The sequence below is a fragment of the Strix aluco genome, chromosome 31 (genome assembly GCF_031877795.1).
Source record: "Strix aluco isolate bStrAlu1 chromosome 31, bStrAlu1.hap1, whole genome shotgun sequence".
NCBI classification, from domain to species: Eukaryota; Metazoa; Chordata; class Aves; order Strigiformes; family Strigidae; genus Strix; species Strix aluco.
Genome location: NC_133961.1, coordinates 3305645 through 3427540, shown reverse-complemented (window position 1 = coordinate 3427540; position 121896 = coordinate 3305645). Strand labels below are relative to the sequence as shown.

The following is a 121896-nucleotide window of genomic DNA, read 5'->3' as shown; positions in this document are numbered from 1 at the left end:
AAAAAAAAAAAAAGCCAGTTCGTGTTCAGAGCCTGACTTGGAGACAGGGAGAAGCAGCCTCCCCCCCCTCCCTCTGTCTCCCCCCCTCCTCCTCCCCCCTCTTCTTCTCCTCCTCCTCCTCCTCCTCCTCCTCCCCCCTCTCTCCTCCGCCTCCCCCCGGCCGCCCCCGCCGCCCCCGCCCGGCCCCTCCGGAGCGGCTGCGTGGGGCGGCCCCGCTCGGCCCCCGCCGCCCCGCGCCCCCGCCGCTATTTATAGCGCAGCGGCCGCGGGCCGGGCGGGCACACGCGTGTCCCTGCCTGCCTCCGTGTGCCCGCTCCGCCACGGCAACGCTGCCAGGCACCGAGGGGCTTCTGGTTTGGTTTTTTTTTTTTTTTTTTTTTTTTCCCCGCTGCACTGCGTCTCATCACTTTTTTTTTTTTTTTTTTAGTGGGGGGGGGGGGTGGTGTGTGTGCTTGGAAACAGCCCACGGGGTGCGTGGGGAGGCGGCGGGGGGGTGCGTGTGCTGGAGCCGGGGTGTTGGAGCGGGCTCCCAGCCCTTGGCTCCCGGTAGCACAGTCAGTTCCTCCAGTGTGTGCTATTGACCTGCATTGACGTCATTGCGTCATTAGGTCTCCCTTAGAAACACTGACTTTCAAAAATAGTATCAAATTAATTCAACTGGCAGAGAGAAGCCACTAGCTGGAATGAGCCATAAAACTCCAGAATCTTCAGCCCGGCTTTGCTGCGCCGGCCCCCCCCCCCCCCCCCCCCCCCCAAGCCAAGCGGGCAGAAATCAGATTGTATGGAAAATACCACCGATGGAATAAAAAAAGAGAAAAAGAAAGGGGGGGGGGGGGAAGAGAGAGACCAAATTAGATTGCAAACCCTAGACCAGCCTCTCTCCCTCTCTTTCCTTTCTCCCTCTCTCTCCCCTCCTTTCCCTTTTCTGATCTAAAAATATCCCCCTTGCTTGAGCTGACTGCGGTATCTTTTGTGTTGCATCTTTCTGTTTTTAGCCTTTGCATGAGCCATTGAAGGGTGGCCCGCAAGAGATCAGAAGCACAAGATATTGATCTATCGATACCCTTCGGGGCCAAGAATTAATTTTAAATGAAAGAGTTGCACCTTGATTTTGGCAGAGGGTGGGTGGGTGGGCAGATGACAGGGGTTATTTTAGGATACCATTCACATTCTATGAAGCCGCAGCTTCCACTTTCTCCCTCTAGATTCATTTTAAAAATATCCTTCCTTCCTCACCCCACCTCTCTCACGTGGACCTGTGGGCAAGCACATGTCACCCCCATTCATACAAACACAATGCAACGGAGCAGCGGTAATTTGCAGAGATGGTACATTCACAAACAGCAGCCCAGTCCCTTTAATGCAGGTTGATTTCACAGAAAGGACACCGCAGCCCAGAGGAATTTGATTAGGCTGGTGATTTAAATTTGCAAGCTGCTTATTGGGTTCCTTATTGTCTTCACCCTAACTTAGCAAAACTGATTTAATCTCGCTTGCTTTCTTTAAAAAGAAATAGGAGAAAAATTCCATTTACACTGTAGATGGAAGACCTAAATCTTAGAACCAGTGGTAAAGGACAGTAAAAAACATCGACGGCGATCGGCTTCCGAGTGCTTTGCATCAGAGCCTCCAGCAGGCACACACCCATGGCAAGATACAGCTCTATCTACCCGTGACCTGCGCTATGCAGAGCTGTGCATACGTACCACACGGCACATCTAACCCTGCAACGATCACAATTCAAGGGAGTGTTGGAGGCTTTTTTTTTTTTTGCATCGGTGAAACTATTCAGGAACAGAGGCACTGTGCTAGACAGTAATAATTTGCAAGATCAGGCCATAAATAGGGCTCTCGCCCTGCAAACATTTATTCACGTGCCAAGTGTTAAGACTGTGACTAATCTAATTTGAAATCAAGGGGATTACTCATAGTAGTAACATTAAACTCATGCATGTTTGCAGGATCGGGGCCTAAATGATTAATCACCACTGCAGCTAGGCACTGTTGGGTACACCACTTACAACACTTCAGCACCGTATACGTTCAGATCCGTCCTGGAGAGGGTGCGTTGCTCGGCTGTGGTAAGAATGAGCATCATATTCTGCTTAACGAGGAAGTGTGCGACGCCCCTCGCTATCTCTAGGCTCGATCTGAGTTTTGCCATGCTGATGAGCCTCGCAGAGGCCCTGGCTGACACCACTGGGGGCAAATTCGGAGTCATTTGAGCACGAAGTTGTGGATGCGCAGCCTGCCTCAGATGGGCACCTCACGTGTCACTTCTTTCCATGTCATGGCTACACACGTACTATGGCTGCAACTGTATCTGCGGACTGCTGATTACTCCAAGTTCAGCATCGGCGTGCGCAGAGGCTCCACCCTTAGGTCCGAGGGGAAAATCAGAGGGAAGAATGAAAGCACGGCTATTATAAGAATCATTCATTCATGCTTTCATTCATCTTTGTGTTACTGATGATATTATTATTATTATTTTGCAAAAGATGGTTTGGTCCTGTTCAGACCGGTCCATTCTTTGGTTTTCGTTTCTGCTGGTGCTCAGCACCCAGTGATGACACCCTATTGCAAAACCGACTGACCTTTGAGCTTGAGCCCCCACATCAGCTTGCAGCAAACTATTGAGTCAAAGGAAGCGAAGTGCACATGGGCACTAAGACACGCGCTGAGGCAAGAAGGTTTCCAGACAGCTTGCTGGTAAAATAACTGGGTGACACCAGGTGACAGGGGGTGTTGGCTGAACCTGAGCTACACCCATGCACCGCATGGGTGACTTCACAGAATCACAGAATCGTCTAGGTTGGAAAAGACCTTGAAGATCATCCAGTCCAACCATCAACCCAACAGTAACAGTTCCCAACTTTACCAGATCCCTCAGCACTATGTTGACCCGACTCTTCAACCCCTCCAGGGACGGGGACTCCACCACCTCCCTGGGCAGCCCATTCCAACGCCCAACAGCCCCTTCTGGAAAGAAATCCTTCCTAAGAGCCAGTCTAAACCTTACCTGGTGCAGCTTGAGGCCATTCCCTCTTGTCCTACTGCTTGTTAATTGGTTCAAGAGACTCATCCCTCCTCTCTGCACCCTCTTTTCAGGTAGTTGTAGAGGGCGATGAGGTCTCCCCTCAGCCTCCTCTTCTTCAGACTAAACAACCCTTCTCTTGACAGCTTTTGGGAGCGGAGTGATGTGCACTCTTCTCGCATTTTACAAGGGCGCCTTTTGTCCAAACCCCACCCTCTCTCATTTAAATACAACATTTCTGAGTTCTCTAAAAATAAACAGTTCAATCTTGTTCTAGAAACATAAGTAGTCAGGAAAAATCAGTAATGACTAACTGAGGGAAGGTAGAAAACAGCTAAAAAACCAGCAACTTGGTCATCTGCCCCAATAAGTCACTGCTACAAAATCCCTTTAGCCCAAACTGTTCTGGACTAAGTTTTTTACATCTTGGGGGTGGGGGTGGTGGTGAACAGAGAGAAGGCTCTGGAGCATGTGCACTGACTGAACAGGGGCTGGGTGGGTGCAGAGAGGAGAAGGGTCTGGGGGAGAGGTCAGGGCTCCAGAGAGGTGAAAGGGATTAGAGTGAGGGGGTTAAAAGGTGGCAAGAAACAAAGGCAAGGGAGTAGAGCGGGGGCCCTGCCCCAGAAATGTGTTGGGAGCCTTGGTGGAGCGTGAAGAACAGGTAGGCAGTGAAGAGAGCGAGTTAGAAACTCCCTTCCTGCTGTGTAAGCAGAATATGTTAGTCAGGGGGGAATCTGTGTCCATCTCACTGCCCTTCTGCTGGGCATCGAGCCCGGCTCTAAGCCGGAGCCACTCGGAGCTGTGCAGACAGTGTTTTCCTTCATGTGACATTTTCGTTCAACCAAGAATGAAGCTCTGAATTTGCCAACCCCCTTCCCAACGCACCAGGAGCAGCCTGGGGCTGGACCTTGGCTCTCATTCCCTGTCCTACCACCCTGCGCCTGGTACAATCACGCTCACAGCGCTGCCACGCTCCTACTTGGTCTCTCAAATTACCTCTGAGAGTGGGGTGGGAAGGAGAAGGGTAAAGCTGTGGAGATGGATGGTGGGAGGAGAGCTGCAAACAGTGCACGCATGGAGAGGAAGAGGAGCACGTCAGAAGACATGGAGATACCAAGTCTGGGCGTAATGGAGGGGATTTCAGAGGAACTGGGACACTGTAGGGGAGTAAAAAGAGCCAGAAGGAATATGGTGGATGAAAGCAGTGAAGAGGAGTGGGAGAAGCTGAGCAGTTTGGTTTCACAAACTTCACAACCAACACGCATACCTCATGGGGCTTGGAAGTGCTTGGTTTCAGGTCTCGTGCTCATTGTACGTGCTCCCTTCACATTTGTCCTCTCCACCTTTCAGAGGGTGCTCAGTGGCTCCAGGCTACTTCCCAGTCCTTGCCCAGCTCCTCTCTGGCACTCCAAGCTGGTACCTGCAAACACAGGAGGATAAAGGAGAGGGAAGCAGCGCGCAACGCAGTGAACCAAACGCAGTGTGGGCAGCTGGGCTCTGGGCAGGGAAAAGGTCCTTTTATGGGGGGGAGGGTGTGAAGTGAAGAAGATTGGATGTTCCAAAACTTTGCTTAGAGGGAATTAAATTTCCTTAATTTCCTTTCAGGAAGTAGAGGAGCAGAGAGTGGCTGAAAGCAAGCATGGAAACCCCGGAGATGTAGAATTGTGTCGCACACGTGCTGTTCGCAATGCGACTTCAGCGGTGCCCTCTGGGCTCTGGGCCACAACAGGGCCCTCACCCGCCCCTGGCACCCTCCCTCACCCACCACTGCAGGCGCACTGGAAGCGAGCATGGAGGACTCCTGGACAAAGTCTAACGTCTCCCTTGCTGCGGCAAAATGCAGGGGAAGGTCACGCACAGCAAACAGGCGCGAGCTAGGCTTGGCCTACATTCAAGTGCTGAGCCTACACATGTCAGACTAAAAGTCATCTTGGCTTTTCCCTTTCTATACAGATTCACTCTGCGAGATGGCCTTGCTCACCTCTCCTAACGACCAGGAGATCACACCGATGTACACCACCAGGCTGTGGACGATTCCTGCAGCAAGAGATTACTACGGCCAAACCTCTGCCGGCAAACCAAATAACCTGAACTCCAGCTCTCAACATAGACCTTGCACTGTATCATGATATCAGCTTTTCCAAGCCGCTCCAACGGATAATCAATACAGCTACAGTCAACACAGTTAATACACTCAGAATAGATGCAGATAAATGCTGGATTTCCAATTTGTTGTCTGTGATTCTAATAATAGCACACCCAAAGAGAGTGGCTCAAGGTCTATTTATTAGGCTCCTCGCTTTTTGTCGTGCCATTCCCAGGAGCTAATGCCAGCAGGGCACAGTTAAGATTGTGCTGGGGAGGGATATTTCTTTTAGCATTTTGTTGCTGACTTCTCAGACGTTGCAGTCCTGTGAATATCGGAGTTTTCTAGAAGAGCAGGGAGACCCCACCCTACCTGTGCAGCAACAAATGTTCCGAGCACTAAATAATGGTGAAAAAAAGCAGTTCAGTGCACACAGTGCTTCATGGTCAAGTATAGGAGAGCATCCTGTACACGAGGAGATTGCAGTCTAAATGAGGAACCATACAAAGAAGAACAATTAGAAACAGCGAGGGAGGATGGACAAGGCAGTTACCAAATTTAACTGTATGTGGGTCAAACACATCTTGCTTTTTAATCAAATTGGCATCTTGTGTGTAAAGACTACTAGTACTTACTGCAGAAGGTTCAGTCCTGGAAGAAGCAGGAGATTTTCAGTCTGGATAGGCTGCGTGGCACATGGGTTTAGGGGTATTAGAGGCCATAGGCTACACAGGCATCAGAGCACAGGAGCAAGTGGCTAGCCCCAGGTCAAAGGAAGATGTCTTTTTTCCCATGCGAGGGAGGGCTACCCTCACAACTTGAAGTCCTAAGGGAAATTTCTAGTCCTTGCACAGAGTGCAAGGAGTCCAAGGGGTGGGGGATTTATCTGGAATTTAACAAAACCAGAATCACGATCAGCTCAGGCACTACCAAAGCCCTGATAGCACAGTGAAAGGCATCCATCCTGCATCCTGCCTAACCAAACGTGTCCCAGGGGTGAACTGGACTTCCCAAAGCTTTGCCTGTGCCACACGTAAAATGTTGGATGGTGTGGTGTTGCTGTCAGCATCATGAAAGAGTCACACAGGAGACCCCTATGCAGAAGCCTTGGATAGGATGTTCCAGGCTTTAGCATACTTCAGGCTGGGTTTGTTTCTGCTGATCTTCCCAACAATTTTATCATACGTGCACATCACTGTTGCGTCAGAGCGTTGTTTGGGATAGAAAGCCCTTTGCAGGTTTATTTCTACCTTCACTGCGTTGTAGCTCGAAGTCTCAGAGAAGCCATTTTGGGCAAACTCATTCAAGAGATAAATCTCTTTCACACCACAGGTAGATCCAGCCTGCTTCCCCTCTTCCCTTTTGTATAAAACCTTGCAGCACCTACGTCCTGCTCGTACCTGTGCGGGGGGAGAGAGGGAGAGAGGGCCAGGTTACCTTCTGACCCGCATGACAGGGGCTTTCTGCCTTTTACAAGGGAGATGAAGGGGCTCGAAGGCTGAATCACTGTATAACGGTGGCTGTAGGCCCCGTCCTCCCCTGCGTTGGTTACGGGAGGAGGTGCTCCCTGTGACAAACCAGCTCGCCACTATGGAGCAATCCAGCATCTCCCTGGCGTGTGCTGTGGGGACAGCGCTGGTACTTTTTCTTTCTGCCTGGCTTTTTCCCTTGCCCTCGCCATCGAAGAGAGGAAAGGGAGGCAGGATATAATGCAGGGAGCGGGGTCAGACTCGCCCTCCACAACCCTGTCTGTAACGGCTGGTGGCAGAGCCCTCGAGGGCGAACGCCGGCTGGTGCCAGCCCGTGGTGGGTGAAGGTCCGACTGCGTTGCCCTGACAGTTGGAGGGGACGAGTTGTGGCAGATGGGCACGAACTTGCAGGGTGCTCACTCATAGCTGATAGCACTTAGGACCACCCTGGCCTCCCCTCTTTGCCAAATCGGGCCTTGGCTGAGCTCCACTGCCGTCGCTGGAATTACAGGCGGTGAGCTGCACATTTTGATTCCTATCCTGGGAAGTTATAAGCTGACTCCCAGCACATCTGGCTGCATTTTGGGTCGAGAAGATAGGACTTTAAAAAAGCCAATAAAACAACTATTTACTGTGAGATGCCCAGCTGGAGAATCTTCTACTCATCTCATATTTTCCTTTATGCAACACATTGGGAAATCTGTTTGAAAGCAAGACTTTGCAGTGGTCGTTAGCAGTTCCTAGCCCTTTAATTGAGCAGAGCACTCGCAGGCACCTGATGACACCATAGCAGAGCTGGGCTAAGCCATCCCCAGGGGTCCAGGTTCCCTGCCCAGTGCTCAGCCCCACTCTCTTCCCTCTGCTCTGGTTGCCCTTTGGCGCAACCCCCCAAACCCCGGCACAGTGCTGGAGGGCAGGAAGAACAGCAGAAGCTGGGGAACTTACCGCCGTGCGGCTGGGTTCAGTCACACCGGGCTGGGAGGTGGAGGTGGACGTTGAGTTTGCTTAGAAATAAATATTCTGTGTGTAAATATTCTTCTTAGCCATTAGTCTCCTCTCCCGTCTTGCCTAGCGGAAGAATTAAAAACGTTTGGCAGCTGAGCGCATTTGCTACAAAACCTTAAAAAAACCCAACAAAGCACCCCCAGAGGCAGCTAAGGCTCGAGCCTGGCTATCACTACATCCTCCTGGCTTTGGCGTTGCCACTGGCGTTACTTTCCATGGAGTTTGGGAGCAGAATTAGGCTCTCTGACTGCCCCCCCCTCCCCAGCTTTAGCAGGAGAGAGCCGCAAAGAGGCCACAGGGGCATTTTAGGCCCCCACCGCTCCTTCACATCTCCCCGTTTCCCTGGGGACCAGCCCCACCGCCGAGCTCCCCCGTCACTACCCGGGTATTCTCCAGCAGCATTAACTTATGCACACACCATTCACCAATTGTTCAGCATTTTTGTCAATGAAGGCACATTTTATGAATTAGAAGAGCACATGCCCCCTTGTGGCTTCCCTTCGCTCCCTGCTCCACGCCGCCAGCCCCCCGCCCTGCACCCCGGTGGGGGCACCCCGGCAAGGAGAGGCTTCTGCTGAAACCTGCACATGGGTTAAAAATAGCCCACGGCACCCCCGAAGAGGTGGCCGGAGTATTTGAATGATGAGCTGAAAGGACAGCGTGCAAGTAAAAAAAAAAAAGGGGGGGAAAAAAAAAAAAAAGCAGTTGCTTGAGGAGTGAAGGGATATTTATTTCTACAGGGTTTTAAGAAGGGTTTAGCTAATTGAATCGAACTGAAAAGCAAGGCAGCCGAGACATACGCAGAACGCAGTCCCCTGTTCATCCGTGGAGCAGGTACCGCACAGCAAATGGCTTCTGCCTGACCTATATGGCTCAGACACCAGCTAGAGAGCACGAGTGGAGCTGATTGTTCACAGCCTTTTCTCCCCTCACCCCTTCCAGCCCCTAACACTGGATTTTCTGGGGTCGGCTACGGTAGCAAGCACCATTTTTACTGAGAACCGAAATGAAGCCCATGACCTAACCCACAGAGGGAATCCGGAGAGGACCTGGGTACAACACTTTGATTTGGGAAATACAAGACAAAAGTGCACCCACCAGAGCAGAGGCAAGGCTGACAGTGCTGAACCTGCCCATGGACCTCATTTACAATGAGGGTCACATCCTGCAGTTGTTATTCGCAGCAAAACCCAAGGAGACAGAAGCCAGAACCAACCTCCCAAAGCCAGCGACAGCCCCGGCGTCACAGGTTGTGGGATTGCTGTCTGGGACTGTGGCTGGGGTTAGGAACTGGGAATGCCGGGGCTCCCATCCCCGCTCTCACATCTCTCCTAGGCAAGTCTCTGTAAAAGGAGTAGTTAGTTCTCCACCTCCTGGGGGCTATGTGGCTGAATTATTGATGGTAGAAGGTGAAAAGCAATAAACAAGAAATCAACCAAATTGCTAGCATGAGGGAAGAACAGGTATTAATATAATTACGAAAAATAAAAATCTTTGTTCCTGCAAATGTGGAAAGGAGTGCAGTCTCATGGTTACCGGAGACAGGGAGAGGCAGGACTCCCGAGCTGCCACGTTGGGGGGTGCGTGGCAGCTTGTTTGGCTTGGACTAAACGCTGGGATCGGTTTGGTCTTTACTTGCCGTTGCACGTTCTTTGATCAGGGATTTCCAGGTCACTTTTGGGGGAGTCCCTAGCAGTGTGGGGCCCACGGGCAATCCTGTGAGGAGACAGGACGCCAGACATAAAATACACACACACACACACACTTGTACATGTGTATGTTTGCGACCCCTTCCTGCCTGTCTACATCATTAAAAGCATTTTGGGATCGGCACCTTACCTTTATGTCTGTACACACAAGGACCTCGATCATGATCAGGGCCTCTGAGAATGGACATAATAAGTTTAAAAATACATACGGTAGTGGGTGTTATGAATGACCTTTGTTTCTTCTGCCTTAGACAGAAAGCCTTGTTTTTCAGTAAGCCTAACACAGTCTTATACAGCTTGTGGGATTTTTTACTTCATGTGGCTGTCAGTTTAAAATACTCGGGTGGAATATTTAACTTGAATGCTTTCCACCTTCTCCTCTCGCTCTTTGCACGAACCGACACAGGTTTCTTTTCCTGAGCGAGCAGAGAGTCTCTAATATAAACTATGGCAGCTAAATCTGTGTATTCTCCTTCACAGGTCTCGGTTCAAAATATTCAGTCTTGCAGAGAAAGCCCCTACACACACGGGGAGATCTAGAGCAGCCAGTAAACTAGATCATCTCTCTTTCCTCCTCAGGAACGCAGAAGAAGAAAGCAGCTTGCTAAGATGTCTTTCCTGGGGCCAGGGGCCAGCTCCCCTGGCTCCCAAAAACAGAAGAAGAGTCAGCATTTGGAGAAAAAATTGTAACCGCCACCTGTTCAGAGGAGAAAATCACCAGGACTGCAACTCAAATTTCTCCTCTGTGCTTTTCAAAGGTACAACACACGAGATGCTCTCCAGGAGAAGGCAAAGATGCTTTTGCCCTGCTGGATTTGGAGCTCCTGTTGGAGACGTCGGGAGGGTTACTCCGGTTAGCAAAAGCATGCTAAGGATCCGATACAGCCCAAAATGTCTTTGGTGCTCCGTGCTACAGAGAGAGATCAACTCTGCTAAGTCCCTTGTCTCATGCCCACTAAATTAATGAGTAAATGAATACAAGGATGCCTCTGCTGAGATACAATTCTTCCCTGATGTTGCTGGTACCTCTCCTTGCCTTGTTTGCCAGCGAAAATAGGGGTGTAGGAGAGAGGTCTAGGGATTTTCCCCTCTGCTGCCCAGAGCGCAACAACCCGCCCCTTTGAAGGAAAGAGCATCTTTTCACCTGCATTTCCTACTGTTCAGGCCTGAGCCCCCACCAGACTGACCTGCTGCAACAGGAGCTGGGGGGGTCAAGACTAACCCCGAAGGGTGCTGGAAGCGCCCATCAGTGCTGCTTGGTTGCTGGGGAGAGGTCTGGCCCTGCTGCTGCTGGCCACCGCCACTCCCAAGCTCGTTCTTGCTCACCACGTTTGCTCTGGTGCGGACCAGGGACCTGGTTCACCTGGGATGGCCGAGACGAGAGTCCCTGCCCACCCATACTGGGGGAAAGTCACTCTGAAGAGGAAATTTGCTCTCCCCCGCCCATGTCCCCCGCACACCTGGTAGCATCTGAGGGGGTGAAGCTCTCCCGGTCTCTGCATGGATGCAGCCTTAAACTGGGGGTGGGAGGAAGCTGGCTGGCGATGGGCTGCAGAGCTCTTTGTAGTGACATTATTTCTGCACGAGAGAAACGTTGAATCCAGGTGATTGATTCATTCTGGACGCAGCGTTAGAAGAGCGGATGGTGAGAAAGCGCCGTATAAACTGGGCAAAGGTACAAGCGCGGAGGATAAACTGTGCTCTCCCTTACCTGGGTGTAACGCCCCGTGGGTTTGGAGCGGTCATATTGCCACGGCTACACCAGCCCACCGACAGCTGGAGCTGTATTTTGGATTTTTCTTGCCCTCCTTTTCAGCCCCTTGCCACAGTGGGGATGTGACGGCTGGAGCCAGGCAGGGCAGTGGCCTCTCGTGCCTTGGGAACGAAGGCAGCGGGGGCACCAAGCAGCAGGGCCAGCGGTGGGGAAGTGGGGTGCAGCAAGGCGGGGCTGCGGCGAGCAGCATTTCCTACCCCACTGCCGGGTGACTACATTTACCTTGGGGATCTGTGGGGTGTGTAACGGGCTTCTTTGGAGCTTATTCGCCCCCCAGCACGTAGGGCTTACGTGCTTGTGTTTAAATATAGACTCAAGCTCGCCGAAGTCCCCGGGTTTTCGGGGAGGAGGGCAGAGCGAGCCCGTGGGGTGCTGCGGGGACGTGGCGGGGGGACGTAGCGGGGGGACATGGCGGGGAGCGTGCCGCCGCTGTCACCCCGTGTCCCAGGGAAGGGTGGGCTGTGCGCTGGCACCGGTTCTGTGCGCAGGGCTCACGTGGAGCCGCTGGCGCGAGGTGGTGGTGCGGGGGTGTGCGGGGGCGCCGGGAGGCGGGGGGGCTGCTGGCGAGGCCTCCCCTCGGCCTCCGGCTGCCCGGAGGGAGCGCGGGCGGGGGTACGGCCAAGCTGCGCCGAATCCCCTTTAAAAATCTGCAGTTTGGTGTCTTACTGGGTTTTATTTCTCTCTCCTGTTCCTCTCTCGCCCTGGAGTTCTGTAGTAGCCCTGAATTAGCATGTCACGTGTATGGCATGTGGAAATGAATCAGGGGCATGTGAGGAGGAGGAGGACGCCTGTGTCTGTGTTTGCATCCAAGGATCTCCTCTCACTCTGTGTTTGCGTAGGTGTCTAGCTCCCTTCTCCCCCCCTCCCATCCCTGCCTGCCTCCCTCTCCCTGCCTCCCTCTCATCCCTCCATCTGGCCAGCCCAGCTCTCCCTGCCAGCTCCAGCAATACCTCAAGCAGAAACTGCAGCTTTTTCCCTGCACCTCGTTAGGAAAATAGGGTGGCCCTAGACTCCGGACACCTGCTCAGGGGAGAGCACGCACACACATTCCCAAACGTGGACTCCCCTTCCCGCTCCCCCCGTCCCTGGATTTTTGCTCCTTAGTCAGCACCTCAAGCCCTGCAGACTGCACCAAGGGCAAGCTTATTAACGCCAACAACAACAAAACACAGGCGCCCGCTGAGCCCCAGCGCCTGCTGCTGCTAGTGGGTGGGTTGCCCTCACCCCCTTTTAGGGAACTGCCACCAGCACGTGTCTGCACAGAGAGCCAGGCATGAATCAAACCCACCCACGGGCTGGGAGGGGAAATGTCCCCAGTGGGGCTCGGGAGGCAGGCAGGACCCCCCCGGGAAGGGGGGCCAGGCATGGCGGCGGGGAGCGAAGGCTCAGCTCAGCGAGAGCTTAGGGGGCTGGGAAGGAATCGCTGAGACCCTCTTGGGGGGGGTTGCCATGCATGTGGCACGGCTCTGCCCCTCTGCTCCAGCCAAGGTCACAGCCCAGCACCCCAAAACAGGGGTGATGCCAGGGAAGGGGTGCGGAGCACAGCCTGCACCCAGTCCCCTACCGCAACAGGCCACACAAGCCCAGAGCCCCCCAGTCCCAGTAATGACTCTCACTGGACCAGTCGCCCCCTCCCCATGGGACAAACTCCAGTACTGCTCTTTGGTAAACTCTCCCTCTGTACTGGGTGAGATGGGATGTTTCTGCACCTCCCACATCCACTTCCCAAGCGGCAGGTCTCGCTCTGACCAGCTCCCAAGTGCTCCCACATCCCAGGGCGAGGGTTGCCCCAAGATGGTTTCACTCAAAGCCCCCATCCTAACCAGGGAATAGCTGCCTCCCATCTCCCTCCTCAAATGTCTCCCAGAACAATTTTTGATGCTTCCAGCTTCCGTCCCTTGCCAAGCCTCTGGGATGGCTCCCCTTGTCCTCGTGCCCTCTGCTCCTCTCCCCCTTGCCCACCATGCCCTTCACATACCTCCTCTGCTTCGCTCCCTGCCCTTCCTTGCCTTCCAGGCTTTCCCCTGCCCTCCTCTCATTGACTGGAGGGCCTGTGCCCTGCCTTGCCCCATGGCCTGCCCCGTCCCGACCCCCCCGGGGGCTGCTGCTGCTGCTGCTGCTGCTGGCAAGGTGCAGCCTAGTGTGGCGAGAGGCTATAAATAGCTCCGTGAGCTCCGCTCTCATTGACACCGTTTGGACAGAGGATGGAAAAATAAACAAAGGAAACTCCGTTTGAGCCGGGCTCCAAGTGGCAGCCACATTCCTCGTGCTAAATAATAACAGATTTTCCACCAAGGTGTGTGGGTAATATACAGTTTGGCATGGGGGGGGGGTGCTGGCAGAGAGAGAAAGAGAGAGAGCAGGAATCAAAACAAATTATACACACCCAGTGCGTGTCAATATTTTGGTCCCTCTCATTCTGCCCTGTAGTAGTTAAGCACACGCAGATTGCCTATATATAGAAAACGGTATATTTTTAAATACTCCGAGATGGAGATTGTTTCCATTAATAATGGTGGAGCACATTGGAGGAGGCAGACCTGGCGAGGAGCTGTCGAATGTTGCTTTAGTGACATATAGAGGCCTGAGAGATAAAGGACAGGGCAGGAGCAGAACAAATATTTTGAAATCAAGCAGTGATTACCCTGAAGTTTGCTGTTGTGTTGCTATTTTTACACGGGGGGCTGTTTGCACTGGGAGATTATTCACAGTTCCCTGGTGCGGAGACACAGGCAGTGGGAGAAGAATTATATTATCAGGGGTTTATTTTATTTTGTGTTTTTTCCTTTTTTTTTTTTTTTAATTAAGGACAGAACATACACTGCAGCAGAAAGCTTCATCTCAGAATGGCTGAAAGCAGGGATGGACACACAAAAAAGTAGCATTACCCAATTCTCGGCTGCTAACTCAGCCTGGCTTAGGAAGGGCAGTGTCTGCATTTTAACAAAATCCTTTTTTTTTCCCCCCTCCATCCTGTCCTTCCCAAAATAACCTCTCCCAATCTCAGTATTCCTACAGGGATTTTAATAGTGAATTTTCATTTACGTTATGGGAGGAGGTAAACAACCAAATAAGATCTGCACCGTAACATGCTAGGAGCTATACATGCTCGGTATTAAGAGACTGCCCAAGAAGCTTAATACGTGAAACGAAGAGAAAGAGAAGAAAAAGACAATAATAAAGGCAAAAGGAAAAAACCCTTTACACTTACTTTATAGCTGGGTAGATGAAAGTTGGGTGACCCACCCAAGGCTATAGAGGGAGTCTGTGGCATTGCTGGGATGCAAAGCCAGCTTTTCCTTCTTAGCACAACACCCTTCATGTGATCAAGAAGACGCTTCAATTTTTTTTTTTTTCTCCTAGACGTTTCTGCTTAGCTATTTCACAGGCAGGCTGGTTTACAGAAGCAGAAATCCCAGTAATTTTCCTATTACTCTCTGGTGGAGGGACACGTACCGGTCAGAGCCACCCTCCCCAGCCAAGGCCCAGCATGGTTGGGGGAGACACCCAAGCAGCCTTCAAGGCCTCTCCAAGTCACGGTCCCCGCTGTGCTCAGTCTGGCCACGTGCCTCCACCCAGGGCTCCGGGCAGCAGAGTCACACTGGTCTAAAGGTCTCTCACCCCTGGGGGATGGTGGCTGAGGAAGGAGCTAGCCTTCACCAGCTATGGCAGTTATTAATTATCAGATCTGCATGTGCAAATACACCCCTACCTCCTGGCAAAACCCATTCAGGCACCAAGTTTTCCCCTCACTCACGTGCAGAGAGAGCAGACGTGGCCTAACAGGTATGGAAAGCGCCGGGAGCAGATGCTCCTCAGGCTTTCTCTTGCTTCTGCCATGGTCTGACCTGGGTAAGTTGTGCTACCTTACCCAGCAGGACAGAGCAGGAGTAGCTGGGGAAGTCACGGGATGAGATAAATCAGTGACTTGTAAATGCTTCTGAACTCTCAGTAAATGAAATTTAGGTGACAGAAGATGCTGAAAAGTTTGCGAACGTGGGGGAGCTCCCAACTAGAGGCTTTCTTAGCCTGCCCTGCACACACACACACACACCAGGCCTCCAGGAAAGGACAAAGACCTTCCCCTTCCTCAACTGGTCTTCACCAACATTGGGGTGAACCTCAGGCTGTCAGCTCACTTGTGAGGATCTCGGTGGTTTTTTGGTTTTGTTATTTTTTATCTTGGAGTGCTCAGCCCACATATTTGAGCTTTTCCCTCACAACTTTCTTACAAACAGATACAGTGAGAGGCAACAGAACCAAGCTGCCTCCTTTCCCCGGAGGGAGAGGGGTGGATAGAGGTGGGCATTTCAGGCTAAGCCTACTACACTTGCCGAAAAATCTTCCCTTTAAATATACGTGTGGAGTTCAAATCTATCTTCAGCTAAACCTTTGAATGAAAAATAAGTTGACAGCCTCATTCCGCCCGTCTGATGCACAGGCGGCACACCCCACACGCACGAGCTAGGGATTTGGGGGAGAAGCAGCGGAGGGATTCCCATTAAGGAAACCCCACTCACTGTCTGCTCGGGTAAGACGCGGGGGAGGGCTCCTCTCCTTCCCAGCACTACGAACATGAGATCAGTCGCCTCATGGTTGCATAATTCCCTCACTCGTTTGGGAATTCATGCATTACTCCCATTTAGAGCCACTAAGAAGAGACCCCATCTTTCGGGGATTAGGGGCTGAGGAGTGCGTCCCGGGCGATGTAATCGGGCTTGCCATCTGGCACCTTGAGCAAACTCTTCCCTCTTCCAGGCTTTCCTCCAAGGGAAACGGCTTCTTCACCTGGGGCTGGAGGTGGGGGTGTGTTAGCATGAGTGCCGTGTCAGCCACAACACGGGAACTCAGTGGGTTTGACCACAAATTTGAGCACAACACGGCTGTGATGTCAGCGCACTGGTAAAGAACGGCGTAGAGTAGAAGACCACCTACTTCTGGAAAACTAATCTTGCCCTCGCAACCTCCCTCTAGTCAGCTCCTTGGCTACAGAGGGTGGGATGAGATGGACCCTGGTCTCAATTATGGCAGGGTACCAGCCTTTGCATTTGTGATATGTCTGTATCTACACAATCAGAGGTTTGGAAGCACACTAATTTACTACAAGCTCTCTTCCCAAACTGAAAAAAGCTCTTGCCTCCTCTTTATGTTTTGGTTGTGATGGCTCATGGTGGTGGAAAATGCTTCTAAGGGGGCTGTCACAGAGCAGCAGAGTTGGAGGCCACCTGTATTGCTTATCTAATCTACCCCCCCTAGCTGGAGCAGAGTCAACCGTAACCAATGTCATTCCTGACAGATGTCAGTTCAACCTTTCTAAAGGTTTTGCCAATATCCGTTGCACCGCAGTCTCTGTTTTACAGAGGACCTCTCCACCCTGCAGAGAGCAAGTGCAATGGTTCAGCACTGGCCGTACTCATGGCCCCAAATGAAGAAGCTGTATGGGCCTGGCCAAGGTCTGTGGTCACACCACACAAAGGGAACTTCATGCCATGTTAATCCCGGCAGGTGGCAACCACCTTCCCTGTTAGCCCAGAAACGTTAAGGCAAGCGTAGGTTGAACCTGCACTGCAGAGCTGTTAGAGTTGTGGGCAATATAACTACAAGAGGAAGAAACCCAGGTACCTACTATTACTGCTTTTGAAAACTCTTGGGATCGTGAAAATCAAATGGGGGTGTAAAGGCAATGAAGAGAAATGCAGCTATGGAAGACATCTCCCAGGAAGACTTGCAATAGGAGGCTGAGGCGTAAGATGACTCTTACCAGAGCACCAGGACTAAGATTTCTACTGGCCTTGGTGACAATAAGCCTCTAGCTGACAACGCAGGCTGCTCCTGTGCTCTGATGTATCTACAGGGACGGTGGTGCCATGCCAGCTGGGTGTTTTATTCATACTCTGCTCCTCTTATAAAGATAGGCTCAAGTGACTCATATGTCACTGGCCACACACCATACATTTAAACTCATTGTCATGGTGGGTGTTAGGTTGCCTGTCTTCCTTCCTTCCCTCCTTCCTTCCTTCCTTCCTTCCTTCCTTCCTTCCTTCCTTCCTTCCTTCCTTCCCTCCTTCCTTCCTTCCTTCCTTCCTTCCTTCCTTCCTTCCTTCCTTCCTTCCTTCCTTCCTTCCTTCCTTCCTTCCTTCCCTCCTTCCTTCCCTCCTTCCTTCCCTCCTTCCTTCCTTCCCTCCTTCCTTCCCTCCTTCCTTCCTTCCTTCCTTCCTTCCTTCCTTCCTTCCTTCCTTCCTTCCTTCCTTCCTTCCTTCCTTCCTTCCTTCCTTCCTTCCTTCCTTCCTTCCTTCCTTCCTTCCCTCCTTCCTTCCCTCCTTCCTTCCTTCCTTCCTTCCCTCCTTCCTTCCTTCCCTCCTTCCTTCCTTCCTTCCTTCCTTCCTTCCTTCCTTCCTTCCTTCCTTCCTTCCTTCCTTCCTTCCTTCCTTCCTTCCTTCCTTCCTTCCTTCCTTCCTTCCTTCCTTCCTTCCTTCCTTCTTTTTCTTTTCGATATTAATTAATTTCCCTCTTCTCTCCTCAATTTAATTACGGCTGTGTAATCTGGAGATCTGTAAGGCTCTAGCACGAGGTCTCCAGCTATCAGGCTCCCATGTTCACAATTAGCAAATGGAGACAAGAAGAGCAGCACTGGAAGAAAGGGGTTTTAACTTGAGATCCTTAAGAGGATCTGTGATGCTGTGGTCCCATCACTAACAGGAGGGCCATGGATGGGGAAGGTTTTAGGTTTCAAGCCCAAGTTTCAGGACACTTAAACCAATACGAAAACCAGTCTTTGCTGGACTTTCTATAGATAAATGTTAAGTGATTAGGAGCACTAAAGGGGTTTTAAGACTTGTGCAGTGTTCAAGAAACATTGAACCACACTGATGTCTGCTTGATCTTAGCTGAACAGTGGCTTTTGAGCAACACAAGCCTGAAATTAGTGTTTTTTTTCACATTCTGATTGTTACTTGCTGTTTTATCCCTCTTCTCTCCCCCATCTCATACCACAATACCCTCAGAGACTTCTCTCTCAAACTTTGCACTCGCTCCTAGACAGATCCTCGTGGAGGGCAAGGGCCTTAGGCACAGTCAAGAGGAAGACAAGAGGCTTGGAAAAGTCCAGGATGACACCTACGGCACTTCCCCCAACACTTCTACACTGCACTGATGTGTGAGGAGCACAAACTTGTTAAACACGAGGCAAACTGATGAGCAAGGTCAGCTGGAAACTTGCTGGCGTGCCTTTGGATTCACAGAATCCCAGAATCATTCAGGTTGGAAAAGACCTTTGGGATCATCGAGTCCAACCATCAGCCCTACTCTACAAAGTTCTCGCCTGCACCACATCCCCCAACAGCTCATCCAAACGACCCTTAAACACACCCAGGGATGGTGACTCCACCCCCTCTCTGGGCAGTATTCCACTCTCTGACCACTCTTTCTGGGAAAATTTTTTTCCTCATGTCCAGTCTGAACCTCCCCGTTGTAATTTAAAGCCATTCCCTCTTCAATATTGGTCCACCATACATTTCATACCATGTAACACCTGAATGTCTCGTACCTCACTCCTGCAAAGCTAACTAGGCATCTTTAACCTAGTGTTATCTCATTTTAGCATGAACTCAAAGTATAGATTCAGATTGGTTCCATCCCGGAATTAAGAAAAGTAGAGGTGGTGTTTTGGGAAAAGATTTCAACTAAGTGATTGGATACAGCTCATGAACATTTCGCATTTCCCAAACAGATGCGCAGACATGAGGAATTCCTGACCATAAATCCCTTCTTCCCAAGAAGCCATTTTCCACCTTTCTTTTGAGGAAGAAATTTATTTTTTGTAATTTTCTTTAAGTGCAGTAGAGTGAAAAGTAGTAACTATTCCACACTTGGCTTTCTCAAGGACAGCATCAGACCTGTTATGACCTACCTGTCCCCAAGGGTCTCCCCTCTGTCATGGGAGTTTCACTGCTGTCTCAGATGCCAGGGAGCCTTTTGCTCAGGTCCTGGGCTGTACCACGGTAGCTGGTTATCAGGGAAAGAGAGCGCCGATGTGTACACATCTCCGTGCAGATACCAGCCAGGCACCCCAAGACACTAGTCGTGTCCAGTCAGACGTGAAAGTAAAAAAAAAAAAAGAGAACCCTAAATTTGCTGATTATGGTGAGGACAAGCTCATTTAGGCAATGCTGTGCCTTAATTGTCATGGCAATGGAAAAATTCTTTCTACACTGTTCCCAATTTTTCTTGCTGCAGTCACAGCTGAGACCTGCTACGGGTTGTATCCCTGTGCAGGTGGTCCTGTAGTGAGACTTCAAATTGCCCCCAGATACAGGGAAAAAAAATGGAATGGGAGTATGTGGCACATTGGGAAAAACATCAGACCTTCTCACTGTGCTTAAACATGGGACAGATGCAGTGACACAGTACCTGAAGCAAGTAATTTCTGTGTAATTCCCTCCTCAGCGATGATGCTCCATTATAGAAATGAAAGATACTGCAGATAGCCAAAAGCGTGGATCTCCTAGTCCAGGTTTCTAAACGGCAGTCTCCTAGACAGGCAGGTGAGGGTCTGGAGGCTTGCGGGCTCCACATCCCTCCACCCTGACATGGTACCAAAGATGGCAAGAAGATGGAGGATGCTGTTGCACGTTTGATACTGCAGTGGTCTGGCACTGCAGGTTTGGGGAAAGGAGGAAATTGAAGGTTAAGGTCTCAAAACTGAGAATCCCACCTCCGAATTTGTGCTCCAGGCACTGCCTGTACCGTGGCTTTACACAAGTCCCCCCTGTGGCTCACTGCCCCTCTTGGAATAAGGGGGTTAACAACACCAGCTATTGCCTAGAAGGGGGTACCTGAGACTGAGGGAAGCAGTGGCTGCAAAGGGCTTTAGGAACCTCAGTTAAGGGGTGAGGGTAGCAAAATATTAACTGGTTGGTAGTAGACATGCGATAGCCTCCTTTCTTCCTATTTACTACAGGAAAGCAAAGGGGAAAATGACTCCAAGAGCTTCTCCTTTTCGTTTTGCTTTAGACTTCTGCTGCCTATTTCTTGTGCCTGCTTCACCAGGGAAATTTCTTTGGATCTGTCATAGAGGCAGAAAAATCCTGGACCAGGGTTGTGGGGTTTATTTTGGGTGGAGGCAACTGCAGGTAGGCACTAAGCCTGTACCTTTTAATCTCCCTATCTGGCTAGATTAAATACATTTATAGCACACGGAATGTGCTGCAAAGTAGAAACTAGAAGGCTGGCTTTGTTGGGCAGGAGAGAGTTAATCCCTATGGGGTGCTCATGTACGTCAGAGCAGGTTCCTGTCTGTGCAGTGCTCAGCTAGGATTGAGAGCTTTTGTTCCTTGTTGTTTTTCATGATTTCTTTGCATTTAATAGTGTTTGGATTTTTTTTTTTTTTAAATACATTTTAAAGAGCATTTCAAGCTGGCAAATGGGGGGCAGACTGAGAACCCTGTAGCCTGCGGTCCCCTACGTATCCTAAGATATTAAAGAACATCATAGACACGGGCAGGACAAGTCCCCACCATGGCCATGGCTTGTGTTACTTCAGCTTTTAGTGCCTGTGCTACACCCTGCAGGGGCAAAATCCCAGTTCATCTCCCATCACCTTCCAGGGCTCTGAGCAGGGACTAACAAATGGTGGTGGGACTTGAGGTGAGGATGTTTGTTGATTTATTAATGAATCCCATCTGTCCCAAACCACCACCTCTCCAGCTCTGCCCCTCTGGGTCTCCAAACAGGCGGTTGTTACCTGTCTCGGCGGGACTGGTGACCAACAGATGAGAAGCTAGCCCATGTTTCACTCCCAGGTCCTGAGCCCAGCCCAGCCCTGAGCGTGACTTTTCTGTTTGGTTTTTTGACTGAATTGGAATCACTTCGGAAGAAAGTGGCGTCATTGTTCTCCGAGGACGAATCCAGCCCGAAAGGTCTGAAGCTGCCAGAGCCTGAGGTGGCTTCTGGTCTGAATTACAGACGTTTCAGGACAGATGCGGTGCTGGACGATGCCTCTGCCTCCTCCAGAGGCAGGAGAGGCGGGCAGGGAGCTCCCCGCCGACGGGCTGGCCCCGGAGCTGGGGGGGGGGCAGGCGGGTGGGAGAAGCCGGAGGGCTCGCAGAGGTGAGGGACTGATCTGGGAAAGGAGCTGAGGAGGGTCAACTACAAAGAAAAGATCGTGAAATATATACAGCCCAAGCCGTGACTAAGGTTTGGGCCAAAACAACAACCCACAGTGAAAGGCGAGGGAATTGCACGACGCAGCCCGGAGGGCGGATCGGCGTGAGGCTGCACGAAGGAAGGTTTCGGTGGGCTGCGGGGATGGGCAGGAGACCTCTCCTGAGGGCAGCCCCTTCCCTTGCACAGCCCGGAGCCGGAGGGGTGAAACCCCGCGGAAACCCGCCGCTGAGCATCACCTGCCCGGGAGCGGATCGCCGCTAACACCGCGCCCCCTCCCTGCTCCCCCCCGCACCCCGGCTCCCGCATCCCCCGCCTGAAGGAGCCCCGGTTTTCAGTGTTGGTGGTGGTGGGGGGAAGGTTCCCCCTCACCCCCGCCCCGGGGCCCTGCGGTGCCCGCGGGGGACCCCCGGCCGCCCCCGCTGCCGCTGCCTGGGCGGGGCGGCGGGAGGTTCCCCCGCAGCCGGAGCTGGCACCGGAGCCGGGGGTTTCCAGCCCGGCTACCGGGGCACCGCCCGCCCCCCCCAGGCGCTCCTGCTCCGGCCCGGGACCCCGCTGCGCTGCCGGAGGGGAGCGGGGTGTGTGTGTGTGTGTGTGTGTGTGTGTGTGTGTGTGTGTGGGATTTGCACCCCGAGAGGGTCCCCACGGGGACCCCGCGTCTGACGGAGCAGCCGGTGCTCGTGTTGCGGGGTGGGGCTCAGAAACACCCCGCCAAAGCCCGGCTTTCCCACAGCGGTGCCACGGGGGGCGGGGGGGGGGTTCCGTCGCTAAAAGAACCGGCGACGCACCAGACCCCCCCCCCCCGCCCCGTCCCGACCCCGCCGTGGGCAGAGGTGGGGCATCCCCCGGGCGGGGAGCGGCCCTGGGGGGCAGCCCCCTTCTGGGCCGAGGGGGCGGCCGGCGGGGCGCCCCGGTGAGCAGCACCGGCCCGGGATGGGGGCGCTGAGCACGGCAGAGGGGGGCACCGACGGGAGTCACAGCCCCCCCCCCCACCTTCTCCTCCTCCTCCGGCCCGAGGCGATGGACCCCCGGGGGGAAGTGGGGAGGGGATGGCGGCCGGGCCCGGCAGCGGGGCTCGACGGGGAGCCCGTGCGGTGCCGTACCGGACCCGGCTGCGGGCGCTGCCCCGCCCGGCCCCGCTCCCCGCCGCCGCCAAGCTGGGCTCCGGCTGCCACCTGCAGGCCGCGGCGGGGGAAGGCGCCTCCCGCCGCCCCGACCCTGCCCCGGGCTCCCCCCGCCGGGCCCGGGGCCGCCGAGCTCTGCCGGGGAGAGGGGCTGGGTCCTGCCCCCCCGCGGGCTGGGGGCAAACCGGGGCATCCGTGATACGACACCCCCCCCCCCCCCCAACCCCATCATGAAAGGCTCCTGCCCCGGCGTGAGTTTATCCCGAATTTGGGGGTACTGGGGAGGCATCGTGGCTGTTGCCAGCGTTGCCCCGGTGGCCAAGCCCGGCCAAGAAAGACAGAGCGTGGCCAAGGGTCAGCAGGGCGGGGCCCAACGCGGGGACCCCCTGGATGGGAGGGGAGGGGGAGGCGTGTGTGGGTACCCCCAGGCTCCAGCGCTGCGGGTGTGTGGGCACAAAACTGCACAGCCGGGGAGTGCGAGGGCCAAAGCCGGCACGCAAAGCCAGGCCGGGCAAAAACTGGGACCTGGGAAACAGAAGCCAGTGGAAACCAAGACTGTGGTGGCAGAGGAGGGGGACAGGGAGCGCGGCCGCAGCTCAGGAAAGCTGATGCTCGCAGAGCGACACAGAGCTGCGAGGCCCTTCCCTTCCCCAGGGAAGATACTGGGACAGTCTGTGGGATAGGATGGGTGTACTGGGATGGGACAATTCTTACCTGCTTCTGCTAGGACGGACCCTCAATCCAAGTCCAAATATGTCCAGAAAGAAGGCAATAATAATTTTGTCCTCGACCACTTCTCTCATCTTTGCTTCAGCTGCTCATTCATTAACTTAGAGGCACAGGGAATAAGGCAATGACAGTGCTGGAGTGGTTCAGTATCAGTAATGGCTCTGTTCCCAGCATGGAGAAAGACAGAAACACGGTGAGGGAGGTGGGGGATCACCCCACAACCAGCTACTCACACCACTACCAGCTCCTCAGCCCCTTTGGCTACCAGGTGGGTGACAAGAGCACGGCTGGAGGGGGCTGCGAAAGGGAGCAGACAGCGAGGCTGGCGCTCAGCCCCCAGGTGCTCTTCCCTCTTCTTCCTCCCACTCCTCCCACCTTCTTCCAGCTGCTGGTGCTGCTCTTTCCTCCCACACAGCAGCTCTAAGAGGCTGGAGGAGACGGTAAGGAACAGGGGAAGCACTTAGAGGCTGACAGCTGCCACTGCCTGGTTTCTTTCCAGAGCCCCATCTTCCTTCAACCTTCACTGTCTCCTCCATTTGCTCAGAGCTGGCAGCAGCGCTCGCAGAGGTGGCCGGGCTGCGCGGCGTCGACGAAGCGGGGTGCACAGAAATGTGGGTGCCTGGGAGTTAAAGCTGGTCACCGCAGCCCTGAGAAGCAACGACTTGGCTGCGAGTAAGGGAGGATCCTTGGAGGATTAAAAAAAAAAAAAGAATAACAACACTCATTGCTAGTCCTCCCAAAACCAAATCGTGCTGGCCAGGATCCGTTTTGCTGGAGACCCCGGGAGTAGTGTGCGAGCGAGGGTCTGAGATGGTAATCGAGGGTTGCTGGTGGCACTTCGAAGTGACAGTCACAGGGATGACTTCATTTCTGTCTTACCCACTGTGCCCTTGTTGTTCATCCTACTAAATACCATCTTTTAAACTAATATTACGAATTCATCCACACTTCTCATTCTCCTCTCAAACTTCCTAGTGCCACGCTGACAATATGAGAAAGTCTTGCTCTTCTTTTTCACTACCTTGAAGGGTGGTATGTTGAACAGTCAAATCACGGTAACCTGGGACATGCTATCCAGACTGAAAGAACTACAACTGCCACTCAGTCACTCAAAACAAAAAAAAAAAAAAAAAGGAAAAAAAAAGCTCAGGGCTAAGCCAATAAATAAAAAGATGGACAGAAAATAAAAGCCGTGTCCCTGGATTCATGTAGCTAATGGGCAGGCTCTCCTCCTCCTCCTAGCACAGAGGAAGGTTGAAGCTGCTGCCAGCACAGAAGGGGTTTGTCCTGGCTTCTCTTCTGAAGAGTTTCTAAGGAAACTCCCACCCAGTTGTTTTTTTTTCTTTTGTTTTTTTCTCTTGCAGGTCCTCCAGCTGAAGACAAAAAGCCTTGCCTACACTGAGATATGCCCAATTGTTCCTCTGGTCAAAATGTCTTCGAAAGATTTTAGGGGAAAGTGTTTCATAAGAGACACTCTGTGTTTCTAAAAGCACAAAACCCCCTGTTTATGAAAGGGGACGCAGGGCTCTGTCAGGATGGTGCCGCGCTGATCCGATCTGCTCCGGAGGAACCGCTACAATCCTTCCTGCCTCAGCTGGCGAGGACTGCAGCAGGTTCTAACCACCCCATCGTTCAAGAGCTTTTAGTGATGCTCTTGCCAAGGGTGGCTATTGTACCTGGGTGCAAGGGGGGTGTCGCTATAGAAACTTAAAGGAAGGCCCATGTAAACCTACAGTGATGAGGATAAGAACTCTGGCAGAGCTCTTGCAACCTCATGTGCTGACCAAGCTGCTCCAAATAATTAAAATTGCCCTGTGATGACAGTCAGGAATTAATTAATTAGGGTTTGGAAGATTATTCAATTCACACCTTTCAGTTCACTGAACAAGACTGTAAGGCATGACTGTAACCAACAGATAACGCACAGATTACAAAGGTTTTAGTCCCAATTTTTGTTATGGCAGTCTAACAGTTAATAGAACCGGCTCAGTGAATGAGTCGGTGATTTATTTATACCTCATGGTCACAATGAACCACAGGGTTGTATCTCATCGCGGTACACCAACGCGTTCGTACGCTGGTACACAAAGATACTGGTGTGGTTGGGCAGATGGAGCCATCTCGTACAAAGTCTTTCAAAAAGCATTTGTTTGTGACCCCGCTGAGTCAAACGCGTAGTCAGGTGTCCCAATTCTCCACCCTGAGAAGCTGGGGCACATGTCGTGTACTTGCTGTTATGTGACTGTGTGCTTCCATCCATGCTTAGGGACACACACACATGCCACGGTGCCATCCACTTGCGTAGAAAACTGTTCCTCAGGTGACCCCCCAGGCAGGCACATCCCTGTGCCACACGGCAGGACACGGACCTCGCTGCATCACCTCCCCGAGAAAGAGGCGAGAGCGAGTGGGCCAGAAGATGCATCTGGTGTGGGGGCTGGAGACTGGCCACCCCGGTGTTAACACTTCAGCTACCTGAATCTCACCCTGACTTTTCCAGCAGAATTTGCAAACCAGGTGGAGAAGGAGGAAAAAAAGCAGATTGCAGATGCTGTACGATCTCATGATAAAAAAATTTCGCTTCTGAGTAAGTGTTCTGCCTTCCCAAAGAAGTCAGCAGGCTAAAAGGCAAACCAAGTATAGCTCAGTTTTGTCAAAAAGGCACAACTGAGGTAAGTATGTAATGGAAAAGGTGGGCGAGAACAACTGTTCGTTGCCTCTTCTAATACAAGAAGCATCACATGGAGCTAGCAAGTTCACAACAAACCGGTAACTTCTTCACTGGAAACTAAAGTGAGCTCTGGAACTCCCAGCCATAGGTGATGATGGATGCTAAAATGCCTACAATTTAGAAAATGGACCGACAAAGTCATGGGAGGAAACTCCGTGGTGTTACATGGCCACGTTCAGAGGGAGGGACGCCAGCGCACCAGGGCTTGGTGCGGTCGGGCAGAGCAGATTTGTCCCAGGCTCAGGGACCTCCCTCGGCTCTGGGAGCTGGGAGGGTGCTCTGGGAGCTGGGAGGGTGCTCTGGGAGCTATCGTCCCATCCTCTGGGGGATGTTTCCATGCTTGTGCTCGTCCCTGGCACCTGTGCCTACGCTGGCTGGGGAGGCTGAGCAGCCCTCGGTCCTCCAAAGAGTATGAGGACATAGGGCACATCTGAACACGCGGGGCACTCTGTGCCAATGGCATGTGCCCCACCGCCTGCAATGGTTTTGCAGCATCGACTCACGGCTTCTCAGATGTCCTCCTCCTTCTCCGACTTCTCCAGACAACCAGAAGAAACCACCCACTCAGGCCACCTCTTTGTCCAGTTTACCTCGTCTGGTCCTGCGGTCAGGAACATTCTCTGATGTTCCAGCCTACAAAAGCCCGTTTCAGGCTACAAAAGCCAGACCCTCTGCTTCCTTGCTCTTACCTGGAGCTCCCTCTCCCTCCTCTGAGAGTCTCACCACTAAAGACTGGCTGCTCTTCCCTGTTCCTGGAGAGCATGGTTTCCTACCTCAGCTCCTAGCACAGCAGTGGGATAAAACTGGCTTCATATGAGCTTCCTCCATCCATCCGTTTTGTTGGGATTGCATCTGCCCACCAGTTAGTGTCTCTTAATGACTTTTAAATATGACTTCTTTGCTCCTCAGCACATGGATCACAAGGCGGGGTACAGCAAAAGGCATACTGGTAACTCATGCTACCATGCTGTAATCTGTAACATCTGCAGCTCTGGGAAATTATTTTTTTTAAAAAAACAACAGTAGAATTAGGCAATTATAGAGAGAAGACAAGGCTGGATTTAGATCAAAAAGCACAACAGTCAAAAATTCAGCCTGAAAGTTTTCCATTAAATTGTATTAGAATGATGACCACTTAATTTGGCAGAGTGCTGTCTTCTCAGAGAAACGTGGATTGCTTGGATTTTAAAACCAGCAGTGGTGTTACGGTGGAAGGACTGCAGCCAGGTCTGGCTGAACAGCTGTCTGATCCCTGGCCATGGAACGAGCTCCACAAAGGCTGCAACCACTGAAAAGTCTACTGTGGGCCGACGTCTGGGGCTGTACACCCTCCAGAGCAGAGACGGGCTCTTCTGTGAACCACCTGATGTGCCATGGGCACAAATAAATATAAATAGCGAAACTCTGTTAGACCAGTAATAACCCGATTCAGAAGGACTGAACATGGAAGGAGCAGCCTGAAAGTAGATGAAAGAAAAAAACCTCAACAAATCAAAACACCTGCCTTAAGACAATCCCCCTAGGTTATAAATACCACAAAGCTAACTCAGGCTCACCTGTTCCTTCTGTGGCACTGTCACTGCACCTCCTCTGGGATACTGAACTCGGTTACTATTATTTTGCTCTTGGTCCCAGAAGCAGATCATTAGGTTTAAAAGGTTAAAAAAAATCGACTACTTGCAGAAGTTTGAGAGGCTGCTTTTTTAAGCAGCTTTATCAAAACACTGTTCTTAATCGGTCCCGAGCTTTTCAATACTGAAAAAATTAGAAAAGCTGAAAGTACGAGAACTGTCTCAATTCAGACTTCCACTTTCTTAACACTTCCATATATATTGTATGGAATACAGGTTGTACCCCTCTTGTGCGGATTCCCTACAAACAATAATAAATTGCCTTTAAGCTCACTGCCTGTCCTTTGCTGGTAGTCATTTGCAGGACAACCTTCTGTTGGCTCTCACAGATGACCAGCCATCAGACTTCAGCAAGAAGACCACAAATTGGTAGGAAAACTTCATAAGCCTCAGTGTTCATAGATCTTTTTGCTTTGTTTGAATCAACACCAGCATGCTTGAGTACATTCAGCAAATTAAGAGGGGAAAAAAAGAAAAAAAAATCAACAGAAGCAACGCCACAAGTGACAAACCTTACTCTTTGGGGACATTTCTTTCAAGAGAGTCTCATTGACCCAAACATGGCCAGCTGGTCCTCTCAGAAATCAAGGCAACCTTGCAGCACTCTGGAAGGACACCTCGAAGTGATGCTTGAGACGGGAGGACCGCCCTGAACCTGCCACACAACATCCAGTAGCACCGAAGAGAAGGAGCTTGCATTTTTCCGAACGCCAAGGGAAGTGCTTCTAAAGCATTTTCACTCTTTCAGTGCCGATACAGAGACTATTAAACCCTTCTTATTCCCTGCTTCATAGGTCTCCACACCGTTGTTTTTAACTTGTGGTGCTACTACGTGTATTCTCTGGCACTACAACTGTTTCTCGTACAAAGATGTAAACAGCAATGATTCCAGCTCCAAAAACCCCCATATGTTCTAAAAAGACATCAGACAACATGCGGGAGGAAGGGAGGCAGAGCGAGGAGGGGAAATGCCTTGCCTAAAGTCCCACAGGAGAGCAGCAGCAGGGGTAGGAACGTTACTCTTCCTGAAGCAGGTCTAAACCCAGGAGGTCCCACGCTGCTGCCAGACAAGTTCATGGCAGCTACCGACAGTCACAGGAAGCAAAAGCATCACTGAGAGCTCATACAGCATCTTCGGCTGCATCATACAATTGCTAGGGAGATGTTACGTATTTTGTTTGTTTGTTTTTCATCTTTTTCCTTCAAGAGGGAAGAGAGCGGGTTAGGAAGTGGAGAAAGTTGTAAGCTCCGTCAGAAAACTTTTCTGATTAGTATTTTCAGTCTGTTTCGAAAAATGCCCATCGTAAGTGATGCAACGTGTCCACAGGTGATGGAAATTAAGATCCCAGGCTCTACTGCACTGTAAAATCTGTTGTTTGAATGGGATGCTGTGGTCACGTTGGGTGCCAACATGGTATTTTGGGGTTTTCTTTTTTGTATGGCATCAGTGCAGCCCTGACCAGTAAAACACTGCTGGTGAATGAAACCCCCCCACTCCATTGATAGGAGTATCTGCTGCTCCTCCTGTAGCTTTTGACCTCAAAAGCCCCTGGATGTCAGGAGCATGATGCTATCTGCAAACAAATGGCAACCTTTTTTCTCCACCTACACTTCATTTCTGGGTATGCTCTGAAAACAACTGAGCAAAAAAAACTTCTTTGGAGAAGACAGGATTTTGCCATTTACTTATGGTTATGTCACCCTTAAATTAGACTACTTTGGCGATATGTTTAGCAGAGCCAGTCAATATGAAATGAGTTATTAAGCCTCATTATAAGAAATCATATCGAAGTTCAGCTGGTCAAAGGTACCTCAACAGTCAATGGAAAGGAACAGGCAGTTCGAACAGGCAATTTGTCACGTTCTACAACAGGAAGGGTGGATCATCCTCTCAAGATAATAATCTTTCCCATTTACTGAAGACAGAGCCTAGACAACTACCTTAGCTTACTTTAAAATAGCTGAAATGGAAGAAGATGAATGTCATCCTTAAATAGCGAGCTCCTCCTGCAGTGACTTGCACCTTTGCTCCATAAAATTCACTGGCTTCCCTTTTAACATGCTGCCCAACTTGTCTTCTGTTCATAAGTTCAGGATTATTAGTTTTTCTTTGACTAACATTTGAACATGGCCAAACCACTCAAAACCACCATTCTTTGCATTTATACAGGAGGGTTGAAGACCCAGAGATTAGTCTTCCATTCGCCTTCTCCAGGGCGGGCGCCAGCGTTCCCCCGTTGATTCATCAACGGGTGAAAATGTTTAAGACACACCCTCTACTGCTGCTGTTGGGTCAAGTTTATGCTCTTGAGCAGATCTTTTTGCCTCCCTGCTTCAGCTTTATGTACTGCTTATGCGGTACACTTAGAGAAATTACCTAAAATTTCTGAAAAGACAGTTGTAAGGGAAGCACGGGCTGTTTTAAAATGAGTTGTATGGCAGATACAGCGTACAGTAGCCGAGCAGCAAATGAACACTGTACATACAAATTTTATGAGTAGGGCAGTACACATTCCCTCACAGCACTTAACCAAGATTCAGAAAAAAATTGCATGAAATCAGACTACTGCAGTTCTCAAGAGCCATTTAGAAGGTGCCAATTCACGGGAAATGTGAACAGAGCAAGAAAAGCAAAAGCCTGCGAGCTCCTTGGTGGTCGTACCGATTGATAGTATGGTCACACACACAAAACTTAAGTGTTCCTGCCTTTTGTATGATGTCGGTACACAGTACACCTTGGTGCATTTCTTAATATAAAGTAAGTATTGCAGTAAGCAAGATGTAAACTGACGTGTATTAACGGCTAATTTTAAGTGCCCATCAGTGCTGTCCGTGAGCATAATCCCTGGTGATCCAGAAAAGGTCTATTTTAATCCCGTCTTTTGTCAAAACCAAGGATGACCACCTGTGCTCCACATATTGCTGCTTTGGATTCTTATGAACCAGCCTTACTCTTCACTTAAATCTCTCATCATCAGTGAGACAGATGCAGCAGAAGAGTTCAGCACGTGGCAGTCACTTGGTTTGACCATATGAGGCCTTAGGAAACCAAGTGGTAAGGTGGACGTCCTGTACCAAGAGAAGCTTTTTGCATATTACATTTTAAAACTACAAAACACGAAACGGGAGATTTACCAAACACGTTTAAGTGACTCCAAAGTATTTATCAACCACTACGAAAATAAAGCAGATCATGAACAAAACCAAATAAAGCACATTGCTTTAGTTCAAGGAAAAGCCTTTGATCTAACTTTTTTCTAGCTCGACTGGAACTTCTTTCCGTTTACTCGTACCTGCCTGGCTGGTTTCCCTCCCACACCTCTATGTGAGAAATCTCTGTAGTTCATTATCCCGGTCCATGATCCTAGTGGCGGTGTATCACCTTCCTCTTGGAGCTTATACACACAGCTACACCCATCTCCAGCCAACAACATCCAGCCTTCAAGGAGCCTTGGGAAGGGAAGGCTTTGACATGCTGTTGGCTCTGTTGACAAAAATTTAACACATTCACCCATTTTTAATAAAAATCTACCCAACAGCGGCACTTGCTCATACCTCTGTCAGGCTTTCTAGAGGAACAAAAGTCACTTGCAGAAAAACAGAGGTAAAATTTGCATTAGAACCGCTCATCTTCAATTATATATAAAAATATTCAGGGATCCTTTTATGAAGTAAAAAGTTACATTGTTAAAAAAGCTATGTTGACGTCATAGTTTCCACCGCTGCCATATTTGCTCTTAATCTGCATCACTGAAAGAGGAAAAAGACTGAAAAAAAAAAAAAAAGAGTAACTTCATAAACATTGTTAGTTCTTTAAAAAGAATCACTAAGCAGTATGTTTAACAGTAAAAGCTGCAGGGTAGGTTACGTGACAGGCAGATGATTTAGTTAACCTTCCCTTATTCCCTTCTGCCACAGAAAAGGAGCCAGGCACAGAGGTGCAGGAAATTTTCCATGGATAAGGCAGAAAATCACTGTCTAATCAGGAGCGTTAAAGGCTTTCCTGCCCGAGGAAAGGCTGTAGCTCCCCACACCTCGACTCTTGCAAACGGCGCACGACACAAAGATGAGAGGAGAAGCTGCGTTTTGTTCATAACCAATTGATTTTATTTCAAATATGTGCCCTTGTTGATTCGACAATGGTGTCTGGAGAAGCATGTCCTCCACCAACCAAAGAGAGAACTGATTTGGAAATCTTCCACCTGACTTATTTTCTTAGGATACCTCGACACCGCCTCCCTCCTCCTCCTAGGCAGCTGAAAGTACGGCTCAGAGCGAGCATAAACTTGCACCTTATTCTGAAATGGCTAAAAATACAGTGAGCGAAGAATTAGTAAATCAACCATTCAGGGTGGCAGAGGGCTACGAATATACAGACAAATATAAAACATCTTACTGGGATTTTTAGCAAATTTTTTTTTCTGCAAGTAAGATTAAAAACCACTTTGACTTTAGTGTCCTGCTGTTCCCTCCTCCTCATTTCCTCCTCCTCCCTCAACAGAAATAAACAATTCCAAAAATGCTTGATGTTCCTAATGTTTTTTATAAACGTTTAAACTCCTGCCCCTCTCCTTCCAAAACAGCAGCTAATGCAGTACGGAGTGACCAAGACTGGCCAAAGCATGAGTGTCACATGGATGAATTGCTGATGATCTCCTCTCACTAGCTGGTACAGGTGTGTGCTTTGCATTTCCATTGGCTTGGATTGTAAGACATGAAGCAAGTTATTTTGGATGCTGATGCCAATCTGAGCATTAAGGAAAAACTAACAGTGCCTGGGTTCTGGTACAGGTGGTCATAGACTCATGGAAGTTTCTTGGTTTAATATTTACACGGATGTTTTAAAATTATGGTCTGTGAAATATATTTTCCAAAGATGCTCCTATATTTGAGGAAAAAAAAAAAAAAAAAAGAACCCTTGAATCCAAATCCCATCTCTTTTTAAAAGTCTTGTTAAAAACTTTGATTCATCAATTCATCTTAGCACACTTAAAAGCAGAATAGAGAATAATGACATTTTAAAAAAAGAGAAAGATGCTGATCTCTAAGGAGACCGTCGCTCTTTTTTCATAAGTAAATGACACTGAATGGTGCGGATTCGATTCTTTGCTGGGGCAAACTCTGGCTGAAGTTTTAGTGTTGACTCATACCATTTCATTGCTTTTTCAAACTCTTCCTGTAAAGAAAGAAAGAAGATTGCAGAGACTGAGATTCTAAAAACCAGTGACTGCATTTTCTATGCCTTTCCTGTCCTAAGTAGTTGAGTAGTACGGAATGCACAAAAGTAACTGGAACAGATTTCCTTCCCCCTCCCCCAGATAACTCTGGTATTTTCTTAGGCTAATGACCCAATTTTGCATACTCCGTGTAGTGGAGTCAAATCCCTGCTAAGCATTACCGACCAATGCTTAGCACAGTTCTCACCTCTTCCTTTTAATTGTAGATCTTAGCATTCTTGCTTAAAAGTAACTTTTAAAAACAGATTTCGGTCAGAATTTAAGTAGGTCAAAGCTTTAAAATCTTGGACAATGCAGAAACTACTTTGCTGAAAAGCCAACATTTTTAGAAACAGCTTGAAATTATTTTTAAAAGATTAATCAAAGTAAAAACAAACAAACAAAACTTTAAGAGCAGACAGTAGCCAGACCATTTCAATGGATAAGCTGGACTCCGGAATGGTAGTAAGAAGCATTTGTGCTGAAAAAACACCTATTTTGATAGAGCTGAAATCTAATTTCCTATGCCACTCTGCTTTTTTGTTAACTAGGAAAGTGCACCAACATCCACGGTGTATTAGAAGAAAAACGAGAGGGGAAAAGACCAAAAACATTCTGGGTTTTTCAGTCACTTTCAACACTGTTTTTGTTCTCTTACGGTCCTTTTCTCAGTAACTTTATTTGTCCAGTAGAGATAATATTCATTTCTAGCCACATTATAAGCACTAACTAGATCAATGCAAGTTGTAAAGTCTTGATTTTAAAAAAAAGTGTATTTCAATACAGTTTCAACAGGAATTACACAGAAAATCCTGTATGGATTTGTGGGAGCACTGACAAACAGCAATGAAAACAAGAATCAGATTTTTCCATTTTTAGACGCAATAATTTACATTTTCTGCGATTTGACATTATTTTGATCTTCCTTTAGATTCCCACATCAGAAGTTTCTATAGCATCCATCCAAAGTTCTCAGTCCTTAACACGGCCAACTGCTCTCTCCTTTGTAAGGCAACTTACTAAAAAATTTTGCAACTAAAGGAACCGTGGCCTCTGTAACGCTACACTGTTAATTAGCACGACATCTTCTACAACCTGTTGGTCAGAGTCAGCTCTCAAATACAGCAGGTTAAATATGATGTAAATAAACTAACTTGTCTTTATGTCAGTATAATTGGATCCAGAAGATAAATTCTGTCCTGTTGCTACAGTCATTTCATATAATTAATATGGGGCTTCACTGAGATCTCTCTCAGATCCCGGGAGAATGAAGTTATCCTTACGCACTGTGCTAACTTCAAAAAGACATTGGCAACTCAGGCATCAAACTTCTACTCCATTTCTTTCAAACAGCTGTCAGAAGTAATACTTTAACAGAACAAAGCCATGCCTTTCTTCAGCTTGTTTCCATTGTGTGTTTGACAGTACTGTGCATTTTAACCCTTCTCAACCCTGATAGCCATAATACACCATTACCTGGTCAACTTGCCCTGTTATCTCCGTGATCCCCTCAACCACAGGAGCAAAACATTAAGGACAAATCTATGACAAGTGCTGAAAACTGGCAGGGATACATAAGAATGTGTGTAACTGAAAACATTCTTGACACAGACATACATATATATGTCAGCTATGCCTCAGCTTAACGGTGCCTCTTTTACCCTTCAGATATACTCGTCCTGTTAAAGATAAGGATGAAACACACAAGAACCAATCCAGCATTTAAAAGGAACAAACATTTTGTGTTCAGAGTAAGCGCTGAAAGCCGAATTGCAGATTAGAATATATAGACAGTATGAAGAAATTTGAGTTCAATTTGTGAATTATTTTGGGTGTCGATAATCCAGATATTGAAATGAAACTTCCCTTGTGTTTGTTCATTGCAACTGTGAACTGGGTTTTACTCACTATGCTAAGCTCCACTCTTCAGGACAGAGACCCAATTTATCATTCATTTTCCAGTATTATAAAAATATCCTGTGTTTAGATGGGCAGCCAACCAAAATTATCAATTGTTTGCTACTGTCTTTACAAACCTTTGCAGACAACATTCTTTGAAGCCAGTTTATAAAAATGTTGGCCTTCAAGTACTAAATAAGAGTAAAATGAGTAATAAGTTTTGGCATTCACAAAACATTCTTTCTTGTTGATCCTACCTCCGTTTCTTGAATGCTGCTCCTCCAAAATTATTTGTGAGAATAAGATAAGTGTATACATAAACACACACACAGAGTACCAAAGACAAGCCATAAGCGGGTGACAGCACACTCACCATTGCTACGTAGACGTTTGCCAGTGTGAAATGATTAACCACAAAGTGTGGTGCTATTTCCACTGCCATGGTAGCCACAATGATGGCATCATTCCAAAGTTTTGCATTGTGGAAGATGTTTGCCAGGCTTATTAGTGGTACATCCTGGAAGAGAAGAGCAAGAGATAAACAGTGAGGTTCTTTCCATTGAAACGGTCTCAGAATCAGCAAGACAAACAGAAGACTCCACCAGCTGGCCACTCTCACTTGGTTACTGCCCACTCTACTATCTAGTGACTTTGAAAGTGGGGAGTCGGACCTACTAGAAAAGGGCATTTGGACTTGAGTTATAAATTAAAAAAACCTCACATACACACATCTGCTCACAATAGTGACAAACACTACTGTGGCACAGGCAAACAACTAAAAAATTAACTCACGTGTCCTAGTATATGCCTTTATTTTTTAGATGCTCTTACACTAGCTTTCTCCCCAAAGATGAGAGGCATTCTCAGAGACAAGAAAAGCTGTTTGTTTGACCACCCTCCTTCAACTCTTGCATAAAAGGGGAAGGAATATGAATAAAAGGGACAGCAGGGAAGTGATAAGGGTCTAACCATTAGTGCAACTGATGCACTGATTCTTATCCTGCCTCTGCCACAGAATTCCTATATGATGCTGGATAACAGCTATAAATAAAATTTTCTCAGCTAGTCACTGATGGTATGTTTTTTATTTCCTGGACTTCTAGACTGTGACCTTGTCTGACTGACAAAGCTGTAACAGACTCTCGGGGAGCTGGGCTTCACACCTTCAGAGGACAAAATACTGCTTAGTAGCAAGTCTTAGGTGCCTTCAACAGGACAATAAAAAATTTTGGATGTATTTGATCCCTGCCTCCTTGACCTCTACAAGGCAAGGAGCACCCTTGGTGGACAAGTCATTCATATTTGCAAAGCAGAGAGTATGGAAGTCAGGACCACAAAATAAGCCCACAGGAAAATGAATTGCCTTTTATTTACATGAGAAAAGGCAAGATAAAGTAGCGAGAGTGCATAAAACCAAAGAGGAGGATAAAACAAAATATTAAATAGCTGTTCATTCAGTGCTAACTCTCCCTGAGTTCCACTTGTATCTTTACAAACAAGACCCACAGTTTTCTCTGGAGGCAGCTTCAGTACAGAGGATAAAAACAAGGCACAGACTCAGACAGTCAGCCAGTCCCAAGCAACATCACATCACCTTTCTAGAAAACAGCACTGCTACACCATCGTCTTGCCAGACTGTAGTTTCCAATCCATACTCTGACCCTTACAAGTCACACAGTTAAGGGAGGAACCATTCCCAGTTACACAGAAAGAAAGGAAAATAAGCAAGAGCTTGTTGCGTTATATCTTGGTTCCAACCTTGTTTTAAAAGGACGAGTGCAGAGAGACAGAGTTATGGGGGACAGATACACAGGCCGTGCATTTCTACTGTTAATGGCTAAATCCTCCTACTAATATCCCGAGAGTGTAAATTACTTTGTCTCTCAGTTTTTGGAGAAGGATTTAAGACCAAGATTCCAAAAGGCGTACACATTTTTGCAGTGCTGCACAATTTGTTGCTCAGGTCCCAAAGCGAAATCTGCGATGCTGAGTGAGGAGCCTACACGGCGTTTATCAGTTTGCAGGGGGGATCTTGATGTGTAAGAATAGACATTATAATGCTCAGCACGCCACGTGGCAAGATGAAGGGCAGAAAGCACTTTAGTCAACTGAGACACTAAACAGAAGATTGTGTCCAAACTTACTGACTTTTTTTTGGAGTAAAGCACAGAACTGCAGCACCAAGCCAGGCACTAGTGCCCAGCTGAGATTCACAGCCCAAACACTTTAAGAGTTATGCATTTAAGTTCTTTGCTTAGATAGCATCTCCTCCCTTCTTTAAAAGCACTCCCCACATCTTAGGTTGGAAGACTTGTCCAGACAAAGGCTGATGAAGATTTGAAGCCCTACAAACCAGGGGGAAGTTCAAGCCTGCATTGCCCAGAGAGGCATCAAACCCGCTGCACTGTAGGCAAGGCCACTGAACCTCTTCCGCAGTTGTCTTTTTTTTTATTATTATTTTTTAAAGAGAGACAGTCCACACTAAACAGGTGGTGAAAGTCTTGAGGTTTCACCACAGTTAGCTAATATCTAATACATTATAGACACTTGATACAGTGTTGGCCTTAACAATAGTCTGTGAAAGCTCCAGCGTGACAAGCAAAACGTTATTTCACCCGAGTAAGAGGCACACGTGTACACACCTTCATGTGATGGGGCGCGTAGTGCAACGCTTGCCGCAAGCAATCAATTGCCTTCTTTCCTTGGCCTTTCACCCTCCAGTAAAGAGCTGCCATGCTAGAGAGGACCCAGGAAGTCTGATTCTGGCAAAAGAAGAACACAAAAACCAGTCATGTAAACACCTGGAGTGAACAATACTCTTGTCTTTTGCTCTTTCCAATTTATTTGATATATTGAGTTAGAGGGTGTTACACTTAAAAACAGCATTAAACTATTTCAAAGCAGCGGAAAGTCTCTTATCAAACAACACATATGCAATAGCCAGGTAAATGAGATTGCCAAACGAAACACAAATTCCAAATGCAACATAATTTTCTTAAGAAAGGAACAGCAGCTAAATAGCTTTAAACAGCAGCAACAGTTTCAGCAGCCACAACAGCTTCTAACCAGCTGTCTGATGCCGAACATCCTCATGTGTATCCACGTTACCCAACACAAAGCAAAAAAACTCAGCTAAGTTAGCTGATTGGACCTGCAGGCTCTCTGTAGTCACGGGAAAGAGAAAGGATGCTCTGGGATGCAGCTCAGGGCAGAAGCCTGACAAGCCTAGCTGACTGAGGTTGGTGCCTCTAGCTGGCTGACTCCCATGTCACGTGTTAGAAAGGAAAATACTATGTGCTTGAATTCTGTGGACTCAGATACAGTAAATGAATGTTTATGCTCACATATGCAATTAGATAAGTAGCCATCTTGATTTGTTTGATTAGCTCTTGTGAATACTGAATGAGACTGGTAGACAGAAGAACTGCATTTTATTTCCAACACAGCTAGCTTTACTGAGAATTCTGCTTCTGGTCTCAGCGCTACATTCTCAACTTATTTGGATAAAGCTTGCTGTCTGCAGAGGGAACTGTAGCATGTAAGAGAGAGTCAGTATCCATCTAAAGTGAAAAGAAACTAAGTCTGGTAAGATGAGCGTAAGAGTAACATCTTTACTTTCTGGGTGATAAAGCTATATTGGCTTCAGCTTCAAAGCACAGTAAGTTCCTCAGATGGCTTTCGGCAGAATAGGCGAGGGGCACCAAACTCTTTTGGCTGAGCCCTCTTTTCTATAGTAGTTTGGGATATCCTCCCCACTAGCTGTAAGCATATAACACCAATCCCTGCATCCTTATCTACCTCGTAGATCCTGGGAAAATTATGCCTCTAATCATCTCCTCCTAAAGACCTCAGCTGAGGTCCTTGGCAGCCTTGATCTAGCTAGGATGTTTGGCTTTCTGCGGGGAGAACAGGGAGTGCAGCCTTGGACGTGGTGCCACAGCCTGCCTGAAGGCATCTGACACTTCAGCCCAACACTGCATGAGGTAGAAGGAAGTAGGCAGAGAAGGGGGAAAAAAGTGGGGAGAGACAATCCCCATCCCTGGAGGGGTTGAAGAGTCGGGTTGACCCAGCGCTGAGGGATCTGGCGGAGTTGGGAACGGTCAGGGTGAGGTTCATGGTTGGACTGGAGGAGCTTCAAGGGCTTTTCCAACCGAGATGATTCTGTGACAAGAGCTCCTGCCTGTCAGCTGTCTGACCACTGCACACCAGAAACACAACTGGAGAGTTGAGCCATGGCTTAACTTAACTTCCCATAAGCTCCAAGTCAGTGTAGCACAAAAAGAAAGAGGAGGGCTGAGAGCTGTTGAAATATCAACACCCCGCAATGCTGCTCACTACAGGGCTGGAAACATTGGGAAATCTGACAAGCTTAGGTTTTAGTAGAAAGATATGCAAGACATCTGACAGTGTAAGCACAGGATACTGCTCAACAAAATACCTGTGAGGGCATTACAGATGCTGAATAGACACAAATCCTTAGTCCAACTACTAACACATTCCTTGACTGGGACTTTAGACAAGGTTTGAGACTGGATTGACCACAACGTCAGTCACGAGTGGTAAGCCCAGACTTCTCATTTTTCTCATTTACACATACCTTTTCCAAAGCTTTGGCTATTCGAGTACCAACTTGTTCTAATGACTGTGGTGAGTACTGGTCTTTGCCAAGATTCTGTAGCACCTGTGAAGAGGAAGAACAAGTGCTTAGATGCCAAAACCTGGTAAGAGATGTCCCTCACTTGTTGGTTGCTTTTTCCCCCCAGCCTTTTACAAATGGTGTAACCTGTTCCAACCTAAACATCGCTGTCTATCTTGAGTTAATCCTATCTGTATCATCACACAGAGTTGTAACTCCATGGCACTGAATAGTAAGAATGGTAGAAGTTTATGTATGCTCAGTTGGACTTTTCTTTCACTAATTCATCCATCAAGAGCTATAAATACAAAGACACTAACGGTGTTCTAGGATTTCCCCCAGATTGTAGATGGCTGGGAAAACACTCTGGTAAAATACGGCTTTCAGCCTGCATTGTTCTTACAGCTTTATTCAGGCATTTACTCACTGAAGGTCACTTTTGGAGACAGGGCACTGAGCTCAATGTGCCTTGAATCAGCCATGGTGTGGCCATTTCTGAGTGACAGCCTTCAACTCTGGCATACCTCTTTCAGTTGACTTTCTCCAGTGTAATGCAAGCTGGCCCGACTAGAGACACCTTGTAGGTGGTCCAAAGTATGCATACTGGCTGGTAGGTTTGGGTTACAAAGGGGCTCCATGGCTGGTTCTTGCAGCTGCGTGGCAAAATCAATGTGTTCTGTAATGCTGCAAAGGTCATAGAACAAGTTAAATCAGTCAGGAGAAGAAAAAAGAAGAGTCATTACAAAGTTCTCTAGTGAGACTGCCCAGAACCTGGCAGAACCTCATTTGAGTAGCTCAAGAAGCAAGAGAAACTGGACCTTCTGTCTGCACTTGCACTTTTCTTTGTAAGTGTATTGATGAAATACCACATACTGTATTCAAACTTTGTTGAAATCCTGGCAGTTCTTGCTTACTTTAAAATACTACTAAAATCTTCGGTTTATGCTACTGAAGGCCATGTAACTGTCTTGCTTTCTGTAACTTATTTAAGGTTCATATACAAGATACTTACTCAATGTTTTTAGCAGAAACAGCAAGCCATGTGCTGGCTACAGTTGTAAGCTCTACCCTGCGGAGTTTCAGGCATTCATCAGGACTTGGCCAGCCAAGGCTACGATAGTCACGTCTTTTTCCTTGTGAAAGGGAAAAAAAAAAATAAAATAAATAAATTGAAGAAACTGTCTGGAAGCAGAAAGGCATTCTGCTTCAGTACAATGATTTACAAAATACTTTATACCAGTAGATACATTCCTTACGTTATAAAAGTCACGGTTCTGCAGCCAGATTTAAGAACATTCCTGAACCTAAATGGACTGAATGGAACTTGTGCAATCCAAAGACAGAACTGGATCCTACGCAAGACAGATGAGGAGGTGGACTTTTAAAACCTGTTTCGTTACACTTTTTCAACAGCTACGCATTAAGAACAATCGCCACTCTTGTTTACAGGTAATGTCTCTACTTAAATGCCCTTAAAGAAAGTTCGTAAATGAGTCATCGTTTATGTTCTACAGCTACAGTAAAAACTAATAAAAGTTGATTGTTCCATCTTCTGACAATCCCAGGTGAAAAATACTGTCGCGTCTTTTCAATGAATATTGTTTAAGACACAGTGGCTTTTACTGCATTCTTACACTCAAGATAGCAACACTTCTGAAACTATTAAGCAATTACACTTCAGCCATCTCATTTTGCAGAGAAGTTAACCAAGGCAGGGAAAGGTAAATAACTTGCTTTGGGTTAACAAATAGATCATTGGGAGACACAAGAACCTGATCTTCACATTTGAACCAAAGCCTACTGAAATCTTTCCCTTACTGTACCAAGTCCTAGGAATCCAGCTTGTGTTAACTGTTAGGAAACGTTTTCCTCTCATATCAGAAACATCCGGACTGTTTGGAACGTAAGAAAAAGTCATTGTAGCTGTAAATTCGCACAGTGGGAAGCCAAGTTTAACAACGTGCCAGTCTATCGCACCAGCTACGTAGGCAGTATTTCAGTATTTATTTCTAGTTACCTGAAATTTTGCCCATTTGGATGCAAATCCTATTTCCCATCCAAGGTATAGTAAAATGCTTCACCGTGATTTTGCAAAATAATGACGAAGTCTGTAACACCATGTCTTTTGTAAAGTATTCTGATTAAAGGAAAATTAACATTGCGAAACACTGGGAAACTTCAGAGGAAGATGATCAGTTCTCACCACCACCGCTGGGAACTGACTGTGAGTTCTTAATTGCATGAACAGCAAAAGATAACGAGAGGTATGGAAACACTACACGGAGACGGTTCAGTAGTCTGAGAGGCAGTCAAACACAGGACAGCTAGCATCATCTCCCTCTTCTACCAGGCACTCCCCAGGCGACCTCCAATATGTTACTTAAACTTTTGATGATTTAGTTCTTGTAAAGAGGGTGTCAGTGGACCCTGCCTCACAGGAGGGTTAGGAAGATAACTACTTTACAGTCAAGAGAAGCTATGTAATAAAGCCACAAAAGTGACTCCGGGGAGAGGAGATACACCAAGGAAAGGACAGGTGTGTGCTCATAAATGATAGTCTTTTTTCATGTAATTCCTTCCCCCTATTTAAATATTTAATTCAGCAGCTTACATTTGTCAGTTGCTAAAAAAAGAGCTTGTTAAAGGTTTAATGGAAAAGCCTTGAAAATGTGAAATCACCTTCTAGGTCATCAAATTGTCAAGGACTAAAACGTCTTGGAGAACCCATCTTTGCTTACACATCAGCCCTACGACATAAAGATTTTACCTCCATTGAAATCAAGGTAAGACAAAAAGTATGGGGGCCAATTCCTTCGGTTCTCTTCTTTGGCATCATTAGGTTCCAGCAGCTCTAAACTTCACCCCAAGCAATTACGTGCTGGTGATTTCTGTCCGCCTGAACACACCAGTGGAACTAGCCTGCACCATAACAACAGACCACTCTCCAATTTCTGTTACTCAGCTAGCAAGAACTCCACCTCTCTCTCCAAACTGCCTCATCTATGTTGGTGCAAATCTCCACTTTTCTGTAACTCCAGTCTTCTGGAAGTTAGTCTAAGTTTTCTCTTATCACCAAACCAATTACAGCAGAACACTTGATTTTTTTTTTTTAATTTTGTTTTTATTCGACCAAGTTTTCTACCTTTTGTTTTTGAGTTGTGTCTCTTATGTGTCGTCACTAATCAATTCAAGCTCTCATCCTGCGTGTTTCCCTGCAGGTGTGTCTCTCATCTGACTAAAACTGAATGGGCAGAGAAGTTAGTTTAAGAAAAAGATCATTAAACCCCCCTCTGTCTTGTACAACTTCTCACAGTATCTGCCTCTTTCATTTGCGACTCTTACCACCTCATCCCAAAAGTTCTGGGAATTAACTGGAAAGTTTTCACTCAGCAGATAAAAGTTACACTGCACTTCATGAAGAAGGTGCAGATGGAAGCGATTTCTAATTTTTCCATGTACTCATCTAGAAGGCATAGTTCACTATGTAGTCTTTGTGATGCATATTTATGCTAATAAACCATAAATATAAAATATAAATATAAAAGCTGCAAAGGAAATAAACCAGAGTAACACAAAAGCTGCAAACGACTTGCATTCTCTAGAAGCAGCAGGTTACCTATTGGTCCAGGAGAAGGTATCTTTGGTCCACTGATCTCCAGGGCAGTTTGGTAAAAGTTTTCATTTTCTCCATTAGTCCCTTCTTCCCCATTTCTCCCAACTGGCTCCTGGAGATCCAAGCTTTCAGCTTTTGGTTTCTTTAAACGTTTGACCTGAAAAGTGATCTACCAAAAGAACAGTATTGGCAAGGTTAACAGTGAGAAATACCTTGAACATTATCAGCTCCAATACACTACTCGTTTTAGCCCAAAGATTCAATTTCAAAGATGTTACAGACGACATCTGTCTCTCTCTCTCCCCTCCCTTTCCATCTCAACCCATTCTCTAAGCCTGCTCACTTTCACTGCATCACACCATGAAAACAAAGCACACAACTTCAATCTCCAACATAAAAGAAAACCAATTGAACTGCTAGAGAATTAAAAGGCATTTTTTATTATATATTTTGTTTGTATCTCGATGACAACAGATATTTCATTGTTTTCATGCTAACAGGAACTACTGGTTAGAAAATTTTCTCCTTTGTAACTGTGAGCAAGAAGTTTGACAGCACCCAGCATCATTCAATGCCTAAGCTCTTGCTGCTGAAAATCAACACTTAAGATCGTAGAATCATTTAGGTTCCAAAAGACCTTTAAGATTATCGAGTCCAACCATTAACCTAGCGCTGCCAACTCCATCACTAAACCATGTCCCTAAGTGCCACATCTACACATATTTTAAATACCTCCAGGGCTGGTGACTCAACCACTTCCCTGGGCAGCCTGTTTCCATGCTTGACAACCCTTTCAAGTGAAGAAATTTTTCCCAATATCCAATCTAAACCTCCCCTGGCACAACTTGAGGCTGTTTCCTCTTGTCCTATCACTTGCTACTTGGGAGATAAGACTGACACCGACCTTGCTACAACCTCCTTTCAGGTAGTTGCAGAGAGCGATAAGGTCTCCCCTGCGCCTCCTTTTCTCCAGACTAAACGATGTCAGTTTTAGTGATGTGGAGGCCTTTCCTTTAGAAGACAGATGGAAACTAGTGGTTCATTTCACACAAGCCATGAACCAGCTCTCTGAGGCCCACAGGGGAAGTTCCTATATATATTCCAGTGTTAAACCCCCTGAACTGCCTCATCTTTCCCTCCTCCACAACAGTAAGTTGGTACAAGACCCAAGTTAACTCATCCAAACTTACCCATTCAGCTTCATCATCATCACCACAGTCCCCGAAACAGGAGGTAGCTAGCCCATCCTGAGATCCCTTCTTTAGGACCCGGATTCCCTGCAAGTCCATCCGACGACCTTTTACCTCCAGTGCCCCTTCAAAAGCTTCCTGAGGCCAAGAGTTTTCAAACTCATCCACCAAAGCCAGCATCTCTTCAGACATCTGATCATCTTCTAACCCCTCCACTCCTTCTGAACCGTTGCTTTCTGCAGTGACTGCGTCTAAGAGGGAACACCACAAAAACTTCAAAAATTCTCTTACTGCTGCTTCTACAAATTGTATAAAAAAGATCTTTTTTTTTCTGTGACCTGACTTTTCCACTTGCCCAAACCAAGTATCACTGATTACTCACTGCACACTGCAAATGGAGAGGGGGACTGCAAAGAAGCATCAATAGTTGCTTCAAAAATCAACACTTCTAGACTACTTGCATCAGTTTCCTTTCCAAACCAGAACTCTGTCTGAGTGAGTAACCATGTGGTATCTTTTCTCTACATATGTGTATTAAACACCGAATAAAATGCTCTGTACCTGAACCATAGACACTTTTTCTTCCCTTCTGTCTGGCACATCTGATACAGAATTCACTAAGGTACAACCAACATGCGTTTGTAGAGTCTTGCAAGAAACTACATCCTTTAGCTTGGAAAGCATCTAAACCTTGATCTCATTTTTTGATTTAATGCATTTTGATGTTAGACTTAAAGAACAGGGAAACTGGTTTTAAGGGTTACTTTTCGCTTTACAGACAGAGGGTGGGAAAACGTAGCTTCTTGCAGCAAGGAAGACAGCTTTTCTGAAAAATCTAGAAACGGATTCATTTGTGAGCACTGATTTTGTAAGGCTGACTTACTTTCCAGTCTCAAGAAGGAGGGATCCCTTGCTGAACTCTGAGTAAGGACTTCGGGATCCTCTGCACCTCCCTCAGAGAGTCCTTCTGCCACTGCTGTAACTGACTCATGGTGGTCATCAAAGTATTTCTCCTTGTCATGACCGTCATCTGGATTTTTCTCATGACAGTGGCCTGAAAGAGAGAACTCCACTGATACACCACGTAAGACCACTCCTGGATACAAGCACAGAAGCTGTACTGCAGAAGCTACAGTCTTCTAGTTTTCTACATAGGATTTAACAGAATATTTCTACAAGGTATCAAAGACTTCATTCAGTGACTAAAAAGCTGACCTGCCTCTTGACAAGGCAGATCACCTCAAACAGGAAACAACGTCATTAGGTACACACTGTGAACTACTGAGGAAAGAAAAATCAAGTATCTTTTGAGAGAAGGTTGCACAGTACATAGAAAATTAATGTGCTGGTAGCCACTCCAATGAGCACTTCCAAGACATATTTTTAGTGACACTGCACCATACGTGGGAGTTGCCTGCCATATGAACTTCACTTAGACACCATAATGTGCACCGTGCTTACGTGCAAAAGAAAAAGGGCCAAGGCAGACTGATATGGGATTGCCAGGCTCTGATCTTCTGTGCCAACGACAGACAGTATGTAGGTAAGGCTAGCTCGTTAAATAGCCAAACAAAAGCTATGGGTATTAATCTGTGCCAAAAATCAGAAGTTTATTCAGCTGAAAATTTAACGTCTCTAATTCTGTGGTAAGGTTACAGGCTCAGATTCCACCAAATACAAATATCTAGGAGTAACACTGGAAAAATCCAAATGTAGAGCCAGTGATGAGCCCATAAAAAAACCAAAGCTGCATACATGCAACACTAGCCTTTGAGCATCCTTCAGTGAGACACCCTTAAGCTTTCACAGAGTTTAAAGGGTAGCCACCTTCAACTTTGTAGCAATGTTTTTGATCTCGAATACATTTTAACTAAAGATCTCAGATTTTCTAATAATAATTACTGGCCAGTCTTCCAGGGCAAGAAGCGTTCAGAGAGCTGCTCCCCCTGGGCAACCTCCAGAGCCGCCCAGGCAGAAACAGGATTGCCCACGTGTGCGAGAGGCTGGGGAGCTGCCCCGAACCCCACCGCACTATGGGACTGAGATGGACCAGGGCACCTTGCCCACTCTCACGCGGAAAGCCTGTCCCCACGGAGAAAAACATGCACTGTGTACAAAGCTGCTGCTCTCAAACCCCTCCTTCCTTCATCTCAGTCGCTTGCGAGTGAAACAGCATACGTATACAAATGAGTTAAGCAGCACACAGCAAATCAAAGAAAGCTTGAATTAATGCAAGATTCTCAACTATGTTTCCCATTCTATCCTCACGAATGCAAATTGCATTGCTCCATGCATATGGAAAGCATTATTTTTTTCAACTGGCAGCATAAAATACGAAGAATGTGAATAAAGTAGAACAGTGACTCCTTTCTTCTCCATGCAATGATCCCATGTTACAAAAGAATATTTTTAGGTCTCACTCTTTCATCAGGCCAGCAGGACGAAAGGATGGTTGTAACTCTCATGTAAGGGTAACGTGTTCCAACGCTTCTCAGCTAAGTAAAACTATAGCTTTTTGCTGTATGCTCTCTACTTTTGCATCTGTGAACACTCCGGTGGCATCTTTGGAGGAGAAACAGACCAGTAATTTCTGGGGGTGGGTGCGTGTGACCAAGTCAAACAAATAAAACTATATTCATAAACTGTCAAAACTTTCTTGCCCTACCTTTTCTGCCGTAAAGAAGTCAGTGTTATGAGTACATACACAAAACAGAAGCAGTTAACTTCATAAACTCTTTTAACATCTGCCACACAGTCATACTCTGCCTTTCCCACTCTATCAGTCATTGAGTCTTTCTTTACTTCCCTCCCCACCTCCCCATGCCATCAATAAAAAATTAATTGGTTCATTACAAAAATTATAAAATAATCACTTCAATATGTGGAGATCCTCATGTTTAATTTATGAGAAATGCTGTGCACAGAACCCTAAAGCTGAAACTAGTCCCCCTGTCTGACATCAAACCAGCCTGATTGTGATGCAAGTCAGGTGCTTCTCAGTAATGCGATGACCACAGTTCCCTTTGCCGAAGGTCAACTCATCGTTAGTATAGAGACAAAAGCAAAGGGACTGAAAAACAGACAACTATTTTAAATTGAAATGAAACCACCAAAAAGAGAAAAAAAGCTGGAAATAGCAAGCAGAAGGAAAAAAAACAGATGACACTTAAAATTCTACTTAAGACCAATTCTGTTAATGTTAATTTACAAACACTGACAGCTAAAACCAGACTGGATCAGAGTACTGGCTTTCTTGAGATCTGAGAGCTGCTATATATAGAAACCTGAGTGCCCTAGTTTTTTTTTCAAACTGCTGTTTTCAGTTGTCTGACGTCACTGGAGAAAAAAACCTGCTGGTTGAAAAAACCAATGGAAGTTCAAGATCTCAGATGAGCGTCCCGTGAAGCTGGTGGTGCTGAAACGCTGCAGGCGAGGACTTTCCAGCTTGCATCAGCCAGATGCCTGAAGACTAGTGGGGTAGATCAGCAGGTAAAAGTGCGAGAGCAGCAAGGGAACAACGTGCCCCCGAACTCCAGGCACATTCAGTGGCTGTAAAACATTAGTTGTAGCGTTGCAACACTTACAGCACCTCAGCCGTGTGAAGGACAAAAGTGACTGCCAGCCTACAACTGCTCACCTGTGTATTATGTATTAACATTTCATATATCGTGATTGTCTAACCATGCACGTGTGAATTCCAGGTGTAAAGACCTGGTACAGCAATACTGCAGCTACAAAACTTGGAACTCTGAAACTACTTCACAGTACTTGATCAATCCAGCTTACTCCATCCTGAAAACTTACTAGAGAAGGATCACCTTCCTGCTCATTTACCTTCTGAGAGCAGCTGTTGCCACTGTTCCTACTGATTCTGCAGAGCTAAGAAAGGTCAGAGGAAAGTGGATCATGAGACCTGTTTACTATGTTCCAGGCAGTGAAACAAAGATGCTATAGAGATGATGCAAAGCAAGTGTCTGGGCCTTTAAGTGATGGAAATAACACAAATGAAGAGTCTGACTGTGCCAGGTTAATGTGGAAATTGGGAGGAAAAAAAAAGAGAATAGTTCTTAAATTATAAAGCAAATCCACTGGATAGAAAAAACAAACACAAACTCTAAACTGACACATCGAGAGCTTGGAGATCAAAAGCAGAATACAGTATTATATATTAAAGGTCTCTTTCTCATACTGTTCTAGTTTGTAATTTTTTGGGGCCAATGTTAATGCATGTGTACAGCATTAGCACAATAAACATTTTAAATATAGAAAAGATCTGCTAGATCATTCCATCTAATATTAACCACCTTCTTGATTTTCAGGACCCCACTCCAACATCCATCGAAGCTGTGGTACCTACTGCACTTGCCAGGGCTAAAAAACCCCAAACAAAAAGTCAAACTTAAGTTCTTGTTTAGGAATTGGATATATCCAAACTCTTAAGCTGAAAGCCACTTAGTGTAAGGAAAGAAACACCCAGAGTGTTGACATCTGTAGCAAGGAAGGAGAAATAGTAGGAAAGAGAAGTGATGCAGTAAGTTATGTTGAAGACTTGTTCCATCTGTAGAGGGATAACAAGTATTTGTTCTGAATGATACTTCATATTGCCACATTTCTCACAAAAGTCACACTTGGAAACAATTATGAACTTCCCCTGTTACATATAAACTTTTTTGGTACTACCTGGGGTTTTCCTGTTTGTCTCCTGAGGTACATCTGACAGAGAGAATGAGGCCTCACTAAATATTTCCACTGTTCGACTCCTATATATCAACTTAAGGTAGATGATTTGGTGTCAACAGCATTGGAAATAAAAAGTAGAATTATCTCCAAGTGTCTTTGGTCAGCACAGAGTTTTTACTGACTTTTAATTCTTTATTTGTCAGTGCAGAGCTTGCAAAATATGGCATTTCTAACTACCATCTATGTTCCAACATACTAGGTTTAAGAAAATTATTAGCTCCTAACTTCTTATGATGAGACAAATGAATTTCCTTAAATTGTTACATATTTAGAAATTATGATGGCAGAATAATGCTTCAAAACTAAAGTCATTTAAAATTTAGATACTGATTTTTTTTTCCCCTACCACTTGAAATAAGCAGAGCTGGATTATCTCTTGAATGAATGATTACAAGAGTCAAGTGACTATTGCTGTAGTCAGTGACTTGCATTAGATTATGCAAAATGCAAGTTATCTGGAGATAAGTGTCACTTAAATGATGTGCCCCTTTATGGTTAAACAATGCAAAGAGAGAACTCTACTTAATACAGATGTAAGTCAGCCTAATACTCGAATTGTCAGAGCACGGAACAAACTGAACCCAAGATGCTAACAGGAGTTATTTATTAACTCCAGACTTGTTTTTTGATACACACTCAAAACTGGTATTCCCCACAGTGAAATTCAGTGAGGGTAGTTATCTTTTTTTATAGCAGGAATGACATATCACTGAGCTTAACGGAAACAGGTTTTAATCCCTGCATGCAGATGAAAAGTCTCACCTACAGACATCTCAGGAGCAGTGTATCGATAAGCAGTCGTCTTTTTACTTTTGCTAGTCGCTGCTTACAGAGATGCAGAGACATGAGTCAAAGGAGGTGGTATATTACCACTTTACACATGAAAATGAGTAACAATTAATGCTGCTCTTAGGTCATGTGAAAACTTTAGGAGTGCTCACTGCTTGGGTGACACTGCATATTTAGAATTAGGCTAAAATATATCAAGTCTAGAAATTAAACTGAAAACCAGCATATTGTCACCCACCACCTTTATAGAACAAGCCTTGCTCAGTCCCTCACGTCACAGGCAGTATCATTTACCAGGGTTTACAAAAATAAACTGGAATGAACGAACTCACCTACCAGAACCCTTTTTTTGCATCTAAAACTCCTTTGATCTCAGTCATCAAGATTTGGGCTAAACTAGCACCTGAAGAACTGTCTTACTTTCTGCACCACGGTGACTTTGCTACAACATGACTAACAAGCCAGGGCAGTGCTATGGGGAAGTGCTGTTTGAGAGACCATCCTTCAGACAACACAGAACACACAAACTTTGACTTTCAGGACAATGTTAAAACTGGTGATTAACACGCTTCGTACCCAAATGACCTTGATGTTTCAACGTGCACGTGATAATTTCCTAAAGATGTTGTGAGCCGTTAACAGTAACCATGTTATTCCAGTCACGTATGAACTGGTATTTGACTGCAAAACATTTGTTAAGGGAAAAAAAAATCCATGCCAATTATTTTGAGATGAGTTTTAAAAGCAATAAAATGAGCAGGAAATAGAGAAGAGACTTATCTTTAGCAGCTATTGCTGCTCTGCTCACCTTAATTATAAATTAACATGGTTCTATTAAGATTTTGCTCTAAAATTCATGCATTCCTTTTCTTACAGTTTTCCTGCAGAAAATACATATTTACACTTCAAAATGAATCCCATGATTAAGCTCTGAAAGCAGAAACTGCAAACCACTTATGACTGAACAGGAATGTCATCAGAAACATTACAGAAAGGTCACAAGCCATTAACTGCTGAACTGCAAGACAGCACTGTGCTCCAGAAGCGATGCCAAAGAAAATCTGGTGCTTTCCACACACGCAAGGATAAAAAAACCCCACCAAAACAGAGTTCTCAGTTTATTTTTAGTGAAAAATGATCAACAAAGTGACAAACAGAGCAAGGAAGTAAAGGGAGAAGAAAAGTAGAAGTTCTTAATTACAGTTACGTGGCTATGCAACACTGAGCTGTGAGTGTCTGACAGGTCTAATTTAACTGAAGAGAAATACATGAGTCCTGCTACATATTCACTGTGCACTACAGGACCCAGAAAAGATACAAAGCAGACGGGCAACCTACATCTGCAGAAGCATAAAATTGTTGGAAGCCTTGTTGCAGGCTGGAAAAGGCAAACAGCCTACCCACTGCTCACTGCACCCAACAGCATCACCGACAGCTTCATCAAGGCACGACTACACTCCCTAACTTATTGTTACCTCCAGTACCTTTTACAGCTGTAACATACTGGATAAATCACTAAAAATAATTTATCTACTACCCACGCATCACCTTTGTTACTATTCTGGAATAATGAAGGACAGATTGTAGTAAATTCCCTCTCTGGTCAAGTGTTTCAAATTAAGTATCAGTATGGGTACTGGCAAAGAATGGTGAGTGTAATGCCCAAAATTTAGACTGAACTTTTGGTTTTCTCCCCACACAGAAACACTTGTTCATTTTTAGCTTTTTTCCTTTAATATAAACCCTTTGCAAAACTGGAAGTTACAGGACAAAAATAAACATTTTCAAAGGACAGGACATGCTGCTAACTGAAAAATATAAGCTAAGTATAAAGAATGAATAATGAAAAGCAATAGGAAGTATTTTAAAAGTTGATTTTCATAAATTCCTAAATTCTCTGAATTTCCCCCTTAGCTAAGCAGTCACTGGCCCTTCTTCAAAGATGATGAGAGGCATGCTCAAAATCGGGTAGTCAGAAGAGTGTGCTACATCAGTTTTGGTCTGATGCATAGCAAACAACAGGATGAGGGTTTATGTGGTCAAAATTTAGACTCAAGCACACAAAATGAAGCATACAGAAGTTCTTTCTTTTTTATTATTTATTCCAACAACAGGTTTTCAATTAAGAGGATTATATAAGAAAACAATTGTTCTCACTTGTAGGGAAATAGTTTTAAAATCTGATTTGAAGCCAAAAGATGCCTCTGAATTGGCTTAGCTATAGATTTAAAGATTCTGTATTTGTCTCATTACAGCAGTTCTGATTAAACCTTTCAAAACATACAAATGCCAACAACACATAACCAGATTTCTTGTTCGTATTAAGTGAGAGAAATACCTCATCACTGCATAACAGAGCAGCTCCTGATACACAGACACACAAATTCTCCTTATGAAATATAAAAAAGTGATAAATAAAACATGGAAAAATATTTAAAGAGGAAGCCAAACCTATTTAACTTAGAACACAATGCAGTTTAATAAGGGATATGCATGCAAAACGTCTTGAAGAATTCAGTAGACTACTTCGTAACAGAGTAGAAAATGTCAACTGTCCCCCCCCAACACCTCTTCCACAGTTAAAAACAGGGAGGGGAAAATCAAAGAGGTTGACTACCTAAAGACTTCACTCTCCTCCTTCCTCACCACCCACTAAAACAGGAGCTTGTTTTTTCAATGATGCACATTTAGAAGCAATAACTTGCTCTATGATGCCTGGGAATAGGGCCCAAAACACAGAAACATCTAAATTTAAACTCTCCAATCCTGTCAGTGGATAAAAAAAGACCAGAAAATGTCTCTTTGGGGGGACCCTGGTCCTATATATGGAGCATGGAGGTAAGTAGCACTCCAGTCTGAACTTCAGACTGTGCCTCAAGAATAGCTTGATTTTTTTTGTTTGTTTTGGGGAAGAAAGGAAAGAGAGCAAGAGAAACAAGCACATCTATGTTCTGAAGATAAAGGCTTGTCCTCAGTGACTTCTCCTATGTGCTAAATTTTTTTTTTTTTACTGTCAGATGAGAAAACAGTTACTCATTAATTCCTTAATAAACACTCACCCACAGTAGACCACAGTATAATGTGTGTTATGAATATCAAACTACTAATACTTAGTTCCCTGCACACAACGCACTTCTGAAATCTGTTTCTGATTAGGCCATGGACATTCCTAGTTAAGGATCACTAGCATAAGCAAAGGTAACTGTGGCCTGCACTTGTTTTGCTCTCTTTCTAATCTTTCCTCCACCATACCTCTTCCTATGCTAAACATTAAATATTTTGTCAGATCCTGTGATACCTATGAACTCAAGTTTAAGAGGGACTTTAAGTACAACAGTAACCTACTCATGAGAAATGGCATCGTGTAGTTGAATTCCACAACAGTTAACTAGTTACTGTTAGCTTTCCACTGCTCCCAACGTACAGGGGTGGCACTATAAAGCCAAGTAACGGCCTTAAGTGTGTGTCTTTTGACTACCACTCTGTCTGTAAGGTTTACACCATATGTTGGGATTTAAACAGTATTCCACAGGGAACTGTTTTCATATTTTTTATTTTAAGAAAATATTTTGGATAGGCTGTATTTATGTTTATCTGTGTATCTCTTCACTAGGTTATACTGCTCCACAGAAGCAGATTAAGAGTCAGACTTGGTCCATGACTTTTTATAGATTTGTTTGGGATAGATATCCATGCAATCTCCTCCTAACTGGAGATCAAAGACACTGACACACTCAAATAGCAAAACTGTGTTAACTGGTCAGGCAGGTATGCCCCTTGCTCCTGATCTAAGACAGCTTTGAAGTGCTTAGCAGTTTGTCTGACAGGCCACATTTTATACAATTCCATGAAGAAGCAGGGTTGTTGCTGTAAGATAAAAAAATTAATCCTGGTTTTGAGGGAGTAATGAACAAGAATCAGGTTAGTCTTTTCTTAAGTCCAGGTAAGGAATACCTGTAGAAGATTTTGACAAGAATACTGCCAACCACCCTAGTTTAGGATTCAACAGGAAAATACTCTCCTCACACTGCTAGAATAGAATGAAGCTATGGAACAGTGCCTGCAGAAAGACTAGGAATTTTTGGAAGAATGTCCCTTCTCCCCAAAACCGCTGCATTCACGAAGCATCAATCTCTTCCTCTAGGGAAACTTTGAATTGTCCTAGTTTCAGTCACTAGCAGCCAGAATAGATGATAGATTTAAAGCTTTGAGGACAGTCAGAGCACAACACAAACTCACATGAACCAGGCAACCAACCTTAAAAGGAAAAAACAAATCAATAAAGTAGACAGATCAGGGGTAGTTAAGTGCCTGGCACTCCATGGCTCAGCATGCAGTGCTCATTTTAATCTGAGCACATGGCATTGCATGCTGCTTTGAGACAATCTCAACATGACTCATTATAGGCTGAGGCTACACATCACCACTTTACAAGTTCTCAGATTTAAGCCAAGTGAATACAGCCTTCAAGGTCTTGCCACCTTGTTAATGACACTAAACTACACCTTGTCAGTTCTCCCATACGTGGGGATCACATATTTAAACCAACTCACTAACTCAGTCTGTGTGGCTTTACTATGAAGTTGTTTGTGCAACTACATCTTCCTGGAGATGTAGATCTTAAAAAGGCTATTGAACATATGCAGTTGTTGGGCCTTTTTAAAAAGGTCCAGCTCTAGGCAGTGCACACTGTTCAGGTTCAGTAAGAATTTTTAGCAGCTACGTGCAAGAAACCACCACTGGCAAAAGCAGCCTCCTAAAAGAGATGAAGACACAGACAGTAGCAAATATGTCTCATTTTCTCTACATTCCTATCAAAAAAAAGCACCAAAAACATTGCAGGGAAATGTTAACACATCTGATAACTGAAGGTAGCAGGTTTTGAAAAATGTAATTGGGAAGAGAACCTTTTCCCTTCCACTCTACCCCAATGATCTTCCTCCTACTACGTGAGCATGTAGTTATGCTGAAGTAACTGAAGGATCCACATAACATATCATGAAGAATCAGCTGCACTATAAAGGCAGATAAAAATGGGAAATGTCATATTTAGTTTAATACTGTACTGCTTTTCCTTCATATATTAATAGTTTTGCATCAGTAGACTCTCACTGAACTCTCCTACAATTCTAAATTCCCTTCCACTGTGCTATCCCCATTTCCTCAGTCACTCCTGCAGCTGAGGCCATGACTTTCTTCTCCCACCTCTGCTAGCCTGTAGCCTTCTGATCCTGGGAGAAGACCGAACGAATACAGAACACTAAATATCGCAGGCACACCATTCTTAAGAGAGCGTGATGCGAAGTGAGACTGATGACTGTTGGGAGAAGCTGTTAGGTACACTGTCATGCTGTAAATAAGCAGAGTAAGTGTGTAAGCTAGCCATGATTTAAAGAAATTGCCTAATGTCAGCATAAAAAGATGCTGCAGACCAAATTCACCCATTAGCATGTTTAGCAAATGCAAAAGAAAGGAAAGACAGGTTTCAAAGTGAGCCTGACACAACGCTATCTGCGTGAGGTCCTTCACTTTCGGCCTCCTTCAGCCACTCAAGAGATGCTAGACAAAGACTTTTCAGGGAAAGATCTGATTTATACAGTAGGCACCAAAGCAAATAGTAAAAAGTATCAAAAAGCCTGCGTCTGGCCAACTGGCTTCCTCATCACAGCACTAAAATTTTAGAAATGCCATGATTATTGCAGCAAAGGTGGATGGTAGGAACGGCTTCTTCCCTTGCTGGGCTACTGATGCAGAAATGGTGGCACAAAATGGAAAGAATAATGGGGGTCACATTATTCCCACAGAGCACATTCTCACAGAAGATTTCTCCAGGATCTCCCAGTCAGAGGCACATCTGACATTTCCTGATGCCCCCACCCCTTAGGGATGTCTGCGTCCAACAGGACAGAAAACAGTCCTCATTCTCCCTATCTCCCACCTGCCTGCATTCAGTAAGACGTTTCCATTCTACACAAGTACAATTTAACCTCCTCTTACTCCTTCAGCACCGCAGAGCCCAAATACGGTGACCCAGACTCCGCTGTGCAGCACCAACACATCTTTCAGATGGACTGACACTGTAGGATCTCCGTTGTCAGAAATGCTGGAGGGAGAAAGAATCCAGCTCGATTCTCAGATCCCAGGTGGAACCTGCAGGTTGAACAACAGGCACGCGGGTGCGCGCATGTGTGTGTTGGGGGGAGAAATAAGCAAGTGAGTGTTTAACTTCAAATGATAACACTGATTTTAGAACTGCTGCTGTTTAAGACAGAACCCATTTTCTCGACGCTACTCTTAAATGACAATGCAAACATTTGCCATGACATGCTTCTGAGAGCTCTGACAAGCTTTGCGTGCTTCACAGAATTCTGCTTGTTTAAAAACCCTACTGGGCTTGACTATTGTGTTTATACAGATGAACTTTCCCATAAGGCAACGGAGAGAGAGTAAAAGCAATAGAGAAAGGAATGGTCAGAGATCCCATCCCTTCCATTAATATAACCACATCAGTAAGAGTACTAAACACTTGTGGTAGTCTAAATAAGGCTCGGGAGCACTCAAGAATTCTGCCTTTATATGATATGCAAGTCAAAGAAAGAAAAAGTGAATTTTAAACAGACAGTAGTGTTCAGTTCAGAATCCCATACAATTGGCACAGAATCTGGGCTTTTGCTTCAACTAAAACAAGATCAAATTCTGAGCTAAGCTCAACACTCTTCACCCCAAGAGTAAACATCCCCTTTTCGACCTATTAACACTGTCAGTGATGAGCGTTCCTTGAAGGAACAAGACACAGCAGCTTGATACGGAGGAAACTAAAATGCTATTATGATAAAAATGTCTAAAAATGTCTAAATCTGTAGCAAGTGGAACCAAAATTCAGCAGCCCCTTGTCAGTCATAGCTTGCAGAGGGTCACTAAGTGAAGGGTGCATTTAAAAATGCAAAGTATTTCACATGTCTCTGGTTTAACACACTATTGTAAAGAAAATGTATGTGAAGCTTTTCCTTAGTGTTTTGTGTCCCTGAAATCGCTATAGGGAACTCAACGTGATTGCAGCTGTCAAGTTAAGAGTCAGAGGCTTAAACTGTGATGTTGATTTAAACATGTTATTTAATCTGTCCATAAGCTTACTATTAGGGTTTCAAGCAGAGATTCATTCTTCTTCAGGTCAACCTCTCCTCTTCAGGTCAATTTGCTTAAAGGTCTAAGCTTATTAACTTTGTAAGAACTTAAGTGCTGGGGGACAAAGGAAAATCCATACACTTAAAAGATCAAATACCTTTTCCCCACATTTTATTTTAAGAGGACGTAGATGAAATCAAACCAGACTTTCGACTGCATGTGGTACAAGGTATTTGCACCACAAGAGGGCACTGAAGCCATACTTAAAGCGGATCATTGGGCTCTTGCTGTACACATTTACAGAACTAAGTCATAAAGGAAGGAAGCACGCATTGCTTTCAAACACACATCACTACATGAAAACATTCCGATATCTTGACGGCACACCCATACATTTATAAAGCACTCACACTGCCTCTACTTCCAACAGAGCAGCACAAAGCTTTTTGTAAAAGTACTACCCTGCCAAGTAACGAAAGACAGAGAGACTAAAGAAACTTGAAAGACGTTGTGCATCGTGTTTTGAACATCATCTGTCTATTAATAAAGTGAATTGTGATTGTGAAAAGGGACTGTGAATTTTGATCTTGTCTAAAAGAATGTGAAGTGCACGAGCTCCTAACTGGAACTGTCAGTCAGGGGTAGATGCTTACAGTCAGGTAAAAATATTTTGAGTACAAATGACTTCTGCTTGTCCAAGCAGCAATTCTGTTTACACACGTACGGAAAAGTCCTATGCAACAGCAATTAAATCAGCATGTTTCAACAGCCAGCTGACCATCACACTAGAATTATGCTGCTAGTATACTTTTTAGTAAGGCTTGACAACATCTGAATGTCCACATCAGCCAATGAAGTGCCACAGGAACAATCCCTTTGGCATTAACGGGATATTCCTCTACAGGCTTTCTCACATGATAAAAGCAACTTGCAATTTTTGCCATAAAGTTGTTCAAAACAAACCCTGGCAATGCACCTGTATCGGGTCTGGCTGAGCCAGAATTGGTTTTCCCCTGTAGCAGCCCTCATGGTGCTGTGTTTTATGCTGGGAGCTGGCAGGGTGTTGATAGCACACTGGTGTTGTGGCTACTGCTGAGTAGTGCTTACACAGCACCAAGGCTCTTTCTGACATTTCCCCCCCCACAGTGGGACGGGGTGGGCAAGATCTTGGGAGGGGACACAACCAGGACAGCTGACCCGAACTGACCAAAGGGATATTCCAGACCATATGACGTCTGCTCAGTATAAAGCTGGGAGAAAGGAGGAAGGGGGTGGGGTCACCCTTGGTCCTCCGAGGCAACCCCTACGCGTATTGGAGCCCTGCTTCCTGAGAAGGCCCGACATCGCCTGTTCATGGGAAGTAGAGAATAAATCTGTTTTCTTTTTTTTGCTTCCGCGCGCGGACCTTTGCTTCGCTTTGCTTATATTAAAACTGCTGTTGTTTTACCCACAAGGGTTGTTTTGTTTTCCTATCTTATTTTCTTTCCCTCCTTTGCCCTATTGAGAAAAAAAGGGGAAAGGGGGGGAAGTGATAGAGCAACTTGGTGGGTACCTGGCTTTTAGCCAAGGTCAAACCACCACAGCACCATTTCAGTATCAAAGGTAACGCTGGCTTTCTCTACTAGCTTAATGAGCAGCACAAAGCCAAAGTATCTCATTTCTGCAGCCCTGAGAGTTGACCGTGTTTTTCACATGAAGTTCTTTACGCTTACACAAGTCTCTTGGTCCTGTTATTTGTGTGTCAGATATGGCTGCTCAGGTATCTGTCAAGCAACATGAGGTTTCTGCTACTTAACATGCTTCAGGAACTGACTTGCCAGTAACGTAACGGTTGATCATGCAGTAGCAACACTGAACACTGCCAAGTCACCTCTAGAATGACCACCACAGAATAACCCCGTAACAATGAAGTCTTCTGACCACTTTCTCAGTTATTTGGGAATAAGGCAGCATGTGGGCTCTTGGTCCAAGTGATGGAGGCGTATGTTGCACTGCAGCACTGGTGCTCTACAGTATCCAGATTTGTCGCAACTCACTGACCTCCTGCAGTTGCCTAAAACACGTCATAGGTGATTATAGTGGTACTAAATTTTGCACACTTCACACACTTCCTCCATAAGCAAAATAAATCACCAAAAACCTTTGCAGATTTAGAAATCCTTTTACAACAAACCCAAACATTTATGTAAATTTCAATACGGGAAGCAGATGTTAAATAGAAAATTGTTGGTCTGAGGTTTTTAATTCCTCTTCTTACAGGCGTGAAGTGACTCGGGTTCGAAATATAAATTTCTATCTAGAACAGAGGTAAGTTAGAAAAAAAAAAAAAGTGCCAGGCAGCAGTATAGACAGGAGCATATAAGCAAGCGTCCACCAAGTCAGCATTAGTGTTTCACACTTCCAAAGTCCTGTGCTAACAGCAAATGTCCCAACATGCTCGAGAAAATTCCCATTTCACCTATTTGAAATACACACCAGGCACATACTGTAATAAAAAAATCAGACTACAAATACAGATTTTTGATCCCAAATTCCATCCCACGCTAACATGTAACTCCCACTGACCATTTGCTGGATTCTGCCGATGGCTCACGGCAGCAGAGCAAGGAACTCCGTGTTGGGTTCAGTTCTTGTGAATAGAGGCTTTTGACAGGCGAAGCAAAACCACAGCTATTACATGGGCCTACAACCCAAAGCACAGGCAGCCCTACTACTGTTACTTGCAGAAATACTGAATGAATGCTTATCAAAACAAAATATTAAACCAGAGACATTTGACATTCCCATTTCTTGGTAAATTTTTCAGCATAATATATCCATCTAAAAGGATATAAATAGTTATGACATGCCATCAAGTACATAGTAACAAGAGGACAAACTAAATTCAGCATCAGATGACCCCAAGCAGCCACACATGATCTGAAAGGATGTGAAAATCTCCCAAAGTAACAATCCAGTGATACTGGGATTGTCAAGCAGACACTTGATCCATGTATTTACAAATGTGCTACGTTAGCTCTAAACCTAAAGCCCCATTCAGAAAGGTGTGTGAAAGTAGTGTTCAGCTTGCATTTTGTCATCAAAATGTGCCTTCCAGTCTGTCATGGAGCCAAACAAGAGCACATTATGTTGCTTTATGAATCTCGTAAGTCTACATGACATTAACGTTTTAACAAATGCTCCAAGTGCAACAGGTAATGTTAAATATTAGCATCTAAATACAGTTCCCATTTTTCAGGTTCTTAGGTTGAATAATTGTATGTACTATTGCATTACGTATGTAAGGTCAAAATTCAAACTTACAATCTCTTTTCAACTCTTTTCTTTGGACTGAAGGATGAACAGAGGACTCCCAAAATTTCAGGATACTTCTAAGTGCGAAGTGTGATTTCTGGGTACGCGTTCTTGAAATAATTCTGGTTTTGGAGACTTAACCTCACTTTCATACAGCCTGTCAAGGTTCCTCTCGAGTCAGTTGAAGTTTACAGTGGGGGAAAAAAAGTATTTCCCCAAACCTTATGAAAATAAGATAGGCAAATCTACCTTTCCATTTTTGAATTCTGAGTTTTGACTTAAACCACAAATCATCATCAAGGTTGAATTAACCAGTGTGTTTATTTTATGCTCTGCACAAGAATTTTTCTGCACAAGAAATTTACACTATTTGTCAGGTTCATACTTTCAGGTTTCTTGCACTCAGACAAAAGATGACCTAAAGGATGTTATAAATAGAAATGAAAAAGAAAGAAATATTAAGACAGGAAGAGTCCCAGAAAAAGGCAAAAATAGAGAGTAAAATATTTAAATACAGGAATACTGAAATTTAATGAGCAAATTAACATGCTAAGGCATATTCAGCTCTCTCTTGATTTAGCAGCTTCATAGATTCGTTAACAAATAAAACCAATCCCAATGAATATATTCACACTCACTGTGTTAACCTGTGGCCAAGCTAGCAAAAAAAGGAAAGGTAACACTTTTCTCACAAGCACTTTTGATAGGGGTTTCTCCTCACATTCAAGAAACTTACTAAAACTTACTAAACAGCATATGCAGTAATAGTTGGCCTCAAAATGGATCAGGAATCAATGCAAACAGCAGTCAAGAATCAGCCAAAGCAGAGGAGTATTTTAAGTATTATAACAAGGAGAAAAAGCGTACAACACAAAAGAAAGATGTAAAAGATCACTTTGGGGTTCCAATACAGCCATCCCTCATTACTGCCTCAGTTCTGTGAATATACTGTTAAATTACTTTCTGCTTCACTTCAAAACAGGGTGGCTATCGTTGAGGTTGGGCTGAAACAACTTCAACCTTGTTACAGCCATTTTTAAAGAAGATCTTAATAAAAAGTAAACAAACATTGACATTTTTTTTTCCAGAACAGCGAAAGCGTCTTTTGTGATGAAATGTGCAAGTTCCATTGCTGCTTACTCTATCTATTGGGATTTTTAAAAGAAGGGCAATCTGATGTTAAGAGATTCAGTGATAGGTACCAGTGTAAGAGTTGATGGTATGGAAGTCAGCCAGAGACCCAGCAGCTGGGCCATAATACCATTTCCTACACTACATTTAGCCAAACAGCATTAATTTTTCCGCACAGCTGATGTGCTGTCGATCAGGGCAAAATGCATAAGGCCATAGAAGATAGTATTATTCTAATGACATAGTCCTGGAATTTCACCTACAATGGCATGATCCATACTGTAGCAGGAGATACGATGGCCTCTAGCTTATGGTTAGACAGAGTAATTCTAGATGGTAAATCAGAGGTTTCTCCATGTCTTTGCACTGGCGAGGGAATTAAAAAAACAATTCAGAGTAAGTCCTAGCAATACTAAAAATCAAAAGCATTTCTCTCATGTGAGGTTTCTGTTTAAAAACAAAGGAATACCTTAGTAACAAAGGACACCTTAGTAACAATTTGAGAGAGAAGGGATTGCAAAATATATTCATAAGTGTTCTTCAAGATTGCTCATAAGCAGCATGTTAGCCATATGGAAGTACAGACACAATACTTGAAATATTCCATGGGATTCACTGAAATGAAAGAATCGATCTCCAAAAGCTATTATTGGGGTTTTTTAAACTACAAGTAGCCACTATGGACAATAAAGTATTCTATGTCAAATATTTTAAAATATTTTTCGGGGAGAGACTGGGTTCAAAGTCATTCTTCTTACAGCTTTTTGGAGGGTTAAGAGCAGTGACCACAGACCCCATAGAAACAAAATTATGTTGACGCAATATAGTCTATTCTGTAAAGACTGAACAGCAGAAAATGACATCCAAAGCACTGAACACACCGAAAGGATATGAATTAAAACTAAACTGCTCTTCACCAAATTCTTCAGCTTTAAGAAAACATATCCATCTGACTGTAAAATTCGAGGGGATGTACAAAGAGGCTGTTGCGTAGCCTAGCAGTGTAGCTGTGCACTTCCATAAATACTGAATGCAGCATTCCTCATTTACCAGGAAGAGATATCCGTGAGGCTGTATTAGTGACACACTCAGGAAGCCATCTGCACTCAGTGGCAGCCCTCTAGATATTTAAGAGATCACCCTCAAGCACTTCTTAATGGACTGTAACTTCTCCATTAAAAGCAGTGCCTCAGCCTGGGTTCTTACAGGGAGGAAGCCCTATAAAGCAAAAGGGAGGATCCTTGGAAAAGAAGTAGAGTAATCATGAATTTCAGGTGCAACACCCAAGGCAAATAGACAGTATTTCACTTGTGGTCCATCTTTAAGCAGTTGCTTACCACTGCACACAGAAGAGGTGATGTTGTACAGAAAAGGGTAAAACTGCAAACAGCGGATCATCTTCAGGCTGCTTTCACACTCCAAGCACTTGGTCGTCAAATCCAGAGCGTGTCTGAAGGCCTGCAGGGCTCCACTAATGTTGTTCAGAGCCAGATATGCATTTCCTAGGCTCAAAAAAGTCAGAGGCTGCAAAGAGAAAAGCAACGTACCCCAGCATAAGTATGTTCACTGTTTAAAACTGAAGCCAACTAGGAAAAATCCCTGTCAATCCACACCCTCCCAAATTTGGCTGGAAAGAATTTAGAAAACTTCTTAAATAGGAGCTGCCTATTCTTAGAATGGAGAACTAACAGCTTCATGCATTGGTGCTAAACAAAAGCTGTTTTGACATAAGGTTGTGTTCAGGATTCCATCTTCCTACGATGAAAAACAGCTGTTAAATACACACAAGTTGAAATGAAGCATTAAATACTTACTTATAACCCATCATAAACCTAATGCTTACTGCACAGTGTAGCAAAGAACTAAATTTCAATGCTTGGAGACGTTTTACAATGATTAAAAGTCAGCAAAACGTCAGTAAAAATATTACTAGTGTTCTAGCAGGACAGATGCATTTCACTTGTCAGGAGTGTTCAGGATTTACTGGAGCAGAAGTAGGTTACTGAAAACACAATGTCACACTAGCTTAGGGGTATACATTTATGTTTACTTTAAATTCTTTATAAAACTTAGTATTTTTGTCCACTGCTTTTGGCTAATCTCCCTAAAATATGTATTTTTTTAAAAACTACAAATTATAAACACCTTTTTCACTGGGTAGGATTTGATTAGCACTTTAATATAGGCACACAGTAAAGCATTACATTTTGTTGACAAAAAAGTCTTTCACTTACACAAAGTAATTTGCTGCAATTAACAGTATAATGCTAGAATAATGACTGTAATATTGTAATTCAGCAGTCATTTTTTCCATTGACATAATTTTACATTCATTATCTGAAAATCTGGAGACTTATCAGTGGCTTAAGATTTTTCAAACTCATCTTGTATTATTAAACACTATTCAGAAAAAGCTGCAAGCTGAGCAAGAGGATTTTTTTCTAAAAAAGCTTTTGCTAATATAGCACATCCTTCACTCCCTGTAGCTGTAATTCATTTTAATTTGTATTTACTCTCCATTATATTCCAGGAAATACTATTCAAGTACAAATTATCCTGCCAGATTTTTTGATACAATAGGTATTGAGAATGCCTGAAAAAAAATAGGAGCAGGCATTGTGGTAACGAGGTAGGACTCACCAATATTTTTGAAGAAAAGCCCTACTCCCACAGCATGGGGCTAAGGACCTCCTTCCCTCCAAGGCTCTGCTTTCAAGTGCTCTGCTTAAGGCCCATCATTCAAGCATAGCTCTTTCTGTAGTTCCCTTTTGCACTCTTACCTGCCACCCAGATGAGCTAGGTTCCTCTCCAACAATTGCAAAATTGTTCCTGAATGCTACATTGAAAAGGCTTATTCTGTTTTTAGCTTTTTTATGTGCTCTATGACTGGTGGCCTGGCAGGTTTAAGCTCTCTGTTTATCTAACTACAGAAGTAGAAGGACAGGAAAAAGTCACTTGAACCTCTTACTGAAGCATCTCAAATGTAAGACCAAAATTACTTGCTAGAGCAAACGTGTCCCCTGCCATGCACCCTCCCCACCCCTGCCTTCCTTTTCACAATTATTCTGGTCAGTTCTGTAGTTTAAACAGTTTATACAGAAACTTTCTATGTGTCATAGGTGACAACCTACAAAATGTTTATAACGTTCCCATTCAGAAATACAGAAAACCTGTTTTGAATCTATTGTTGGAAGTCAGCAAACAACACGAAAACAGCTTTTTCCTCTAGGTATATAGATGAAATCTAGGTACAAATAAAACAGCACAGATAAAAAGTGGCACAGAAAAGATGTCTACACAGCCAAAGATCTTGGTGACACACATGCTGCTTCAAGGGTTTTAAAAATCAAGACACAATGCTGACAGCATTGTGGATCTCTGTTTTAGATGACAAAGTAGCCAAAACACCAGGACTAGATTCCTTAGTGCCACTACTGGTAATGCAAGTTTTGGGAGGCAAAAAGTCTGTCGTGTTTTAGAAGAACTTCTGTTCTAGATGTTTATAGTCTCAGCAACCAGCATCACCCCCAGTGCGATCAAGAGTGTAAATGAAAATTAACGTAAGTTGCAACCCACAAAGACACAGGTAAGTAAGCCCAAGTAAGTAACATATATTTAGAAAATAGCAAAGGAAAAGACATTCACTGCTGAACGAACACAGAAACCGTCATCTCACCTCAGAGGCGTTGATGGCCAAAGCCTTCAGCAGGAGCCTGCTGGCATCCAAATGAAGACCATAATGAATCAAGAGGTTAGCAAGATTGACCAGAGGGATGTCTTGATACTCATGTGGAGCTAAATTAAATGCTTTCTGCAAACAGGCGATAGCAAAGGTGCTATTTCCAACCGCACGCCAGTACAATCCAGCTTCATTAAGCACAAGCCACAGAGGATCTTCTGGCTATGGGAGAGTCAGGGAGAAGGATGAAAACACCCACGAAGTGGTGTCTCAGGAAGACAGAATTGCCTGCTCTTTCATAAGAAACAAACAAAACTCACCCTTGCATACTACCTTATTAACTACATACAAATTACTCTTTGCTGTGACTGATCAGTCAATCTGCTCTGCTCTACTCAAACTGATGCGATTTACAGTCTGAACTGTAATTTAGTAGCAGCTGTTGCTCACACTCTACTCATATGACTGCCTTATACCATGACCACAAAATCCTTTAAAAGATAACAAGGGATAACCGTTAACTCACTTCAGGAAGCAACATCTGTGAGCCACTTCAGAGTCTTAGAATTACATTAACACAGATCTATGTAGAAATGTTACAATTTGAAGGTCAGGCAGCTTTTAAGTCGTTGTTAGATGTCCTTCCAGGTCCTATATCCAACATTGAGATTTCCTGTCATTTTATGGTTTCAGAGTTGTTTTTTCTAAGATTTAGCTATCTATTTGTCTTATGAAAGTTGACAAGTGACATGCATTAGATCTACTTAAAGATTATAAGATAGCAAGCAACCAGTGAGGGCAGGTGGAAGAATGGAGGAAGCGTCAAATACACCTTGAATGTTCCTTCCTCCTCCTTCACCTATAAGAAAAACCAAACACTCATCCTAGAGGAGAAACAGTAAAACTTTACAATACTGACAGGTGGACAGAGCTACGTAAGACATCCGCTTTCAGATGGAAGGGTTTGAAATGGTTTAGAAACACGTTCTATTTTTTAATATTTTCAGCATTCTGTGTTACCCAATTCTACAGAGTTTAAAGTATAAAAGCAACAACTGAAATTAATGTCCAATCCAACCTACACATCTGAAGCCCAAATGCACGCATGAGCAGGAAACATGCAGCTAGAATTAAAGAAGCGAAACAGATAAGGATCTTTACAGTAGTATTGTATTAAGGCAATAAAGCCGGCATTAGAGCAATAGTGTGTTGAAGAAGTTAATCAGTACAGATTTTCTTCCAGATTTTAAAAACCACTTCATACAGGAGGGTTCTACCTGTAGCTCAAGATGAACCGGAAGATATCAACAGAATATATTACCTCTTTGTTCGGAGTACCTTGCATGAGCTAGAATTGTAAATGTATTTATCACCCCTATTTTGCAATGCACATACATAACGTTACTTGCATGTTATTCACATCAAACTCCTCACTGATTTACGCTTCATCCACAGGTCTCAATGACCTTTCTTTAACTAAATCCTCAGCAAGTTATTAGCACTTTGTCTTTCCCAATACAAAGATACCAACTGTGGCACTCCTGCTCTAGACAGTTTATCGTTAGAGAACGGGCATGACACAACAGTGTTCTTACATCAGCACCTAAATGAGCGAGAAGTTTAGACTTTTAGCATGAAGGCAACAGAATACAATACTTATACCTGTGCACTGCAACAGTAAGACATTAGACATGCACAGGACTGTTCTGAACAGCGTAATAACAGGAATCAACCCCTACTGTTAATTTTTCTTCTAAGACAGATGCACGTAGTAAATGGTACTGATTTAGATTAAAACCAATACATACATACACTGCCTTGACACAACTTGCACAAGAGAGTTAATTTGAGAAATATCAGCTTGACACATCAAAAAGAGGCAACCTCTATCTCAGTGCTTCCTGTCATTTGATTTGTGATGACTCTCAGAGGCCCCACGCAAGATGGAGGTGGCATTCCACGGGGTGTTATACAGATGTGCACGCTGTGCTCATTATCCTGACAGAAGGCTGACAGAGGGCTGGTTTCTTTGGAGGAGGCTGGGGGGGAGGCAGGTTAGTGGGGAGGAAGAGGAAGAGCACGCAGGGAGGGGTGAGAGATAGAGTAGTTCCAAGATATTTCTCTCAGTTAAGCAAATGGCTGCCAGGATTAGCTAATATATTGCTGCTCCACGTCTTGCAGTCACAAGAACAGGTAACCACAGGGCTGTTTGGTCCACACTAAGCTAAATTAAATAGATGCTTCTCTGTATGTTTGTGCTTTACTTGTAAACATGGATTTTAAAGTTAGTGTCATCTCAGTTACAGGCAGCAAATAACCTTATTTCTAGCACATCGCTCACTGACTTTTTTAGAAGTATAGAAACAAGCCTCAAATAAGAATTCTGAATTCTCATTCTACAGTTTTTGACATACCTTTCTCATGGCATGATCTAGAAATGCTTCTATCTTCGCCTGTGTAATAGTTTGATTGTTGATACGAGAATGTAAAACCTGGACAACAAAGATTAGAATTTTAAAATGTTTTTTTTTGAGCAACTGAATAAATTTTACAGTATATATCTACATAAATCATTCAAGTCTCACATCCCTATGTCTTCCCTTTTGTAAAGCGAAAAAAAACCCAGAAAAATTGTTCTAAACAGATGATGTGAACACGTAACGATTAAAGCAGCCAATCTCCAGAAAGCAATATGAAGGACTAATCCCAGCCTAAAGTTACCAACTTGGTAGAACACAGTAGTTATTGGAAACCCCAAGAAGATGAATCGTGTCAAGTGACTGTTAGACGTTTTAGAAGAAAGCAGTAATTTCAAATAGTAAATTACATTTCCTATTCTGTGTGCTTTTGGTCAGCATTTGAAAGAAGTTCTCCCTTCCTCCAGCCCTATTAGAAAGCACTTGCTCCCCTTTTTTGGAAGTAATGATTGGCTTGTGGTATCAAGTAATCTTTTAAATATCAGAATCTTTCATGTTCTGAGCGAGATTTTTAAGGCAGTAAGAGGAGAATTTGAAGACAGAAGAAAACCAGCAAGAAAAGGTCTCTTACTTGTCTTGCTTGATCATCTGGCATCTTGAATTTCAAATCTAGATTACTGTCTAGTTCCTTGACCAGTATGTTTAGAGATTCATTGTTACGAGCATCAGTAATGGAAGAACAGTCTGGTGCCTGGGTTTCTCCATGTCCAACAGCATCTCTTGGGATACTCAGAACTGGCTGGATTCTGGCAAAAGGGAGAACCAAGACAAATTAATAGCACGTGCTGTATGTATCTTTAAACATAAGATTCAGCTTATATGGACTGACAAGCTCATGCTGTAGACTGCCACAAGACATGAACTGCAAACCAGGAGAGTTCAAGGCCCACCCTTCCCTTGAAAAGCCATTAATAGGTAAGGTCTTTACTTTCCATTCTTAAGCATAGAATACCTGTAAATAATGCAACAGGGATTAAGACACAGAAGGTACTCATGTTATGTTAATAAGGGTTGTATGAAGTTTAGGACTAAACAGAGCAGTGAAAAAGAAAATGCTGAAGTTTTTTAACCTGAAGTTTGATTTCAAAAACATCAAGAGGTAGACAAAGTGTTTGGGAAGAACATTCTAAGTTGAACCCTTTTTTTTTTTTTTCCAAAGGAATCTTCAGGACATTTGTGGATGGGAACCTTTGTTTTAACACATGCTTAATACTAGAATGAATACTGACTAGGAGAAGAAAGATTTCTTACTATCGCTATTACAAAAGTGAGAAGGATATGATGAAATTGCATTGGTCTATGTGAGGTAGCCACTGCAACACACATTTATTTTATCCTACGTAATAACAAATATTACTGACTATTCCACAAATAAGCTGGTTTTCTACCTCTGTCCCAAAGCAACGAGCCAGGGCTTTCCACTCCTAACCCTTTTTTAGTATTTTCTGGTCTTCACAATGTTCTGTTGTCATAACTAATGCTGAGAGGATGTATGCAATGTACAACAGTCAATTGTAGTTATTAAATAGATATTCAGCTCATTCTCAAGGATTTTTTTTTGTTAAATACTCTACAAGACATTCAGACTTGTGCTTAAATCCTCATTCTTTTAGTAATACTGTAGATATTTCATGTATTCACCTTGTACTAAGAGTCAGGGCAGAATCACCATGAAATTGGATCTGACTGTTACAGTTAGAGCAAAGACAACAATAAAGGAAAATACCCTCCTTCTGTGGAACGGCCAGAGCACATCTGTGCTGCTGATTACTAATTGCATCCATCCTCTCCAGAAAGAAAATACTCATTAGTGAAAATTTACAAATACAGTTTTTAACGATCAACACTTGCCTGAATCCCCTATTTTCTGGAGGCAGGAAATAAGTTGGCAGTTCTTCTGGGTCAGGAATTTTGGGGAACGATTTCATGCACTCTGATCGCTGAGGCCAAAGAATATGTTGCTTGTCCTAAGGGGGAAAGGAATTATTTTTTATTGTTTTCTCAACATTTTAAATATTCTAATTAACAAGTTAATAAAAACATAAGGAATAGTCTGGAGGAAAAAAAGAGCAGAGATCTTTAAAACTATTATTTTTCTATCTTTTCTGGAACATCAGCAGTTCAGTTTATCTTCACTCAGTTGTACTGCTTTATTTGCAGCAAATGTTTACAAAGTCAGCTAAGAACATCCCTCTCTGCACTCTTAGTAGAGTTTCAAATGATGGGAAACTGGTACAGAGAAATTATGGAGATGCTTATATGTTGAAGAAAATTCAGACTGCTACATTCTCCAGTTCTGCCACACATCAAAAGCGTAGCCCAATTGCTAAGAAGTTTCACGTAAACAAGGACAAGCTTCACTCTTTCACAACTCCTCTTTAAAAGGGCAAAGCTTATCCACGCCACTCACTCTGTTGGATTCTACACTCCACACTGAAACGATAGAACGAGCAACAGGGGAAGACTGCAAGGACTGGCTGTGGTCGCTTTGGTTTGCGTGAAGATCCAAATTCACCGATGTCATACTAGAAGTTGAAGAGTCTTCACCAAACTGGAAACAACAGAAAACCAATATTTAATAAAGAAAAGAGATGGTATATCACTGTCTGAATTTCTGCAAATTATTTTTTTCCCCACCATTTACGTAGCGAAGCCTCACTGATGAGCTCAAATTTGGGTAGCAGGAAAAAAATGCAAATTCAAGTCTCCTGATTGACTCACACCATGGAAAAGTAATACTCATGTTGTAAATAAGTCAGCAGTGAAAACACAAGTGCAAAACAACAAAAACATGCTAAAAGGTACTGAGCAGACATAATCTACTTATCTAGACTGCATAGCTCTAATTCAAGTCAGAGTTACTAAGACTCGTGGCTTGCAAAATTATCTTGATAATCTGAATTTTTAATTATTATAGTAGGAAGAACACCCAAGAAGAAAACACAGCATAATTAAAAATAATTATTCCTGTTTCTTAAACTAGTTAAGGGGAAACTCCAGAGCACATTCCACACTGCAAAATAAATGAAGCCATAATCTCTGTCTGTAGTTCTAACCCAGCAGCGGTGTTGCTTGGGTGTCATTCTGGATTTTCAGGGTGAGTACACACCTGGCTTCCAAAACTTCTCAATATTCCTGTATCAGATTTCCTTGGTGCACTGTCTAATTCAGGATTCACAATCAGCAAATACGGGGCTAACACCTTATTTTGGGGCTGCAAAAGCACTCACAGATTCAACCCCACTGAGCTTTGCTCTTCCATTTAATTGCTTATGGTGGTTTTGTGCTCCTTCTGGTAGGAAAAAAGATTAAACTGGAAGGAGCATGCAAAAGTTGTGTAGCTCAAGTCATATGACAGCGTAATAAACGAAAGAAACTATGATCCATTTTAAGGCCGTGGAGATAAGTGATTGATACAATATTATTTTAAGCACACTTTCAAGCTGTTATGCTGGAATACTCTTTCCACTAAAGAATAATTCTTGTTTCATATACCACATGTACGTTAGAAAAGAAAACGAACTCCTTAGAAAACCTTTGTCTCTCTATTAACATTCACTGCCTAATGCTTTTTCCTGTCCTCTCTGAAGGAAACTAAATTGGAAAATTAAACATGTTACACTCCTGCTAGCATGCCTGAAATGTAGTATATTTGCGTAAGAGAAAGCTCTAATTCCTCAGGTGAGGATTCTTATACTTCCTAGAAAGAAATACTTGGCTCTTCTTGGCAGGTTGAAAAAGCAAAGCAGTCAATATAGAAGTGGCTGGAAACTAAGACTTTGGACTATATTATAAAGTTTTTTGACTCAAATAATTCTAACAGTTCTCTTTTCTAAGTAAAACAAAGTCTTATACAATGAACCCTCTAAATTTCTATAATCCACAGCTGATCTCAGCTTGTATGACTAGCAAAAGAAACTAGCATTAAATACTTTACACTCTGGAAAAGAGACTAAATGATTTCTCACTATAATTACCACACCCAAAATGTACCCCCTTTGACAAGCCTCAAAAAAAATTGAACTATTTAGCTAATAAGGCAAATGGGATGCAACTTAAAGCAGTGGTATCAATTCACAGACAAACCTGAACATATTCCACATTTTCAAAAATGTCTCCGCGGTGATAACGAACAGGCTGGTCCCACTGGCAGTGCAAGCTATGCTGCTGGTTGCCCAGTCTACAGATCTGATGGTTCCCTGCAAAGCACAAAACAGTTTTTTCTACTATATAAGTGAGGTTTCCGAGGAGACAAAGACAGCATACAGTCAACCCCTCCACTCCTAATTCAGTCAATCCTTTTTATTTATTTCACCAGCACATAGGAAATGCTGTCTTCAAAAGACTCAAAAAACCCCTGTTCAAGAACACATTGCACATTCTGTTTTAATAAGCAAAACACAACAGCCACTTATGGCCATCTTAACATACTAAGAAGTTACGTCCTGACATTAATCTGAATATGTGCAATTGCTATAATGAGCGTGAACTCTAAAAAGTTGTACCTAATTGAGCTTCTTTTGCCATCTGTGTCTCGTGAATGATGTTCCTCAAGATTTGTTCCTCCTGGATGAGCTTGTACTTGTCTAAAACATCTTGTTGCCTGAGGTAATGGTCATGTTGCTTCTGATATTCCTTCAATTCATTTAATGTTCGCTGAAGTGATCTTGAAAGTTCAACAGTAGAATAGATTTACTTCGAATGCTTTTTAAAATAGCAGCTTTTCCTAAAGTGTTGCACATTTTCAACTTCAGGTTTCTTAAAGTATTCTTATAAATAATTTTATTGCATAGTCAAAGAAATACAGAAAGTTGAAAATCATTATTCTATTTGAAATGTAAGAAATTGCTGTAACAGAACAATAAAAGCGCGACTGTATGAACTGTCACTAGGATGTTTCTTTAGTTACCTATGCTGGGCTTCCAGTTTTTGCTCAAGTTTTTGCTGACATAGGACAGCATGCTTCCTTTTTACAGCTTGCTCAAACCCTGGTTTGGCCTGTAGAGCATGATCGTAACACAGGACTGAGTGGTTGTACTCTCCAAGCATCTGAAGAATGACGGAGAGAGAAAATTAGCTACTGTTCAGTAACAGGTAACAAAAAATATTCCATTTTCAAAGAAGTCATTAACTCAAATTTTACTTTGTGGTAACAAGCAGCCTGTTATTTCTGAAACTCAAGCCACCGTATCTGCTAGAGAAAGGCTGCAGGAGAATTTCCCTGCAATTTTTTTTCCAAGTGCAGATAAAAACCTGTGCTGAAAGACAGACTTTTGGATGAAAATATCTTGACAGAATCTTAAGCATTAAGCATGAAATGCATGTGGAACACAGACACATTGTAAGAGTAAAGCATTACAAGTCAAGCCACAAAGATTAAATAATATTTGGTTTTCTACAAGTCTTGGAAAATAAAGATGGTATTTACTGCATATATATTTCCCAAAGTGTAATAGCTGGTAAAGAAGTCACTGTAATCCAGAGCTGCATGGACCACAATAGCTGCATCTGCAGAGAAGTGAGCCCGGTGCAGAATATTTGCCAAATTTACCAGTGCAATATCTTTATTTTGCCTAAAAGAAGGAAAGAAAATGAAAAGAAAAAAAGAAAAAAACAGACATTAATAGGTCAGACTGTGTAAGAATCATGCGTAAGGATACATTCACATACATAAGGATACAGTCACGTGTTAAATATGTAATCTGGTAGAAAAATGTCTAAACTGTACATATGCCTAGTATCGTGCATAATGGTTAAGAACAAGTAACACGGATTATTCTTTAGGATACAGTCTTAGAAACTAAAACCTGTTTACTAATTAGGATAACTAGAAAAGCAATCTGAAAAGAAATCTTTATTAGCAATTCTTACCTTGAAGAAAAATGAAGGGCACGCATGGCACATTCTACTACTTGGTACGGCTCATTCTTTATTCTCCAGTAAAAAGAAGCCATATTATAGAGAACCCAGGAAGAAGAGTTCTGCAGTAAAGAGAAACACATGAGCTGCACTAACTCCTAAGACATGAACTAGAAGGTTAATCAGGGCTTTAATTACTATGCGATGGAAATACGAGCACCAATTCTGGTCTAAATTATCCTCTTCCTCTGAAAAGCTGCCATTTGGCAACAGTTGTGAATGTTTAGGAAGAATGAACTAGCATATAAATGTATTAAAGAAACAGAGCTTCTGCCTTTCAGACAGGTAAAAATTCAAAACGAGATGAAACGAGAGGTGATGGTGGTTTAAGCATCAGCAGCTTAGTTGGACTTCAATAAGAGTTTCTATATTTTGCAGGAAGGCATTTAATAAAAACATACGCATTTCAGTGCTATTGTTTCTTCTTTGTTCTTTAAGTACCTGCATTTCTGTTTAAAAGCTCTTATTACTTTGACAGAGCAATGAATGGGGCTTGCCAGACCATCAGCCTGCCATTGAAGATGACAGTAAGAATCTATTTACTGGCTTTGCTGATGCCTTCTCCTACCTTTGCTTGCCTAGCATCTAATTTTTTTAGCCTGCCTTTTTGTAACTAAAATGTAAGCCAAAAACGTATGTGCAAAACTAGTACTGGACCTGATAGCATGTACCAGGCATATCTAATCTTGCGAGACCTTTCTAACACTCTTTTTGTGCATGCAGCAAGATGAGTTTCATACCTTCATTAGCCCGTCATAAATACGATGACCTATTTCCTCTATACTTCTTCCCAGCCTCCGTGATAAGTATGTGAAGATTGGATCTTCTTTAGGTAACAAGGGTGCGGAAAGATTAACTCTTTCTTGGACACCCTAAAATAAAAATTGAATATAGGTATTTGCTGACACTTTAACTAAAAGTAGAGAAATATAGGCAAGAGTTTAACTCCCATTTACAGCTTGGTGATTTTACATTCCTATCACCCTTTCGTACCAAGGTCTTTGGGACCTGACAGGATAATGTCACATCTGATGGATGAATAATACGTATTATTACAGAGAGGCAAACATTAGAAGTAGACAAAAGCAGCCTCTGTTTGTGAATGCTAAAGGAGAAATATTAATTTCTGGTAGCACTGCGTATCTGGCAGCTTACTAATTTCACTGATGACCACTGAAGCACTTAACTCATGTTTGTCAGGTTACAGGCACGCTATGAAAGTATCCCTACATCTCTTCCTTCTCTTTCTTCCTTCCCCAACAACAAACAAACTCCCTTCAAAAGTACATCTAGACCCAGGAACAGAGCTAAAAAACTTCAGTTCCTGTTTTGTCCGTAAGAAAATCCTTATTTGTAGATGAAAAGTTATTTTAAAGACCTGTAATAAAAGAAATAGCAAAACACAAGCACTAAAGCTGTGTCTGCATTAGAAAAATTGCTCATATAATACTGTTGACAAAAACAATTTTTGCACCACACTTCCACTGTCACCTTTCTAAAGCAGATGAACTTTGTACTAGTAAAGAACAATTATCTCATCCTCTGGGTTAGGGCTTGGCACTCAGATACCAAAGACAGAGTCAAGTGTGTTAGAAGCTACCGACCAGCCTGCAAACAATTTTCTGACCCTGAATCTCCATACAGTTTAAGGACCATGTTCAGCACTCTCCAATTTTAACTGAAACAATTCACAAGTTAGAAGCATTTCCAAGGAAAGCTACCATTTTACTAATGAAACGTGTATTATGAAAACAAAATACTCTATTTTCCTAAAAATGTCCTCTAAAATAAGGCAAACAATGACAAAAGAGAAACGGGATACTTTAATCGGGGCACAATTGTGGTTTAAAAAAAGTCTGAAACAGTCTTGAAAGATTACAATACCTTTCAACCTTGACTGAGACCTGCCAGTAAGAGTTTTCTATTCCTCTTCCTGATGGGGAAAAAACCATACTTGCATTTGCTCACTTACCCGTAAGTGCTGAAAAGCATGAATACTGTATGGAAGATCTAGAACTTTTGTACAGTCTGGCTGCTGCAGGTCTGGAGGCACTGGGGACTTTGTGTCTATATAGTCTTCAGGGCTGAGGACATAACAACAGCAGACTCCAGATTAAAATACTGCTAAAGTTCATAAGAGACAGTATTGTGGTTGACAGACACAGTATTCTGATTTGACCATTACAAAGATCCTGTGTTTGAGCACACTAGATCATTTCTGATGTCTTCCCAGACTCCAGTTGTATCAGGATGTCACCACTATAGGATAAAGTAGATAAATTTCTGACTGTTTTAGAGAAAACATCAACATTTGGATAGCCTCCAAAATGTCTGAGCATCAACCTCGTGTATCACTATTATGATTAATGATCTATCTGCCAGGAAAATGGCAACGCAAGCAGATTAGAAGACTCTTCAACTGAAACAAACCCCAAGTATTAGCAAGAAGCCCAAATGAAGGTATCTGAGGATAAAATTAATCTCTTCCCACTTCAAGTGCTCATATGATTATGTTAAAAAATTAAAACTACAAAACCGAAACAGTCAGCCCTGAAGATGAATTCCCAGTGAAGCTGGATGTCAGGCAGACTCTCCACACATTCTTTACTTGCTAAACACAGGGGGTGAAATATGACCAGGAGGTTCAACAGCTTGGTAATCAACAGAATTTCATTCAAATTTAAGTCAAGACAGTTCTCACGACCAGAAGTGTTATCTAGCTCAAAATACACAAAGCACACTCAAGCAAATTCAACCCCCTTCTACTTGACACACTCCAGTTTAATTCACATGTCTGGCCATATCAGTGCAGAGTTACAGTGGTAGAACTGACTGGGAGCCTTGGAACAGAACTGAGAAGTTTCGGGGTAGGACTAACATGGACAGTTTTTGGGAAACAGCATTTCTGTCGTACCCTGTCATAATCAGTGGCAGAGGTTGTTTCAATTTTATTCCACACTGACACAAAATAAACCAACTGTCATCTAAAGAACAGTCAGTGATGGTATTTTTCTTTTTACTTGCATTTAGAGGTTTTGTTGATTTTTTCATTCAGTAAAGATCTTAAAATATAAACCATCTTATTACCGGATATCTTTGCTCTCTAAGGTGATGTACGTGCCATCGTATAGATCTAGGTCCCCCAAGGGCACCTTTGCTTTAATGCAGTCCGGATCCTCTTTATTATGCCTTTGTTCCAGCCCTGTGTCTCTGTCCTCATTTTCCTCTATATGAATCTTTTGAGCAACTAACTGTTTCTGTAGGAATAAAAAAAAAAAGAAACAGAAGAATGCATACTGATGAAAGCAAACTCTATAGTTGCTAGGAGTTGAAGAGTCTAACTTTTTCCTTAAAACAAAGTCTATTTGAAGAAAATCTAAAACAATCTCTTCAAATTTTGGGACTATTTCCTTGTATTTTATAACATCTGTATGACATTTTTTTTTTTATTTAGATGGAATATAAACACTTTCATGAGAAATAATACAACTTCAACAGGTCCTTATTTCTCCTTCTGTACCTAAAAAGAGGGCTAAGAGCATTCCAAATTCATGATAGGCAATTCAGAAAAAGAAGAAACAGTTGTTAACTTTTCCATATTTGGACTCTCCTCCACTGTTAGACCTCATGGAAATAATATTAGAGACTGTAAACAAAATGAACTTCTTAACCACTCAGTGTGCTAAGTACCACTGAGGTAGCAGGCTAATGCAAGAATTGAGACTAATTTCTATAGATCAGCTCATGATGTGCCTTAGGAGCTACCTTTCGCCCCATAAAGCTCACAGGTATTGATTACCATGAGCAGTGAATGGCCTAACGGTCTGTCCCAGCACAGGAAGTTGTATTTAATTCTCACCTAGATCTGCAAATTGAAAACCCATTAAATATCATGAGGATTTGTATATGTGAAATGAGAAGAAAATTTGCATTTTTAATTAAAGCCATACACATTTGATTACCCACTACTATGCAATACTAGAGAGATACACAGTAGTAGCAACTTGTACCAGATCTTACAATAGATAACTTCTGCTGGAAGTCCTTTGTATGACACAAATTGTACATTAGTAATTTCCAAACCCACAACCCATGTCCTGAAAAGCTTACAACTATAGTTCCATCCATAGCTAAAATGTCCATTACCACAAAAATGAGTATACCTCAGTGAGAAAGACTGGCTGAATACAGTCACACGAGAGGCAGTCCTGCTTTTTTCCCCTCCCTTCCACTTCTCCCATTCACCTAAAGCTGCCTCTGGTGCTCATCGAACCTCCCATTTAGCTCCTTATGCTAATCTGACAAAACCAAAGCTGACACAAGAGAAAGGAGTGCACGGCCAGAAGAAAGGCTGTGACATGGTAGCTTGCCCAGTCCATGTTATATTTAAACTTTAGTTTAAGTTATCAGTTCAAAGTTCATTAAAAGTCCTTTCCAGAAGGGTGTTCTCAGATCCTTTTTCAATAATAAATGGGCTTGAAAAAAACAGAGGCGACCTGCTCTGTATTCTGGAATATAGTAGTCAGCAACAGAATAAAGTACCTAAATTACTTAAAAATGTTAGGATTTATGGATAACAACAGGGAATGATGCAACTGGGGACAATGATAACCAGTTGAGCAAACTTGAGGCACAAAATTCTTGAGATCTGAGGGATTCTTCATCTTTTCACTGAAGCAGAATTATACCACGAATGATTTATGTTCCCCATCAACATCTATCACTAAAAAGCCTGTGAAAAAAAAAAAAGCCTGTATTTTCAGAAATTAGTTAGTACTTAACATTAAGCTTTACCTCCAGTTCTTTGAGGTAGTTAACTGTTGTTTCTTGTCTCATTAGTATTACCAAATCATGCGGGTTCCTCAAGTTCATTGGTGAATCCACCTGCAAGACATTTCAACAGTCCATCATGCCAGACATCCTCCTAATTGGAGCAATTTTAAAAGGTATGAAGTTATGTTCATTCAACTACAGTTTGCCTGTTAGGAGGTTTTCTGTCCACTCAGCATTCATAATATGCCCATAATTTAAATCTGTACTTCAAGCAACGTTGTTAGTCGAGAATCCGGTTCAAACCATGCTTTAATTTTAAACCTATTTTAGTTTATTTAGGCACACAAATTCTAAGCAAGTAAATTTCTTACAACATACTAAGAGTACCTACTGCTGAAATACTAGGTACCTTAAACTTCAATTGCAAAAACCTATTTTCTTTTATAGCTTTAAAATTCCTGCATCGTGTCCCTCAATAGGCATAAATTACTTCAGTTTCAAGTCAACTCCTCCATGCAACTAATTTAAGACACCAGCCTAGCAGTAAGACCTATCGCCTTCAGAATTAAGATGTAAGTGAACAAAATGAAGAGGTAAGCAGACGAAGACTGAAAACTCTGATACAGGAGACCGTGCTACAGTCTCCCCAGCTATGCGCAGGAACTGGCAGCTCAATGAGGAGCGACATTACAGATAAGTCACACAAGAGCGGTTACATGCCAGACCTTTACTGGTCCTTAACTGGGCTCAGTAAGCCATGGCACTTCACTGCACAGCTGAAACACCCCAGCCTTGTCCTCATGCCAGATCAATTCTGCTGCCTGACCAGGTCGGGGAAAAGCCACTACAGTTGAGAAGGTGGTGTATGGGCAGCTGAGCTGATCCAAAGGCTCACTTCCAGGATTCCAGCCCCAATTCCTCCATCTGCCAGTGTGATACCAGTTAGTCCTGCGTGTCAGCTTTGGTGCCCACCAGGCTCACTTGCAAGCTAACCCAAACTCAGCAGTAGAACAGGACACGATCCCCTAGCAGTTGCTTTATCTGAACTGGTATATGAAATTAGCTCGTGGAGGATTCACTATGAGAACAGAAGCAAGGAAATGGACAGGAGTATGTGATGGCAGGATGAAAGGACAAAGGGTGACAAGGACACCAAGATCTCACATTTTAACATAATGGCTGTTACCAAGATATTCCTGGATCTGCTCAGTTTCCTTAAATGCTTTCAGGATACAGAACTAGCTGCTGCATGAAGATGTACGCACTACCTGGGTGTAGTGCTGATATCTCCACGCGGCTGTCCACCCCCATGATGTCTCTCCAAACTTGGCGACATTACAATTTAATAGAAAAACTCTGCCATATATACATGTGCAGGAGAACCTCCTGAGCTCCTGCTCTTCATTTTTTTGTCAACTTTCCAAACAACTTGGACACATTTCTGGCACTCTCTCTTACTGCAGAGAACTTCAGCAGGACAACAGCAAACTTCCAGGTCATTTTAATATTTAATGTATCCTCATTAAGCCTTGGGCCATGTTTTCTTGGCTGTGAGGCAGATAAGAAGCTCAAATCTTTGGACTACTGACTGTGAAGTTGACATTCCTTGCAAGCCTCCCTGCTGAGCACAGATCCTATCCTCTAAGATGAAAACATTTGTTCCTTTTATCTTCCCCCTCAAAACAACCCTAATGGTGGTTTTGGCTAAATTTGGCTAAGTATTCCTTTCCAAATTGAAAGCTGAACTGCTTCCTTTAGCGTGGAGTCATTTTGGTGGGTGGCTACCTACACAGTCCAGATACCTACATATAACTCATTTTCTGCCTGAGCAAATTAATTCTCTTACATCACCAGATGAATAGAAAATAATAGGTGCTACCGACACCAGTTAATTTTTACACTATGAATTTGGAGATTATGGATTTAACTGTTGCCAATAAAGGGTGACCAAGTATCTGCAATGATCCAGAGAAGCACAGAAAACACTGTATCAAAAAAACTAATGATGTTGTTAGTTGAAGTATTGAAGTCTACAGCGCTTTACTTCCAGTCACGTTTCATATTTCCTCCTCTGGGCCCCACCTCACTTTGAACTGGTTGCACACAAAACCAGAGTCATGCACTGAATGTGGCACCTATTCATGCCTCATTTGCTAGAGAAACTACCACGGTATGTGCAAGCTAATGAGAGATGAATTTGCAAAGAAAACAAGGGAAAGTTTTACTGTGTTTAAAGCACTTGATCACCCATTCAAAAATAACACTGTTCCTCTGACATCTGAAGGCTGCTGGCATGATACTACACAGTCACGGGGAGCAAAGTCAACTATCAGCTCCACTTCCAGTGACAAACTGCATCTGGGGAGTGATTTTTTGCAGGAAGTTATGCAGGCATCACCATTTAGAAAGTCTTATTCTGAAAGATGAAGGATCGCAGCTTATCATTCATTCAGAAACAGAATGATATCCAGGGACAGCTTCTGGTTTTAACTTTCGATAAAAGTCTCAGGAGTGTTAGGTTTGAATTTAGCATTTGGGAATTTGGAGTGGTATGTTACCAATCCAGCATGCATGCACTGACAGAAAAACAATGCAACAAGTACCAAATTCCTATCAACTACCACCTGGCAGCAGAAATCAAAGCAACAACTACAATGTCGGTGAATTTGTTTGTAAAGTTACATCAATCCAACAGGAAATCACTACAGCTACTATAGCTCCACTGCAGAAAGCCTGCCAGTAAACCCACTCTTAGAATAAGCATTCTCTGTTCAACTTTGCCCAAAGGTGAAAGTTTCTTTATAAAGCACAGTTCAAATTTATTCACTGTCACAAAGTACACTAAGAACCTGATTCAGCAAGAAACACACAGAATTTGTGTAGCAAAAAAAAGACACTGAAGTTGAATCAAACCGTGAAGTTTTAGTCTCCCGTGTTACCTGCATATATCAAAGTCTCTGAATAATTAGACTTGTAAGGTTTGCATGGCAAGGTTTAGCAGCAGGGGGCCACAGGGGTGGCTTCTGTGAGAAGGTGCCAGAAGCTTCCCCCATTCCGGCAGAGCCAACGCCAGCCGGGTCCAAGACAGACCCACCGCTGGCCAAGGCCGAGCCCATCAGTGACGGTGGTAGCACCTCTGGGATAACGTGTTTAAGGAGGGGAAAAAAAAAAAACCTGGGAGGGCAACTGTAGTCAGGAGATCAGAGTGAGAATGTGAGAGAAACAACCCTGCAGACACCGAGGACAGTGAAGAAGAAGGGGGAAGAGGTGCTCCAGGTGCCAGAGCAGAGATTCCCCTGCAGCCCACGATGAAGAGCATGGTGAGGCAGCTGTGCCCTGCACCCAGGGAGGTCCACAGGGGAGCAGAGACCCACCTGCAGCCCGGGGAGGACCCCACGCCAGAGCAGGTGGGTGCCCAAAGGAGGTTGTGACCCCATGGGAAGCCCACGCTGGAGCAGGTGGGTGCCCAGAGGAGGTTGTGACCCCACGGGAAGCCCACGCTGGAGCAGGTGGGTGCCCAGAGGAGGCTGTGACCCCACGGGAAGCCCACGCTGGAGCAGGTGGGTGCCCAAAGGAGGCTGTGACCCCACGGGAAGCCCACGCTGGAGCAGGCTCCTGGCAGGAGCTGTGGCCCGTGGAGAGAGGAGCCCACGCTGGAGCAGATTTTCTGGCAGCACTTGTGACCCCGTGGGGGACCCACGCTGGGGCAGCCTGTGCCTGAAGGACAGAACCCCTGGAAGGGACCCACGCTGGGGCAGTTTGTGAGGAACTGCAGCCCATGGGGAGGACTCGTGCTGAGAAGTTCATGGAGGACTGTCTGCTGTCCACGCTGGAGCAGGGGAAGAGTGTGAGGAGTCCTCCCCCTGAGGAGAAAGGAGTGACAGAGACAACGGGTGACGAACTGACCACAACGCCCATCCCCTGCCCCCTGCACCATGGGAGAGAGGAGGGAGAGAAATTGAGAGCAAAGCTGAGCCCAGAAAGAAGGGAGGGGTGAGGCAAAGGTGTTTTAAGATTTAGCTTTTCTTTCTCATTACCCTACGCTGATTTGACTGGCAGTAAATTAAGTTACTTTTCCCAAGTCAAATCTATTTTACCCATGACAGTAATTGCTGAGTGATCTCCCTGTCCTTATCTCGACCCACGAACCTTCGTTATATTCTCTCTCCCCTGTTCAGCTGAGGAGGGGAGTGATAGAGCAGCTTTAGCAGGCACCTGGCACCCAGCCAGGGTTAACCCGCCACACTTGCAGTGTATTTTTCCCCACAACCCAGTTATATTGCACCAGGAAGTAAGTTTTTAAAATGAAGGTCGGTGAATGCCTCGGTCAGCTATTTTTAGGTAAGGCTTTTTTTAAAGTATGGTGGAAATCCCACTGTTAACTGAGGCACAGGAACACCAAAATCAGAACAGCTGTTAGTGCCTCTGCACATCCTAAAAGCTTCTACTACATGCAGAAGGCAGATTAGGACAGAAAGAAGCTGGAAAAGATACTACATCAAATGATGGTGTACAGCAAAGCGGGCTCCTTGTACTTGTTTTATAGGCTTGTTTTACAGACAGTGGATCTTTTGTCACTGTACTTGTGAAATGAAGGCAATTCCCACTCAAATAGGCTGGAACTCCTTGCAGGCTCAATTGGGAGCAAAGGATCTAAAAACTGAAGTGTGCCTTTTGGTATATTCTTGCTGTCTTGAGATACTCGCCACTCCAACGTGATGCTAGCATGGCATTTCTGAAAAAGTCACAAAAAATTCTGTACACGTTTTGGTGCAAGACAAGCTACAAAACTGGAAAATATATGCTTTGGCTTATACAAATGATGAACAGGGAGTGTCAGAAGGTACTTGTTTGTTCCAAGCAATGTCACTGAAAAATTCACACAGAAAAATGATGTTGAAGTGAGTTTTTATAATAAGCATTGAGCCATTTAAAAGCTTACAGCTGGAGAATCTGTTAACAAACAGCGTTAGGTGTTTGGATATTGAGAGTAGCTGCACTACAGGGAAAATAGAAATTTTAAACACTTGTAGCACTTCAAACATAAAACCTAACAAAGTTGCAGTATTATTGAATAGGTCTGCTCAACAGAGATCACTTCTGAAGAGCACACCAGCTATGACTATCGTAGATAACAGATCTAAATACATCAAAGGAAAACAAGACTTTATTTGTAACACCACTTGTCTGCAATATGCTGTTGGTCATACTTAAGGGTACAAAACAAATTTCTAACATGTATATTCTAGTCCAGGTTTATATTCTACAGCAGCAAAACAGATGCCAGATCAACTCATGTATGTCTGTAAGGAACAAGTACTTGTTTTCATAAAGGCAGACTGGTTCCTGCTGCCTGCTCACTGCCAAATACTAGAAATACTGCGTTCTAACGTTGAAAGTAGAGAAAAGGAAAAATACTAATTAGAATCATAGAATACAAAGACGCTCAGGGGGCTGGAGCACCTCCCCTGTGACGACAGGCTGAGAGAGATGGGGGTTTTTCAGTCCAGAGAAGAGAAGACTCCAGGGAGACCTCAGAGCGGCCTCACAGTACTTAAAGGGGCTACAGGAAATCTGGGGGGAGCCTCTTCATCAGGGGGTGTAGGGATAGGATGAGGGGTAATGGTTTTAAACTGAAAGGGGGTAGATTCAGATTAGATCTAAGGAAGAAATTCTTCCCTGTGAGGGTGGTGAGGCCCTGGCACAGGTTGCCCAGAGAAGCTGTGGCTGCCCCCTCCCTGGAAGGGTTCAAGGCCAGGTTGGACGGGGCTTTGGGCAACCTGGGCTAGTGGAAGGTGTCCCTGCCCATGGCAGGGGGGTGGAACTGGATGGTCTTTAAGGTCCCTTCCAAACCAAACCATTCTATGATTCTATGAATACCAGGTTGGAGGAGACCTCAAGGATCATCTGGTCCAACCCTTCCTGGCAAAAGCACGGTCTAGACAAGATGACCCAGCACCCTGTCCAGCTAATCTTAAGTGTCCTACATTGGAGAATCCACCACCTCCCTGGGGAGATTATTCCAGTGGCTGATTGTTCTCATTGTGAAAAATGACTTACAAGATACCTAAAAAAAAGGTTAAGCCTCAGCAGTAATTTCTTCAGCAAATGAACAGCAGACAACCCATTGGTTTTTTCTGGTTAAACTTTAAGGGAAATGACTTTATCCAGTGGTGTATTTTAAGGGCTTTATACTGTGGTTCTTATTTCCTAGCTGGATAGTAACAGGTAGGGATTCAGCTTTAAAGGAAAAAAAAAAAAAGTTCAGCCACATGAAATAACAGTGGATTTCAGAGTCTCGCTGACTTTGCTCTTTCGGGCTCTGATGGGGCCTTCATGCAAACATGTGCTTGGGTCACTGCCAGGCTATCCTTTCGCTGTGAAGCTCACAATATGGAGAAGGCCTGCCAGGCACCAAGCACAGCGTTCACCACAGAATAATCCATTTTGAACGGCTGATTAGTATGATCTTGTCAGTTTGCCCTACCCTTACATTAAAAGTGATGGAAAACACGATGATAGGCCAGGAAATCAAAGTGTGAGGATGCCAAGAGAAATGGGACCTGGGAGCCAGGAGGACAAGGCTGTATGGAAACACCAGGAGTGGGAAGAGCGAGCAGGACATGGTGCCTACACACGGTCAGAGCCACTGCTGGGTCCTTCTGGACTTACAAACTGAACCACCTCAGCGTATATTACTACGCTGGGCTAAATGCAGACATTTTTGTATTAAAGCTTTGCTGTCAGCAGTTAAAACCTGGCAGAAGGTTACCTGCTAGACCGTGGCAGGCGTGAGGGCCATGGGCACCAACAGCTATATTTCAGCAGCTCTTCAGATCTGCCTCTTAGCTCCTCCACCACAGATGCAAATCTTTTCACTGTTCTCAACTCAGCAGCAAAGCTACTTCTCTACCACCACTGCCCCAAAGAACAAAATATTTGCATTTCTGACTGCACTCCACATACAGGCTACCAGAAGGCCTATTTTTAATCAAATTCAGCTCTAGCTGTGACCTTCACAGCAATACAGAAGGACAGAGGCTGCACTCCCCTGAGAGCCCAGCGCTGGTGAAGCGCGTTCTAGGTCAGCAGCACCCTGTCGGGGACAAGGACGTTAAGCATCTCAACCATTCACTACACAAAATGTTCAGGTTCAAACTTTTTAAATAGACTTATGAAAAAGCAGAAAATTTAAAGTGAAGGCATTTTTAAAAGTTATTATTTTTCATACTAGAAGAAGGCCTAAATCCCACAGTCTTTTGGTGATCAAGAGAGAAGTTTTAAAACAGAACAAGATTACCTTTTCCTAAGGACAAGCTGACTGATGCTTCAAAACCACCACGCTTCAGCTCATCACCCTAGGGCTGGATGACAGGATGAACTGCAGCAGACTCACACCAACCTCCAGCCTAGGTAGGTCTCTTTGCACACACTCAGAAAGAGGCACTGCCAACTGTTTTGGGGAAGGCATGCTACGTTACACACTTCAGTAAGAATGAACACTTTTTTTTTTTTTTTTGCTTAGCACACAACAGACTTGGAAGGATAAGAAATTCAGTCAAGAAAGAGGTCATATGGCCAAGCAAACTAACCTTTAGAGAAAGAGCAAAGCAAACATCCACCTGTCATTTTCAAGATAGTACTGACTGCTTAATATATTGCAGAAGATGCTTTTGCAAGTAGCAAATAGATTTTTATTTGGCTGCACCAGATTTTCAGCTTTCCTTAGTTTTGGATGGCTGCTTCTCCTCCAGTCTTGAACGTATGGACCACTATTCTCATCTCAAGCTGTCAGCGTACTCATGTAGTCAGATCATGGATACCAGTAATGCATTACCCAACTCTAAAGCCATCCATGAATCATCTTGCCTTGCTGCAACTTGAGGCACACTCACATTCAAATCCACAACCAAGTGAACAACTGTTAGGTAATGTCTCCCCTCTTGTACTAAGCCAGAATTAAGCACACTACTGCACTGCATTAAATTCAGATGTCATGTTTACCGAGTGGCTCGTCCTCTTAGCCCCAAAGAGGCTAACCAGCACTGCTCGTTCACTCTCTGTTCCAGATCACCTCTAACAAACTTCAAAAACCATGACAGCACATTAAAAACAAAACAACTTTTTGCCAGCTCAGATTCCTTGCCAGAGGCTCTCTGTCCCTGGCAACACTTCCCCAGTCCTGCTTTGGACCATCTGCCCTGGGAGGTTTCTTTGCTTCTTTTAGTTTAGTTACTCAGAACTAACTTTCGCAGCGTTTATAGTAGCTCACATAAAGAGAGTCCTTTGAATCCCCCTCCAGCTTGCTCAGCTTTAATCACCTCCACCAAGGGATCTTTAGAAAGACCCTACCTCAGCCCTGATATGTCAGGTCTGAGATGACAGCAGTTGGCACCCACCCCTAAAGCCATGAATGACTACTGAAACTTTCCTGCATCGCATTTAATCTGTCAGTTGTCTGTCCTCTCTTTACACCAAGTTTCTCTCTTCTCTTGAAGTACGCTAGTATTTCTGTAGAGTGGCTAGTTTCCCTACTGGCAGACAAGCACTGTCTAAAATCAGTTATATATTAGCCTGAACTTTATACTGCCAGTTGTGAAATAAAAAGGCTTATAAACATGTGCATTGAGGACATATCATCTCTCAATCACTCAGTGACGATTACTCAGTCCCTGGTTTTGCAGGAACACATATCTGAAGGTGGACTCGGACTAAAAGAAGACGAAGTGATCCAGAGAATGATGTATTTGACCTCAAAACAGGCTACTTGGGCAACAGATACAGCTTGATGGCTTTTCCCTTGATGGCTTAGACAATGAAACGTTACATGCACTGCTGGGAATTAATTTGTTTCATCATTCAGAAATGCTCACTACAAACTGGAACAGCAGAGACTACTTAGCAAGCACTTCCATTTACGAGATGAGAGCTTGCTGATATACAGAAAATTGTTCAGTTTGCATTAATATTGCTACCCCTGCCAGGCTGTTATACCACTAGGAACTCCAGCTCAAGTCTCAGGCAAGGTATTGCTAGCAGCCTTACGCCACAGGAAAGTCAATCTCACCTGAATGTAGTCTCATATTAAAGGCTTACGCTGTTGCTGCGCTATAAGGAGAAACAGCTGACAGAGATTTTAGGGCAATAATATAAAATATTCTCACAATCTTTCCCTCAGATTCCAGCTATCAGATTTTGTATACAGGCCAGGATCTATAACTTCTGCTTTCAGTTCCTCATCCATAGTGCACTTTGGTAACAAGGAAAACAAGGCTCACAGTAGCAAACTAAAATCTACAGGGAAGTCACTTGTCACTGGTGCTTATCTGGACACCCACTAGTGGCGCGTTTAGGAGGGGAATGTCTGGGTCTTACTACCACTTAAGTTTCGCCCACATCTTAATTTTATGGGCTTCATTCAGATAATGAGGTAGTCCAAGTGAAGATCAAGCCTGTTCCTCTGTAAAAAGGTGACAATCTTGAAAAACGTGTTTCAGACTGAGAATGCAAATATTTCTAAAATTAAATAATATAAATGCGTATTAATACCACCACTCTTAGCCACCAGACAGTAATAGCCACTTCCAGTTCGAAACTGCTGTGCTGGAAGTGTTGCCATCAGCAGCGCAAAGTCCAACAGTGGTGATCACCAGCAGCATCCCTCAGGGATCAATACTGGGGCCAACACTGTTTAATGTCTTTACTAACAACAGGGAGAAAGCTCAGCAAGCCTGGTGTCCTCTGCAAACGTGGGGTGGGGGTGGCCATAGTGTAAGGCAGGGCTGCAGTGACAGAGAGAGCTGGAGAAACGAGCTGCCAGGGCCCTCACGAAGTCCACAATGGCAAGCGCAAACCCGGTGTGTGGGATGCAATAGCCCCGTGTGGCAGGAAAGGCTGGAGCTGAACTGAAAACAGCTTTGCAGAGAAGGATGTTTGGACTACGGCGAGGAAACAGTTGGTATGAGCCAGCAGTGTGCCCTTGCAGCTGAGGTGGCCAGCTGCACCCTGGGCTAGAGCAGCAAGGCTGGAGCCAGCAGGGCGAGGGCAGCGATCGTCCCCCTCCACCAGCCACCCACCTGCTTCAGCTTTCTGTCCCCCGTTTTCAGGCCAGCAAAGCCCATCCGAGGTGGTGAGGGGCCTGGAGCACAGAACACGCAGAGCGGCTGAGAGAAGCAGGCGGGCTCAGCTGCAGGGGGACACTGCTGCTGTTTTCAGCTTCCTAAAGGCAGGGTAGAGAGAAGACAGAGCCAGGCTCTTCCTGAGGTGTGACAGTGAGAAGCATCGTACATCTGTTGCTACATGGGAAATTCTAATTAGAAAAGATGAAAAAAATTCACACTGAAGGCAGCTGACCACTGGACCAGGTGCCCAGCAAGGCTGTCAAATCCCCACCTCTGGACAGAAAATTCAGCCCGGCAGGACCCTCAGCTGGCCCTGCTTTGAGCTGAGGGCAGGTGGTGTTACTCTGTGACCCTGCTTAGGCTGAGTTCAAACCAGCAGAGCTGAGGTTTATTTCACACCAGTCTTGACTTACACAGCTGTCTTTCAGTAGGTAAGGTGCTTCAAAATTCAAACTTGGGCTGCTGTGCAGCAAACATGGATGTTCAAAGGAGTCCAGAGTAGTCTGGAGTACTATAGAAAAACCTGATGTGACAATATTTTTCTATAAAATGAGAGTAGGTTAATTAGAACTAGCAGAGAAGCTGATGACAGGCAATGCTCTACGTACACTGAGAAACTAAAACGCCAGATGCTCCAGAGAAACACAAGAAGCTGCACAGCCAAAGAGTTTGAGATGAATGTGGAGAAAAGCCCCACTGAAAATGCACGAAGTAAAAATAGCTGGAAAGAACGATTGAACGGCTAAGCCTACTGGTAAAAATACATGTTCTCACGATAAATATCAACCTAACAAAGAATATTCTGAAAAATTCAAGCAAAGGGATGCTCTGCAGGGAAATTTTAGGCTTATGTCCTGTTAAGCACTTCGGTCTTGGTATTAGCAGAAGGGCAACTTAAATATTTTGGAATGTTGTGGTTCTACCAACGAATTAATAAATCAGTTATGAACCATCCCATTGCCAATGAATCATAGAATATCTCAAGTTGGAAGGGAACCATGAGGACATCAAGTCCAACCCCCTGCTCCTCGCAGGACTACTGAAAACTAAGCCATACAAGAGCATCGTCCAGATGTTCCTTGAACTCTGACGGGCTTGGTGCTGTGACCACTTCCCTGGGGAGCCTGTTCCAGTGACCGACCACCCTCTCAGTGAAGAGCCTCTTCCTAATGTCCAACCTGACCTTCCCCTGGCACAGCTTCATTTCATTTCCTCGTGTCATATCCCTGATCATCAGAGAGAGGAGATCAGCACCTCCCTGTCCACTGCCCCCCTTGAGGAAGTTGCAGACTGCGATGAAGTCACCCCTCAACCTTCTCTTCTCCAAGGTGAACAAACCAAGTGACCTCAGCTGCTCCTCGTAGGTCTTGCCCTCAAGACCTTTCACCATCTCGGTTGCCTTCCTCTGGACACACTCACTAGTTTGATGTCCCCCTTAAACTGAGGTGCCCGAAACTGCACACAGTACTCGAGGTGGGGCTGCACCAGCGCAGCGTAGAGCGGGACAGTGACAATTCCTTCATGTTGCTGGACAACGGAGATTATCTGTTGGTTTTGCTGCTAATCACCGAACCACAATTACACTTTGGTATTTAAAACAACGTTCAAGTTCGCTCTAGAAAATGCCCTCTCTTCTCATTCCCCAAAATACAAATAAGTGGAAAATAAAAAGTTCAGAGGTTGTCTATAGGGATGGCAATAACCACAAATTTAAATATCATTTTCACAAGAGCCAGGGGGATGACAGTAACAAATACTGAAATATATCTTATGACAAAAAACCAGCACTACGCACCAGCTACTGAAGAATCTGGCTCCTCACATTCCAAGTAACACCATATTTATAATTTGAGTTTCGTTGCTGGAAATGGATGGATTAATTTTGACCGGGCAGGTAAGAGAAGTTATTCCACAGATATTATTTCATCACTTCACCTACAGCCCTGCAGAACTTCATACATGGAACATGGGAATGCCCCTGCTTAAAAATCATCGGTGACCGTAATAGAATAGCTTACTGGACAGCAACGGTACAGTGGAGGCTTCTACCTGTACCATCAGTTGACAGACATAAAAAGCCATTTCTTAAAATCAGTGCTGACTTCAGCTAACCAGATTTTTCAAGTCATTTTAACTAATTAGATTTTTTTCCAAGTCACAGCTGCTTTTCATACAATAATCAAAATCAACCCTTGACCCAAATTTGATGATATACAATTAATATACACACAGAGACGCTTCCAGACCGTTATCGTATACTCTCACTGCATAAAGTGGAAAAATGAGGTGAGCTAGCTCTGGAAGTGCTGTCATTCATTAATTTATGATTAACTAGGGTGAGAGTACCTGGATCCACGCAGACAGCTGAGGTGCCCGAGAACAGCGGGGGCTTCCTGCAGAGAACACCACTTCCACCTCCCTGGGGACCCTAACGCTTTCTGACAGGAGACCCGACCAAAAAGTCTCACAAAATGAAGGGGATGTTAACAGAAACTCATCTCCCCACACTTTTTTTTTCCAAGGGGGGAAGGCCACATTGCTTGCTACAGCCATTAACTCTTCCACTCCCCAGGGAAACCGAACAAGAGCAGAGCTGACACAACAGCGGATTTGTGGGGCTGCTGCCCTTGCAACAAAGGGACCAAAACAAGTGAGAAAAAGCCCAAACACGAAACACACGTCGACTCCTTCAGCCGCTCAGCGAACGTGAGGCACAGCGCGGTATCAAATTAAGATGCTTTGAGTAAAGCCACAAAATCACTGCAGAACAGGGCACGCGGGTGCTGCTGCACCGAGCGGACCCCGACCGTTTCTCTTTTTTTGACGTCCAGAAAGACTGAAAAGCAACGCGGGGGTGAAAAATCGCAGACTCATTCGTAACGGGGGCTGCGCCAGCCACGGCGGGGGAGCCGGCGGGGCGCCCCGGGAACGGCCCCGGCCCCGCCGCCGGGAGGGCCCCGCACCCCACCGGAGGGTCTCGGCGGGCCAAGGCGGGACCCCGGCTCCGCGCTTACCCAGCGGCCCGGCCTGAGGAGCTGACGGCTCTCAGGGAGGCCGCTGACCGAAACACGGGGCCAGTTAAAACCCGGCCTCGGCTCGCTCTGACCCGACCGCTCCTCCCCGCCGCTCCGGTGACTCCCAAACACGTTCCGCGACCGACGCCAGCTCGCCAGGGGCGACCCCCGTGCTGGGGCCGCCCGCCACCGCCTCCCGGCTGGTTGCGGCGGCTTTCGGGCTTCGCAACGGGCCAACGGGCCCCGTCCCGCCGCCACCGTCCAGCTCGGGGCTGCGGGTGAACGGCGAGGCGGGGAGGGGCTCTCCCTGCCGCCGCAGCGGGCCGGGGCAGGCGGCGGTGGGCAGCTCCCGGCGCCGCTCACCTGCTGCTGGATCTTGCCATCCTCGGTGACCACCCAGTGGGTGGTGGCAGCGGCGGGCCGCGTCCCCGAGGCCAGCAGCGAGCACAGGCCCAGGGCCCAACCGGAGAAGACCCACACCCACCCCAGCCCGCCCCGCCCGGACGCTCCTGCCGCCGCCATCTTCCCCAATCCCGGCCTGCCCGCGCCACCCGGAACCGGAACCGCCGCCGCCGGCATTTTGGGAGGGGAAGGGCCGGGCCGGGCGGGGCGGGGGCAGGAGACGGGCCCTGAGGCGGCCCCGCTGCCCCCGCCGGCAGAACGGTGGCTCGGAGTCGCTCGGTCGGACGGCACCGGGAGCCTCCCGGCCGGAGCTGCTCGCCCGCCTCGCCCCGCGGCAGCAGCCGGGGTAGCCCCGGGGCGAGGGAGGCCGGATGGCGGCGGCAGCGCCCGCGCCAGGAGCCGAGGCACCGCTGACCCCGCTGGGGAAGCCGAGTCCGGTTAACGGAGCCTTTTTGCACTTTAGGCAGCCACCGGTTACGGCAGAGCTGACTTTACACGCCAACAAAGCAACCTGTGGCACCGCGCTGAACGCTCTCATTAAAAAATATTTTATTTAATACACGCTGAAACGTTTGCCACGACAGCTCGAGGAAACGGCCTCCTTGTCCCCATCAAACGGAACCGTTCCTGCGGCTGTTCCCGCTTTGAGCCAGCTCCCTGAGGAGCCGGTTGAAGTTAGCTCTGAAAAACAACACATCGCTGCTCACTCCTTCTAAGGCTTTTCGGTTACACAGAACAATCTCAACTTTTCCTTTCCTACTCCAGTGAACAGTAAAGAGCTTGTTTCCCCAGTCCAGAGCAAGATTCAAACTTTGGTCCGCTCAACCTTCCTAAGTTTGCAAGTAAGCTGCAAACATTCTGCTTGGGGACACCAGACTTCCCAGAGCTTGTTAAACGGTAAAATTTGCCTGCAACTCAAACTCACTAAGTAGAAACAAAGAAAAAAAAAAAATTACAAATGGTGTCACAGCGGTTAAAGTAGTGCAAGGGATTTGGTTTCTCTCAGGGTAGAAAACATATTCCTGCAAGTATGACAGTTCCTTACTGCTGCCAGAGTTTTCCCATCACCAAAAAACCCAGGCTGCTACTCCAAACCGCTCTTGCTTTATCTTAAGATACTAACAAATTTATTGCAAGTTTATTCCAGGAGGTTGAATAAGACAATGAATGACCCCTTTTCACATGATAATTCCCAAATAAGATGTAGGACATGCAGCTTTTGCTGAGTATTTAAATTCCTATCCAAAATTTTGCAGTTAGAAGTTGAATTACTTAAAAATTGAAACAGCTAATGCAGTCTTGCCAAGATGTATTTCTTAATGGCAAATAGCTCAATACATCTATAGCAATCTAAGTCACTAAAACAAAAAGTTACCAGGGTACCCTTTTACTAAGCCAACACAAAATGTTGCAGAGTGACTGTGAAACAATGAGCCAAACAAAATTACAAAATGAATTTATTCCAAAAGCATAAGGGAACATTTACAATTCAACAAGATGGTGAACAGGTGTCTCCACAAGAACTCACTGCATTAACCTTAAATATGAAACTGGGGAAAAAAAAATCCTAACTACTTCGGTGGCCACAAGAACTTTGCACATCAGCTCTGAAAAACAGGAGTCCTGTAAAGAAAACTCACTCAAAACTCAGTGAGAAAATAAGCTGCTAGTACCTAGTTATTAATCTAAATACAAACTATGTTTAGGCTTTGAGATTACACTTTTAAAACCCCTCAAAACACAAATTATAGCCACAAGTGCAAAATGTCTGTTTTGTTTTTTTTTTTTTTTTCCCCAATGGGAGCTTATTATCCACCTAAGGTCTATTTTCAGAGCGACATTTTGATCTCATGTATTTGTCCTTGAAAGTTCTTTGCCAGGTTAGTTGGTTTTAGTGACAAATCAGATTTTAGCAGCTGGCACGTAATTATAAATACAAAGTCAGCTCCCATGTCCTGGAATGTCCAAAGTTTGCTGCCTACTGCTCCAGAATTAGGCAAAACCAGACTTGTAATTTAGCATCAGCAATGTCTCTAACTTTGACACAGTTTCTGTATTCTGGCCTTCTGATTGTATTGATAAATATCAAAGAGTGTTAATGAAGACACCTGAGTCAGATTCACAAGCAAATACAAATGGAAGTAGGTGGGGAAACATCACTTTCAAGCATTTGTCTGTGTCTGTGGATATCAAATGGCTGGACAGAAAAAGGAGGATAAGAAATAATCTTCATTCTTCTAAAGCCTAAACTATTTTACATCAACGTGCCCTGGAACACTTATTAAAATTCTCTTCCTCTGTCCCAACTTCTTTTTACTATCTGCTAATTCCTTTACAATGTTGAATGACCTGAGAAGTAAAAACTTTTGAGTGGTGAGAATAAAAAAAAAAAAAAAGCATTGTGCTCTTACATTATATTTTCTGGGTGTACACCAGTAAATAAGAATCCCAAGTTGCTATGGAAAAAAATAGCATGGAATTGTTAACTTTTCCACCTGAATCGAACTACATAGCTGGAATTTTTCAATGTTACCCAAAATACAATTTTATTTATATATTTTTAAATGCAACTGTATTGGTAAAAAAAACCCAAAAAACCACGAAACAAAACAAAAAAAAAACCCAACCCTCAAGTGCCAACTAATCCAGAAATCTGCAAAACACAGAAAAGAGCCAGGTACTGCTACGGTCCAGCTCCAGCCTATGAAGCTTAATCACTGCATCAGTCTTTACCCATTCCTGGAATAATTATAGTCATTTATTGTTTTTCCTACTCATTTACTGAAGTTTCACGGCATAACTATATGCACATATTCATATTAAACATTAAAAATTTGCAAAACATCACTTTTGCATTACAATGCAAGGAGAAGAGTAAGATGTGTAAACTAAAAAACACCACATTCTTCACATCTCTAAGTAAAAGGACTGCTTCATGCTACAAGCAAAATAAAATTTCCATCCATGTTGCAAACTTTCAAAGAAACCCAGCACGTATCTCATTCAATTCCATTAAAGAAAAAAGTAGATCAAAGCAAATTTAACAATGGTACTCTTCTCCACTTATTGCAAAATATGGTTACAGATGAGGAAAGGATTACTTCAGCTGCTAAGCTTATCTGAAACGTATCTCTGTTGTCATGCCTTTCCTGTCCATTACTTAATACATAAACTCAATTATATAGTTTCAGTTATGCAGTAGCTGATTTTTAGGTTAATATACAAACTGTCAAGATGTAGCTTTTGATAAAACATCTACGCTCTTTTCCAATTTTGAATAAATCCTGAAGACGCTTCAAAAATAAGAACCCAAAACTGCTGACTGTAAGCCTCCAAAAATACAGTTGTAGTTTCACTATGGACAAGTTGTAGTCCGTTAGAAAAGTAGATCATACATACAAAGGTAGAAAGAACATTTAAGTCAGTCTTAGTGGAAGGCAGTCCTTGAAGGAAACAATACTCCAAGCAAACTTGCTGAGTAGCACTTTCACTTTAGCCCTTCAGGGGCACGGAAGATTTAGCGGTCTACTCAGTAGATTCTTCCTCGGCTACGATTGCCACGTCCTCCCCAACCTCTTCCTCGTCCACCCCGGAAACCACCTCTTTGCTCTGAAATAAAAGTCAAAATTTTTCATACAGGTTTTACGCTATGCACAGATTAAAATTAAATAGCAGTAACTGGAGGTACTGAAGGCTGGCTTAAGTCTCTGAGGCTAATCCTGCTTATATACCGTGAGATCTCAAGAGTTACGCTTTGATGGACAACGAACCCCACCAATTGTAAAAGGTCAGGACAATTAGCCTCTCTAAACTAAATGTTGTCTTTCTGCATACTAACACTACGATACGTAACTGTCGCATTATTTTAGAACTATATTTGGGCCAATCCATTATCACAGAATTGAAAACTGGTCTGTAAAGAACTTCACTAGGCTACCTAACTCATCCTTCTGTCCAGTAACACCACGTTGATATTGAGGTGTTTCTCTGACTTGCTCCTAGTGATTTGGCAAGATGATGGAAAACCACAGTCTATCTGTCATTTTCTATCTTTACGTTATCACCAGCATACTTAGAATTTTTTTGCTGGGCTGGTATCCTAACTGTATCCGGTTAAAAATCTTACGAGACAGATGGATACCACACAAACTCTTTGTATACTGTTAAAAAAGTTTTCCTTTCCCTTTGTCAAGAACAAATCTGACCACAGCAAGAAAACCCACAAAATATTTTGTTAAAGTTTCTTTGTATTTGTTTGAAAATATATCAAACCCTCATCCCCCTTCCATGCTTTCTCTTCATGTATAGTCTTAAAATACAGGTCATATTAATCTAGAAACAACTGTGTGCTTATTTTAAAGAGTGTGGAAATCAAAAGCTGATCAGAGGCCTAAGCATCTCACTAACAAGAAACAATAGCAAGCAATAAAAAGAATGTTTGTGAAAACTCCCTAGTTTTTAGAACCGTAGGACTACAAGCTTATCTTAAGAGACACAGGTGCATCACCTGAAGTCTGCAGTAAGAAATCTGCAGAAGATTTACTTTTTCTCTTCGTTTTACATAGAAGACAGTGCTTCAGATCAGTTTTCAACCTATGGGCACAGTTGATAATTTGCCGTAGCAGGCTGGTTACTTGCCAGAGGTAGGACCAGCGGGCCTACAGGGAACAAGCAAGAATGGGCTGCTGCCATTGCTGGGCCTATTCATCCAGTCGGCAACTGCTCTCGCGGTTTGCCCAGAACAGAGACAGAATCGCTCTGACTGGGAGTACGAGGACAAAACTGTGTGTGTGCACGGTGAACCTGGCAATTCCCAGAAGTTCTGGATCAGGTCTGCAACACCGGCAGTGGCTGTAATGGGAATTCAGCACAGGTCCAGTCGTATGACAGGAAGTGGCCCAGCTCTGCCATGTGCAGCAACTGGTCTGTCCAGTGGGAAATCTGGGGTTCGAGTGCTGTGTGTCACGATAGAGAACACAATAGTTCAATTACTAACTATGTCTTAAAACACGTACTAACTTGCAAATGACTTACATATAGTTTATAGGCTGGTAGCACTGTAACAGATCAACACCTAGAAAGAGGCCATTACACACACAAATTGGTGACAGTGTGATCTTCTGAGAATGTGACAGAAGTTGGCTTAATTTGTTTGTTCCCCCACCTCAAGGCACAACTATCCCAAGCTCTTCCAAGCTGCCTAACTTACCGTAAGAAAAACTACCCAGGTTACTGCTGTACTTTCCACTGGGGGGATTATATATTTGTCTGGCATCCCTCTTTGGTCCCGCTGAAGCTTTCTTTGGGGGTGAACTTGAGGTTGTATCTTCACTTGCTCTTTTTTGACTGACAGAAGAAAACAAAAACAGGCCATTACACCCCTGTGGTGACAGGTACAGGAATAGCAGTTCAGCCTCAAAGATTAACCACTGGAAGCTAGCAGCAGCTCATGAAGATGCCCTGAATAATACTTCCAAAGAGGAAGTAAGCTAGTCTCCAGTTGGTTCAGTCTATTGTATCCCTAAAGCAAGACTAAGATTATCACTCTACAGCCTTAATTCCTTCCAGGATGGGTGTTATTTCTGACTGCGAAACTTTTACATTATATACACACAAGCTTGGGATCTTTACTTTGTAAACAGCAAAAATTAACACCACTGTTTTCTTTTTATATGAAAAACTCTCACCTTGCATCTGCCTTCTGTACTGGTTTCCAGGACAGTGTAACTGTACTTTTATAAGAAGGAGGAATGTGGAAGAGATCCTATAGAGGCAAAATTGGACAGTTTATTTTACAGTTAAATTCACATCAATGGCACCTCAAAATTTTAGCTACCTATTGAGACTCCAGAATAACAATTACTGTCCAACAATTTTAAATCCTTTTTGAAGTCCCATAGCAGAGGGAGAAGGTGGCAGTAGCTAACTGCCTTATCTGGCTGCCTTAGTCCGTACACTTTTCTAGGAAATTCAAATGAGATTTATATTAACAGAATAGTGTCTTATAATGATGTAATATACCTTCCCTCTCTCCCTATGCACATCAAGCATCTTATAATGAGCTACAATGCCTTCCGTAGGGAGACAACCAATATCCCTATGATGGTAGAAGAGAAGCTTCTCAATACTGTGGGCAAAGTTTTTGGTTTATCGTGATGATTGAGACTGAGGGATGGAAGTGAAGGAAAAGAGGAAAAAGAGGAAAAGGTGGTTACAAGAAATCAGGGCTCTGGATGAAAGTCTCTTTCTGCAGCCCATCTCTCCTAGACTCTCTGGAGAAAAAGGTTCTGTATAGCCGCTTGCTTTGCCTCCTTCCTCCTTTACATCTCTCTGCCCCTCTTCAAACTATTCCTTACCCTCCCTGCCACTGCAGAAAGGGGAAACGACAAGGAAAAAGGCTCAGCCAGAATCCAGAGACCCCCAAAGCAAGGTCTTCTGCTCCTGCAGGCAACTAGTGCTGCAGAAAAGGGCCTCAACACCCTATCCCGACAGCAGCAGCAGCGGCTAAGCAGCTTACATCAACTGCAGATGCCTGTCTCTTCAGAAACAGTAAAGAGGCAGCAACCCTCAGCTGGCTAACACTGACTAACTTAGTAACACAGTACAACTCAGTTCAAATCTATTCCTTTTTTCTGCACAGGTTACTCTACTGTGTGAATTTACTCCTTCATAATGTGAAGACTTACCTTGATTAAAACATTTATGTTATTGGTTATTTTCAAGGCAACCACTTTAATCTTGTTCTGTAAAAAAAGAAACACCACTGAACACCTATTCTAGCAGTTTTATATTATGTCAACTGCATTTGAAGTCATAACATTAAACTGACTGCTCTCCCTAGTGAATTGCTATAGCAGTAGTAATAGTGAAAGGTTTGTACACTTCTGCGTTTTCATTACAAATATTCTTCGGTTTCTTGCAGTTTTACATTAACGAGTTGCTTTTAATGTTCCAGTGTACTTCCCACTAAAATTTCTTTCCCACAATATATGAAAATCTCCCCTTCAAAACAAAATGCAGAACAGTTAAGCCAAATACATAGGGATGCAGCGAGTAGCTAACAGCAGAAACTAAAAGATCATCTTAGCTTTTAAAATGCAGCATCAGGTAAGATGCGGTTGCAATAGGTGTCAGCAGTATTATTCCCTTAATCTATCTGCATGCTTACAACAGACTGCAGCCCATTAACGTGTGCCAGTGGTTACTTTGGTAGGTTCAATTAGGAAAATCAGAATGCCTTCAACAACAGTTACCTCCTCTGTTTTCAAGGCTTCTCCTGTCTTTCCTTGAAGTGCTAGACGAAGCTGTCGAATATACACCTGCAACCCTCGAGCAAAATACTGTAGCCTAAAAAATTTAAAAGCAATCTGTTAATAAATTTTATGTATTCCCATAAAATAAAAGCATAAGCAAAAGGGAAGCTGTCACCTCATTTTTTTCCCTTTAGGAAAAATGCTCAAAGTCAGTCTTCTATCAATCTGATTTGTGCTTCTTCAGCACCCAGACAATAATAATTCACACTCTCTAACAGAACTTTAACACTTGCCTCTAAATCATTACCTGATTTTAAAGTCTTTCAATTTCTCTGCATTCAGCTTGGCTGTGAGGAAGTCCGGAAGTTTACGACCCAGCTGATGGAAGCTGTACAATAAACACTCCACGTAACTGAACTGCAACTTGGGCTCTTCATTGCCAGCATTTTCCCCATTCTCTGCTTCCTCTGGAGGAAGGGGCATATACTCCTAATGAACAGAAAGGAAAAACAAATGCGTGAGACATTTATGCTGACTGACCATTCTTTTGCAGTGTTTGAACTGGAGGGTTTATTTATGCTGACAATTTAAGAAGTATCCCCCATCCCTACACTAACGTGATGAGCCGCTGCATGAAGTCCTGGTGCAGCTGGTTTGCCAACACTTATGGGACTCAAAACCTCCGACTCAGAGGAAATATCACGGTAGCAGTTACCACAGGAAGCAGCAATGTACTGCACTAATGCTTCTGAAACAGTGCTGCATTTGCTTGAAATTGTCAGTGCAGATACAGCCTTTAATGAGATCAACGTGAATCTCTCATGACTATAAAATTTGAAAAGAACAAAGCCACGAGTTTACTGGATTAAAAAATTATGCAGGTAACAGCTCTGTATCTACAAAGGCTTTGAATTGCAAAATGATGTCTGACCTTGTATCATGGACAGAGCTACCTTTGAAATAGCCACTTTAGAAAGAAGATAAATAGATTAATAGATAAAAATAACTTGCTTTGATGAATTTTTTTTAAGTGTTTTATATGAGTAAAAACTGAATTAGTCTTACCAGTAATTTATCAAACAGCTTCTTCAAATTTGATTCAAGCTTTTCCATATCACCACAAAATGAACTCATTTCAGCAAGAAGCTTCAAAACCTACACATAAGGACAGCTGGGTTTTTGCGTGTTAACTGAAAAGTACAAAGGCTTAACTTTCAACCTAAAAGGGATTATCGCTTCACTATGGCTGGCACAATAGCGGTCAGCTATTACAATTAAACCCCTCCCAAACATCAGGAAAGAATATATGCCTAGTCTGTTTGTCAGGTCCTCAAACAGACACACAAGTTTGTGTGTCTAATCCCAACAAGCATCATTAGTCAACAAGTAAACAAAACTTCACCTCCCAGGTCTGCAGCACAGCTCACCTCCAAAGTGAGATTCACAGAGATCTAGCTGAAGCACTGATTAACGTTAAGCAAAATTACAGATATTAAGCCACTCCCCTAGGAGGCTAAATTAGCACAAGCCATGCAACATTCATTTCAGTAAATGCTATGTGCTTAAAAAAAAAATTGACAGTAATATAAAAATGATTACACCAATCTATTTATTCTAGCCTTGCCTCTAAAGCTCAGGACAAATGACGCATGTTTTAAGAGGCAATGCTCAGTCATGCCTCAATACAGCAAAACATTTATTTTCTAGTGTAGCTAGTTTTCCTCCAAGCTAAGAAATGAAAGCCACTTAAGAAAAAGAGTTCACAATTTTAAAAATAGCTGTCTTCATCAAAGATACTTATTTTTTACGATTTGAAAGATATTTTAGCTTTGGCTTACCTCTAACTGTATATCAAGACCCTCCACTGGAGTAGTCAAAGAACTGAGGTTTGGCAGAACATGCTCACAGAAGTAAGTAACGAACCTTGTGGAATGCACATTTTTCTGCAAAAACCACCACACATTATTCAGGCTACTCTTTGAGTTTGAAAGAGTTAAATGTTCTTCCCCCACCACTCCACCACCCTTACAAATGCCTACAGCTAAAGCTGTACCTTAAAGCTTTATCAAACTTCCTTCTAGTTCCTAAAAACCAGAGACCCTTCCAGGTAGCTTAAACTCAGGGGCTGAAAAGATTGCCTGTAACGCAAGAATAGGCCTAAGTGCTGCACTTGCCTGGCACTAGACTTGAAACAATCAAACTCAGACATGTATGAGCCTAACGTGAGAATCTTGTCATAATTCACTGTAACATCTTAAATTTGAAAGAAAATGTCGAAGAGCAGAGAATAACACAAAAGCTCTTTGTATTTGGAGGCTTTAAGGATGTTTTCCAACATTTTGATACGTTAGAAGCTGAAAGCAGGGACGAACTGATATGCTGTCATTCCAATATAATCACTGAGAACACTGGAGGGAAGCTACAGCCATTAACTTTCCACAATACTCCTCATGCAAAGGAAATAAATACATACTGAGAAGAGTGGCACCGCCTGCCGAGTACACTGTAGAAGTCTGTCCACACAATCTGGATCAGATGGATTGAACGTTTGTTCCAGGTCAGCTTGTTCAGCTACCAGCTCCACTAGCTGTTGCCTCCCACTTACTGTCTGTAAGCTTTTTAATCCAGACAATATTTTCATGAACAGAACAAATTCCTCGCCTGTCACATCTTCCAGCACCTTAACAGAACACCAGAAAACATATGTCTATGGTGGTAATTTGCAAACCTCAAAGTCAAGTCTAATTGATTCGAAAAGGTAAAGTATGCAAATATTTAGCATTTAAATTTAGCTTCTAGTTATTTAAAAACACAAGTTTAAAGGAACACATGAAAACATGAAGGATAATTGTATGCATCTCCAAATTAAAGTAACTGCCATTAAGTTGCACATAGAAAACATTTTTCTTGAACTCTAACCTTAAGAACAAATTTCTTATCTAACAAAAATCATATGCTTCACAGAATAAGTGTGAAATGAGTATTATTATAATGCTTTTTGTATCTTCCTCAGCTTGGGGAATGCACAGGAATCTCATGAAGTTCAACAAAGACAAATCCCTGCACCTGGGATAAACTAACATGCTGGGGACATGGCTGGGGTTTGGCTCTGCTGAGCAGACCCTGAGGGTTGTGGGGCTACATCTAAGTGTCAGCAGCATTCCTTGGGTGACAAACAGTGTCCTGGGCTCTGACAAGAGCACAGCCAGTAGACTGAGGGAAGCAAAGGGATCCCCGATTCTCCTTTGCTATGCCCTCATTAGACAAATCTGGAATACTGCACCTGGCGTCCGGCCCTCCTGTATGAGGAAGTTGTTGATAAGCTTTAGAAAGCCCAGCCAACAACCGTCATGACCTGTGAGAACCTAACAAAACTGGGCTTTTTCAGCCTAACGGAAAAAAGTGATAAAGATCTGAGGCAACCTAACACTGATCCTCCGATACTTAAAGAACAAGTCACCAAGAGTAGGAGCCAAGTTCTTTACTGAGGTACACAGGGTGAGAACGAGACAACAATACAAAACCGAAACGGGAGGTTCCAACTGGACAAAGAAAAAAATAAATCATGTTGAGGACAATTAAACAATGGAGCTGGCTGCACAGACAGTACGGGAAATCTCCATCCTTAGAGGTTTTTAAAACCCAACTGGACAAAGCACCGAGAAATCTGATCTGAATTCAGCTGAGCGTGATTCACTGAGGTGATCCATCTCCCAAAGCTCCTTTCCAACGTGAATGATTCTATGATTCTAATAAAAGTCCCTCTTACAAAATGAGGAGAGTCTAGCATTATTTTAACATTCCCACAAAAATATGCTGCGAAGTTTGGATCGTAGCAGAACGGGACAACTAAAAGACCGCATTTGTACAATGCTTAACTCTACATGTGGTTTAAACAGACCTCCAGAGCAACACCAGTGATAAGGGATGGTTTAATAATACTTAAGTTTGTACTGAAGACACTTACCTTCTTTGATTCAGTCAGTATGAACTCTTCTACTTCCTTTGTCATCACCTCCTCAGGCAGGGTTTTCAGCTTTGTAGAGAGGAACTTGATGGCTCGCTCTCTCACAATATCCTCTCCCTGAAGAATTTGACTGAATAAGCCTCCCAAAGTCCCTGAATGGAGAATAAATCAGGTAATGCAAATAATTTCAGACGTTAAGAGCTGAGCTTTCTATGCAGAAGAAAGAAGTTTCGTCCTCTAAGACTCCGTAACACATTTTAAAATAACTGCCATACTAACTTTTAAGAAAACCTGCAATTTTCACGTAGCTTGACATAAGTATCCACATTCTTTCATTGGCCTGTGTAATTAGGATCCATAATTACTGAAAACTTCTGTATTGTTTGTAAAACCAAACAATGAGTGTGTGTCTCTAACTTCTGCATTGTACTGAGAAGATACAAAATTGAGTCCTGTTCTCATTCTACTAGAGACTGGAAAGTATTAATAAAATACATTTATAGAAAAATATGTCCTTTACCTTTAGCATCCATCTTAAATATACTGAGCAAAGCATTGTTCACCAAATTGAATTCTGCAGAATCATCTGAAGAGAGGGAAAAAAACTTATATGCATATCCTTGAAATGTAAACATAAGAGCAGAAAACCAAAGATTTCTGATATCACACAAGAAGTATTCCATCTTCAGCATATAATTATAAACAACACAACTTGTATTTTTAATGACTACTAGACTGAGGAAGTAGAAAGTCACGACTATGAAAGTTGGAAGCAAAACAAAAAGTTATTTGCCACTTCAACCTCCCTGCCAAAACTTTAACATTACCAACTTGATAGGACTGAAAACTTATTAATCAATTTATTTAGTCATTTTAAGCAACAGCTGAATAAACAAGCTGACCTTTACTAAATTAAGGTAAAATAAATAATTTCTTTTTAAACTTTTCAGTAATCTACAGTATTTCTAGGTGGGAGAAACAATTTTCCTCATGAATTAAATGGAGAAATGTGTAAGTCTCAAAAAAATGTCTCTTCTGAGAAGCCTAGAGACTTAATCATGCATTTTTAATACAAATTTGAACATCTAATATTTAGCACTCTATAACTTACTGAGATTAAAAAAAATACATATTATATATTAAATCCTGAATTAAATATTTTGTACCAAAAACGCACTGTATGGAAGAAAATGCCTTCAGGATTTTTAAAGTTCCTGACTACCTGGATTAGAAACCCACTAACTTTTTCAGAAGGTAAACTGCTGCAGTCCATAACTGGAGGGTTGGTTTTTTTCTTTTCACTCCCCCCTTTTTCTACAGATGATTTCAGAGAACTTGAATGAAAAAAATATTGTTATATTTAAAAGAAAGATTTTCGGTTTAGATTAAGATAATTAGTGACCTTTCAGCAGAATTAGCAGCATAATTGTACAGCAAATATAAAGGAGGGAGAAAAGAGCAGAAGCAGGACATGAGTGGCACTGGGACAGACTACTTTGTAACAAAGCACGTATCAACAGAAAACTTTTTACACAACAAAACTGTACAATTTTTAGCCGTGCTACAAGGAGATCAGCCAGGAAACTGCCAACGTCTCCTACCTGACTGCAGAAGCTGGGTCAGTATGTCTGCTACCCGAGGAAGATTATCTCCAGTGGCAAACTGAGGCAATTCCTTGATTGCTTGTCGCCGGATCTGTCAAAATTGTCAGTATCATGGAAATATTAAAAAAATTAATTAAAAAAAAAAATAAGGCAATTCAACTACCAAAGTTTGGCAGAAAAATCAGCCAAATTTGAGAAAATGACCACATATTCTTTTAACATGACTATCATTCAGGAGGATTTAATGGCACTCCAAACTTCATATTTGCTATGAAACTATTATGATGTATTTATGAAGAAAATATTTTTCTTAGAGCTAAGCAGCACTGGGGAAAAAACAAATTCAAACAGCACCTCTCTTCACAAAATCATCCATTTGATCAACAAAATCAAGGGCTGGGATCTGTGTTGTTGTGGAGTCTTATTTGCTAACAGGAAGCACAGTTTTACAGTTGTGCATATGGCAGAGATAAACTCCACGTTTTGTTCCCAGCACCAACAAAAATCCTGCCCAAACCATTTAAGATCTGATAACCAGAGATGCTTCAAAGGTACAGCTTCTATCAACATCAGAATAACAGCATGAAGCATCTCAAGACTTCTGCAAGAATAATACATTCATAATCACATCCCCCATGGTTCTCAGGTGCAAACAAAATTTTCTTGCCTCCCAGCAGGATTTATTAGCATCAATTACCACAAAGTGCTTTTTGAAAGGCAAAAATGTAATAGATATGGTTCATTTGAATATCTAAGTTTCTCTCTACAGAGCTGTTCCTTTGATCAATTATGGGAGCAAAAAAGGCAAATGAACACTGATGTATCTTCCCATCCCATCACGCAATAGATTCTTCTATGGCAGGAATACAACTAAGCATTCTTAAGCTTTCCAAAGACCAACTCTCCCCTCCCAAAAGACATAGCCCATTAAAAAAAAAAAAAAAAAGAGAGAGAAAAGAATAACAGAATACAAATTCAATGTATGTTCTTATTCTTACAGAAACATCTTCATCTTCACAGAGGTCCAACTGGGCATTGATAGCTGAGTCAGCTAGCTCAGGAAAATGCTTGAAGAATTTAGGAATAAACTGGGCTGCAAGTCTCTTCTCCTTGGCACCTCCTTTCACACCATCCAAGATGGCCTGGTATGCATCCTTATGCTGAAAGAGGAAAACCAGAATACATAAACAAAAATCTTGGGGTATTCTCAAGACCAGGAAAGGATTTTTTCCCCTCCCATTCACTTCAGCTATTTAAGTGAATTATAGTACAGTTCACTTGAATTTCATTACAAAGAAATAAATTTATCTATTAGTCCAATATAACCGTGCCAATGTAGTAAAATTTGCCTCTATTGACTGTTTTTTACTGTTATTCTGGTTCCTCTGTCTGTTCAAGAGCTTACTGTTCAACTTGCCAGCCCGAAAGCTAACAGCTCTTGCACACCACTTGTGATTAGATTAGTGCAGACTCAAGGAATTACATGATCACCTTCACTGAACCTGCTTGAATCAATCTTGAATGATTTGAAAATCATTCTGCTTTCATTCAGAATGAGAATGATTTTTAACATATACTGCGCTAAAGCATCTTTGGCTCTACTCAAGCAGTTTATCTGAGATAAAACATAGTTCTTAAAGGATCTTTTAACTGAGACTAGATCCAATTAAAAAAAAAAAAAAAAAAAAGAGATCTCCAGTTGTAATATAGAAATAATCACTTCAGCCACAGAGTAGATGATTCTCTAGCTGCTCCTACTAGAATCACACAGGCGTTTCTGATTTTGTGCCTGCAGGACTGAAACTTTAGACTAAATGGAAGTCTTTGTTGTGGTTAGCTATGTGTTTGCGAAATAAGTCAGCATTATTAGGATGCTAGCAGAAATCAGAACCTTCTATCATTAATTTTCTTCATGGCTGTGAAAAGAACACTTTATAGACAACGTATCTTACTTTGAACCGCAACATCAACAGCACAGGACACTTCGCTTTATTTAAATTTCCCAGAGCCACATGTATCCATAAAAGTTCACCCACAGCAAATAGAGATACTAATTTACAAAGCAGTACACAGCATTAATTCCCTCTAAAGTAAGCTGTATTTTAACATTCAGTACCAACGCTCCTTAAACACTCCTTACACTTTGTTGACAGCTCTCTGTGTTGCCTGATTCTGAACTGGATTGGGACACTGATCTGGGAGAAAAATAACCAAGGAAAAAAATGTTTGCTTTTCAACAGATCCACATCCCTGTCCAGTTTGTTCTGTAGCTGTGCCAACAGAGTGTACTCAACAGTGAAGGCAGGAATGAGCCAGCACAAACAGTGAAACACACACTATTGTAGTCACAGGTTCTCAGACTGCACATTAAGAACAACTTTTTTTGTGTAACAAATTACTTAACACATATTAAACAAGCATTCATACAGCAATGAAATAGAGTAGCTTGTGTTCCATGGATTTGCATTACAGCATGCTAACTACTCCTATCATTTAGGCAAAAACCAGTTCAGGCAGAAGTTTGTGTTACCCTGTACCTGGCAGCACTGAATGGTCAAGAAATAAAAGTAGGCAACTGCAGAAGCAGCGTGAGCCTTCAGTTTTGCACATTTCCTCCCAATCTGTAGTACAGGAATGTCCTAAGACAGAGACAGTGTCCAGAGCTTTATTTTTAATAATTGTCAACTGACCAATCATCCATTAATCTCTCTAGATTAGTTCTTGAACCAGTTCATACGCTATAACGTCCTGTGACAAGTTACCAGATGCGTTATGCAGAATATTTCATCTTCCTCTTTATTTTTAAGCCTGCCTCCTAACAGTTTTTTTCAAGTTCTCACCTTCATTCCACTCATGAGGTAGACTCATCATACCCGAGCCCCTTTCTCAACTGAAACACTCTTTTACAAGCTCAATACTTCGAGTCTTTTAAATTACTCCTCTTAATCTCATGCTTCTGGTTGTCCCCTTGCTCTTCTCATGTTCAAAATTTCTTTTTTGAGACAAGGTGACTATGGCTTTTTGTAGTGAGACATCACGTTCATAAGGTTGTTAAGAGATAATAAAGTAATAAGTGGCATAAAATATAAGGAACAATTACTCATGGCTTCTCAGAATGCAAAAATTGGAGACATCAAATAAGATTATGAAATGACAAGTTCAAAGAAGATAACTCCTTCAGAAAGGTTAATGAATTAACAGAACATTTTGCCACACAACGTTTGTATGCCAGAAATATAATCAGTTAAAAAAAGCATCAGAAAAGTTCACTGAAGAACAATCTAGCAAGATATACTAATCACAAAGACACCATCTCTGGCTCTGGAAGCCCACAAGCTGGAGAGAAGCAAAGCTGGGAAGAGTATATCAGGAATTGTCACTCTATACTTACCCTCAGAGGTCCTTACACACCTGCTATTGAACCCTGTCACAGGCTGCATTTCTCAACTACGCTGGAGTTCGTTCTACCTAAGATGGCCATTCCTATCTTACAAAAGCTACCCACAAGAGTCAAAATGATAATGGATTGTGTATTTGTAACACGGCACACTAACTGCATCTGTTTTATTCTGTACCTCTCCCCACAGTTCCCAACATTTTAGTTGCATTTTTTAGTTGGCTCTCAGATGATGTTTTTGTTGGACTGTCTGCAAGGATGCTTTGTTTCACTAGGGCATAATTACAAAAGCAAAGTGAATGGACTTGAATTAAAAAGAAAAAACCCCCTTTTTTTTAAAAAAAACCAACCAAACAACTACCATATTATTTGTCCTTCTAAAGAGCTTTACAAGTGACCTTGCATAGTAGTATCTAGATTAAAATCCACTGCTAGGTATGTGCAAAGCTACTTTCCTATTTATGTACCTTATGACCAAAAAATAACTAAATATCTGCTGCTTTTTCAGGTAGCCATTCAGTAAAATGAGAGCCTAACGCAATTCAAAAACTAGATTTAACTAACCATAATATTTTGTATTGGTAATATAATAAGTAATCTTTTTTTTTTTTTTTACTTTCAGTAATTCAGTAACGGTATAAACAAACAGCAGATCTTGCCAAGATTTTTCAGGTAAAAATCTTCAGCTGTGAGGATCAACCTTCCATTATTGCCTTAAGGAAAAAAAAAAAGGGGGTGACAAGCAACTGTCAAACCGTAACAGACTTTCACCTTCCTCCAACAAGCCTTTTAGCAAGAGCCTGCCAGAAGCTCTCCGGAACTGCAAGTGTGCTGGGTCAGGTCTAGATGACCGGTGGCTTCCTGAGGGCCTGAATTCGTCAGGCGAAACTCTCCACCCCCATGCAAAAAGCAGCCTGATTCTAGCTAATAATTAGTGATCATCCACGACGCCACATTTAAAAGGAGAGCTGCTGACAGGACGGGAGGAGGATGCAAAAGCCACGAGAGCTGCTACCATCCTCGCAGAGCCGCGAGCGCGAAGCTCATCTCTACCCGCCCCCTCCCCCCCCCCCCCCGCCCGCCCGGTCATGAGGAAACATACACCGAGAACAGCCCCAGGGGCCAACCGCCTGTCCGGCGGGGCGAGCAGCCCCTGCGGCGGCATCCCGTCCCGCTCGCCCACCGCCCGCGTCGTCTCAGCCCGCCCAGCCCGGAACTCCCCGCGGCGGCGGCGCCGCGGTACTCAAGCCCGAGGCCTAGCGAGGCCTTGCAGGCCGCAGCCACGCCGCACCTGGCCCGCCGTCTCGGTGGCGTCCGCCAGGATGCCGTAGTTGCGGTAGAGCTCCTCCACGGTGGGCATGGTGCGGCGGGGAAGGGACAGAAGCCGCCGCTGCAACCGAAGCCGCCACTGACGCCGCCACTACCGCTCGGGCCGCCGCCGCCGCTCAGGCCGCCGCCGTCAGCACCAACGAGGCGGAAGGCCCAGAGCGGCCGTGTGCCGGCGCCTGCGCAGCGCCCCCAGGCGGCTGGGGGTGGAACTGCCCCCCCCGTTAAAGGCGGGGAGGGGGCGGGACAGACAGACCGACCGACCGACCGACCGACGGCCCCGCGGACCCACACCCATGCTCCCCTCCGTGTCTCGCACAGCAGTGGCACTCCGGTGACTCTAAACGGCTGTTCAATGTCAGCAGGAGTGCCCCGGCTCCTGCCTGGCGCCTCGTGTCTGCGCGTTCGTAACCGGAGCTCAAAACGTAACGCGCTCTCACGACCGCCTCGTGTTAACAAGATTTCAAAATTTGGTGCTTTTTATCTGCCTGGCCCTCAGTCTCGAGCCACGGCACTCTGCGGCTTTTCTTACTGTCAGGGGAGCGGTACGGGATGTGTGTTTGCTCAGGGATGCGCTATGTCCTCCACCTTTTGCAGCCTTGCCTTTTTTTTTTTTTTTTTTTTTTTTTTCCCCCTGGCCTTTTTCCGCGCTGCTCCTCCTTTCCCCGGCTGCTGTCTTCCCCCAGCTACTCGTCTGTGTATCCCTCTTTGTCTCTCACATACAAATGCTATGAAAGACGTATGGGAAGTGCTTGTACACTGAGCTCCTGGTGCAAGAAAGAGACCGGTTTCCCATGATTTGGTGACTTTCACCTTTTCCTGCAGAGGAAAGTACCCCCTAATTCCAGCATCTAGGAACCGAAGTATCTGCAACGAATGTCAACAGAGGCAGCATGCATGCAGTAGGCTCAAATAACCCAAATACAAATTGTGGCAAAAGTTAAAAGGCTGTAGCAGCCTCTTCCCCCTCATCTCAAGATGCTTTAGCATCCTGCTGACTTCACAGGCGCTTCAAACGAGAGAGGATTCCCCTCACGTCAGCCTGAGCTAAGCAAAATGCTGGACCTTTCTTTCACATCCTTTCCCGCAGGATGAAGGGCGCTTTTGGAGGCCTTCAAGGCCCCGCTGTCTCTCCAGAGCCCGTGGAGGCAGGGGTGTACAGCGGCATCGTTTCCCTTCCTCGCGTTGCTCCTCTGCTCTCACAGTGTTTCAGCAAGTGGCAGCAGTGACCACATCAGTCACTTTTTTCCCCCAATTTGTACTGCAGCCCAGTGCCTTCACCTGTCTGTGGGTGGAGTAATGTGGTTTTTGCGTGCCCTGATGGGCTCTGAGGGTGCAGAGGCTTGTGGCTGCTGTCACATCCTAACCACGGCCACCTTGTGCCTGTGCTTGTGACTATCGCGTTTACCCGAAGTAATCCTCTTAAAAGAGTGTGCCGATTAATCTTAGTACTGGAAACAAAACGTAACAGGAGAGAAAAAATATTTTTAATGCATCAAAAGAGCTTGACTAGCTTACCTGAACCTTTCATTTTCTAGGGACAGCTTCCTCAGGATATTAAGAGATGTCAATCTCTTGCCCTCTAACACCTTCCAGGCAGCATCTCATCTGAATGCAGGTTTTAAAACTCTGTAATCATCTTTATCAGCACCGCCATGGCAAGATTTTACAACTTGGCCAGAAATGAGGAAAAACAAACCTCCCATTTAATTGCTTTTTAACCCCCATGAAATGTTTACATAGATGGAGGTACCTCGTTATCTCCTTCTCTTGCTTGTTTCCTCAATGGCACACTATTAAACTGTGGTTACATTCTATGGCAAACATTGATAATCAGATAAATATGTAGCATTTATACATTACTGTATGTATGAGAGCTGTGGTGAAGAAAAGGGAAGAAGTAGGCATGAATGAAAATGGATGTGTGCCTTCGGGGAAAGACTGGCGCTGCGGGGCAGAGCGGAACAGGCGCTTGAGTGATGGGAAAGGAAGGGGAACTCGACTGTTGGGGTGTGGCGGCGCTGCAGGGAGATTGATGGGTGGGAGGTAAGAAATTTCAATATACTGTAACACATTATTGGTTTTGTTATATCTAAGTATATATGTATTATTTTAATCACATTTATATATGTTGTATCATAAAACATATGTCTTGGAATTAGTTTTTTACCTTCTCTGGCAATGTTACATTCAGCTGTGCTAATTATCTTTCTCACACACACAAAATTAAAAGGGGCATTTAGAGACACATTAAGAAAATCTTTTCTCTGAGGTTCGTTCTGTTTCCGTCCTTTGATCTTCCATATATCACCTTTTTTTTTTTTTTCTCACTTACTTCCTTGTTGCTTTACATCATTCTTCTCTGTTTTTTCTCCCCTTACAACATTTCCCACTTACCAGTCTCTAGTTTTCACTTATATAGGAAAATATATGAAATATTTTTTATACTGAACCTGTTTAAAATTAATCACCGTTAGTCTTTAGCATCAATATATGGAAAGAACACGAATGAAGAACTGATGATGCTGCAAGTTTTGTTTGAAATTATTTTTCAAAGTCTGTCAGGGATCTCTTGGTTTGTTAAAGTTGGGATATTTTTAGAAATGTATCTTTAGAAACTCAAAAGCTTGAAATGCACATTTGAGAATGACATAGGGTTTTTAGACTCTGCAGTGCAAGCCTCCTAGTTTCCTGAAATACGATTAATCTGGCCATCAGTCAGGATTTTTCCTCTCTCTTCTCAGTCTCCTCACACCGATGCATGCGGGGATAACCCTGTGCTAAGGCTCATTTGATAACGAAGTGTTATCATTATAGACTTCTATTCCTGCACGCTGCCCACTAAACCATTTGTACTCTGGAATCGTTTCAGACCTCTGCACAGCAGGTTCTCCAGAGGAAAAATACTTTACTTGTGAAACCAATGAAATTTACTTTTTCCCTCAGAGGAAAAAAAACCCCAACTATTCTTGTCGCACAACTCCCCTGGTCTTTGGTGGAGGACAGACTTCAGACGAAGCCATAGACAGGGGCAATGATTTTGACCATGACAGGAGGAGAAGACACGCTTAATGAAAATTTCACGCTGGAACAGTGGTTTAATCACATGAATCCTCAAGTACCAAACCTGGAAAGTTTCTGCGGGCCAGATACCCGGTGGATAATAAACTGTCTGAAATCGAGTCCATTTGTTGGTTTATGCCGGATGAGCAATTGATGCTGAATTCTTCTAATTTTCTGTTTCTCACTCTAGAACTGGGCTTGAGTCACTAATAGCGCTTAGGTTACCAGACGAAGAGATATAGCAATTATCCCCCATCCATCTTAAAAATTTCTGAGTGTTTTTCAGAAAAAGGTGTCTGGGTATCACTGGGAAATACAGTGAACGCGTAAGATGTTCAGAGATGTAAAGCCTTTTATTGGCACACAGTAAAGGTGTCTTGCATGGTTATAAGCATCTCAGTACTGTCTTCAGCCATGGACGGATTTCCCCCAGATTCCTTCTGGTGTAATCTGAACTTCTTGCAAAATTTCTCCCTGGCAAGGCTGCCCACTTCTTTTTCCCAGAGGAATGGCAGCCCCTGCACCTGGTGTCTGTGTGAGCAGCGCAGGTCCCGCAGCGCAGGTCCCTCAGCGAAGCCCCTTAGCGCAGCCCCACAGCCCAGGCCCCGCAGCCCACATCCCGCAGCGCAGGCCCGGCACCCCAGGCCCCGCACGCTGCCCAGGCCCCGCAGCCCAGGCCCCGCAGCCCCACAGCTCAGGCCCCACAGCCCAGGCCCTGCAGCCCTGCAGCCCAGGCCCCACAGCCCCGCAGCCCAGGTCCTGCCACAGGCAGTCCCCGCAGCCCAGGCCCCGCAGCCCTGCAGCCCCGCAGCCCAGGCCCCGTAGCCCAGGCCCCACGGCGCCGCAGCACAGGCCCCACGGCCCCGCAGCGCAGGCCCCGCAGCCCCGCAGCCCAGGTCCCGCCGCAGGCAGTCCCCGTAGCCCAGGCCCTGCAGCCCTGCAGTCCCACAGCCCAGGCCCCGCAGCCCAGGCCCCACGGCCCCGCAGCACAGGCCCCACGGCCCCGCAGCGCAGGCCCCGCAGCCCCACAGCCCAGGTCCCGCCACAGGCAGTCCCCGCAGCCCAGGCCCTGCAGCCCTGCAGCCCCACAGTCCAGGCCCCGCAGCCCAGGCCCCACAGCCCAGGCCCTGCAGCCCTGCAGTCCCACAGCCCAGGCCCCGCAGCCCAGGCCCCGCAGCCCAGGCCCCACGGCCCCGCAGCACAGGCCCCACGGCCCCGCAGCGCAGGCCCCGCAGCCCCACAGCCCAGGTCCCGCCACAGGCAGTCCCCGCAGCCCAGGCCCTGCAGCCCTGCAGCCCCACAGTCCAGGCCCCGCAGCCCAGGCCCCACAGCCCAGGCCCTGCAGCCCTGCAGCCCCGCAGCCCAGGCCCCGCAGCCCAGGCCCCGCTGCTCAAGCCCTGCAGCCCCGCAGCACAGGCCCCACGGCCCCGCAGCGCAGGCCCCGCAGCCCCGCAGGCCTCGCAGCCCCCGCGCCGGCAGGCGGCGCTCTGTCCCCGCAGATGCCGCCCAGGCCCCGGCGCGGACAGCGGAGCCAGTGCCCGAGCGGGGGGATCCTGCTCCCCCCAGGGGAACACCGCCCGCCTCTGTGCTGGGAACCGGACTGCACTGCTGGGTGAGAAACACCCTGCACCTGGGCTGCCCAAGTGACAGCTCCAAATTCAGCCGGAAAATGAGATTAGAGAAATAGAGTTGGGCTTTTTTCTCCTAGTATTTTCAGGTTGCTGCCTTTGTACGTGTAATAGGAGCCTGTTCGCGTCTTACTCTTTACCCTGCTACGTGTGTAGGAATTTTAGAGTATCCTTTTAAATAATTTGTGAACCTGTCCGTAACGCTCACTCTGCTCTATAGTTCACGAGCTACCATAGCCCTGACAAAGCATTTGTGCCTTGCATGCTAACGATAGTTAATTGGCACTATTAGTCGGAGCCCAGAATGCTGTGTGCCTTTCCACACAGGCAAGGTTGTGTAAAGATTGAAAACTCAGCCCTTGCCAATGTCAGTTTGATTCTCTTGTTTGTGTGTAACATTCACGCAGCAATAATGGAGAGGAAACATCTCAGGGTAGAAAAATGTGACTGTGAATATCTGGTAAGAAGACTTAAAAATGATGTAGCAGCTACAAATTGTTCAGCTCAAAGAACATCTATATAAGGGGGACAGATGACTGGTTTGTACTGAGTTTATTCTACTTTTATTGAAAAGTTCCACACATATACAATGCTGCTTAGGGCAAATTAATGGGACAGATAATGAGTACTCCATCCTCCTTTTCAAAAGATATAAAATGATTGGGAAGCTAATTTTCTACAGGCTGAAGTTTGGATGCATTGTGCCTCTTTGCTAGCATAGCCATCGTTGACTTGCCATGCCGTGATCCCTTCTACCCCCTGGGATATTTAAACATTAGCCTGCTGCTTCTCTGGGCTCACTCAGGGCAGGTTTCATCCCCCAATCCTGCCTCTCAGCATCTGCACTGCCACGCTGCCTGTTCAGGGTCAGTGTACTGCAGCAGGACAGCAGTAGCCCGGCTGCACCCGCTGTTTGCTTTCGTCCAGTTTCTAGACTCCTGGCAAGGAGGAGGTTCAGAGGCCCTTGGGAAGGCAGACCGGGAGGAGGATGTTTAGAAAGTTGTGATGAAATGGGCAAGGAGAGCTTGAAGACTAAGGATATGGAGATTGCAACAGTTTATAGGAAATCCCCCTGAAAGGGCAATGAAATACCAGCAGCTGACTGTCATACCAACAAAGAAGAGGTCTTGGTCATCCAGGTACAAGAGCTAGAGATGAAGTGGTGGTGTGCTTGCAGTGCTGAAGTGCTCCCTTAACGAGCGCTGGGGAGGGAACCCAGCCCAGAAAAATCCTTGAAAAATCCTTTCACTTCTGCACAATAATTAAAAAAGAAAGTTACTGTTTTTGAAAATGTTTTGAATTAAACATGAGCGTAATTGAAAAGTGGTAGTAATATTTTTAGGAAACTTTCAAAAGGAAAGTTCCATAAAACATACTTTTGAAACATTGGAGTGTGGCTAGACATGAAACTTTTAATGCAATTTCATATGAATATTCATGGCATATTTCATGAAATATTCGCTGCCATTCCGATGAAGTATTTCCACAACTTGAATAAGATATAACTTTGGAATCACACAAATCAGACCATACAAAATACTCATCTAATGTATTGTGAAATATTTCACATAACTACATAAACTATTTGTGCTACCATCCATGAAGTATTCACTCTCAATGCCTTGTTAAAATATTGAAATTCATAGCAATATTCATGGAATGCTACACAAAGAAAACTACACAGCCACAAGTTTAATCAAATGTAAGTGTAAAATCACCAAAAGCAGGAGCATAAGGCACCCTTGAGTACATGTCCCAAGCAGCTGTCACTTTGGAGAAGGAATTGTGCGCTGCTACCTCCCGGTGCTCATGGAGTATTTCCACCTTGTTCTCACAACCTTTGGGCAAAACTCAGCACTTCGGACAACAGCAGGTAGTGCTCCACGATGTTTCCACTTAGTACAAGGCAGCAACATTTCCCCTTTTGACACCCGAATACTTTCTAATGTTATCCTTCAGCTACAAATAATTGAACAACTTCTTTCTAGCATGCACTTTACCAAACAGAAGATTTAATCACACACAGAGGATGAGCAGTCTCTCCAGAATTACAGGGAGAATATCAGTGACATTAATGTCTGTTATGGTGATAGGAACAAGTCAGCAGTTTTGCTGAATGAGTTTGAGAGTCCCTGGCATTATCAGACTCAGGACTGCTTCTAGACCATCTGCATTCAGATTAGTAAATCTGCCATTGTGCTCATCCCGCAGCCCTAAGCAATGGTACCCATTTCTACTAACAGCCTCTGACACCTTGTGTGGGAGAAAGAGAAAACAGACATCCAACATTTCTTTTTTCAGACTCCCAACCATGCGTATACAAAGACCTCAACAAGCTCTGAACATTGGCCAACCTTGTAACATCTGCTGATACTATCTTTTTAATGTCACTGCTCACCTCCAGCACAGAAGTCCGATCTGTCTGCACCACAGTGAGCCGGGGCAAACAATGATGGCATGCTTACCTGCAGGAGATCTGCTGCTTGGGCAGGCGGCAGTGACTTTGAGCTGAGCCCTGCACAGACATCCAAAAATTTGGTCTGTCTTGCCCAGAAACTTAGTAGATGCTGATGGTTGTCCCAGGACCTTCGCCACCACTTGCTTCTTGCTTGATAAATTCAGAACCAGCATTTCAGCCGTGGCTGCTGACCCAGCTCCCACGCTGAGCAGCCTGATGGCCTGTGCCTTCCAGTGCTCCTGAGGCTGCTGCTGGTGAGACAGCTGGTGCTACTGCTTCCAAAAATGTGTGAGAGCTGCTCTGCAGCACAGTGGCAGATTGGCAGCGCTAAAGCCACATGGCAGCAAGCTGTGAAAACTTATCCACAGCTTCTGTGTATTTGCAGTGGCATTTGCAATGGCACGGAGCACTGTTTTCATCCATGCTGGCTGATAAGAGTGTGAAAATAACACTGGCTATGCAGAAGGAGCTAGACGGTGACAAAAGAGAGAGAATTGTGAGGATCTCAGGTTTGTTTCTACCGGGTTTTGGCCACGTTCTCCAGAGGGGTGGAATACCAGGAATACTTGGAATATGTGTTCAAAGTAGCACTTAGTACCGAAAGGTCCCTGCCACCTGGGTGAAATTCTGTGGGCTATAGCAGGCTGTGTAGGCATGGCTATGGAAACCGCAGTCTGCAGCACTTACTGTGCCCCAAATCATAGTTTGAAATAGGATTTCTGAGTAGCTGATCCCTTTCTGCTTGGAACTTGACTAGATTTGAATTAAATAGTATCCCTCTCACACTCTGAGCCACTCTAATGAGAAAAATTATCCTAAGGAGATTCAGGCCTTTATTACACGGGAAAAAGTTTGATGGTAATTTCTATCTCCAACTACCCTAAAAAAGAAGGAAAATATTCTTTTCTCTTCTTCCATTTCTTGAGCCAGAAAAGTTAGACTGCCAAAGAAGTTTTTTCTGGCATAGCTCTAAGACTTTTGTTGTCATGGGGATGTCAATTAATGGGGTAGTTATGTTCTTAACCTAGCTGTGCCAGCTAAACTTTTGCATGTAGACCAGGTCTTACACTAATCTGAAAATAGGAACTGAGCTTTCTGTTTAATAAATTGTCTTCCGAAGACTTCACTGTCCTTAATATTTTTCTCCTCCATACTATACCGTATTAAGTAAATGAATGTACAGGCATGTATTGCATACATACAGATTGGAAGATGTAGTAAACCACACGAGTTTGGTTAATGCACACAGGTATAAGCAACCTGAACTTTACTGCGATAGCTGGCTGCGTGCAGATCCTGCAGGAGCGTGTTTTAAGGTTCAGGCTGTTCCCGTGCCTTGTACGATCTGCAGATTCACTCATGTATAATGTAATGCACACATCTGTGCATATACAGAATGCCCGGCAGCACGCGTGTGCCAAATATACAGGCGTGTGTGTACTGCATGCCTGAGTGCATGATTACATATTTCGTTGGATAAATATGAAATGTTTTATACTTTGTATACTCATTTGTCATACATGTGCAGAAGCGTATAGAATTCCACAAAAAGATTTTAGAGTACGTGCTGTGATGTGTACATGTGACTCCAAGCCCGGAAAGCATCTTTGTGAGCGCGTCTAACTACACTGCACTGACAATTCTACCTACCCCATGAAAAATATTTTTTAATTATTTAAATACTCAGTAGAGTTCACCTGTGCCTACCAGGGAAGTTAGGATTGCTGAAGGACTGCAAAAAACCCTGGAAAGGAACAGATATTACAGTATTTTCTTAGATGTTTTGCACTGGAGATCTGCAGCTGTCCCCTCTACCCCAAGAATCTACGCTCCTTGGAGCACATAAATATTCTGTGCTGAGTAGAAACCCTTGCTGTCTGCCAGCAAAATGTTGACAGTGCCCTTTGTTGGCTTCCCCGGGGAGTTCATGCAAATCACTTTGAAATACAACAAACCATAGGATCCCTAAATGCTTCTAAACAAGACCAAATTAGAAAAAGGCTTCACATTGAAAACATAATTTTCAATTAGTGTCTTATTCAGTGGGAATGGGAATGGGGCGGGAGAGAGCTGGCATGTGAGATAAGCTGGATTTGTTAACATGCTTTGAAAATGCTTGCTGGCTAGCATGCCTTTTTTCCCTTGCAGATGCTCACCTTGCTGTAATTTGGTGACATTTCCACAGTTGCAATATGCTCTGCTCTTGTACTTCAGATACAAATGAACTCTGCCCAGCAGGAGGTAGACTTGAGACTGCATCATCAGACTGCATTTACGTGTCATGTATGCTGCTGGGCATTGCTGCACAGGCTGAAAACTGGGAAGGAAACAAGGAATTTCTCTCCTCAGTCCATCCCTATTAGTATCAACTCATGCATTTATGAGAGCACTGAACAGGGAAGCTGATGCCTGAATGGCCAGAGACCAAAGTGACATCTCATTCCCTCCAGAACAGCACAGTGTGGCTTTGGTATAACTGCTGTGGGAGGTGGTTTTCCATGGATAGGCAGTGCTAGCCTGCAGGAAAGGCACTGGGGACCCTTCACTACCCGAGTGCATTTTGGCAGTATTCCTCTCTCCTAACAGAGGAAGAGGAACAAGTTAGTTGCTGCCGCAGCTGTGACTACTAGAAGGAGAGACATGAAGTACATCATTAGCTACTGTTTCTTTTACCCTTTATTCTTTTATTCTCTCTGCTCTCCAACATGTGGCGGCATTGAGCGTTTTTCCCAGTTTTATGAATAAGGTTGAACGTACCTGCTCCTTTTCTCCCTGCTTTGGTTTGCTTACTTACCTTACTTTGGCTTGGACCTCCTTTAGAAGACCTCCTTCCCTATCTCATTTTCTGTTTCCCTTCTCACCTTGTTTTGGTTTGTTACTTGTTGTTGCTCTTGTTAGAAATTATCCCTTCCCTGCCTTTAATCTCAGGAAATATCAGTCTTGCCACCTCTTGGCACGGCCGTGCCATGATACTTGCCCAGTGTATGGCGTGGCCCATCCCTGTGTCCATTTGTATGTGCCGTGTAGGTTGTCTGCCCTTTAGCTTGCATTTCAAGGGACTATGCTTGAGATGCCCTTTCACATCTCTCTGGGTATCCCTGGGACCACAGGAACTCATCGGACCATCACCTGGCCGGCTGCTCATCCCTGCTCACCTCACCACAGCCTGCCCCTGAGATGAGGTGGAATCTCCTCACCTTCATTTTCTGTTCTGGCATCAGGGAGTGAGACGTTGATGGTATTTGTTAATGATCAGGAGAATCAGCACAGCACTTTTTGGAAGAAGCAATCTAAAAATTCCTTTATCAAAGTGAAGGCCAACTAGGATCTGGTATTTCCAGGGTTTTTCTCTCAAGACATGGAAGTTATAGGGCACTCACTTAGTTACACTGGCTGTGGTGAAAGTGTGAAGGGTTTGTGACACTATTATAAACGCTGTACATGGTTGTTCCCCTGCTTTTTCAAAGGGAAGGAACTAACTAAAATATGGACCTAAGCAAGTGACAGGGAAATGTAGGGAATATGCAAGTAATGTTCATCAGGGAGTGAAGGGACTTTTGTGGGAAATGTGATGAATACACTTCAGTGAAGACAAGGAGATGCTTTAATTTTTAATAGTGGAAGTGAGGACAAAAACCTTGCAATGAAGAGTTTTTAAGAAAGTACTTTTAACCTTTTAAAACTTTTTAAAACTTTTGAAGAAGGACATAAATATATTTTTTAAGGTTTTCTTAAAGAAATGTGAGTATTTAATAGGCTCGCCTGCTGACAAAGCCTTTCCTAAGTTTGCCACGTGCATTTGCACTCAGGTATTCTTTCTGCAGTCAGTCTGACAGGAAAACAGGCTATTTTTCTTTAGAGATACTTGCCTGTGTGCTTTTCACCTCTACATTTCTTGACCTCCCTTAAAAGCCTGTGCTCTCCCTGCATGACTGATTTGGGTCAATCTTGTGTGGGCCATGGAAACATGCAAGGGAACGGTTACCTATCTGTCCAGTTCATTCCTGTGAGAAAATACACTCAGATTTAACTTTCAGAAGTAGAGAGGAATGTTGCAGAAAGGTTAGTCTACTGAGTATAAATATAAAGAAATTATTATCATACACATACACAGAAATATCAACATTGTATCTTGAGCAAAGTATAAGAGAAATTTCCTGGTAAGTCAGGCCATTATTGGAACACTCCAGATAAATTCAGCACTAAATTTCACTTTTCTTCCTTCTAGATTTGCAGTTCCATCAGTTTCCTTGGCATATCTGCCCTGCAAAAGCTGCTGAAACCAGGCTAGAAGTTGCTCACTTATTTTCTGCCAATGCTTTAACTCTTAATTTACTTCTCACATTCCTTCTTTGTTTCTCTCCTCTCTTCCAAAGCTCAGAGGCTGGAGGAGCTCATTATGTACACCATCTGGTCAACTTTAACATCTTTGACAGAATGGCACCTCAACTCCACAAACTGGCCATTTTCCTCTCTCCCCCAACATCTCATCTGTAACATGTTCCAAACGAGCACCAGCTCCTTGATGTAGTGCCTCCTTCACCTCTGCATGCTTTAGAGAATCCCAAGCAAACGGTTCTCTAGTATAATTATATCATTTCAGAACAGAAATCTGCAATTACAACACAATCTTACACATACTATGGAAAATTGAGTATAATACACAGTAAAAGTGCAATATTCACTTTAGAACAATGTTACAGGCATCGCGTTATGACAGTTTGGGAGAGGCACAGTGTCTTGGCCTCAATTCCCACTTTTTCTTCTTCAAAAGGTGTGAACCAGCGACCGGTGAAGATATCTGAGGGTGAGCAAAGTTTGTGGCAAGGTTTGTGGACTGGCTGAACTTTTTCCATTATCGACTCACTCCTCTTTCGACTCTGTGACAACAGGGAGCCACTGAAACACCTTCTCAGCTTTTACCTAGTGCTGACCACCAGCCATTTCTCAGTCCAGACTGGACAAGTTTGATGAGAAGACCCTCTGCAGATGTGGATCTCTTCCTCATTTGTCCGATGCGGCACTGAGAATCACCTCCTGTAGGGAACAAGCAGGGAGCAGCCCTCTTAGCTTAGGAAACAGTCTGGGCTTCTGCTTCTGGTATGGGTTCAGATGTCTTCATTATTTACTGCTTATAGTTTGGCTAATAATACAGTCTGGAGCATGAAGAGCTCTGGAAGAGAGATCTATGCTTCCCCTGTTAAGAAGACAGAAATATCAGCCACTGTCAAGGCAACATCAAAAGGTTAAACTGCTTGACATACACTCTATAGAAGTTTACAATCAGACTGTTTCCTCGTTAGTCTTATCAGTCCCAGTGAGCCATTTCAGCTAATCCCTTTCTCTTGCCATTGAATTTGGCCCTTCTGGCAGCCAACTCAACGAGCAATGGGTTATTTCTATGTAACTTGCAGAGGCGCAAGACGAAATTAAATATCTGAATCACAAATTGAACAGAGACTTCCAAGTTTCTGGGAAACACCTGCGGCTTTCTCAGAACGTCCATGTCATAGATGAATACCTCCGATATCCTGTGCAAAACAGGGATTAAGCTGGTCTGTTCTCTCTTCTGGATTTGTTTAGCCTTTCCTGGAGTCCACAGCCAACCTAGTCAAATGTTATTTCGAATATACCTCAAGTGGTCTATAAAGGGGAATTTTCAACCCGTCTTGATTATTCAAGATCCATGGGCACTTTTTAACCATGCTGGTGCTCAAATCAAATCTCAG

The 121896-nt window shown here is 44.2% G+C and overlaps 2 protein-coding genes and 1 long non-coding RNA gene across 6 annotated transcripts; all 3 read right to left on the bottom strand.

Annotated features, from left to right (window-relative positions):
* Positions 1 to 1838: 1838 nt before the first annotated feature.
* LOC141916893 (uncharacterized) lies at positions 1839 to 13104 on the bottom strand. Its single transcript, XR_012621222.1, has 4 exons — positions 13056 to 13104; positions 7535 to 7657; positions 4302 to 4454; positions 1839 to 2377 (listed from the first exon to the last, which is right to left on the bottom strand). It is a non-coding gene; the product is annotated as an uncharacterized LOC141916893 (long non-coding RNA).
* Positions 13105 to 31537: 18433 nt separating this feature from the next.
* Positions 31538 to 91656, bottom strand: TTC17 (tetratricopeptide repeat domain 17). Its single transcript, XM_074809745.1, has 25 exons — positions 91433 to 91656; positions 77956 to 78045; positions 76249 to 76418; positions 75134 to 75245; positions 73902 to 74033; positions 73114 to 73223; positions 72671 to 72815; positions 72152 to 72291; positions 71748 to 71908; positions 71329 to 71441; positions 69653 to 69793; positions 69094 to 69209; positions 67814 to 67988; positions 67180 to 67257; positions 64763 to 64987; positions 62424 to 62610; positions 44891 to 45061; positions 44008 to 44258; positions 42821 to 42986; positions 40217 to 40337; positions 39729 to 39888; positions 39166 to 39249; positions 37211 to 37330; positions 34942 to 35085; positions 31538 to 32629 (listed from the first exon to the last, which is right to left on the bottom strand). The coding sequence occupies exons 1-25, from the start codon at positions 91646 to 91648 to the stop codon at positions 32498 to 32500; spliced, it is 3660 nt and encodes a 1219-aa protein (XP_074665846.1). The 5' UTR covers positions 91649 to 91656; the 3' UTR covers positions 31538 to 32497.
* Positions 91657 to 92911: 1255 nt separating this feature from the next.
* API5 (apoptosis inhibitor 5) lies at positions 92912 to 109174 on the bottom strand. Of its 4 annotated transcripts, XR_012621211.1 has the most exons (15): positions 108984 to 109174; positions 105294 to 105455; positions 104293 to 104386; positions 103212 to 103277; positions 102692 to 102843; positions 101198 to 101404; positions 100563 to 100667; positions 99790 to 99879; positions 99032 to 99213; positions 98725 to 98818; positions 98158 to 98214; positions 97159 to 97235; positions 96681 to 96817; positions 96110 to 96425; positions 92912 to 95080 (listed from the first exon to the last, which is right to left on the bottom strand). XR_012621211.1 is itself a non-coding variant. In XM_074809748.1 (14 exons), the coding sequence occupies exons 1-14, from the start codon at positions 109050 to 109052 to the stop codon at positions 95001 to 95003; spliced, it is 1572 nt and encodes a 523-aa protein (XP_074665849.1). In that variant the 5' UTR covers positions 109053 to 109174; the 3' UTR covers positions 92912 to 95000. The 4 variants fall into 4 exon arrangements, 3 of the variants coding, with proteins under 3 accessions (XP_074665849.1, XP_074665848.1, XP_074665847.1); XM_074809748.1 differs by lacking the exon at positions 96110 to 96425; XM_074809747.1 differs by lacking the exons at positions 92912 to 95080; positions 108984 to 109174 and adding an exon at positions 108795 to 108965 and having other exon boundaries at positions 96197 to 96426.
* Positions 109175 to 121896: the final 12722 nt, after the last annotated feature.

Bases quoted from the DNA above. Each gene is read 5' to 3' on its own strand.
- TTC17 (XM_074809745.1), bottom strand. From the start codon at position 91,648: ATGCCGGCGGCGGCGGTTCCGGTTCCGGGTGGCGCGGGCAGGCCGGGA. The intron at 73,224-73,901 runs GTATGAAACTCA...TCTTTACTGCAG, and splicing joins TTTATGACGGGCTAATGAAG to AACTCTTCTTCCTGGGTTCT. The intron at 67,258-67,813 runs GTAAGAGACCTT...TTTGTTGTCCAG, and splicing joins CAGATGATCAAGCAAGACAA to GTTTTACATTCTCGTATCAA.
- API5 (XM_074809746.1), bottom strand. From the start codon at position 109,052: ATGCCCACCGTGGAGGAGCTCTACCGCAACTACGGCATCCTGGCGGAC. The intron at 104,387-105,293 runs GTAAGAATAAGA...CAATTTTGACAG, and splicing joins GTGAAGATGAAGATGTTTCT to ATCCGGCGACAAGCAATCAA. The intron at 100,668-101,197 runs GTATGTATTTAT...TGGTTTTTGCAG, and splicing joins AGGCGGTGCCACTCTTCTCA to AAAAATGTGCATTCCACAAG.